A 105,813-nucleotide genomic window follows, 5' to 3' on the forward strand; every position below is an offset into this window, starting at 1 on the left:
CCAGACTGGAATGGGTCCAGATAGACAGTTTCATCCAGGTACTGGGGTAACTGACGTGCCACCACACTCTCTACAACCTTCGCCACAAAGTGAAGGTTGGACGGGACGGTAATTTCCCAACACAACTGGGTCCAGGGAAGGCTTCTTGAGGAGGGGTCTCACCACCGCCTCTTTCAAGGCAGTAGGAACAACACCCTCCAACAAGAAAGCATTAATCCTCTGGAGCCAGCCTCGTGTAACCTCCTGTGTGGCCAGCACCAATCAGGAGGGACACTGGTCCAATAAACATGTGGTGGCATTCAGCCTTCCCAGCAACCTGTCCATGTCCTCAGGAGCCACAGTATCAAACTTGTCCCAAATGGTCTCAACAAGACATGTCTCCAACGTCTCACCTGAATCTACCCAATTTTGGTCCAAACCGTCCCGAAGCTGAGCAATTTTATCGTGCAGATACACACTAAAATCCTCGGCACGCCCTTGCAGGGGGTCATCCCGCACCTCCTGGTGCAGGAGAGTGCGGGTCATCCGAAACAGGGCGGCCAGGCGGTTATCGGCCGATGCAATAAGGGAGGAAACGTAAGTATGCTTAGCCTCCCTCAATGCCACTAGGTAGGTCTGAATATATGACCTAACTAGTGTTCGGTCAGCTTCCGAACGGCTGGATCTCCAGGCACTCTCTAGGCGTCTTTTCCAGCGCTTCATCTCTCTCAGCTCCTCGGAAAACCAAGGAGCCGGTTGAGCTCTACGCCGGGTCAGAGGCCGTAAAGGTACGACACGGTCCAAAGCCCCGGCCGCGGCCCGTTCCCAGGCCGTGACTAGCTCTTCGGCCGAGCCGTGGGCTAGATCCTCAGGGAACGGCCCAAGCTCCGTCAGGAACCTCTCCGGGTCCATCAGGCGCCTGGGACAGAACCAACGCATTGGCCCCGTCTCCCTGCGGTGTTGAGTGGCAGTCCGAAAGTCTAGACAAAGAAGGGAATGATCTGACCATGACAAGGGTTTGATAACTAAGTCTCCTAGTTCCAGATCATTCAACCACTGTCCAGAGACAAAAATCAGATCCAGTGTGCCTCCCCCGGTGTGTGTAGGGCCGTTAACTAATTGGGTCAGGTCCATGGCCGTCATGGAGGCCATGAACTCACGAGCTGTCGTCGATGCCACACCGGTCGATGGCAAGTTGAAATCCTCCATGACCATAAGTCTAGGGGTATCAACCACCATCCCGGTTAACAGCTCGGGCAGGGCTGTTGTCACGCAGCAAGGAGCCAGGTATGTGATCAACAAGCCCACCTGCATCCTACAACCCCACTTCACACAGAGGGATTCACAACCGGCTATCTGAGGTACAGTGGTCTCCCTTGGTTCTAGGCTCTCCTTAATAACGACCGCCACCCCCCCCACCTTGGGCCGTCGGCTGATGGAATGCTCGGAAGCCCGGTGGGCACATTTCAACAAGGGGAACCCCCCCTTCCGTGCCCAACCAGGTCTCCGTAATGCCCATAAGGTCCGCGCGCCCCCCATATAATATCACAAATCAGGGGGGCTTTGTTCACCACGGACCTTGCATTGCACAACATCAGCTGAAGGTCCAAGCTCTGAGGATTCCAGCCATTCGGGGAACAGGAAAAGTCTGAGGGGCCAGAGCACGCGATCGCTCTTAAACAGCGAGTGCGCACCCCCCGAACAAGATACGGCCCCCAGCTTCCGCCATATCTGCCCCTCCCACTTACCGTGCTAATTGAACAACCCTCATAGACCGGAACATGATCCTCCCCCGTTACCTTCGAACCTGCTTGAAAAATGCTGCGAGCATCCGCAGGAACTGGCCTCCTCCCCAACGGGTTTCCCCCAACGCCCGTCCTTACCCTCCCCCCACTTAAAAACCCCTTATTTAAAAAAACCCAGAGGTTCTTAGACGCATGCCTACTCTCTGGGTCCCCAAGACCCATCATTGAGGCAGGCCCTCGATAGTGTGGAGGGCCATTTCTGCGAGGTGGGGGAACCCCACAGGCGAAGGAGTTCAATCGGAGTGTATCTCATCGAATAACTCGGCAAATAAGTGAGTCCGTCCCAAACCGGCATAGGTAGATGTTATCACAGTCTAGTTATCTAGTTAGGACCCGTCGTAAGTTGGAATTTGGACAGTCACTCTTCCATGGTAAGTTGTAAGTAAGTTCCATGGTAAAATCCCTGGTAAATAGGTTGTTGCCACCGCCAGTATTCTCACCCCCACATCATACTCCACTCCAAGCAACACGTGGGGGGGGGGAGACAAGATCAATCAGGCCCCGGGGAGTAATCAAACCCCACTCAAGGCCCCTCCAGTTCTTAATTATGATCTTGAGCTGACCAGGCGACAAAACTGGTGATCTTAAAACAGTTCAGGCAACAGACACTAATGATCTTGAGCTGTCCAGGTAGCTGTCCAGGTAGCAAAACAAGTCCAAAGGTCCAAAAAAAGTCCTGGGAGAAGGGAAAAGGAAGGAGCAACCACCGCCGTCGACGCAGTTCCACCGCCACCATCACCATCGGCCGGAAGATACTGCCAATGCCGCCGCGGCTATCTTTCTCGCCGCCGTGGCCATGGTCCCCCCCCCAAACACCAAAGCTCCACAGGGGGACCTTACTAGGGGCTGGCGCCTCCGTCGCCGTCGCTGTCCCTCCAAGCAAGTCCCAAGGGACCAAGAAACGCCGCTGCTGGCATTGTGGCAAAGGGAACCGGCCAGAACGCCTCCGTCGCCGCCCCTCCATGAAAGTCCAAGGAAGTCCCAAAGGGACCAAGAAACGCCGCTGCTGACATTGCGGCAAAGGGAACAGGCCGGAACGCCTCCCCGCCCCACGCCTTAAAATGGCCACCGCCATCTGCCGCTCACTCCCCGGCTCCATTCTTGGCAACCACAGGTCTAAAGAGGTCCAAAAATCTCTCCCGCGGTTGTCCAGAAGGTCTACCAGGCCGTGGGGCACAGTCGACTAGGCAGGCAGCCAAGGCGCTGCATCGGCTGGGAGCCTCAGCCTTGCCGCTCGGTGAACTCAGTGAGCCACCATCTTGCGCATGCGCAGAACCTCCATGGTTGTCCCATAGGTGTTTTTTTCAAAGAAAACTGGACCTGAAGCCAATTGTATATACCAGTAAATTCTTGATTCAAATGATGCTTCCTCTTTAAAATCTTTGCAGAGTACACAGTCATGAAAAATCGAGTGAGGTCTTATTAATTTAATTTGAAAGAATCTTGGCAAAGGTATTATGGATAATTTATGAGAACAATTTTATTCTCACCCGAAATACTTAAGCCTCTTAAAATGCACATGTAGCATTTATTGACCTGCAAAAGCAGTGGTATCAAACTCATGGCCCGTGGGCCAGATGTGTCACACACTTGCCACGCCCACTCCCACTTTAGCAAAGGGGGAAAGGTGTGATGATGTGTCACGAGTTTGATAACCTTGTGCTAAAGCAAAGGAATACCAAGCGGTCTCAACGGATTGAACACTTCTGATTCTTGATTACCGAATTTCTACCAGCCACCCTTCCAAGCTCAGCAAAACACAGTTGGCAGGGTTGTAATGAAATAGGCAGGGATTTCTGAGATTTGAATTATAGTAGCTTCTATTCCAACTATGGTAATGTCCAAAGGGAAATAGAGGGGTGTGCTATTGCTCTTGACATAAAGCATACCTTTGTGATCCAGTGAGATGCTCTAGATTTGAAATTTGGTGCCTGTGTGACATGAGTCTGTAGCCGTCAATTTGGTACTGGACTTGTCCCAGCCATTGTTTTCCATCTGGTCATCAGTTTCTTTAAAGTGGTATTTTCCAACCAAGTTGTCTTCATTTCTTTCCACCAATGCAAGTCCATTCAAAGGATGTTCATCCAAAATTGTATAGTTAAAAGTCTGCATAGAGATTCTCAATCATAGTTTTCCCAAAGGTGCTTTTTCAGGAAGCAACTGGACTTTTTTGTTTTTTTCTTTGAAGATATTGAATGGTATGGGAGTAGGAATGGATTTGCGGGGGTGGGGGTGGGGGTGGGGAATTGCAGACTATAGGAACCAGGAGCACCACTCAGGTGACCCTGAGGACACAGATAAACCTCCAAGTGCTTCAATGGCTCTCTAAAAGGATGCAAAAGACCAGCTGTCTGCAAGGAATACAAATCCTTCCATTCCCCACTATCCTCTCGGAGCTTAAGAAGCTTCTTAGATGAGAAGCGAAACGTTTTCAAAGAAAAAACAAAGTCCAGTTGCCTCCTGAAAAAGAACCATTGGGATTACCAATGGAAACTTCTCAATTGTCATATGTCAAGGGCTACCTATGCCATGTTTTACAATCATGAGCCTTGTGACATCTTAAAAAGAACACAAATATCATAATAGTTTACACATGTAGTGGGCAGTTAATCAGAAGTAACATCTTTAAGATGCCACAATATTTTTTTTTATAGAGCACAAAATAATAAAGAAGATCTGGGAACGGCTTCCAAGAATATTCTTGAGCTCAGGTTTTACAGCAATCTCTTGCCCTCAGCCCAGTGGTGGGATTCAAATAAATTAACAACTGGTTCTCTGCCCTAATGATTTCCTCCAACAACCAGCTCACCAAACTGCTCAGAAAGTTAACAACCGGTTCTCCAGAAGGTGGTGCGAACTGGCTGAATCCCACCACTGCCTCAGCCTAAATAAGTGGCTTCACATAACATGTTAAATTTTTATTAACTTTAATTCATGCAACATACTGTACTTCCAAAGCTTCTATGATCTGGATCACACACAAGCTATAGTATAGATCGTGGATAGGCATTCCAAAATGCAATGACCTCCACAGATTAAATCTGTTGGGGGGGGGGCTCATTGAATTAAATCCGTTCTGCGTGACCGCAGCCATAATTTACCAGTAGGAGAAATCAAAAATTATGTGCGCAAGTACAATTACTCAAATGTTGACTTAGTTTCACACAACCTATAAAAATCAGTGCACGGTCAGAGTTAGAAACCCCCCCTCCCCTCATGAAAGACAGGAGCGGCACCGCCCAGATGCGCAGAGGAGGGGCCCGGAGGTTCCCCCCCACCACCACCGACTATCACGCTACTACCACGTGCGGCTCAGCTATACCGCCTGCGCATGCGCTCCCCAGCAACCTCGATTGACTTAGTCTTCCATCACTCCCTTTCTTTGACCCTTCACTGCGGACGCGATTTCACTTTCTGCGCAGGCGCAGTTTTACTGCCACCCGCGGGAGGGTAAGGTAAAGAAAGTCAACCCGCCTCTCTCTCGTTTTAAACAAGCGAGTACCCGGATGTACAGAGTAACTGTTCCATGGGGAGGGGGGGCGACGGGGCGTTTGAGAGCATGCGCAGTTGCCCCCTGTTCATCTTTCTCTAGGGTCGAGGGATCCTGCGGAGCTGTTGCCCCAGAGTCCAGGCGGGGCTGAAAGGGAGGGGCCTGGCTTGACCCCACCCTGCTCCCGTGGGGGAGGTGAGTGGATGGGGTGGTGGGGTGGGCGAGGTTGGAATGCGGCAGGAACAGGATGCCCAGTCTGGGCTGCAGAAACCAGAACTACCACAAGATGGCAGCAAAGCAGCATTTTAAAAAAACCTCAATTGTTTGCTGCCATCTAGGGATGGCCCGGGAATTGCACCCAAGATTTCTCTCCCTGAGTGGAAAGGATAGGAGAGGCAATTGGCCCCATTGTCGTGGAGCCAATGCAAGGAAAAAGGTTGGCGAAAGGAAAATCCTGGCATTCGGAGAATTTAAATATGAGTTAGACTTGGAAAATGGACTTGTCCATAGCCAAAGCTGCCACTGCCAATATGTATTAATATTCTGCTTTTCTCACATACAGGAACATCCCAAGATCCCAGTCAAGAAAATCAATAGTAGTAATAGTAAATAATGCAAGAGTGAATAAAGACAGCCTGGTGGTGGGCAGGCAGGAAAATGAATACAATAAAACCTGGGCATCACAAGGGCTAGGCACAAGGGTGGAGCCAGGCAGTACAAGGAAATGATCCCGCTGGGCAGGGATGTTTGTTGGGGCAAAGACCAGTTAGCACAAAGTTGAAGACAAACCCATTGTTTCCTATTAGCAGTGCCAGGTGTGTGGAGTGTCACACAGAAGCAGAAGGTAGGTTGGGATGTGCTAGTAGATCTCTGGGTGGACCCCATCTTCTAATATCTTTTCCCCCCCTCTCCCCAATTGGTGTTCTGTGAACATGCTGGACCAACTCCTGTAATGTCTGACAATCAGTATAGCTGAGTAGATTGCGGCCATTCAGTGCTAGCTTCTCTTGGAGGCAACCGCTTGGGTGGGAAGGTGGCTCAATCACTCTTGAAACCTAAAGGCAGTTCCTTTCAGTTAAATTCTGGGTGGGGGGGAGGCTGGTGGGGGGGGCAAGAAGGGGAATTGTGTGTGAAAAGATTGATTGGGTGGATTCTGATACTGATCACTAGTTCCTGGTTTGAGCGTATGTCTACTTAGTGCATTTATGCTTTGCCTTGAGTTGTTTAGATAAGGTGACTAAACATCACTTGGTTGGTTTTACCCAACATCAAACAAGCAACTTACTATGTGGCTTAGTAGTGTGATGTGTCACCGCAATCATTCTGTTTGTGAACTCTTAGCGAACGGGATTTTTTCCTATTTGGCTCCAGTTAGTAACCTATAAAACAGATCCCATATGCTTGAATGGTATCCATTACTGCTATCTGCGTTATGGACTGAATCCAGTTTTTCTTGCAGAGGATACATAGAAAGTGGGGAGTGATAATGAATGGCAGAGCTGCAAGGAGACATTTAGCCAAATAATATTGGAAATAAATTTGCTGGGAGAATTTCAAAGCCTACATCTTGTTTTTTCTTTAAAAACAAACAAAAATGGACTGCCTTTTAGAAAAAGTCAAATAAGGATTCCAAAATGCTTCAGCTAATGCTCCGTGTAGGAAATCTGCTGTTGAAAGGCCTTCTCGCTCAGTTTCTCTTTTCTGTAGGTGGCTATGTCAGCTGAGGCCACAGCAGATTCATCCCCATCCCTGGAGAATTGTGCTCCGCTGGTCCCAACCCAACACCGACGGGATGGCAGGGGTGGGGTAACTGAAGTGACTTTGGATCTCAAGCCACTGAACCCCAGCAGCAAGTACGTCAAGCTGAATGTGGGAGGATCTCTGCATTACACCACCGTGCAGACCCTGACCAAGCAAGATACCATGCTCAAGGCCATGTTCAGTGGCCGAATGGAAGTCCTCACAGATAGTGAAGGTATGAGTCTCAGCTTGCCCCATCTCTCCCACAGCTTGAAATGGGATTTTCTGCACAATGGGAGATTGTGTTGGGGTTCATCCAAGGTGGTTCCCAGGGGAACCTTGGAAAGTTTCAGGGTGACTTATTTCAGAACAGGCTTTTTTAACTTCAGCAACTTTTAAGAGGTGTAGACTTTGACTCTCAGAATTCCCCAGCCAGCCACGCTTGATACTTCCTGGACATGTCCCTTCCATTCAAGTATTAACCAAGCCAGACACGGTCAACCAAATGCTGCCACTTGCCAAGACATAATATCCAAAGCAGATTCATAAAAAAGATTCCATTAGGTCTAGGGTTGTTACATTTTCCTTTTTTGAGATATGAAGTACATTGTAAGCCCAGAATTAATTAAAAGAAGAACTTGTTCTTCTAACATCAACACAATTTTGTATCAGTGCAAATAATAATAATTATAATGTATCTTCCCCTCTAAGCCATTTAGAATGGGGAGCTCGCCTAAGTAGATTCTTCACTCTACAGCAGGGTTTTTCGGCCTTGACAACTTTGAAGACCTGTAAACTTCAATTCCTAGAATTCTCCGGCCGGCATGGTTGCCTTTTGAATTCTGGGAGTTGAAGTCCATATATCTTAAAGTTGCCAAGATTGGGAAATCTTACAGTCTACAGCATTTTTAACCTGTTAATGTTAGGGACTAAAATTAACTGCTTTTCCAGGTTGGATTTTGATTGACCGAAGCGGCCGCCATTTTGGAACTATTTTGAATTATTTGCGAGATGGTTCAGTATCTCTTCCAGAGTCACAGCGGGAGCTGGAGGAAGTGTTGTGTGAAGCCCGGTACTATCTGATCCAAGGTTTGGTTGAGGACTGCCAGCTTGCGCTACAGGTGAGGGTAGCTGGGCTGAGAAATTAGAAGGTCCAATAACTTCCTTGAGACTCACAGTCCTTAGAAGAGATGACAATAGAGGAAAGCAGGATCTGTCCTGTCTGCCTAGAAGGGACCAATGGCTGAGGGCTCATCTGTTTTACCAGAATGTGCTCTCTGAGTGATTATTTCACTTATCCCCAGTAGCAGGGGTAAAATGTAAAATTTGTTACTACCAGTTCTGTGGGTATGGCTTTGGGGGGGTAATGTGACTGGGTGGGGGTTGGCCAACTTTTTTTTTTTTAACTTTTAAAAACATTTTTTCTACCACCTCTTTGGCTGAAGAAGTTGTAAAAAAATGCTTTTAAAAGATTCTGGCAATCAGGCAATTCATCAGGGATCACCAGAGGAGCCTTTTAAAAGCTTTTTTTTTTAACAACATCTTCAATCAAAGAGATTATAGAAAAAATGCTTTTAAAGGGTTCTGACGATCCCAGCTGAGCTGCAGAATCATCCGAGGCTTTTTTTTTTTTTTACTTTTAAAAGCATTTTTTCGGCCGAAGTAAAAATACTTTTAAAAGTAAAAAAAAAAAAAAACAACCTGATGATTGCGCGGCTCAGCTGGGGCGGGGGGGGGCAGGGTTCTCCAAACCACCCGCCGCCATCGCTACCAGATTGGGTGATCCGGTCCGAACCAGGAGCATTTCACCCTTGCCCAGTAGTGTCTCACAGTGTCTTCTAGCACCATCCAGACATTATCTCACTTGCAGCAATACAAAGGTGATGTAATAGTTCCACTATTGGAGTTGGAGACCCAACTTTTAGTCCATCCTCAGTCCTAGAAGCTCACTAGGTGACTTTGAGCCAGTCTTCTCTCAGGCCAAAAGCTGGGCTGCTATGGTGAGGAAGGTGCTAGCTGAGAGGTTCCCACTTTAATCATGGAAGCACCCTGGTTGACTTCAAGCTAATACTATTGTCTCAGCCTTACCTACTTCATAGAATTGTAGTTAAAATGAAAAAAGGGTAAAGGGAGACATTTTAAGAGTTAAAGGTATAAAATTGATTCTTTAATCATCTTTTTCTTCCCATATTCTTTTCCATTCTGTTTTAATGGAATTCTGGGTCATTTAAATTGCATCACCCAAAAGAAGAGAACTCACTAGATATTACATGAAAAGAATGGATACTTTTAACACATTCATATTACATATATTCTCCCATTTTTGTATATGTTTATATTGAGTATCTATGAAGGAAAACTTATTTCATATTAGAAAAGCATATAATTTTCAAGTGTTTCCTTTTTACATTTCTGTTAAATTCTATGCTAGGTGTGCCCAGCCCATAAGCCATATGCAGCTCTGGATAGCTAGTAATGCAGCCCAAGAAGACCATAAACTTTTAAAATTATGTCCATTCACACATATTAACCATGTTATATATATTTTATATGTGACCTAAGATAATTCCTCTTAATGCAGCTTGGGCAAGCCAAAAGGTTGGACATATCTCTTCTATGCCTTTAATTTTAGTTCTAACTCTTCCTTGAGCATACAGTGACTTGGTTTACATCAGGTGTTTTTTTTTTCAAACAAAATTGTATGATATGTGGATCTCAACTCCCAGAAATTTTGGGAGTTGAAGCCCACTCATCTTAAATTTGCCAGGTTTGAAAAATACTGATTTACACATTACTCTGCACTGTGGTACAATTTCTTTCATTGAGTCCACTTGTGCAAACACAGTGATTATGTTTTCTAAGCCATTGTTTATGGCTTAACGGCTTTTGTGGATATGGTCAATTAAGGCTTATTCACAAATCGTGTTTTAGCATGATGTACAAATCTGTTTAGTATATCTGTAAATAATGAATAGAAAGTCTAGGAAAATATTTTTCTCTCCTTCCTAGCAAAAAAGTGAAGCCTATGATCCTCTCTGCCATATCCCCATGGTGACATCTCCCAAGGAAGAGCAACAGATCATCTCAAGATGTTCCAAGGTAAGGAGGCTGAGAAGTCACACAAGTTTTACCTCAGGAAATCATAGAGATCAGGCAAACTTGAGTGCTATTGCTAACATGGTGTAAGCCGCCCTGAGTCTTCAGTGAAGGGCGGGATATAAATGTGAATTAAAAAAAAAAGTGTCTTAGATGTATGTCCTCATATATCTAGGTATCAAGGCAAGTGAGAGTTCTTGTAAATACAGTCTTCTCCATCCCCCATTATGAAGGAAGATCTAGTTTGCTTTGCTATACCTTTTAGCAAGAGGGGTGGTGATCTTCAACTCATTCATATCTCTCGCCTTCCTTTTAGCCTGTGGTGAAGTTACTGCATAACAGAAGTAATAACAAGTATTCCTATACCAGGTAAGATATGGTCCTCTTGTCAGAATAGGATGACCTCGGGATCGTTGCTATCTCCCAGGTCATCCATTGGTCCCATTTCTTTAGTAGTATCTACACCACTGTTTTCTTCTTTCCCCCACCCACCGTACCCCCAAAGTAACTCTGATGACAACTTACTGAAGAATATCGAACTCTTTGACAAACTAGCTCTGAGGTTCAATGGACGAGTGCTTTTCATCAAAGACGTTCTTGGGGATGAGATCTGCTGCTGGTCATTCTATGGGCAGGGCCGCAAGATTGCGGAGGTTTGCTGTACTTCCATAGTGTATGCCACTGAAAAAAAGCAGACCAAGGTAAGGGGAGGCCAGTCCTCAGGCCTCCAAATATGAAGCTTTGATCTTCTAATACAGGTAGTCCTTAATGTATGACCACAGTTGAGCCCATCATTTCTGTTGCTAATTGAGACATTTGTTAAGTGAGTTTTGCCCCATTTTGCCATGTTAAGTGAATCACTGCAGTTGTCGAATTAGTAGCATGGCTATTAAGCTAATCTGGTTTCTCCATTGACTTTGCTTGTCAGAAGGTTGCAAAAGGCATCAAGACGTCAGGACATTGCAACCGTCATTACCAAGAATCAATTACCAAGTGTCTGAATTTTGATCATGTGACCATGGGGATGCTGCAAGGGTCATAAGTGTGAAAAATGGTCGTAGGTCACTTTTTTCAGTGCCATTTTAACTCTGAACAGTCACTAAGTGAACAGTTGTTAAGTCAAGGACTACCTGTATGGGTGGTCTTTGACTTGCGGTCATTTGGTAACCATTCAGTTATGACAACCCCCCAAAAGGTACTTATGACCCAGATTCTAAGTTTTGATAGCTACTCCCCCCCACTGTCATGATTTCATTTTGGGCACTCAGCAGCAGGTCCCCATTTATGGCCATTTGCAGTATTCTGCAGTCACATGACCACAATTTAAAGCTTCTTTTGCCAAAAACTAGTGTTTGCTTCCATTGCCCACTGCGGATAATGGGTTTGCTTAACAACTGTGATGATTCATTGAACAATCACTATAGGGGGGAAAAACCCCTCATAAAACTGAGTCAGTCACAGGACCCGCCTAATCAGCATGACTTATAACTGTAATTCCAGGCTCAATTATAGTTGTAAGTTGAGGACTACCTGTATATTTTGGTGTCTTCATATGGGAATGTAAACTCTTAAAGAAAATAGCCTTTCCTAAATCCAATTAAACATTCATAAGTTTCATCTTTGTAAAAAGACGAAACTAGAGGTCTGTCTAGTCCAGAATTCTGTCCTTGAGATAGCTAACGAGATGCTTAAACTCACAGGAAGGACAAGAGGAAGTAGTTACCTCTAGATTGTGTTCTTCAGCAAGTGGCATTGAGCATATTGTTAGAGGTTAATTACATTGCTTCCAGTTTGAACAGTGGATCCCATAGTGAGGCTTAAGACTTGCTTCATCCTGCTTTCCCTTGGGTGTGCAGGTCGAGTTTCCCGAAGCCCGGATCTTTGAAGAAACGCTGAACATCCTGATTTATGAGACACCACGGGTGCCAGACAAGGCCCTCCTGGAGGCCACCGGGGGAGTTGCGGGTGGAGGCGGAGGCCCCCTCCGTGCTGGTGACGACGAAGATGGGCGGGAGCACCGCGTCCGGCGCATTCACGTCCGCAGGCACATTATGCATGACGAACGCCCTCATGGCCACCAGGCTGTTTTCAAAGACTGATCCAGCCTTGTTCCAAGGTCCTCATCACTCCAATTCTTCCGTGCCAAAAGAGGGCCATTTTTCTTTTGATATTTCACCCAAGAGAGTCCTCTTTGGTGTTTGTATATATATATATATATATATATATATATATATATATATATATATATATATATATATATATATATATATATATATATTCTTATTTCTTTTTTTAACTAATTTGAGCACATCTTCCCCTTCTCAGCTACTTTTGTTGTGACAATAAAAGGCCTTGGTCGTTGTATAATTTATTGGAATGTTCTAATTATTGATTTGAGTCTTAATATCTGGCCTTTTCTCCCCAATTAGCCCAATCGGTCTGCTTTGTAATCCTTACTGTACACACAGGTTAAGATTGTGGTCCTCTTTTCACAACTTCTTTAATCTGATTGCTTTCCTTCCAGAAAGGAGACTCCCATTTAGCTCTATTCTAACCAACCCTAGTCAAATGGCCTTATGGTTCCCTAAAGGCTGCTATAAACTTTATATCCTAGAACATTTGTAATACCAAAGTAGATACAAGGTCAAATATATATGTATAAGTTAAAATACCTACTTCAATTTAACTTTGGACTTAATAATGACTGCCATTTTGGTACCCAGTCAATCTATTTTTCCATTTCTTTCTGAGCTGTTCTGACAAGGTGCTGTCTAGACAAATTAATGTTGTTTATCTAGATGACACCCCCCCAGCTCCACAAAGGGGAAAAATGTCATGAAACGTCACGTGATGGCAACGTGACACCATGAGTTTGACATTTGTGATCTAGATCAGGGGTCTCCAACCGTGGCAACTTTAAGACCTATGGACTTCAACTCTCAGAATTCCTCAGCCAGCAAAGCTGGCTGAGGAATTCTGTAAGTTGAAGTCCACAGGTCTTAAAGCTGCCAAGGTTGGAGACCCCTGATCTAGATGATAATAACTCTAATTCTCCAGACTAGATTTTAGTGGGCTCTTTCCCTGCTGTCTTTGCCTTCTAATGTAATCTGAATTTCATCTGAAGTCTCTCCACCCACTCACAATATATCTTTTAAAATGCCTTCCATCTTTAGTTTAGTAAGCATATACTGTATATATAATTTCCCCACACTTCTGGCCACAATCAAATGTAAGGTTTGTTAGAGAATTCTCCATTTATTTGGAGCACCGCAATCCTTTATCCTGTATCACCCCAGTCCAACCTACCACAATATTTGAACTCCCCTTCTGTTTTCTTTTGGAATGGTACGCTGTTTCACATTAGATGTAGCAAATTGCTATAGGGCATTTCAGCAGCCCTTTAATCCAGTAATTTGATGGACTCTATTTGGGTATGCCTAATAATGGCAGTAGGGGGAGTGTTGAGATTGTAATGAACTAATGTGTTATCTCAAGTTTTGCTGCCCCTCCCCAAATTCTTTCAGTATATCCTCTCCTCCCTGGAGGAGGTTATCTTGAATTAATTATTGTTAATTTTGTATTTGTATAATTTATTTAAATTGGGGTGTTTTTTTCTATTAAATTATTGTAATAAAAGTTTCCTGCTTTAAAAAATAAATCTGTTGTCTATTTTAATTTCTCTCTTTTCCAGGGGATGGGGAGATTCCTCAAGCAGCTATTCTATCCTAGAATATTTAGCACAGCTTTCATAGCATCTGTCTAAGCCAGCGGGTTTGTCCTTTTCTTAGTTTCAGATGCTACAATGGAGGTTTCTGGGTATAGTTAGCAAGGCATAAATCTAAACCCACATTTACCTGTTCTCTGTGTAGCCTTCCATGGAGAAGGCAAAACCTGAGCATAGGGATATGTTTCTCATCCAGTTCTGGATCTTTCAGAATCTACATTTGAAAAGGTGATTGGCTATTAATATGTCTTCTACATGATTTTTTTTTTTAATTTGATTTCTATACCGCCGTTCTCCCGAAGGACTCAGGGCGGTTTACAGCCAGAATAAAACAACAAAGACATAAACAAAAATTAAAACATTTTAAAAACTGATTCTAAAATTGGCCATAATAAGTTAAAACTATCATAAAAACCCTCATAAAAACCCTCAATTAAAAATTTCATTAGGCAAGCCCCGCACGGTGGAACAAAAAGGTCTTAAGCTCACGTTTGAAGGTCCGGAGGTCAGGGAATTAACGTAACCCCGTAGGCAGCTCATTCCAAAGGGCAGAAGCCCCCACAGAGAAGGCCCTCCCCCTGGGGGTCACCAGTCGGCATTGCTTGACTGACAGCACCCTGAGGAGGCCCTCCCTATGGGAGCGCACAGGTTGATGGGAGGCTATTGGTGGCAGTAGGCAGTCCCATAAGTAACCCGGTCCTAAGCCATGGAGCGCTTTAAAGATGATAACCTTGAATTGCACCCGGAAGACCACAGGCAGCCAGTGCAGCTTGCGCAGGAGAGGTGTTACATGGGAGCATTGTGGTGCTCCCTCTATCACCCGCGCAGCCGCATTCTGGACCAGCTAAAGCCTCCTGGTGCTCTTCAAGGGGAGCCCCATGTAGAGAGCATTGCAGTAGTCCAGGCGGGAAGTGACAAGAGCATGAGTGACCGTGCATAGGGAATCCTGGTCAAGGAAGGGACGCAACTGGCGTATCAGGCGCACCTGATAAAATGCTCCCCTGGCGACGGCCGTCATATGTTCTTCTAAAGACAGCCGATCATCCAGGAGAACGCCTAAGTTGCGAACCCTCTCCCTGGGGGCCAATGATTCACCCCCAACAGTCAGCGATGGAATCAGCTGGCTGTACCGGGATGCCAGCATCCACAGCCACTCAGTCTTGGAAGGGTTGAGTTGAAGCCTGTTCTTCCCCATCCAGACCCGCACGGCCTCCAGACACTGGGACATCACTTTGACGGCTTCTTTGGGGTGGTTAGGGGTGGAAATGTACAGCTGAGTGTCATCAGCGTACAGATGACACTGCACCCCAAAACCATGGATGATCTCACCCAGCAGCTTCATATAGATGTTGAACAGGAGAGGCGAGAGAACTGACCCCTGTGGCACCCCACACGAGGTGCCTTGAGGTCGATCTCTGCCCCCCTGCCAACACCGTCTGTGATCGGTCAGAGAGATAGGAGGAGAACCACCGAAAAACGGTGCCCCCCACTCCTAAACCCCCCAGCCGTCGCATCAGGATACCATGGTCGATAGTATCAAAAGCCGCTGAGAGATCTAATAGGACCAGGACAGAGGAACAACCTCTGTCCCGAGACCTCCAGAGATCATCTACCAACGCAAGCAAAGTCGTCTCCGTGCTGTACCCAGGCCTGAAGCCGGACTGGAACGGGTCTAGATAGACAGTTTCATCCAGGTACTGGGGGAGCTGTCGTGCCACCACGCCACAAAACGAAGGTTGGAGACAGGACGATAGTTCGCTAGAACAGCTGAGTCCAGGGAAGGCTTCTTGAGGAGGGGCCTCACCACCACCTCTTTCAAGGCGGTAGGAAAGACACCCTTCTTCAAAGAAGCGTTGATATTCCCAGGAGCCAGCCTCGTGTAACCTCCTATGTGGCCAGTACCAACCAGGAGGGACACGGGTCCAATAAACATGTGGTCGCATTTAGCCTCCCCAGTATCCTGTCCATGTCCTCGGGAACCACAGCATCAAACTCATCCCAGGTAACATTCTCAAGAACTACCTCCGTCATCCCGCCCAAATCTACCCAATCAGCGTCCAGACCATCCCGGATCCGAGCGATTTTATCGTGCAGATATTGACCAAAGTCCTCAGCACGGACCTGCCAAATTGAGCAAATCCATCCAATACATAAGAAAGAAAGGTTACTGTAAAGGATTACTTTAGTCTTAGACTTAAGAGTACCTTGTGGGATGCGGTGGTTCAGTGGCTAGGACACTGAGCTTGTCGATCGAAAGGTCGGCAGTTCAGTGTTTCAAATCCCTAGTGCCGCGTAACGGGATGAACTCCCTTACTTGTCCCAGCTTCTACCAACCTAGCAGTTTGAAAGCATGTAAAAAATGCAAGTAGAAAAATAGGGACCACCTTTGGTGGGAAGGTAACAGTGTTCGTGTGCCTTTGGCGTTTAGTCATGCTGGGCACATGACCACGGAGATGTCTTCGGACAGCACTGGCTCTTCAGCTTTGAAATGGAGATGAGCACCGTCCCCTAGAGTTGGGAACGACTAGTGCATATGTGTAAGGGGAACCTTACCTTTACCTTTTTTTTTTTTTTTTTGCATTTATATCCCGCCCTTCTCCGAAGACTCAGGGCGGCTTACACTATGTTAGCAATAGTCTTCATTCTATCCTTTTCATTCTTTTAGAGTAACTTGGTCACGTTAAACGTACAATAATCAGCATACATTAAAATGCATGTTCGTTGCATACAGCTCTCAAAAGGTCTCCATCTCCAATACACATAAGCATGACAAATAAATAAAATGTGTGCATATACCCACATATATTATATGACACAGAGAAACAACACAGTAGTTCAGATGAGTACATGAGTAGCTTCCTTCATTTTTTTAAAACTACTCTGATGGCTTTATATCTGTAATTTGTGGGGAGTATACACAAAAAACTTGATTAAGAACACAGAAAATAACCTCAACTGAAGGAAGTTCAAAAGTTGTGTTAGAAAGTATTACTTCACAAAAATAGTAATGGAAGCTTGGAAGCAATTTCCAGCGAGGTAGTGGGTCAGTCATTAATAACTGAGTTTGAACATGCTTGAGATAATCATGTCTCATCCAATTTTTTAAAAAAATAAAAATTTAAAAAATAAAAATAAAACAAAAAATGCAAAGACAGACTCAATGGACCACTGAGTCTTTTTTTGCCATACGTTTCTTATGTTTCTGTCTGAAATATATATTTACTTCTTTTTCTTAACCTAATGTCCTCAACATGCTTTATACTTCCATTCCCACAAATCCTATTTTTCATAGTCAATTGTCATAAAGACTTCGAAACTGTAAACCAAGCTCAGATTGATAGACCCTTATATTAAGATTGGATACAGCATTCCAGACATATATTTGCAGGAACATTTATGGAAGGAATACTGTTTTAACAACAATGTATAGGCCAGGGGTAGTCAACCTTTTTATACCTACTGCCCACTTTTGTATCTGTTAGTAAAATTTTCTAATCGCCCATCGGTTCCACAGTAATGCACCATGTATCGTCTGTGCATGTCTTGCGCATTGTAGATTGGGGTTGGGGAGGGCGCCGGCTACCAGCTCTGCTTGTGTGTTACAACTGGGTGGTGTGGGGGGAGATGCACAAGCTATTCTGGGACGAGGCTCTTTTGTTTGCGGTCGCACTATAGCGCCATTTAGTTTCACTTACATAATGTGAACTAAACTTATGCACAGGCGATACAAATAGTATATTTTCAGAAATTTGTCACGGGGAATTTTATGAAAACCTAATGAAAATGTTTTTAAATAATGCTATGAAATTTTTTTTAAAAGTCAATTAAATTAAAAAAGAGGAAAGTGCTTCAGTAAAGTGCTTCAAAACCCTTACTGCCCACCATGAAAGCTGGAATGCCCACTAGTGGGCGGTAGGGACCAGGTTGACTACCACTGGTATAAGCCATAGTGATAGGCAACAGTGATAAAGATGCAGTCACCTCTAAATTTTAAGGACTTCATATACAGGTGAAACTCGAAAAATTAGAATATCGTGCAAAAGTTCATTTATTTCAGTAATGCAACTTAAAAGGTGAAACTAATATATAAGATAGACTCATTACATGCAAAGCAAGATAGTTCAAGCCTTGATTTGTCATAATTTTGATGATTATGGCTGACAGCTCATGAAAACCCCAAATTCACAATCTCAGAAAATTAGAATATTATATGAAATCAATAAAACAAGGATTGTACATAGAACAATATCGGACATCTGAAAAGTATAAGCATGCATATGTACTCAGTACTTGGTTTGGGCCCCTTTTGCATCAATTACTGCCTCAATGCGGCGTGGCATGGATGCTATCAGCCTGTGGCACTGCTGAGGGATATGGAAGACCAGGATGCTTCAATAGCGGCCTTCAGCTCTTCTGCATTGTTCGGTCTCATGTCTCTAATCTTTCTCTTGGCAATGCCCCATAGATTCTCTATGAGGCTCAGGTCAGGCGAGTTTGCTGGCCAATCAAGCACAGTAATCCCATGGGCATTGAACCAGGTTTTGGTACTTTTGGCAGTGTGGGCAGGTGCCAAGTCCTGCTGGAAAATGAAGTCAGCTTCCCCATAAAGCTCATCTGCGGAAGGAAGCGTGAAGTGCTCCAAAATCTCCTGGTAGACGGCTGCGTTGATCCTGGACTTAATGAAGCACAGTGGACCAACACCAGCAGATGACATGGCTCCCCAAATCCACACAGACTGTGGAAACTTCACACTGGACTTCAAGCATCTTGCAGCATGTGCCCCTCCATTCTTCCTCCAGACTCTGGGTCCTTGGTTTCCAAATGAGATGCAAAAGTTGCTCTCATCAGAAAAGAGGACTTTGGACCACTGAGCAACAGACCAGTTCTTTTCTTCTTTAGCCCAGGTAAGACTTCTGACATTGTTTGTTGTTCAGGAGCGGCTTGACAAGAGGAATCCGACATTCGAAGCCCATGTCCAGGATCCGTCTGTGTGTGGTGGCTCTTGATGCACTGACTCCAGCCTCAGTCCACTCCTTGTGAAAGTCCCCAACACTTTTGAATGGCTGTTTCCTGACAATCCTCTCCAGGCTGCGGTCATCCCTGCTGCTTGTGCACCTTTTTCTTCCACACTTTTCCCTTCCACATAACTTTCCATTAATGTTCTTTGATACAGCACTTTGGGAACATCCAGCTTCTTTTGCTATTACCTTTTGAGCCTTTCCCTTCTTATGGAGGGTGTCAATGATGGTTTTCTGCACAACTGTCAGGTCAGCAGTCTTTCCCATGATTGTGATTCCTACTGAACCAGACTGGGAGACCATTTAAAGGCTCAGGAACCCTTTGCGGGTGTTATAGCTTAATTAGCTGATTAGGGTGGGACACTTTGAGCCTAGAATATTGAACCTTTTCACAATATTTTAATTTTCTGAGATTGTGAATTTGGGGTTTTCATGAGCTGTAAGCCATAATCATCAAAATTATGACAAATCAAGGCTTGAACTATCTCGCTTTGCATGTAATGAGTCTATTTCATATATTAGCTTCACCTTTTAAGTTGCACTACTGAAATAAATGAACTTTTTGCATGATATTCTAATTTTTGCACCCGGAAGAGCAGCGTTCCGGCACACATGCAGAGGCCGGTTGACTTTGCACACATGCACGATGGGCAGCTGTTCGTTGGGCGTGTTTCTATGCCGGTATCCAAGTGTTTGGGTGCAGGCTCACACATGCGCGATGGACCACCGCTCTTCCAGGTATCACCGCACCTGCCCCCGCGAAGGCCAGAGGGGCCACACATGTCTTGTGGGATGTTTCACGTGCCACTTCCGGCACGCAGGATGGCACATGGGAACATCAAAGGTTTGCCACCGCGGCCCTTGAAGATAGGCTGAAGAGCCAGATGGATCTTGACACACTTGAACACTGGACCCTATCTAACAAAATGTAATTCAGTGTAGAGAAAAGTAAAGCCCTACACTTAAGTAAGAAAAAACAAAAGTACACATATAAACTGGGTGAAACCAGGCATAGCAGTGACTGTGAGAGGGATCTTGGAATCTTAGTGAACAACCAGCTAAATAAGAGCTAGCAGTGTGAAGCGGCAGCCAAAAAAGCCAATGCAATCCTAAATTGCATTAACAGAGGGATACAATTAAGATCAAGCGAGGTACTAATACCACTCTAAAAAGCCCTAGTAATACCACACCTAGAGTACTGCATCCAGTTTTGGTCACACTATAAAAGAAGATGTTGAGACTCTAGACAAAGTGCAGAGAAAAGCAACCAGGATAGTTAGGGGATTAGAGACTAAAACATATGAATAATGGTTACAGGAATTGGGCATGGCTAGTCTAGTGAAGAGAAGGACCAGGGAAGACATGATAGCAATGTTCCAATATCTGAGGGGCTGCCACAGAGAGGACGAGGTCAAATTATTTTCCAAAGCACCTGAAGGCCAGGCAAGGAATAATGGATGGAAACTGAACAAGGAGAGATTCAACCTAGAAATGAAGAGGAACTTTCTGACAGTGAAAACAATCAAGCAGTGGAACAGTTTGCCTTCAAAAGTTGTGGGAGCTTCATCACTTCAGACTTTCAAGAAAAGATAGGACTGCCATTGTTAGAAATTGTGTAGGGTCTGCTGTTGGGGGGTGGGGGGGTGTTGGACTAGATGACCTATAAGGTCCCTTCCAACTTTGTTAAATCTGTTAGGTAACATCATCAATCACCAAAGTGATGTGGGCAGCAAGGATTTCTCATTTCAACACTGATCTACAAATGTTCTCTTTTACTGGAGCTGATAATTTTATTCCATCCGATTTTGTTGTTGCACAAAGATAAAAGTTTTTCCCCCCTCTACTTATATATCTCATTTAACTGCTACTCCAAATTTAAGTAGCTGCAATTATAAGTTTTTCCTAACAAGCAGTGGTAAAAATAGACAAATATGTACTAAGGAACTAAAATGAATGAAGGAAATATCATTTCTACCCAAAGAAGTTTGGTTGGTCCTTAGTGTTGTAATTAATCTGAAGCTTTGCAGGTTGACAGCTAAGCACAGCTGCATACGATCTCTCATAAATTTATAATAATTTACAAATCCGCCAGGCTACAAAAAATATGCTTTGCAAGGATGTGAGAAAGAGAGGAAAAAACAACTGATAGAAGGGATCAAAAGGGTTAAAGTTGGTTTTTGATTTAGATAAATCAGGATGGCAAGAATCGGTCCATGGGGTCAAGAGTTGAACTTAATCAACCAAACCACCTGTTCTAATTACTCAAACGTAAATCCTCGGAATGTCTTTCCTAAATAAACACACCTGCGGGTAAGTGAAAGAGCCAACCCAATGAAATCAAGGTGTAGAGAGTCAAAGAGGTGGTTTGGAGCAAATATTCAGAAACTGTTATGTAAGCAAAAAAAGGCTAGCAGCAGTTTTAAGTTCTGAGAACAGACATCCACAGTATTAAGAACAGACCCAGGTCTGACTCTCCCTGACTCCCTGGAGGATAAGGCAGAGAGGAGAAAAGGCAGTCAGACTTGCAAGATTCCTTTATTGCAGCCTAACAATAATTATAGTTCCAGTCCTCCAGAGTTGATTGTTGGATCAGGTTCACCTGGTGCGTTTTGATTATCTACGGGCGGAAACTATCGGGAAGCAAGTGGCGTAGGAATTCAGGTGTTCGTGTTAATAGTGGGCACACCCAAGTTCTAATCCCGCCCCGGACAGACCATTCCACAGATCACAGCGCGGGGGAGGGGGAAAGCAACTATGGACAAAGTTCCTGTAGCAAAAGGCTGGGCAGGAATCTAATTATTCTAATATCGTGTGAGCGTGGTTTAAGGCGCACCACCTAAACGTACGGGAAACGTTGAGAAGTTTTGAAAGAAAGCTCACCGGCCAGAGCCACAGACAGAGCCTCCCCCTCCCGCGGCCACGTGATACCAGGATAATCACGGGGCGAGGCCGGCCCACGTGCTGGGAGAGCCCACCCCGGAAGCCGCCCTGCGCCGGAGGTCACATGATCCGAGGAGGCCAAAGGGGGAAACCGGTCACGTGGCGGGGGCTGGCTGGCTGAATGTGCCGGGCGGGCTTGGGGGGAATTGCTTGGGCCTGAGGAGAGCGACGGGCGGGAGCGGAGAGCCTAGAGCGCGGCGAGGTCCGGTTCTGAAGGTCGGGGTGGGGCAGCGGGAGCCTTGGAGCGAAGCTTCGCTGCGGGGCTTTCCTCGACGGGAGCTTTTTTCGGGTTTCGGGACGAGGTTCCCGGCAGCCTTTTTTCGAGGGAGCCGGAGGTCGGGCTCTCTCTCTTTTTTTTTTTCCTTCTTTTTTTTTTCTGGAGGGGGAGTTTAGCTGGGCCTCCCGCGGAAGAATTGGAGCGGGCGGACCGTAACGGAAATCCTCCAGCCCTCCGAAAAAGCGGGGAGGCGGCTTGGATCGGGCTTTTGGGAGCCGCTCTAGAGGGCAGCAGAGCTCCGGGCAAAGGAAGGGTGGAAGTCGCATTGGGTGTGGGGCGCGAGGAAAATCCTCGGAGAGGGAAGAGGCGTTTTTCAGGCGGGCCGCTGCTTTTGTTACGGTTGCGGAGAAGGGGATTCCGGGAGCGGGATCACGGCCTTGGTGCTGAGTAAACGCAGAAGGGGAGAATTGGGTTTTGGGGGGCCGCTGAGCTCGAGGCGAGGGAGTCCGCTCCACGTGTGTGTTTTGTAAGCTTCGTACAAGAGTTTGTATGAGGCCGTTTACTAGGGGTTGGGGAGAAAGTTTAGGGTGCTGAAGCAAAAGGCTCGGTGAAGAATAACGAGCGTGGGTGCCGATACTAAATAACCCATTTCGCTCTCTGCTTTCCGGAAGCTTCGCAAATTTGGAGGAGCAGGGCAGGAAATCTGAGGATTTCGCTGGAGAAGCTTCTACAGTTTGAGTGGCGTTTTGTGGTTCCCAACAAGTGGCATAGTTCCCGATCTTGTTAGTTTGAGAACGGTTAGTAGTGTAGAAAGAGTCATCACCAGGAAGGTTATATTTTCTTTAAAAAGCGAGGGGTTGGAGCTGGACTTCAGTCAGGTCCCTGGTGGTCATTATCTTTCGCCTCCTTGACCTACATCCAAGCCCAGATAGAGGCCATGCAGAAAGAAGAACTGGGCATGGATGAGAATCGCAACCCAGAGGAAGAATTGCGTCTCCTGGGAGGAAAGAAGGAGAAATGCCATAATCTCAACAATCGTATCCGAACAGGTAACTAAGCCACTGGCCAATATTTTATGTTCTATGCCTAGGCATGCAGGTCTTTACCATTTGGTTTGGACATTAAAACTGTTGAAAGGTTTTTCAGTTATGCTCCTGAAGGAGCTTATTTTAGCTTCACTACCCATCACCAAATTTTTGCATGAGTCTGTAAAACCAGGGAGTTACTCTGATCAGTTTTCCCCAGCCTAAGTGTACTCATATTTCAGTTGTTGTTATCTTAACAATAAACTTTCAGAGTGGAATCCAAGTCTGCTACCTTGCTTTTCTTTTCTTAATAGATTCAATCAGTATTAATCTTATCCTAAATCACCAGTTGCCCTAAATTTTCACAGAACCATCGGCTTCTCTTATTGCTGAGTAATTATAAACTTATTTTCTCCCACAATTTTTTAATAGGTTAGGTCTTCTGTTTGAATCATTGCCTTAAAACTTGACTGTAATCACACACTATTCTTTTGTAATGAACAGGGGTGCTCCTCCTTTTATTTTTTTATATCTGTATCTTTTGACTGGAGATGGCTTTACTGCAGTAGCCATGAAAATGCTTCAAAAAAATCCAGTGTGTATTAGATGTATCCTTTCTTGTCCATTGAAAAAGGTGCAGTTATCTGCTACTTTAGTTTATGTACTGATTTGGCATATAAAACATTTAAAACAACCTTCTCTTCCAACATGGGGGGGGGCAGCAGTTAGTTTAGAACAAAAAGTTTAGAATCTTTGGACACTTCATTTTATGTTCTGGTTTCTCAGTTTGCTGGAGGGGGTTTCACAATTGTGTTGTGAATATATTTTTATCTCTTGAAGGGGATTGAAAGGTTTGAATTTATGTGATGCGCTTTGACGTGAAAGTCTTGTGTTCATCAACTTGATCAGTTGCCATTACTGATTAGGAAAAGCATTAAGTGAACAAACTGATACAGGAATCACTCACATTTCTCCCATTTTTCTGTCTTGCTTCTGTGCCATGTGTGAAGGAAGAAAAAAACAGTTCCTTCCCCACCAACCTGTTTGATCCTTTTATCAAACCTCAAGAACTGTATTCTCAGTCCTTGTTTGGGCTGAGAGATATGCTTTTCTGACAAGAATGTGAAGATGGCCTATTTGCATTTGGTTAATTCAAAAAAGTTGTCTACATTAGAAGCTTCTTATCATGGAGAGCTAAACAACAAGGAAAATAAACAGGTGCTGATTAAAATCTGTTTTAGATCTAAACATTTGTTGAACCCATCATAGCACAGAAATTCTTCGATTCTCTTTGTTTTGCAATGGCAGCACCATTATTTTACTTGAAAACTGTAATATTGCTTGGGAGATTTAGCAGCTTCAGGAGCAGCTTTTTAATGAATGAGAGCTCTAGCCATTTGGCATTCTCCCACTCCACCTTGAGAAATAAATATAATATAGGAAGTTAAATTTCAGCATCTGGTTTATTCATAAAACTATTGTGGGGGGGAGTAGAAAAGTTTTTTTTTCCTCAAAAGACGTTCAGTGAAATATTTTAAAGGGGGGAAACGTATTTGTTTTCTGCAGTTAATGACAATAGATCTCAAATTTGCTTTCCTTCCTCAGGATCATGGGAGTCAAATGGATATACTGCAAGTTCTGAGATAGTTGATGAGCCCAGTGTTCCCCTGAGTCCTTCCAACAGCCTTAACATCCGCAATCTCCAGCTGTCTGAGCGAGACCCTCCCCAGCATACCCGCCGTTATCCTCCTAATTTTCATCATGGCCGGCCCTTCCGTCCTGCCTACCGCAAAACTTATCGAGGCAACCCCTCAGACCGCAAGGAATGGGGACCTAGCACTAATGGCCACCACTGCGCTCCAGAGGGTCTTTCCAATGGGAGATGGCAGCATCGACGCCGTGGCTATTCTGACTCACCCTCCCCATTGTCTTCCCCTGAATTGGAACGAGTCAGCACTATCAAAGCCAGTGAGAAGCCCGCTGTTACATTTAATGCCTCCAGTGTAATCACTGAGGAATCTGAGAAGGAAACATGGTCACTCTTTCGGCCCCTTCCTGCTTTCCCAGTTGATAGCAGCAGTGCCAGGATCATTCCCAAGATCTCTTATGCCAGCAAGCTGAAAGAGAACTTGGATCAACCAGGCAAAGCTTGCCATGTTCCAGCCTCGGCTGTCCGCACCACTAATAGCCTCCCCAACTGTGTCTTGGCGCCACCCCCCTGCAGTCCCCCACCAACCGACAGCAGTCGGCGACAGCACCTGGGAGCCATCTTCCAAAATGAGTGGGGCCTCTCCTTTATCAATGAGCCAGGAGCCGGGCATGGAGGGGGTGGTGGAACGACACCAGTCAAGGAGACAGAAAATGCAGATGCTGAAGCTTGTTGGGAAAACATGGAAGCCAATGACTGGCAGGCTGCAAGAAATTATCACTTTGAAGGTAAGATAGCCTTAAGAGGTCAATACTGCACAGGAAAGGGGATGTCTGCATGTTTTGAGGCTGTTAATCTATTGGTAGCAGAATATATTGAGCAACTTTCAATCATAAGTCACATTTTAGGTGCCTAGGTGGTTTAGAAACCAGCTATTGTAATTAACAGAAGGGAGGCATGGGTAATATTTTTGGCCCAGAAAAAAACAGAAGGGTAATAAGTAAAAATCAGCCTATAGTATTCCTAAAACTTCATCTTCCATGTTTATTTGGTAAAAATACATTGACCCTTTGAATCAGTTTTGAATTAATAGTTTCAAAAGGAATCTATCATTCTCTGTAATACTTTCTTTAAAAGGCAAAGGAAAAAAGTGTCTTCATTGAATTTCAATGGCGTCAGGGAGAAGCTTTTGTGTTTCATTAAAGAACTTTCACATTTTACTTCCAATTATTTGAGTATTACTATAAGTTCTAGCATTTAATTTTAACCGAGTCAGAGTTCTGTTTTGTTTTGTTAAATAATGAAGGGAGATGGGAATGTGGTTGCTGCACATCTGGACCAGTTTTTTTCAATTTAATTAAAATTTAGAAACTTCCTAATAAAGACAATCAGAGGGACTTATAATAGGTATTCTTTAGGAATAAAATACAGTAATGCTTGGCTTCTAATCTTTTTTCTTCTCCCCTGATACAGAGTGGAGCCATATATGGGAGCTACATAGTCAAGGTAAGCAGTGGAAGAACTTTCTTTTAGAATTCTTAGATGAATCTACATTCTGAGATGGTGGTCAGCTAAGCTAGTAATGACTACTCTTAATTGCATAGGTAGCTATTTTAAGATTGAATGGGGATTATATGGGACCTGTGCTGATTTTTCATACTCCTAAAGTTGGTTGAAATTAAGGATTGTATTTAGGGATTAGTCCCTCTAGTGGTTCGAGGTTTGCAGGAGAGTACAATTACATGAAATAAAGGTTTGCAAGTGGAAAGTAAATTGGAGAAGGGTGGAGGAATCATAGGAAAAGGATGCGCTGCTCCACGGTTTATGGGAATATTGGTTTTTATCAAAAACACCCTTTCCCTATTGAATGCCCTTTTGTATGCTGATGACCATAGCTGTGCTGGCTGGGGATCCTGGGGGTCTAAAATGTTGCTGCCCAATGGTAGAAAACATTTGTACAAGCACAAAAAGGAACAAGAACAAAACCGGATCTCACAATCGGGTGGGAACAATAGCAGAGTAATGCTATTCTGATTTTGCACCCAAGATCCTATTTTTATGGGATAATTGTATAGATTGAAGCAGATATGTAGAGGGCATCTTTTAAGCATCCGTTTATTTTGGAAGAGGAGTATATCTTGAAAAAGCATAGAACTGGAAATTTGTGTGCTACCCATGTAGCATCTCTCTTTAAAAATACATTTTTCACCATACTTTCCACTTTTTATATTTTCTTCTAGCTCCTAGCAGAGTGATGGTCTACTCGGAAACCTTGGATGGGAAGGGTTAATTCCATGAATATCCAGGGGAAGCACCGCTAAGATATGGGGGGTATATGGGGAGAGTCAAGACAACTCACCCAACCCTCTTGAAGATTGGAGAGTCCAGGCATCTTGAAAGGGGAAGCTATGCCACCTGCCTACCTCCCTTCCCTTGCTGTATTATCCTAAATTGTCCTGGGTGAGGCTCACCCATTCCCCACCATTTTTCTCTATCTCTGATTCAATGCTCTGGTTTTTAATTTCTTCACATGATCTTTAATTTCTCTGGATTCCCCTGAAAATAAAGGCAAAAAAAAAGAATTTATTTAAATTCATTTCTCTTGTCATAGCGGTGTCTTACTTCTTAACACACAACATTTGTGTCTTGCCACCAGGACAAGGAAATTGCAGTGAGAATAAGAGTGGCTGTGCTAAAAGGGAGACAAACGGGGTATTTTGAAATAGATGAAAATTTTCCATGAGTTGTAACCTCACAGAGTATCTTGGAAGTTTTATTAGATGAGATATAGTTGGCTAAGAAATAATGCAAGTGTAATTTCTTAATTTGGCTTTGCTGCCCTTCAAACTGGTACAGTACAAATACCACTTAACTGTCAAGAAATTTCCAGCCCTTTCCCCTTAGGGATTCTAACATGTTTAGCAAGCTGCAGTGCTTACTGAGCACCAAAGAATCTACGGTAGTTCTAAGAGGGGAAGATATAAAATTGCATCTCAGTGATATATGAAAGGAATCCTTCACTGCTGGCCTTCATTTATTTGAATTATCAGAATAAAATAGCCTTCTAATGCAGCAGAGCAGGTTGGCGTCTTTTTAGACTTCTCCACTGAAAGTCAACCATTTGACCCTATTAGTATGAAGTAATACAACTTAATCTAATTAGCTACGTGATCTGGAACATTTAAACGTAAACGGGAGCCTTGTTTTTTTTCTTAAGTGTTACTCTGCTTGTAAGAATTCATGCTCTTGCTCTCAGCTTAAAAATAAGAAAATCTTGACTCCCAAGTAACCAAGAGAAGTCACTGAATAAAAAGTTACTCCTTGATTTCCCAACCTAAGAGGGAAGGGCTGCTTGCTGAAGAAAAATAACTAGGATGGACAGGTAAAATTGAACGACTTCTAACGGTTACCTCGAACTATTTTTTTCCCCCATGTTCAGCCTGAACTCCCTCAAATGCGCGCGGTAACCTTCAGTCAAAATGGCTCTCGGAAGATAGTGCTCCACTGAGGGGAGGGGGAGAGGGAGGAGGAGGGGGGAACAGCTCCGCTTCTCGGAAGATACGAGCTGCCGACCTGTTCCGGAGTGGGGCGTGAGCATCCACGTATCTGGGAAAGGGGGCAGCGTTTCCAAGGAGAAAATAGTAAGCGCGGGCTGCGCGTGCGTACTACCTAAAGCGCGCAGCTGCGTCACTTCAAAGCGACCTTCACTCGGACGATTACGACAACGGCGGCGTGCGGGAAGGTGTCATCTTCGCCCATGCTCGAAAGTATCGAATAGGGTCGCCCCGCCAAAGGAAGAGGAATCGGCGGCGTTACTTCCTCTTAAAGGGACAGTACCGTCCTCCGACGCCGGCGGCCTTCGTGAAGCTGCGGCTTTGGAGAGAAGGAAAAGGGGACGGGAGGTAAGACGAGGCCGTTGCTTTGATGCCCTTTCCTCTCTTCTCCCGTTAACGTTTTTCTCCTCGAAGGCAGGACTTTCGTTCAGTTGTCGGTTGTTAAGCACTAACAACTACAAGTTCTTTAGGATTTCAGTTTAGCTGTCGCAGTCCGAGACAGCCCGTTGAGTTGAGTCAAGGGTTTGCGTGCTTTGGCCGGCAGAGGGATTGGAGCGGGGTAGTATCGGGACAGGCTTTGAGACAGAATGGGCTCCAACGGCAGGACTTCACCGCTCGTGCCTAAATCTCGCCATACGGTTAGGCGAGAGGGCTGGGAAGGCTCAGATTCCCCATGAATTTACTGGAGAGCTTTCGGTCGGGCATTTATTTCTCAGAAGGTTTTTCTCAGAGGCTTATGCGGAAAATAACAAGAGTCGCATGCCCTTCACTGGGCTCCAATGACGAAAACTTATGCATAAGAAAAAAAAAAGATCACACGTGTAGCCAGCTTTGCATATAAGAACCAAATAACTACAAACTTGTAACCTAAGCTTTTTCCGCATCCATACTATGGATGCATCCCATGTAGAGTTTCATGAGTCATGAAAAAAAACTTATTTCATTTTCCCCCAATTTTTAGACATGCTCTTTTTTGAAGGGTCCTTGGTCCTTCTCTGAGCTTGATTGTTTTCTTGAAGATGTTTCATTACCCTCACTTGGTAACATCATAAGTGCTAGCAAGAACCAAGGACCCCTCATTTGAGCTATAAATGTTATCCTTTACTGATGCTCTTTTTTGTTCCTTCCATACTGCACACCCACACATAAATAAAACAGTCTAATGGACAGAAGTCTGATATAAATAGGGTTTGGGATTCATAAACTTGCAAAAATGCAACAGGTACTGAATGTTTAAAATTATTAATCCAGTTATAATGTAATAATAAAAAATGGTTGATAAAAACAAGTATGTTGCACCAAAAATATTGTATCGCCATGACTACAATCTCCAATCTGTTTACTCTTTTACATCTCAGTGCAGTTGATTCTGTGTACCTCCCTGGTGCTAACCAGCATAGACAAACTACAGCATCATTGCAATGTTCCCTCCGTAAGCCTGTATGGTCATCACATGCCAGCACAGTGAGCCACACAAAACAAAGCAGCAGGCCAGGACAATGACAGTGAAGAACATCAGCCTGCTGTGGTAGGATTTGGGCTCTGACAGCCCATTAAATTACTGAGCTGTTATGGGTTGCACATGACGAGAGCCGGGCGGGATAGGCCCTAATAATGTCTTTTATTTTTGAGTAAGTAACAGGCTATAGGGAGAAAAACTCAGCAGGTTTCAAGCCTCTGCACCAGTTAGAGGGTAATGTTGGAAAAGCCCATGTAACCTGCAACAAAGTGGCACAATTGATACTACCCACGATGGAGGAATGGTTGGGGAAGATGATGGACTGCCTGAGATGGCTAAATTGGCTTCTTTGATGAGAAAAAAGACAATATCTGTGTTTATTGCTGACCGAAAACCCTTTTTAGGCTTTTGGTGTGAAATAGAAAAATGAACTTAAAATTTATGACCTTGGTGATTAGACAGAATAGGTTACAAAAAGAAAGTCATGTTGCAACTCTGGAATGAGCGGTAAATTTCTAATAACTTCTGTAAAGAAGATTGGAAGCTACTTGTTTCTTTTTTATCTTTTTTTTTCCCCTTGCCCTTTTAACTTTCTCCTTGATTTCCTTTCTTCTTCTTCTTTTTTAACTTTATATTAGTTTGTAGAGTGTTACTTTTCATCATAAAAAAATCTTTAATAAAAATATCCTCTAAATAAATGGTACAGTTGATAAAACCTTCAAGATGCACATTAATATTAATTTTCTCAGTTAATAGCTAATAGCCTGATTTAATAGTTTCTCTAATTATTTTTTTAACAAAGTTATATAACAAGACAATTAATGTAGGGGACTTCTTAAGAGATAAACTATAAAGCAGGTTCTTGGTTTGATTTTGCCTGCAGGTAGTCCTCAACTTACGATCACAATTGAGCCCCAAATTTCTGTTGCTAAGTGAGACATTTGTTAATTGAGTGTTGCCCCATGTTACGACCTTTCTCGCCACTGTTATTAAGAGAATCACTGCAGTTGTTAAGTGAATCTGGCTTCTCCATTGACTTTGCTTGTCAGGTCACAAAAGGTAATCATGTGACTCTGGGACACTCCAATTGCCATAAATATGAACCAGTTGCCAAGTGTCTGAATTTTGATCACATGACCATGGGGATGCTCAATGAGCGTAAGTGTTAAAAATGGTCATAAGTCACTTTTTCTGTGCCATTGTTACTTCAAACAGTTAAGCTGTTGTAAGTCAAGGACTACCTGTATGATTGATTTACTAAAAAAAAAATTGCAAGCCACTTGTTCTTGGCCTCGGTACCTTTACTATTTAGATCACAAGAATAAAGATTCCTATAATAATAAAGCTGTTTATATGCCTGAAAGGACTATACAAGAAGGTATGTGCTGTTTGGTTCATGCAACCTGGATGTTATAGCATCCATGATGTGCATTTATATGTAGCAAAGGTAGGAATGTGCTAACAAGTCACATAACTAAATTAGGCCTCAGAGGGACTCAGATTGATTAGAAAATGAGCTGTCCCAGGGAAATAAAATTAAAATAATATATTGAACAATGCCTAGTATGTCCTTAGCATTTAAATCAACACTACAACCTTTTCTGTTTTCAAAGCTGCATTTGTCCCATTTGCTGCATTTCCATAAGGGCTGTCCTATAGCCAGAGGTGGGATTCTACCAGTTCGGACCGGTTCGGGTGAACTGGTAGCTCCAACAATCAGCTGGGAGCGAACCAGTTCATCCCGATGTTCAGATGGGCCCATGCTATTTTCCGACCTTTATCTTTTCAGCTGATTTATGCAGTAGAGCAGATTGCCATGTTACTCTGCCAAAGATTTCTTGAAACTGCGCATCCACACATGGACAGTAAATTGCGCGATCACCAAACTGGTTGTTAAACTGGGAGGATCCCGCCACTCCATATAGCCGTAGTGGGGCATCCCTTTTCCATCCTGCCAGATGGGCTGAGAAGTTATGTTTTAGGAGATATTTAAAGATTATATTGCATGTAGTCTTAGAATGATAAATTCCTTACAAGTGGTCCTCAGCTTACGCAATTTGTTAGCAACAGTTCAAAATTACAAAGTTAGTGAAAAAAGTGAATTACAAGCAGTCTTTGCACTTATGACCTTTCAGCTTCTCTACAATCACATGATCAAAATTCAGGTGCTTAAGTGTCCAGCATGTGTTTATAACAGTTGTAGAGTCTGGGGGAGGTCATGTGATCACCATTTACAACTTTCCCAGCCATCTTCCAGCAAGCAAAGTCAATGTGGAAAGCCAGATTCATTTACAATCACCTCATTCATGTAACAATCAGTGATTTGCTTAACAACTTTGGCAAAATAAGGCACGACTCGCTTAGCAGGTAAAGTGTACTTAATTTGACTTACAACCACAATTCAGATTAGAATTTCCGCTGTTAAGCAAAGCACTTAATTTTGGTCCCAATTGTGGTTGTAAGTCAAGGACTAATTGTAAAGTATTCCTGATATATATAATGTCTGCACCTATGTAGAGTGTCTTCCCCTTATTGGGTTTGGCAGGCCTAGAATTTGTAGTTTGGCTGCATTATTGCAGTTGTTTGTTAGATGTCATAGAGTCAGCCATGCTAGCTCAGTCATGGCTTAGTGTGAAGAATATAGTATGTTCAACTGAAAATTAGCCAGCTGAAATGATATTTGTAAAAAAAAGAGAAATATTTATGGAAAAGCCATATGTGATTCTCTGAAAGTTTAAAATATTTTTAAATGGAAAATGTGTAATGGCTGAACTTGGTGAAACTTGGTGAATGGTTGAACTTTTCTACTTTATATTTTTTAAAGAGACCTTCAAAGTTGGATTATAAATATGACTCTTAGTGAACTAGAGCCAAATTAGTTACAATGTGTTACCCTTAAATTCAACAGTGCCTATCCAAATGAAGTGCATTGGACTGATCCCTGCTTGATGATGTCATCTCTGCCTTGACCAGGGGGGAAAGGTTTTCTGTCACAGCATCATCTCCTCCTGGACCTGCTGTTACTGTTAAAACCGGCTGGATAAATGGAGCAAGAGTGCTTGGCTCTTCTTGCTACTTGTATTCAAACTTCTCAATTGCTAGTGCAACAATGGATGCTGAACAGGCGTACTGTGATATTCGCCATAGCAAGGATTCTTCAGCGGAGGCGATTTCGACGGTCAGCTACAGTGCTGAGACGCATTCTCTCAGCTAGCGTCCGTCGTAAGAGAGCCTTGCTACGGCTTCATCGCAATGCTATAGTCTCTGTGGTCACTATGGTGTACTCATCTTCACCTGCACTGCATTATGAGCATGAGCTGATGGCCCTGTCTGAGCGATCACACTGGATGCTCCCCAGATGTAGTGAATGGTGGGAGCGAATGATTTCTTCGGAACAGGATGACAAGTGTTGGATTTCTTTATTCAGAATGTCACGTTCCACTCTGATGTATATTGCTGAGGAATTGCGTCCTGCCTTACAGCGTCGAGACACTGGCATGAGGTCACACATTCCTGTGGAGAAAAGGGTGGCCATGACCATTTGGAAACTTGCGCATCACGACAGTTACAAGACTGTCTCAGAGCTGTTTGGAGTGGGAATTTCATCAGCCTGTTCAATCTTTGAAGAAGTCTGTGAGGAAATAAATAGTAGGCTCCTGGCCCAAACAATTTTCTTGGGCAATCCACAAGGTATTATGGAAGGCTTCAAGGATATGGGCTTTCCAAACTGCCTTGGTGCAATTGATGCAATTCATATCTCCATCCTCTGCCCCCCCTTCTCTGCTGACTCCTACATTAATTGCAAAGGCTTCTATTCAATGGTGTTGCAGGCTCTAGTAGATAGTAAATCTCGTTTCACTGATATTTATGTTGGGTTTCCAGAGAGATCCCATGATTCCCGCATCTTGCATAACTCTCCTTTTTTCAACAGCATGGATGAAAGCACATTTGGCCCACAAACTCCAACAGTACTAGAAGGGGTTTCAATGACCCCTGTTGTCATTGGAGATCATGCCTACCCACTTCGCCCCTGGCTAATGAAACCATATCCAGCACCAAAAACTGAGGCCCAAGAAAAGTTCAACGATAGGCTTGCCAAATGCCGAATGTGTGTGGAGAGAGCTTTTGGGGTCTTGAGAGCTCGCTGGAGATGTTTGCAAATGAGACTGGATGTGAGAGAGAAGCTAATTCCTGTGGTCATATCTACATGCTGCATCTTACACAATATTTGTGAGATCAAAGGAGATGAGCTGCTAGAACCATTAGAAAGTCCTACAGCTGCCGATACCCAAAATGCTTCAGCCAGGCCAAGGGTGCCACTGTCAGAAGCTGGACTTACTAAGAGAGCTTGCCAGATCAGGGCTGCATATTGTTCCTATTTTGAAAAGAACCCTCTCTAGAGCACACAATTTTGTCCAAGTGATTTCAGTGTGTGAGTGGCCTGATTATATAATAATAATATTGCTACACCGATGTATACTACTAACTGAATTTTTGCATCAAAATAAAAAAAATGAGTTTGAATAATCTATTGCACTATTATATAAGATATCTGCTCCACTGTCACTCATTCCTTTGTCAGTTCTCAGTTGAATGTTTTAAAGCATTCTCTGCAAGAATTGTCCTTGAACAATGAACTATACCTTCAACTGGTATAGATTGTAGCATCACAAACAATTTGGTGCTCTAAAATTTCCTTGTGTAATACCACTTCTAATATATTTCTAGAAGCAATTCAAAGTGCTGGTTATCCCCTTTAAAGTTCTGCATGGCAGAAGGCCAGATTATTTGTGATAGCATGATTTTGTGCTTGGTAGAATTTGGTGTGATCCTGGGCATAAAGCAGAGTATGGTTATTTCATCATTATTTCATAATGAAATATACAGAAGTTTAAAATCAAAAAGACCTTTCATTCATGACCCTTCTAGCCAAGCTAGTCCTATCGAAGAGACACAATATGTTAATAAGGAATTTCGTATTGTAAAGATTTGCGGCCCAAAGTTGCAGTCCGCAGAACCAGAAAGGCTAGGGACCGCTGGCCTAATGGGATTCAAATTGATCAGGCATTAGAGCTTAAAGATTCAGTGCCAAGTCACATGGATTGGAGTAAGATAAGCCTGTGACTATGAGGAAGAACAACACCTGAGAATGGTCAGATAAAGATGTCCCTCATCTACCTAGAAGGACTGAGTCCCAAAATGTTATCTATGTAATTTGCTAGAATTCTATTCAGGCCCACCAAAAAGAATCCCAATAGTTATAGATCCCTTGATGTTGGTGCCACAATTATCTTTTTTTCACATATTCAAAAGCACACCAAATCATGATAAAAATCAGTGATATTTGGTCTGCAAAAGGCCAAAGTTTTCACTGCTAGGCACAAATATTCCCATTTAGTTTCAAAGTTGTATCTTAGAGTTAGAACTCAAAAAATTCTTGTTCAAATTCCAGGCCAGAACTTGTAAACTTGCAACCTTATCTGACTCCAGTGAAGAATTGGACTTTAGAATAGAATAGAATAGAATAGAATTTTTATTGGCCAAGTGTGATTGGACACACAAGGAATTTGTCTTGATGCATATGCTCTCAGTGTACGTAAAAGAAAAGATACGTTCATCAAGGTACAACATTTACAACACAATTGATGGTCAATATATCAATATAAATCATAAGGATTTATAATAAAAATTATTGATTTAAGAGATGATATTGGCTATTTCAATGCATACTACAGGAGGTCCTCACCATGTTTATCAGGGTGAAGAGCAATGTGCTACGGCAGAATGGAGTGATTAAAATCACCATAGCTGTTTGGATAGCACTGGCATCAAAGGGAATATATAGAGCCAGCTATGGTGCCACCAGGGCCTCATTTGCCTTTGTTCTGTGGTCTTGAAAAGAAACACCTGAGTTGGTGGCTACCAGCTCTTGCAGATAGGTTGATCAAAGGGAAATCCCCACCTTTTCGCAGTCTATAACGGGATCCATTTGTCTGAAATATTTTACTATTAACTGGTATTCAGTGATCCCTTTATGTATCCTGTTGATACGAATGAGCATACATACACTTTTCATCGATTCTTTGGCTTTTTGTAAAGATTTCTTGATCAGGTTCCACCCAGATTGTTTAGACAGACACTGTTAATTATATTATGTATTTGCACCAATATTTGCTACAACTAACTTGACATAAAAGGACTTTCACATCCTATATTATCCTCAACTTTGGCTGTTCATAAACAGTGACAGTTTGATGGAATTATAATTCCTGCATCATGTTTGACTGGCTCTTTGGCTAGATTGGCTGGTATTAGCCATTAATGCAACAACTGATCTCCTTTACTTGACATCTTGTGAAGTAGGCTCCTCTGTGGAATGGTCTGAGATAGAACCAAGTTAATGGCATTGAATCCAGAGCTGCAACTCTTATCTTGCCAATGTCATGAGGATTGGCCTCCTGATAATTAAGGTGTTCATCATCTTAAGAGGTGATTAAGAGAGAAGGAATAGCTTCTCTCATGTTGACAATAATTTGCTGTAGCAAATTTCAAGGGTATGAGTGTGGTCTTGGTGAAATTAATTATGAAACTCCTGTAGGCATCTAAGTGATGGTATTTGCTGTTTTTTCCATATAAGATCATCTAATGAGATCACCCAGATGAAATCATGTAAAAATATGAATTCTGGTGTCTTGCACAGAGTTTTCATAAATACAGAACTCTGGGACTGAAAAGTCCAATGGGAACATTTTAAACCAATAACCTTCAATAGGAAGAATTATTTAAGATGTTTAACTATTTAAAGGTGACAGATCAATGGCTGAAAAAGTCATCTTATGTTGATTTCAACCAATGCCTCAATTCCAAAACATTGGGGCATGTTCAGATTCCAAGATTCCAGCCTTTCTCAGTTTTTCTCATTGTAAATGAGACATGCTGGAAAAACACTCATGTGCAGGGACATGCTGTATGAAGCGAATGTCCAGTAAAGTGAGTTTTCTTCATTCTGACCTGCTTCTCTTTCTTACTGGAGATGAAGGATGAGAGGAATCTTTCTTTTCTTTTTCTAGCACATAGTCCAACTGAATACAGTAGTTTAAAAAACCCATCTGTTCTTGCATGTGGTTTCCAGATTTACAACATTTTTGCAGTCACCCTCCCTCCCTACCGAACCATCATCTGAATGTTCACCTGACTGAAATCAATGAAGAACAGACCTCAGACATCTCACATACTTCCTTGTGGGAGATAATGATTGCTAATAGCATTTTCTTTTCTCTATTTTAACTGCAATATACATAGTAAAAAAAAAAAACCAAAACCCTAATATTGCTGAACACTGAAAAGCCCAAAGGTAAAGCACTCTTACATTTCCGTTTGTCTTTTTGTCTCTGACATATACCCTGTGTTCATTTTTTTCTGCATCTCTTTTGTCCATGGCTATTAAGGTATTTCTTTCTTCATTTTTTACATAGGCACAAAAACAATTCTGAGTAAGCAAAAGTTACAGAAGAATAGGATTTCCTAGATTAGTTTTTTCTTCTGGAATAGTCTCTTTTCCCCTGAGCTGATCCAGTATTTCCTATGTTTCAGCTCTGGGGACTTCCAATTAAGGTTCAGCAGGGCTTGAGCTTCCATGTTCTATATGGGTGGATTAGAGCCAGCAGGAGCCTATTTTTTCTCAGGATCCTATTGTTAGGCCTGCCTAGGCTAGCTCATAGCTCCATCCCTCAATATATATAAGTTAAGTCTCTTAGAGCAGTACATAACAAAAAAAAAAAAGAGAGATTCTCACAAAAGTAAAAGTATGCGGCTTTATTAGAAAGAAAAGAAAATTAAGGTACAGCATCTAAGAAAATAGGCATTTATAACTTGATCCTTACTATGTTATAGTGGAGCTTTCCTATTGCCATCATTTTTTCCCCTGACACTTAGTTTAATGAAGAGGATGCTAATTGCATATTTCATACTATAAAATGTTCATTTGTTTTTGTTCTGCAATATTTTGAAATTATCCATGTTGATTTCCATGCTCAAACAATTTCACCATAGTTTAAAGTAGTGCTCCCAGTTCCATTAACATTCTAACAATAGAGAGAAGGGGGATCTCCAAGATTTTTTAAGCTTCTGTAATTGGAAAATTGCCATTGTTGCTACTGTCTAGTCCTGGGCTGGCTTCTGGAGTAGCATTGCTATTGGTGTCACCTGGTGTTTGTTCAGGCCCCTGGAAGGTAACTGCAGCTGACATCACTTGGAGATTAGTCCATCAGGACAGAAAGGCTGCCAGAGGGGCACAAAAAAAAATACTGGCTGCATTATAGAAGGCTCAGAGCCAGCCCTGCCACTTGCCTCCTTTTTTCTGATCGAATCTTCTATTATCCCCCATTTCTACTTGAAGAGGCTGATGATCTCCAATTCTGAGCTATCAAGTAGTCTCTTCATTATAGCCTGTTTTCTATGCATTGATCATTTTACTTGCTTGTTGGCAGCCCATAAGATGGAACCAAGAGAAATAACCCTCCTTCTTCTATCGGTAAGAGGCAGAGCTCAAGACTGAAAGGAGGAGTTTAATCCTTGGGACAAGAAGTCAGTCTCTCTCTCTCTCATATACATACACACACACACACACACACACACACACATATAAAGAAATAGCTTTTAATATTTGTCACCTATATAAAAAAGTATAAAGTATAAAGAAGTAGCTTTTAATATTCTTCACCTTGTCTCTTTCTCTTTTATATATATATATATATATATATATATATATATATATATATATATATATGTTTTCAGAGGTTTTCGCGGGTGTTTGTATGTAGGTCTTTGGTTATTCGGGTTTTCTCCCGCGTAAAATTGTGCCAAGACACTTCCAATTTTACGCGGGAGAAAACCCGAATAACCAAAGATGATAGATAGATAGATAGATAGATAGATAGATAGATAGATAGATAGATAGATAGATAAATATAAATATAAATATAAATATAAATATAAATATAAATATAAATATAAATATAAATATATATAATGTTTTCGTAGGTTTTCACGGGTATAGGTATGTAGGTCTTGGCATTTTTGGGTCTTTTCCCATGTAAGGTTGAGAGTATCTTGGCGACGTTTCGACGAGGTCTCACTCATCATCTTCAGGCTGGTGTCTTCGGCTTCGTGCTTCTTGAGCAAAGAGTGGTCGGAGCTGCCGTCTCTCTATAAATACTGGTGGGGAGATGGGGAGTGTTGCTGTGAGCGGGTTGGTTGGCTGTGTGGTTGCATCATCACTGATAGATGGAGTGGGTGTTTGCAGATTGGTCGAGGTGGGAGTGTTGCTATGAGCGGGTTGGTTGGCTCTGGTTGCATCCTGACTGATAGATGGAGTGGGTTTTTGCAGATTGGTCAGCTGTTTCATATCATCCTGTGTGGGTGTGGTCCTGGTCTTTTGTTCCTGAGCTTTGGTGTTGTGGTCTCTGAAGTTCTGTGATGTGATGTCTTGAGCAGATGGCTGTGATGTAGCATCCCAGGCCCTGGTTTGGCTCCAAGTCCGAGGTCCTGTCATGTGTTCCTGGTGTGTGTCAGCCTGCTTTGTGTGGGGATCGGAGGGGGGCGCAGCAGCCAGTGGTGTCAGCATGGTCTGGCTTCTGGATGGTGGTTGTGTTTCGTCTGTGGAATGGGTTTGGGTTTGAATCTGGTGAGGATGATTGCAACCACACAGCCAACCAACCTGCTCACAGTAACACTCCCCACCAGTATTTATAGAGAGACAGCAGCTCCGACCACTCTTTGCTCAAGAAGCATGAAGCCAAAGACACCAGCCTGAAGATGAGTGAGACCTTGTCGAAATGTCGCCAAGATACTCTCAACCTTACTTGGGAAAAGACCCGAAAACGCCAAGACCTACATACATACATACATACATACATACAAACATACATACATACACACACATATTAAAGAAGTTGCTTTTAATATTCTTTACCTTCTCCTGAAATTACATATTACTCTTCTTTCTATAATCTATCCTATCTAATTATCAAAACTATAAGTCGCAAGTTCATTTTTGTGCAAAACGTCCATAAAAGCTTCTAGTCAGCAATCAATGTAAATGTCTTTTCTCTAATAGTTAACTTATCCATTTCAGCAAAATGTGTTGATCTCACCAACCATTCCTCCAAACTGGGACAAAAAAATCTTAAGTATTCTGTTTTCCTATTTGTTTACTGTTAACCATATGATAGATGGCTGAGAAGATTGTTTAATTTCCTATACTTGTGCTACTTGTGCTACTACCAGTTTGATAGAATATCTTTTGTAGTGAATTTTCAAATAGGAAATCTAAGACAGAACATGATTTTGATGAAATTTTAGTATCAACTAGAATATCCAGTTCTCTACCTCCATAATTCCAGCTGTTTTTCCCCCCAATTTCATATTGTAATCTGCTAACTTCAAATACAATGTAAAATAATCAGATGCTGTCTTGAATATGAAAGTATCACAAAATTATGTCAGGTTAAATTACAAATTTTCTTACAAGCAGATTCATCCAGTTGGCATGGTGAAGAAACTAGCTATTTTTAACTTCAGTAGACATGTTTTCAAATACAGAGAATTAGACATTTTGAAAATCAGTGGGCAGAAATATGCAACCTCTTTCTTTGATTATGTAACTGCAGAATGCAGATTGGGAATCTTTCTTTAAATATTCCCCTATCTGAATGCACAGATAAAAAAATCAGCTCCCCATTTCATACAATCACAATGGAAGTGTAATCTTAAACAAGCAGCCTTCCTTTGTACTTTTTGAGTGTATAGTCCCATGAAAGATTTTCACCAGTTTAAATTATCTAAGCAATAATGAAATTAAATTAATATATTTATTTACATTCATATTTTGACTTTTGAAATTAGAAAAGCTGAAAAACAGTACCATACAAAATGAAAGATTCATGTTATCAGTCCCTTTTCCATATTTCTGGCTATTCTAGTAGTCTCTCCCGGAAATGTTTTAGTTTCTTCTAGAGCTAGGATGATACTACATCCTTCTTACCCTCACCTTTAGGGCTTACCATGGTCCTCTGCTCCCTACTGGCCTCCCTGCGTATCTGCCTGGAGCGACATCCACCTCTGGTCTCCTTCTTCTTCTGCCTCCTTTCATTGGCTGTTGCCTTTGTTGGTTTTGCTGTCTACATCCAGTCACACGATATTCATAATCCCGATGTCAAAGAGGTGAGCTAGAGATAAGAAATTTAAATAAAAACTTAGACCAGAACATGGCATGAAATTGGATTTCAATTGTTAAGAGAAGACAACAGAAAAAAACTTAGGAAGGATAAAGGAAAAATAGTAATGGAGACACTATTTTTCCCTTGCTGTTTTCCAGGTACAGGTTGATTCTCTCTAATAAAGGTATAGTTGAAAGTTGTACTTTCAGACTGATTGATTACAGTTCTATTTCTCTATTATTGTCTTTTAGTTTATAGATAAATAACAATTTAAAAAATTAAAATTGATTTTTTTTCTCCAAAAAGTAAGGGACCTTTAAAATTCAGATATTTTGTTGTACCACTTGAGGCAAAGAAAATTTTTAAAAAATTCAAAAATGCAAAATTTTAAATTCAAGTTTTAGCTATTGCTATCTACAATTCAGAAATTCAGAAACTCCCTCATTGTATTATGTACCTCTATTCTGAATAACAATTAACAACAGATTTTAAAGGCGAGGTCATATGGAGTTGGATAGATATTTTAAGGGAAAAAGCAAAAAAATGAAAATAGAAGCAACACTCATTCCATTTTCCCTTATATCTAAGGATTGGGACTCTCTGCTGAAATCTCTTGCACATTTAATGTTCTGTATCACAAATAAAACTCAGGGAAATGTCATATCACTTCCTTCAACTGCTGAACCTCCTACAACTGTATCTATCATGGTTGGCTTGACCTTTGATGTTCACAATGGCACAGATCTTCCCAATGATACACATTTAGGTCTGACCATCAGTGGAACAAAATTGGGTTTCAGAGGTGAGTGACCACGAAATCTATTTCAGTATTTTCTCAAGAATTCTGACTCCTTGCTCACCTTCTCTTGACATTTCCTTCCATTAACTCCATCCACAGGTCCAGATGCCCAGAAATCAATTCATCTCTTAGCTGTTATCACAAATTCATTATCCCGTGAGAATTGCCTTAGGATCACTGCACCTTCATCCCTTCTCCCCAAGACCAGGTGAGCTAACAAGAAGGGGCATTGTTACAAATGTTTCTTTACCCATTAATGTAATATTCCATTTTGTTCCTAGAAAGCCACCAAAATGCGTAATAGGAAAACAAAGCATGACTTTGGAAATGCCAGGAATTTGCTATCAATCACGTTATCAAACTAACCCTGCCCTATCCAGCATGCTAGATCAGGTAGGTAGGTAGATATGGGCAGTGGTATTGCGGGCAGTATCTGAACACTAAAACTGGTTTGGTCCACAATATATGGATGGAAGATGATTCACTATCATTTCTTCTACTCTCAGGCGGATCGTACCCTTTGCAGCCAGCGCCTCCTCATGACCAGTGCTTTTCTTCTCTGCCTCTGTGCCATGCTGTGTTGTGCAGCTGGCCTATATTATCGTCTCCCCAAAAACAAATGGGGCCAAATCTAAATGGATCAAGCCAGTGCTATTCATTCTACATTCCAGAATACTCAGGTGTCCTTTCTCTAAACTATGTAAAATTCATCATTTTTGGTGGGTGTGCTGCTGTTTTGGTTCACAAAAGATATGATAAACAACTTAATACAATTTTTTTTAATTTCTTTGTATTTTAAGTGGCTATTCAACCAATGCAAATTGCCTAATATATTTATTATATATTATAGGACTTGAGCTATATATCATTGAATAGTATAATTAACCTAAATTAATGATCATTGTCACTAAAACTTCCACTATTAGGAATAATTATCTACATAATACTGGATTTTATGATTAAATATAAATAGCATCAAACAATGTGCAAACAAGAAATCTTCATACTCCTTCAAGGTTTGCTTGTTTTCAGTAACTATATGGCAGTTTAACATCTAGAAGAAAGCCTCAATTAAAATGGAGAAAAGATAGGACTGCAAACCTGTACTTTCATTTATTTAAATTGTATTCATATTGCTTATTTCCAGTTTTAGCATAAAACATAGCATCTGGTACCAATATTAATATGTGTAATAAATATATAAGTAGGCAATGAGTATAAAAATGAAAATCAGAGAATAATTGGAAACTTTAAACTTTTTCGGCATCTTTTTTGGAGTGGAAATTAGTGTGGTAGATTTTCCACAAGGAGTAAACACCTGCTATGATACTACACCAAGAAAGATCTATAGGCAGTCCTTGGATTAACTTACAAACAGTCATTCAGCAACTGTTCAGAATTATGGCACACCTGAACAAATGACACACCTGATCTCCAAAGATACAGCCGTTGCAGTTCCTGTGCGATGATCAAAATTTGGGAGCTTGGTAGCTGATTCACACAACAGGGGCACTTCAATTCCTCCCACCATCTCTGTATTTTTGGCTGCCCTGCATAGCAGCACTCCTTAGCAGCATAACTGAACTGGAGCAGTAGCTGGGGCCTTCAGCAGAGTGCCATTGTCCTCGAGCCTCTACTTCAGCTCCAGTGCTGTTGAGAGGGGCAGCTCAAGCCGTGTGCTGCACTCAGCCACCACAGCACAAAGCCTTCACCATCCTATGCTCCACAGGCCTTACCACACCTACCTGATCTTAGCCGTCTTCCTCCAGCTACTAACAAGACACGCCTGGTCTTATACAAAACAACTACTAGTCACACCAAGGCTCTCCTGGCATTCAAATAGTATGTTCTGTTCCTATGATGCTTCAGAAGGCTTCAGTTTTCCAAAAGTTTTCCAAAGCACTAGAGAATAAGGTGCACTATTTGAAAAATGGTGGGCACACAGTTCTTACAAGGCCTCAGCTTTTCTTGGGAAGATGGCCTGCACAGCCAACAGCTGCCTCACATGCTTGGGGCCCAGGTGTGGTGACAGCCAGCTCTGCTTAAGACTCCAGATATCTACTTCAGCCCCAGTTGCAACTAGCACAGCCACTGAGGAATGCTGCTGTGCAGGTCAGTCAAAAGGGCAAAAGAGGGTGAGTGGCTAGAATTTAAGAAGAGGCAGTCCCTTACTTTACCAAGGTTCAGGGTCAGGAGAGACAAAGCCAGAAATTACTTAGATTGGGGAGTCTTCACCTAATGACAGGTGAAATTTGATTAATGATGGCAACAGAGTGCTAGATTTGCCATCACTAAGAGATGCAGTCTCATGATGTTTTATCTAACAACTGCACTGCTTAGCAATGGAAATTCCTGTCCAATTTCCTGTCCTATCTGTATCTCAACTACTGCCAACTTACCTTATCCAAGAACAGTACCTAAAGCAGACTTTAACATACAAATAAAATATAAATATTTATATGCTACCCTTTCTATCAATTTTCCAACAAGCATATAAATTTCCAGTTTTAGTGCATCTTCAAAGGATAGGTAAAATCACCCAGTGTAAATATTTGATATACCTGAGTAACTTCTTGCTTTTAATGAGATCAACAGGTAAAATACTTGTATACTAATTTATTACAGGTAGTCCTCAATTTATGACCATTCATTTAACAACCAAAGTTATGAGATCCCAATTTGGGTCATTAAGTCAAGGGCCACCTGTACATGGATCATCCTTTATGTCTGAGTAGCTGCTTATGATGTGTTTGGCAGTATTAAAACTTGCAGCAAAAAAAACGTGACTACAGGTAGTTCTTCAGTGATAACAGTTCATTTAGTGACCATTTGAAGTTATAACTGCTCTGAAAAAAGTGACATGACAATTTCACCCTTACGATTATTGCAGCATCTCCAGGGTCGTATGATTTATATTTGGATGCTTGGCAAATGGTTCATATTTATGACAGTTGCAGTGTCTCGGGGTCATGTGATCCCCTTTTACAATCTTCTGACAAGCAAAGTCAATGGGGAAGCCAGATTCATTTAATAACCATGTTACTAACTTAACAACTGGAGTAATTCATTAACAAATGTGGCAAAAAAAATGGAGCAAAAATCTCACTTAAATTTCTCAGCAACATAAAGCTCAATTGTGGTTGTAGGTTGAGGACTACCTGTACTCATTTTTAATTAATATGCTAAATCGAGCTACAACTGTACATACTTACTGCTACCCCATGAGCATTGCTGGAGTAATAGCAAAAATTCCAAAGGGTAAAAAAATGCACCTATCTAACCTACAGTATTAATGTTGTACCTTAATTTTTCATGGTGCTGCAGTTTGTTTCCCCATCTATGGTACCCACCCGTGCATTCCGCAGCTGTGTTTCCCAGGCCCCAATTTTAACCGATTAACAGAGTTGGAAGGGACCTTGTAGGTTATCTAATCCAACTCCCAGCCCAAGCAGGAGACCCTGCCTACACCATTTCTGGCCGATGGTAGTCCAGACTCTTCTTGAAAGCTCATTTGTCCCTTGTTGCCTTTCTCAGTTATTCTACCTAGTACTTCCTTAATCGTTTTACGTAATCTGCTGTAATTATTCTAACTAAAACACTATAATTCTTCCCCCACCCCCCCCAGTTTCGTGTCAGAACTTGCAGCCACTTTTGACCCAGTCTGGAATCTCTTGTTCCTTCTCCTCTTTCCCTCCAAAGGCCACGTGTAAGATCTCGGACACTCCCTCGACATGCCCCAAGTGCAACCTCACCAAAGAACTCCTTTTCCTCACGGAAGGCGGGCTGGACGCGAAACCCTCGCAATAGCCCAGCCAATCCGGGTCAACGACGTCATCGGGATAAACAATCCCAGGTCGGCCGTTGCAGGCCGGCCTCGGCGGTGTTAGCTAGGCCAATTCATGTGATTCGGGGGGCGGGAGGGGGGGAAGGGTGACGCGCTTCTTTCAAAACTGGTGGCTTTCCGTCATCTAACCCAATGTACGGTTGTTAGCGTGCTCTACCGCCTTTTCGTCAGCTGCTTGGAATTTGATATTTACAACTCAAGAAGAGCGAGTGGCCTAACTTCACCTCCCTCGTGTTGACAAGAAAGGAAGAGGCCCGTCCGGCACGGGCCTGAATCACGCCGGCATCAAAGGCATTAAAACTGCACATGAGGTGAGGGGAATAAGGGCGCTAAGAAGCCTAGAAGAGATTGTGATTCCCGTGAGGGGGAGGCTTGAGCTCCTCCCTCTGCCCTCGAGCTCCAGGGCGCGCATGCACCCAAGCCCCCTGCAGTGACGGTTTAACTGTCGCCCAGCGCGCCCTTTATTTCCCCTCTTGGAACAGCTGTCATTGCTTGACCCCCGCCCGGCGTCCCCGCTAATTCTCTGCGCGCGCGCGCGCCAGCCAACATCTTTCTAAATCTTGCCCCAGTAACTGCTGAGCGATGGAGGCTCCGCCCCTAACTACCTCGGCCTACCAATTAAATCCAACATCCTCCCATAGTGCCCCAATCAAAATACACCTGAGGGCACGCGGGCGTCCCAATCTGACTTCTTTCATTGAAAGGCCGTTATTTCACACACACCCCACAGCCAACCAAGATGTCGATCTTATATGCACTTGCCCTTCCTGATGTTTCTCGTCCAATCCCATTCTTAGGGCAAATATCAAGATCCCACCCCTCGCTTTACATATTGTCAGTGTAAACGTGTCCCCGCCCATTAACGCTAAGACAATCCAATGAAGCCGGGCCTTAGTTTCTTCCCTCTTTTACTGCGCGTGCGTTGCGTTCCATTCAGTAATGCCGTCCTACAATTGCTCAAAGCACGCTCCTCGCCCCTTAGTTCGCACTACTCACCTTTTTCTCAAGAATGACCCGAGCGGGACGCATGCGCACCAAAACGTTTTACGCACCCGGCTGGTTTAGGTTCGGCACGATGTTCTTCGTATTCCCGACTTTGGCGCATGCGAGTTTTCACGGACAACCGCCCCTGACGCATCGCGCCTGTGCGCTCTTCTTCGGTGCCCCCTTCTCTGTACGCATGCGCCTGACGTTTTCTCTGCCTTGGTTCCGGTCTTGCTCCTGCCTTGGGCGCCATCTTGGATTTGGGGACAACTGGAGTGAGTGAGAGGGAGGGAGCAGACGGAGGAATCCGAAGAGGCAAGAGAGAGGGGAGGGGGGGCCGGATAGAGTCAGGCCCCCCACCCCCACAGCACCCTCCCCTGTAGAGACTCCCTCCCTTTTCCCATTCTGCCATCCCCACCCCCCCCAATTCCCTGGATCTGAAAGGATCTCTCTGCCTTTTACAGGGACCACTCCACCCCCGCCCACCTGACCTCTCATTCCTTTTTGTTCCCCCTCCCTCGCCCCGCCGGTTTCCCTTCGAGACCTCTGTCAGTCTCCTTTTGCAGGGTCTTGCAGTTCTCCTCCTCGCCCGCTATCTGTAGGTCCCTCATCTGTAAACATCTGTAGGCAGCCGCCAACAGCTGGAAGGGACTGCCGCATCCTATGAAGCCCATGCCGCCTTTCCCTCGCAGCCCATCCCTTGGTCTCTTGCACAGCGAGCTACTGGGCTGATAGCGATTGTCTTCCTTCCCCACCCTGACCCCCCCACCCCTTCCTTCTAATTTGGGATTTTTCTCTCCCCCTGAATTACAGCCGTTGCAGAAGGGCCCCAGACTCTTGTTGCATCCTTTTACAGGGCTACCTCCATCGCCTTCCCGGTTACCCAGCCACTTGCATGTCTTCACTTCTGCAGGACAATTTTTCCTTACCCAAACAAGAGGGAGGGAAGGAGAGGCTCGGAGGGGGGCTGTTGTAGATACCCTATGCTTCCCACCTAGAGGCCTTCCTTTTCTAGGGGAACCACTGACAGTTCCCTCTAAACCCTCTTCCTTGATTGGAGGAAGTAGGGAAAGAGGGAGGTAGTTGGGGGTACTCTCCCCACCCCCATTATCTTGGAGCTGGAGCCGCAAGGGGAAGAATATCTAGGCAGCTGCGGAGACTTACAGGTGAGACCCAAGCACGCAGATAAGGGGAGAGTGGGGGAGGAGGGGGAGAAGGGTATTTTTGTGGGATGGGAAGGCCGGGCAATGGGGAGAGAAGGAAATGTTTAGAGAACAAAAGAGATTGTATTGCACCAGTTAAGGAAAACAATCTGATTTTCTTTCTGTCTGCTCTTATATTCTTTCTCCTATAATTGTCCTTTCAAATAAGTCAGAAATCGTATTGTCTCGGTTGGGAAACGTTCCGTTTCCTCTTCGTGTTTTTTTCTCCTCTTTGAAAGCTTTGCCTAGGCAAGAGACGAAGAGTTCTGTTTTCCAGTGCTTGAGGTCTGGGCCTAACATCTTCCTGCTGGGGGGGGAAAGGATCCAGTTTTTCATCCCAGATCCTCCATGTATAGTCAGCACTCCCTTAAAATTCCACTACAGTTCCTCACCCTCTCAGATTTTCTTTCCTTTGGAACCTCAGGATCAGGGAACCTAGGAAATCATCTGTGTAGTCTCTTAGACTTTTTCTTCCTTGGACTACTCAGAGGCCTTAACTCCTGTACTGGTTTTAATGTATCAGAGGTATTATATGCCCTTAGATATTCGTATAATGACAGAATTTGGGAAGTTAGCATCAGTGAGGGTATGTAAGAATGGGGTTCCTTAAACCATTAAATTTTGTTCTTTCTGAGTGATGATGGTCATATTCATACTGCTATTTAAAGAAGTTAGCTTAATTATGAAGAGAAATTGGTCTTAATTAATGTATAAATTTACCATTCCCAGTCCCAAATTATTTAGCAGATAGAAGTGTATTAATAATAGTATAATATTTATAAAAGAAAACCAGGTCCATGGCCACAGAAATCCAACTTCACATTCATTCATATACTCATTATTTAGATACTTTGCTTTCGTTGGTTTCCATTTTAATGTTTAAAAATTGTTCAACGTTTAATTCTGGCTTCCATATATGAAGCATTAGAGCAATAAAATGCTGTTTAGAGATAGTATTTGTGTGTAACAAGATATGAAAAAGCAGTTACTTTTTCCAAAATGGAAATGGATGGTCTCTTCTCCACTGTCCTAGTAAGATGAGTGCTGGTATCTTATACTAACTGAAATGGGACTTGTTCAGTTATCTAGGCTTTGTGTATATTTGTGCACATATTCTAAGATGACTAGCCACTGTTTTATCAAGAACCTTTGGTGAAAAGCATTAGGTTTTAGCATTAGAGATCTAGAGTTTTTTGCTCAAGAGAGTTGCATGGTGTTGGGACATGGTGCTCACATTAAAGATTGGAAAGAAAGCCAGTTTTGTCTCCTGAGATACACCCAGTAAAAATTCATTTTAAATGTCTTATTTTAGGGATGATTTTGTGTACCATGTTCTTGTCAAAATGAGTAACTTTTTGCAAGCTATGTAAGGCTTACATAGTGTTGCTTACATCTGTTTTAATGACAGCATTGTTTTATTGTCTAGAAACATACAAGTCTGCTGGCTGCTGGAGTCTGTTCAGGTTTCTTGTCCATTAGCCTCTACTTATGGTTAGCTATTTTGTTGTTGTTGTGAGTTTGGTTCACCTTTGAAAATAAATTCCTCAAAGTTACTGACTTACCTTTGTTTTTTAATGTAGTATTTTTTGTTTTATCAGCAGCCCACAACCCTTGTTTCCCTGGAGATATTTTTTTATTTCATATTCCCTTAGACAGAATTTTGGCATATTGGGTTCAAGTAAGCATGTTGGTACATTTATGCCCAACTGTGAATGATTAGTTCACCATGCTAATAGGAATTGCTAAATAACAGGAAATAGCCATGTTTTAATTAGTTTTTTGTTCCAATTAGAATTTCTAGATTATTAATCTCTTGACAAGCTAAAATTTTAAGTGAAGATTTATTGTTGTTTTAAGATTCTTGCTTGTTGAAAGAATTTCAAACAAGGGATTTTGGATCCAAGGAAAGAGTAGACTAAGTACTAATATGGTTTCCTGGTTTGTTTATCTCCACCTGGGTAGGTGGATCCAAACAAAGAGTTGGATCAGAATTCTAATTTATTTATTTATTTATTATTTATTAATAATTTATTAATTAACTAGCTTGTAATTCTAATTAGGGATGTGGTGGCTCAGTGGCTAAGACACTGAGCTTATCGATCGAATCCCTAGTGCTGAGTAATGGGGTGAGCTCCCGTTACCTAGCAGTTCGAAAGCAGACAAAAAATGCAAGTAGAAAAATAGGGACCACCTTTGGTGGGAAGGGAGCAGCATTTTGTGCATCTTTGGCTTTGAATCATGCCGGCCACATGACTATGGAGACGTCTTTAGACAGCACTGGTTCTTCGGCTTTGAGACAGAGATAAGCACCGCCCCTAGAGTCGGGAACGACTAGCACATATGTGCGGAGGAACCTTTATCTTTAATTCTAATTTCTCTATGAATGGCAGTGATGGGTTGCTCCCGGTTCGGTTCGGTTCTATGGCACTGGTAGTAAAACAGCGAGCGCATGAGAATAGAATAGAATAGTCGGGAACGACTAGCACATATGTGCGGAGGAACCTTTATCTTTAATTCTAATTTCTCTATGAATGGCAGTGATGGGTTGCTCCCAGTTCGGTCCGGTTCTATGGCACTGGTAGTAAAACAGCGAGCGCATGAGAATAGAATAGAATAGAATAGAATTTTATTGGCCAAGTGTGATGGGACACACAAGGAATTTGTCTTGGTGCATATGCTCTCAGTGTACATAAAAGAGAAGATGCCTTCATCAAGGTACAACACTTTCAATACTTAATGATAGTCATAGGGTACAAATTTAACACTTAATGATACAACACTTAATGAGATTCATAGGCTACAAATAAGCAATCAGGAAACAATATCAGTATAAATCGTAAGGATACGAGCAACAAAGTTACAGTCATGTGGAAGGAGATGGGGGATGGGAATGATGAGAAGATTAATGAGCATGTTCCTGCTGTGAACTGGTAGTAATGGTAAGTGGAACCCACCCCTGATGAATGGGATACTATTTCATAAAAAAATAATTTGTAAAGTCTTAATTTTTTTTTAAAGATGATATCTTGTGGCAGAGAATTTCCTCTGGATTTTCACATTATGAAAAACAAATGTAGACAGTTCTTATTTTTGAGCCAAATGATAGTCTTGTACCTGAGAAGAAAGCTTGTCTACCCTTCTGGGTAGCAGAAGTTGAAATTTCAAAGAGAAGAATTGCTTGGTGTGTTGTGATTGGGTTCACCTTAGTTTTGCACAGCTTCCATGGTGTGCTGTAAGCTGACAAATACGAAACATTTTTAAAAAGCTGGATTTGTTTATTTAGATATTGCAAATTTTAGAATCATATTTAACACCAGGATAAATAAATTACCTGCTTTGTAATGTCTGAAAAAATAGCTATGGAAACTTCACCCATTGACAGAACTTTTAGATCTTTCCTCCTTTATTATAAGTTCCTTTTCAGATGTAAGTGAAAAGTGGAAGTGCTTTCCAGAATATCCAACGCTTCTCTTTATTTTTTACACTTTAATTCCTGTTTTGGTGAGGTTCTATATTTTATCCGTCTCATGACTGCAGCGCATTTTCCCTTTCCAGTTTCTCACAGTGCTACATTTAAGTAATGGAGCAGTTTATGCAAAAAGCTAGTTTCCTTGCTAATGAAATAAAACAGTAGTTTGGGCATTTATTAGAATTGGAAGGATCTCACCTATCCTTTCTTAATATAGTTTTCTTATGGCTGCAGCAAAATCTCTGAAAATGACTGCAGTGTGTTCCCAAAGCATTATTTTTATCACATGCTGTTGTAGTAGAATACAACCCCTAGGGGTTGCTCCTGAGTTACCCACAGGTGCCTCAGTAAGCACTTTCTTCTTCCAATTCAGAAAGTCTTAATAATATACTGTAAGTGAAAGTGGGGGGGGAGACATCTTTGGCATAAAAGTTCTTTGAAACCCAGTGCAGGGTAATTGGGAAGGGGACATCTAGGGTACAATCTTGTGTCTGCTATTGAACCTCTTGGGAATCACATTTGAATAATTATGTAGAGAATAATGTTGTAGGGGGAACAGAAGACAGAAACAGTAGTGACCTCTAACACATGCCTCATTGGATTTTCCTGTCCCAAGGCACAATCTCAAGCAGCCCCTGGTAGCCCATTGCCTAAGAATGCTAGATCTACTATCTTTAGTTCCCTGATAGCAGAAAGATAGAGTTTTTATATCTGAAAGCTATAAATAAAAGCGCTTTTTTAAAAATGAGTTTGAAAGCAAGATCTTTTTAACTTTTGTAGTTCCAGTGGCAAGCTTGCAAGAAAGCACCAAAATAGGCAGGGTACCAAAACATGAAAGCAATGAATGGGCAGCCCTATTGAAGTTCAACTGCTATTCTGCATTATCAAGAGTGTTTAGAAATCACACACAATGAATATTTAAATATTTAAATTTTATTTAAATTTGAAAGGGTATTAATGGGTCTGTGTAAATTGGCCAGCATTTCTCTTAATTGATTCAACGGCTTAAGCCAGGGTGTCACATTATAATCTAAGGATAGGTGACATCTATTATAAGAAAGATCTGTAAAGTACCATTACATTGGATCAGTCTAAGATCATTACAACCCAGTTTTTTAATTGGCTTTTTAAAACAATCATCATATTAGTGGCCAATATACAAAGAACAATATAGGTGGTCCTCGACTTGTGACCATTTGCTTAGCAGCTATTTGAAGTTTCTGCTGGCACTGAAAAAAAGTGTCCTCACACTTACGACCATTGCAATGTCCTTGCAGTCATGTAACTGCAATCTGGGCACCTGGCAGCCAGCTCACATTTACATCCATTGCAGCGTCCTGCAGTCACTGGATCACCATTTGCCACCTTACCAGCTGGTTTCTGACAAAGTCAATGGGAGAAGGCAGATTTGCAGCAAAAAATATCATAAAATCAGGTGTGATAGCACACTGCTTAGCGGCAGAAGTTCCAGTCCCAATTGTCATTAATTGAGGACTGCTTGTAGATAATTTTTGAAGACAGCAAGCAAAAATAACTGTTGATGTTTTTAGAACTCTTATTAGTTTTCTTGATTTTGTCTTTAAAGAATACAAATGTACTGCTGCTATAGTGTAGTTCTGTTTCAGAAACCAGCGTCAAGCAATAGATGTTTGTGAGTCTGCTTCCTTCTTTGTTTCAGGTGGTTCTTCTTTCATTTCTCCATCTCTTACATGGTCAGCTCTAGCTTTTGCACAACAGAACATTGTTGCTTATTTTCCCCTCAATTTCTCCTAGGATTTCCATCAATTCTTCCATTTTATCCTGCTTTAGTGGCCAAAGATTAACATTTTCAAAGGGAGCAGAATAAACCTAGAAAAATTAAGAGGTCTTTATGCATATTATAGATCAATGATAGATGACGGGTATTTCCCATCTTTCACAAATTATATTACCTAGAAACAAAGAAACTCTTCTTGTGGAGTGGGGAAAGATATGGAGCCATTACAAATCTAGATTTGTGAACAGTACACTTTTGTTTCTTTGTCTTGCACAAATGGATTTCTTTTACTCATCATGTATGACACAATTTCCAGCCACAAATGTTGAGATCCTCTTTACCAGTGTGTCTCAACCTTACAATATATGTCTATGGAGATTCTCAATCATCCAGGTCATGATTGTCTCAAAAGTGCTTTTTCAAGAAAAAGCTTCTTGGATGAGAAGTAAAACATCTTCAAAGAAAAACCAGAAAGTCCAGTTGCCTCTTGAAAAAGCACTTTGGGGATGACTTACAATATGTGGACTTCAGATCCCAGAATTCTCTAGGCAGATTGAGAAACACTGCTCTTTATTACCCAGATACTTAAAAGAGTTTCAGTTCCTACAGTCTGCCATTCTTTAAATTTCTGATGTTGGAAAGTTTGAGGGTCCATTTCCTTGCCTAAAAACTAATTCCTTATAGTCCATCTACTCTGTGAGAATCTTACCCAACCATTTATTTATTCATCAGATTTCTATTGTGCTGCAATCCTAAAAAGACTTTATCAGTGACTTACAATAACAAACACGATAATCTAAATAAAACTCTGTAAATCTTCAAACAATACAATATCGGGCCTCAAAAGCCCTCCAGAAAAGCTCTGTTTTCAACTTTTTCCTCCAAATAATGTTGGAGATAAATACATCTTCAACCAAATGCTATTCCAGAAGACCAGCCTTTTCATAGAAAAATTGTGTTTGGGGATTTTTTTCTTTAAAAGGGAGGGGACAACCAAATGCATCTGGCACAACGTGACCTGGTGGGGAGAGGTGGTCCTGTAGGTAACCTGGCAGAAAGCCATGGAGGGATTTATAGATTAGAACAAACACTTTAAATTGTACCTGGAATGTGGCCATATCTTGCAGTAATCTAACCAGAAGATGATTAGTATGACAGTATGAGACACCCTAGTCAGGTCCTCTTGTCCAGGAGCAGGTTTCAAAATCCGTCGCTACCGGTTCGCTTGTGGGCGTGTGCACATGTGCAACGCTTCTGTGCATGCACAGAAGCTTCTGTGCGGGTGGGTGGAGCCTGCCGCCACTATCAGTTCGCCCGATCCGGGGCAAACCGCGGTAGCAACCCACCACTGCTCCCGTCCCAAGTAAGGTTGCAATTGGCATGAAAGCCAAAGCTGGGAAAAGGACACCCTCAGCACAACGTCTGATTGCTGATCCAGCAGGAGTCACAAGTCCAGGAGGGCCTCCAAGTCACAGACCCATCCAGAGACAAAACAAGGGGCATAGAGGGATGCGGATAGTGAGGTGGGCAGCATATAAATTTAATAAATAAAAATAAATTAATCCCAATGTACAAACAGTAGCTCTGTATTGCTAGAGTTCAATTTAAGCCTATTCTATCCCATCTTGAAGGGACACGGTGGCTCAGTGGCTAAGACACTGAGCTTGTCGATTGAAAGGTTGGCAGTTCAGTGGTTCTAATCCCTAGTAATGCATAACAGGGTGAGCTCCCATTATTTGTCCCAGCTTCTGCCAACCAAGCAGTTAAAATGCAAGTAGAAAAATAGGGACCACCTTTTGTGGGAAGGTAAGAGCATTCCATACATCTTTGATGTTTAGTCATGCCAGCCACATGACCAAGGAGACGTCTTCGGACAGCGCTGGCTCTTCAGCTTTGAAACGGAGATGAGCACTGCCCCCTAGAGTTGGGACTACTAGCATATATGTGCAAGGGGAACCTTTATCTTTACCTTATCCCATATAGAGCATCAAAACCTCCCAAGACATTGGGACAAGACTGCCCGGGGTCACAATGTATAGTTGGGTATCATCAAAATATTGTTGATATCAGATCCTGAATCATCAGATGAGTTCTTGTAGCAGCTTCATGCAGATGTGGAAGAACCCATATCTTTCTGATTATGGGTGCCTAGTTCACCGAAAGCTTTGCTTTTACTGCTACACTATATAAATAGATGAGCCAAAATAATATGCTTTAAAAACAGCGTGTGTGGCTTTGTCAATAATTTTGTCTAAAGAAGGTTCTTCCTCTTGTCCATGTGGCTTTTAGTTCCACTCTGCAGTATATGTGAAATAAAAATAAATTAGATTCTCCTGAGGGAGGAGGAGTTTTTTCCATTCAGAAGTTTTTTTTTTAGTTTAGTTCCAGTGTGTATTATGCTTTTAAATGTTGTAAATTGTTTTCAAGTTAAGTATACTCAATTGTTCTGTCATTGTGAATTCTTGGAAATGTAGTATTTCAATACAGCTGATAAAATCATTCAATTCAGTTCAAAGTGGTCTGTGTTTTTTTATAAGAAACAACAATAATTTTTTAGGATTCATGGCTTACTTACAAACTATCTTATGAGTCTCCATTTAAATGAATGGGTGAAATGTTCTCTGCTTTTGATGCCTGCCAAAATGCAGTTCATGTTTAAGAGATTAATCACTTCATGAGCTCCTTTGGTTAGGACACGTACTGCTTGTGAAATTGCTGTTCTAAAGGTGAATTCCGGATGATTCCCTTTTACAGGCCTCCCTACCCTTGTATCCTTAATTTGAAACTTAAACCCCAGGGCCTGCCTTAAATTTCGGTCACTTTGGTGCAGCCAGGCAGCAAACCACCACAACAGGAATCCTTCCAGATGCTTTCTTGCCGGTAGTATCACTGCTAAGGCAAGCCTTACGCTTTGCCTTTTTTTCTTTAGATTGTTCCCAGGAAAGCAACTGAACAATGCAAGGATTTCCTCTAACAGGCATAACCCGCCTGCAAACTGTTGATTTCCTTATTTTTCATTTCAGCCCTCTGGAGTCAGTCCAGCAACCACTGCCCATCCCAGAGAGTGAACCGGAGGGATCCTGTGTAATTGTTTCAAAATTTAAAGTTGCATCAAGGCTGTGGGTCTTATTTTTCAGCTCACCTCAGTTGCAACTCAGTCAAGGGGAAGGCTTGGTGTGAGAAACCTCCTATCTAAGCAGCTGTGCTTTCCAGCACAGTAAATCTATTTCCACAGGCCAGAACTGTCGAGCATTTTATCTGTCTTGAAACCCTGGTGCTTCATGCATTTGACAGTTATAGCAGCAGTGTGGGGACAGGCAGCCTGTAGACAGTTTATTCTGGTAATGAAAAGAGACCTTTTGTTACCTGTAAAGTCTATTGGGTATTCCTGTTCTGATGCTGCACTGTAGGGTGAAGGGTGCAACAAGCTGGTTTCTGGGAAACTTTGGATCTTGATAATTTGTGCTGCAGATTAACTTCTATGGATTCTTCTGAGGAGCAAATAAGGAACATGCTGGATTTCTGAAGTGTAATTAACTAGAGAGGAGCTGATATTTTCCAGAATTTATTTGTGGGTTAAGATTAATATATTGGATTCTGAGTTGTGATTGGGCCGTCCTTATTGGAAGGGGAAATGCAGTCAAAGATACTCATGAAGATATTTTGAATGAACCAGACATGAGAGATACCGATTCTGTGACATTAAAAGGCTGCAACTGCAATCCTTGTTATTAATGTCAGCTGCTGGCAAGCAAGTTTCCTTGCTCATGAATCTCTGCCAGGCTTCTTCTGTTGGACATTTTGGGAATCTTAAGTTCTTCACCATTGGACTGAGAACAAAGGAATAGTCTGCTTGGTAGGACACACATTTTCCTCTCGATTTTTGAAGTGAGGCTCATTTTCTTCCCACATGGTTACTTTGTGATTAGACTAAATATTCTTGTATACTTAACATTTATTCCATCTTGTTTCTGAGGCTCAAAGTATCAGTTCTTAAATGTGTATCTTTAATATTTAAAGGGCTCTCTTTAGAAATGTTGTGTAAATAGCTTTTAGTCAGAATGTGCCTACCAAAGGGATTAATCTATAAATTTCTAGATTTCCCAACAAGTTATTGGCAATGTTGGATGGAAATTGTAGTGCAGTATACCTGGAGGGAACCAGGTTGGAGAAATTTGTTATAGACTGGAAGATGGGGAAAGAGTACAGAAAAATTGCCCTTTTCAAACGAATGTTTACAGACAATGAGCAAATTTTTCATATGGGGGATGTCATCTCTGTTCCCACATGTTCCAGAACATTACACACTTGCAGGATCCAATCTGGGTCAGTCACTGGGACCAGAGGTTTGGTCTTCTGAGGTTTCGGACTCGTGCTGGAGTCCATCCTCAGGGAACTTCTAATGGAATGTTAGAATGTTAGACATTCCATTAGAGAGAAGTTCCCTGTGGATTGTCTCCAACACGAGTCCGAAAGCTCAGAAGACTAAACCTCTGGTCCCAGTAACCGACCCAGATTGGATCCTGGGACATGTATATTTGCCTTCATTCGTGAGTTACACATTTTTTTCTCTGACTCATTACATTCTTGGATCTGCTTAATAGTATGTAATATTTCATGTACATGCATGTGATGTTCATAAAAGTTAAGACCTGGGTAACATTGTGCAATAATGAAGAGATTGATGTACCTGTATGAGGGTTATACATAAATAACCAATTTCCATACTCACTGCATTCTCTGTAAAGGATTAAATTGTCTGCTTCCCAGCTAACAAATACCAAAACCCAGTAAAATTTTATTCAGGGATCTAGAAATCCCTTGATCTATGTTCCTCTAATTCCTTTTAATCCCTTATAGCCAGCTTCTTCATTTTACACAAGGAGGAGTTGCTTAAGAGCAGCAGAGTAGTTATAGTGGACAAAAAGACATGGTAATATTGAACTGGACTCAGTTAACTAACATAACATTCAGTTAAAAATAAAATTGAAAATATTTAGCAAGCCCTCCAAAGGCTTGTACATTTTTAAAAATAGAGAACCATATCATTTTCTTCATCTCTCCTTTCAATAAAGATAGCACATACATTAATGCAAATAACAAATCTGGTAAACTGAGTAGGTGAGAATATTGTTACTTAAATGGAAATCTGTGCCCATTGCAATATGAAGTCGGGACATACAAGACTGAAACATGAGAAGCTTTATGAGAGAGAGAAAATGTACTCCTGTGATTAAAGTAACAATGGAGATTATTTTAGTGGCCAAAAATTAGGGGCAAATCTGATTTTTGCGTCTATGGAAAGTAGATACAGCTTTACCAAAAAAATCCTGGATTTTCATAGAAAGAATAAAGCATAAACATTTTGAGCTAGAGCTAGATAAGTAAAGGTGATATTGGTACTTCAGTATCTTAACAATTACTGGTTGAATGCTGTCACATAAATAGCAGAAGCCCAATTTGAACGGGTGAAGTCTATTCTACCTCCTGTATCATGGCAAGATCTGTCTCCATTTGGTATTGATGGGCTTCCCGCTATAAACATCTCTTATTGATTATCTTGTTTCTGTGAATAGGAATAGGTGCTTAGAGATTCCTTTTGAAAAGGCTTTCTGAGCTTTTGTCAGGATTGCATGCGGCCTTGAAACCACTTCAAATGGGAGTATAATTTTTGTATATTTATACCCTCTCTTCTAGCAAGGATCTCAGGATTTGCTTTGCTTCAACAAGATAGCAGCATCAGATATCATTGAATTACATTCTTATAAATAAGAATACATTACCTTATTGATACCCAGGTGGTCCAATTTGCTAATATTTGTTTCCCACTTTAGGAGAACAGCAACAGTGAAGCCCAGCCTCATCCACGGCCGCCATGCCGTCTAATGCCCGGGCTGGCAGTTTGAAGGACCCTGAAGTGGCTGAGCTGTTCTTCAAGGATGACCCTGAGAAGCTCTTTGTTGACCTGCGGGAGATTGGTCATGGCAGTTTTGGAGCTGTCTATTTTGTGAGTGCCAAAGGAGTGTTAATGCTCATGCTCAAGCCTTGTCAAGATCATTTAACACAACTCTTTCCCATCGGCCTTGCTTGTAGTAGAACCAGTTTTGCTTCTAGGTCCCATCCCATCAGGAGTCCCCCGCCGCTGAATAGTAGATGTTGAAGAGCAATAGTAGGAGAGATTTTCTCCACATCTTGCTGATAACTTTTTCAGGTTGAATCTGATTGGCCATGATGTGAAATTTACTCCTTTTGAACAGTATTTTTTCCAGGCATAGGAGCTAAGTTCTTCTCTGAAGTTGACTATTTGTGGATGCTGATAGTTATTTTCATCATCCTTCTTTGGTTTACTCTTGTTATCTTCCCCAGGCTCGAGACATACGCAACAATGAAGTGGTGGCTATTAAGAAGATGTCCTACAGTGGGAAGCAGTCTAATGAGGTTGGTCCTCTTTAAATTATTAACACAGTTGTGTTAACCATTAACTTCTGGCCACTCCCTGGCCTAGGTAATCCAGTTCTCCTGCTTTTCAAGTTTTCTAGGCTTCTTGTAATATTCTCTCCTTTGCTCGAAATGTAGAAGTATATTGGAGCTCAGGCTCTCCTTTGTATTTTCCAGAAATGGCAGGACATTATCAAGGAGGTGAAATTTTTGCAAAAGCTACGACACCCAAACACAATTGAATACAAGGGCTGCTACTTACGGGAACATACAGCATGGGTAAGATGAGAGTGAAACAAATCATTCTTAAGCCATTGGGGTGATATATTACAGAAAGCCTTTTAAAGAATTTAAGATATGCAGTGAAAATACAGATGAGCTGGGCTTTGGATGGGGGAAAGCCTTGAAAAGGGCCTGAATGATGACTGGGTTTCTTGCTTCTCTGCCTGAAACTTTAGTGCAATTTAAGGGATGGAATTACAATGCAATAAAGTGGTGGCTCCTTTCTTGAAAATCTGGAGAAAATTGTTTTTAGTGGTATCCTATTTATATTCATGGAGTTTCTGGAGGTGTTCTGGATGGCATTGCTGCAAGAATGGTGGGCTTTTGGTCTGATTTAGTGAGGGTTGTTCTTATATTCTTAAGTGAATTGGAAATGCCAGGTACAAAATGGAATTGGCATATTGGGCTCCCAGAGCCCTGATTGGGACAAGATGTTTGAGATTGAAAGGATTTATTTGCCCTACACTAACATTTTCTCTTAATTCACTAGCTGGTGATGGAATACTGCCTAGGCTCAGCATCAGATTTGCTGGAAGGTGAGTCCAAGACCAATCGAAGAGGCCAGTCTTCCCACAGACCTTTTCTGAGACCTTTAAATAATGTTCTTTCCTCCATCCCTTCTTTCCTAGTGCACAAGAAACCACTGCAGGAAGTAGAGATTGCAGCCATAACGCATGGTGCTCTGCAGGGACTTGCCTACCTGCATTCACACAATATGATCCACAGGTGAGCTCGATATTGTGTTACTGCACTCTCTTAGAGATGTTTCTGCTTATAACACCCATTTAGTGTAGGACAGTATGATCTAGTTGTTGCTGCATTGTGAAATCTGTACCAGGATCTGTTTTTCAATCAGCTTCATGCATCTCTGACACAACCCTGTTTCTTGCTACATTTTACTGTTTATTCTCTTTGTATAATTTGCAGGTAGAATGGCAAAATTACTTCTTAAATTTGTGCTTCAGTCAAATGTTGCACTTTATGCAGTCTAGCTCAATTATCAGAACTGGACAGTCTTCAATTTTTTTAAATCTGCTTTGTATATAATAAACCCTTGATATTCCAAACAATTTAAGGAAAAGACATATAGTTAAAAGCATGTTCCTTTTTTCAGATTTTGCTGTTAATACAGGTAGTCCATGTTTAGTGACTGCCTGTTTTAGCAACTATTTGAAGTTACCACATTGATGAAAAAAGAATTTTACTACCAATCCTCACATTTACAATTTTCATAAGTCGGTAAAACGAACAAAAGCTGAAGTCTGATATTAAATGCAGTCACAGTTTCACTTAGTAGCCACTTTGCTTAATAACTGCTAAAAAAGGACTAGCTATACATTTTCAACTAAAGAACTATGCTAGACACACTTTTCTTCTTCTAAAAAAAAATCCTCATTTCAGCAGCCTATTTGAAGTAGAGTAGAAATCTTTCACTTGTTGCTATCGAAGTATTGAGAGTCAGAGGCCATTACCAATATAGAAGTTTGTTAATGCAGCTCTCTCTCTCCTGGTCATCCTGGTCCATATAAATGTTGTTCTAATCTTTGTCCTCCTGTTTTCTTCTGCCACTCATACTCCTTTTCATCTTGGCTGCCCTTATTCGTCCACCGTGTTCTCCGTTTCTCTGTTCAGTTTTTAATTATTGTGCCTGTCCTTTCAGGGATGTGAAAGCTGGGAATATCCTGCTGACTGAACCAGGACAAGTGAAGCTGGGGGACTTTGGCTCAGCTTCTATCATTGCTCCTGCTAACTCCTTTGTTGGCACCCCATACTGGTAAGCTGGCAGAATGAGATTTTATGTAATTAGGAGGAGTGAAGGTGTGACTGGAGAGATGGTAAGGGAGTAAGTATGCATTTGAGAAACCCTGGTTCTTTGAACAAGAAGAAATTTGATAATTAGAAATGTGGGTTCCCTGGGTTTTGCAAAGAGTCCCTGTGTAGTTTGAACAGTTGATTCTAAAAAAAATTACAAAGTCTTCTCCTTTTATAGGTCAAAGACTGGAGGGTGTAATTCAGGAGTGTTCCAGTTTGGGGGGGCACGAGATGTGAACTTTAAGGGCATGCTTTGAAGCCTCATTTCAAGAAGTAATAGGTCTAAGAAAATGAAATACCGTATTTTTCGGACTATAAGACTCTCCAGACTATAAGACACACCTAGCTTTTGGGGAGGAAAACAAGAAAAAAAAATCTGCCTCTGCCTCCTTGCAGCAAACAGCCAACAGCCTGGTCAGCTTCAGCACAGCCTGATTTAGCCCAAGCAGCTGATTGGCAGTTTGATCTGCCTCCCGGAATACCACCTATCAGCTGTTCCAGACTGGGGATCGCCTTCCATCACCACTGCCACTTATTACCACCTCCGCGCATCCCATTTTTGGCCTGTTCCAGGCGGCAGAGATAGGCAGCATATTTAATATATGTATATTAAATACATAAATAATACATATTCGTGTGTTTAATAATTTCCCCCTTTGATTAATAGCAACATTGACAGTTTGGCAGTGTTTTGTAGTCTATGTCCAGGGTCAGGCATCTTCGATGCAACAATCTTCCAGTCTCTATGTAACAATGTGAGCTATTGCTAAATTACAATGTATAATTGCTTTATTTTTCGCTCTCTTTCTAGGATGGCTCCCGAGGTGATTCTAGCCATGGATGAGGGGCAGTATGATGGCAAGGTGGATGTCTGGTCACTTGGCATCACTTGCATTGAACTTGGTATGGAATGAGCAACTTGCCTTATAAGGTTGAAGTTAATTGGGGGAATGATGTGGAAGAGGGCTTTCTGCAAAACCACAAATACCACTGCTAACATTACTGTCCTTGTATCTTTAGCGGAGCGCAAACCACCCCTCTTTAACATGAATGCTATGAGTGCCTTATACCACATCGCCCAGAATGATTCACCACTGTTGCAATCTAGTCACTGGTAAGGAAAACTCCAGAAACAGCTTTAAGCTTGCAAAAAAGAGAGTTTTATAGATTCAGATGAATCCCTGACTTTCTTCCCTGTTTTCTTCAGGTCTGAATATTTCCGAAATTTTGTGGATTCATGCTTGCAGAAGATCCCCCAGGACCGTCCAACATCTGATGTGCTGCTTAAGGTATCACCCACCCATTGTCATTCCTGAAAGATTCCTTCCCCCTCCTCTCCCCCACGCACTATGCCTGTAGCTGTGGAAGTTGTATTCATTTTATCCCATCTGGGACAAAAAGAAGAAGTTAAAGTAAAGATAAGAACAGTAGATATTTAAATTAGAAGAATGTGTTAAGGAAATAGCTAGCATCAGGAACTGGTAAATACATGAAAAATGTTGGTACAGATGTTTCTAGTGAAACACCCTAATAAATAACTCTCCATCATTTATTCCCCACAGACCCATGATAAATACTGAATCTTCACACTGGATTCATAGAATTGTAGAATTCTGTGTTGAAAGTGTACACCTAGCATTGATTGTGGTTGGTTTTTTTTCCTTATTAAGTTGTTGATAAGGATAATGAGTTATTCTGTCTTCCAAAGTATTTGAGCTTCTCTCACTTTAAGTGGACTTGAGTAACCATTACATGTTAAATCTAGGTTTACTCAAGTTAAGTTGAGAATGATTATGCATCGTTGTTAAAAGAATATAGTTATTAGGTCCTAAGAAATCCCAGTGGTTGTTATCCAACTCTGTGAGTGTACTTGATGGTGGGAAAGGATTGCTCAGATCACAGATCCTAAGAGACAGGAGATAACTTTGGAGACCTTTTGCAGACCTACTTCCTTGGTTTCATGCTAGCTCTTCCTCTGGCTCCACAGCATCGCTTTCTCTTGAGGGAGCGGCCCCAGACGGTTATCATGGACCTGATTCAGAGGACCAAGGATGCGGTGAGGGAGCTTGACAATCTGCAGTACCGGAAGATGAAGAAAATCCTCTTCCAGGAGGCTCAGAATGGTCCAAATGCAGAGGCACCCGAAGAGGAAGAGGTTTGTTGCTGTTTTCCCACTTTCTCTGATGCAGTTCTCCCTGGCTTTCTTGGACTTCAGCTCACATAATTCTCTCACCATCATGAGAGTAACAGTGCCAGGAAGCTTCCTTAGTCCAAGATCATTTTCTACACACACACACACACACACACACACACACACACACAAACAAACAAACACACACACACTTTGTCTCTCCCACCCTCTCTTTCCCACCCTCCCCCTCCCCTCCTTTCTGGCAGTTGTTTGCAGTATCACTTTTCTCATTTAATCCTTCTTTGCTGTTTCAGGAAGTAGAGCAGTTTCTTCACCGGACAGGAACTATCAATAGCATGGAGAGCAGCCACTCAGTACCCAGTATGTCTATTAGTGCCAGCAGTCAGAGCAGCAGCGTGAATAGCCTGGCCGATGCCTCAGATGATGATGACGGGGCTGAGATTGCCATGATGCAGGAAGGCGAGCACACCGTCACCTCCAATAGCTCCGTCATCCACCGTCTGCCGGTATAGAACTCAGTGTGCTTCTGCAAGAGCAGTCATATGTCAATTTCAGAATAAAGCAAAGGTTGGGAAACATTGTGGAATATTTTCTAGCGTGTGATAGAAAATGTAAGTGGTAGAAAATGTAAGCCTTCCTGCAAATCGGCCATAAGGATATGGGAATCCTGAGAAAATAAAGGGAGAAGCTCAGTTTTGAATCAGGAGTATCCTTTACCTCTTTATAATGAAACAAAAAACAACAATAACAGAGTTGATAGAGAAGTCCGGGGGGCGGGGGGGGGGAGGGATGAGAGAGAGAAGCATGTTAATGACCATGGAATTGGATTCTAGTGGATCATTACATCCTACTTGCTTCTTTATGTTGAGTAACTTAGACATACGTGGGTGGGTACACTTTCCCATCCCCCCTTGCTTTTGTGGAAAAAAATCAGTTCTTTTCTAGACTGGTCTTCTCTAGCTTTCTACATTTCTTGGGATTGCAGCTAAGTTCCTACATACTTTGGAAACAGCAGTTGAAGGAAAACTCAGCTAGATTACAAATGCCTAGTCTGTTCATGTTTAATCTGGTCTATCCATGTGATCTTGCTTTGTGCTAAAGACTGGAAACATGACTGAAGTTGAAGCCTCAACCCAGGTTTCCTCAACATGCCACAGATGTTCATCTGATACACCTCCAGTTGCTTAGAATTCTAGGAACTACTGCCATAACACATCTGGATGGTGTCAAGCTTGGAAGATTGCCTTAGGGACTATTTTACTATAAGCTTCCAAAATCTTGGAATTCCTTCTATAGTACTTTCTACAACAGCTTACTCCACTATATCTTCACACTTTCACTTCCTAAAACTGGCTAATCCTAAATTACTCATAGAAGTGCTGTTTGATCTGCCGACTCTACGTCCTGTTTGTGCCTTTTAAAGGAAAACTTGCAAAGGCAATGTTAGAAGCTAAGGCATAGCTTCTTATGTGCATTTTAATGCTTTTCAGGGCCATGACAATCTGTATGATGATCCCTACCAGCCAGAAATGGAGCCCCAGAGCTCATCGTCAGCCGCCCGACGTCGTGCCTACTGCCGTAACCGAGATCACTTTGCCACCATTCGTACGGCTTCCCTGGTGAGAGGAGAAACTTGCTTATATTTTATTGCATTATTAGATTGATAATCCTGCCTTCATATTTTGTACAACTCAAAGCAGTGTGTAGAAAGGTCTCGCCTTCTGTTTTTCCCTCAACAACCACCCTGTGAGATGGATTGACTGATTAAGAACACGGCCAATGTCGCTAGCTGCTTTTCTTGCCTAAAGGAGGACTAGAACTCACAGTTTCCTGATTTCTGGTCCAGCACCTTCATTACTACGCCAAACTTGATCTCAGTTGGATGCAGTCCTTTCATTTTTGTTTTGCCAGCTTCCTTCCTTTGCTGGTGGCTTCATAAGTTGCTGGTGGTGCTGCCTACTAAAGCTGCTTCTTACTTTCTCTTAATGTATCAGCCAGTGAAGTTTCAATATTTGTAGCATCTGGAGCCCTCTGTAGGAATTTGCTGCAGTGCAGTTGTTGAGCAAGAAGCAGAGAAAATTAGGACAGAAAGAAATCTGAACTACCTGAAAAGCAGTTGGTTCTGCCTGTTTAAAAAAAGAAGTATATTCATGGTGAACAAGATGGCTTTGGAAAGTGTTATTATTTTTAACATTATTTAGGAGCTGATCAAGCAAAATAGTTTAAAGTTTCTTTTGGTAAGTCCAGAACTGTGGATAAGTGCCAGAAATCTGCACCTTTTGTATTGCGAACATTTTTTTCAACTGTTTTCTAAGAGATGAGCAATATTTATTTAAAATGTGAATGCTTCTGTTTCTTAAAGACAGCTGCTTCATTAAATCCCATGCAATTAAAGAAATTCTGAATCATTACTAATTTGATTATTTCAGTTAATTTAATTTAGAACAACTTGTGCGGGGGTGGCAAACTTTCAGAAGTTAGAGATGATATTTAATATTTGGATGATGATAGCGGTAAAGATTGCAGAAGGAAGGCAAGGATGTAAAATGAGTAAATCATATCAGGTGGATAAAGATGGGACTTAACAAAGGCACTTTTGGGAGAGTCATTGTTTTTCTTGGTTTTTATCTATGTTGAATCCTTTCAGAGCTGAATTCAGTTTTCACATGGTTTCTATGTCAAAAGTGCAGAACCAGCATTCCCAATTTCCATAATCACTATGCCAAAATAAGAATCAGGTTGTGCATGTTAGAAGAGTGTTCTTCTTCTGAATATGTCATATTTTGCTCCTTCATTTGTTGATCTAAGCTCAGTTATCTTAAATGAAAATCTGTTAAGTTTCTTTACCATCAAGGGAAGTTCTGTGCACCAGAGGCGTGCTGTAGTTGGATCCAAAATGCACAAGGGTACATAGATAGGATCCACCAGGACTGCTCTTTTTTTCTACTTTTGGAGGCTCCTTCAACAAGCTGTGCCTTTGCATTGGGCTGGCACAGTGCAAATGTTAGTGGGAAACTGCCCACTCTGTCTCCCATCACCCAACCTTCCTGAGTTTTTCCTGAGCACCTTTAGGCACCATGCAAATCCAAGAAAAAGTAAGATTCTTAAAGGTTCAGCCAAGAGGCAGTGAGAAGATGCTCATAGCGGATCAGAAGATCCTTGCCTGCTTCTGATCTGAATGTGCACAACACTTCAGTGTATTGTTCCTCTTATCCCACAGCAGGATTAGTTCCGTAATAAACCCATGAATGGTGATGTCTATATATCACAACTTTGGATTAAGTTAGATTTTCCTGTTTCTCTCTTCCTCCACTTTTCCGTTCCTTCTTTTCAGGTGACTCGCCAAATCCAGGAGCATGAGCAAGACTCAGCACTGCGGGATCAGATGAGTGGCTACAAACGGATGCGGCGTCAACATCAGAAACAGTTGCTGGCTTTGGAGAACAAACTGCGGGCTGAGCTGGATGAGCACCAGCTGCGCCTCGACAAAGAGCTTGAGGCCCACCGCAACAACTTCTCGGCTGAGGCTGAAAAACTGGCCAAGAAGCATCAGGCTATTTTTGAGAAAGAGGTGAGGACGGGAGACTTAGATAGGGAGATAGAAGATCACTTGGATAGAAACTATAAATGAATTTTTATGAGAGCGGGAAGGTGGAAAACTTCAGCCTCCAGCACGTTGCAGTGGGAAACTAATGTTCGGTAATGCAAAAATTAAGCCCCTTTTAATATAGCAGGCACTAAAACAGCTTATTTCAAAAGGAGGGAGGAAGGAAAAATTGTCAAAATTGTTAATACTAATCCCAAAAATTTGAGACATTTCAGCATTCTTGCTGAAACTATATAAAGAAGTGACTTCTGCTTCATCACAAGTAACTTACTACCTTCTCTTAAAATACAGCACATGATCTCTTCTTCTTGCTTCCATCTCTTGTCATCTCAATCCTGGTCAGCAAAAGTTCACTGTGAGGTTTCTAGACATAAACACCGTATTTATTTTAACCTTGAACAAATAAATCAACTTGAAATTCCTTCCCTTTGCTTTTAACAATCTTGATCCATTTAAATAATGTCCTAGAACTTTACTTCTTTTCATATTTTCTTTATCTCCCCTACAAAATTCTTCAAAGCTTTCTTCTGTAAATTGAGTATAAGAAAATTACTCTTTAAATATAATATCCTTTTTAATTATTAAGATGTCAGTCAGTTTATCCAGAATATCTTTTTCCATATCATTCTTGTACCTGTCATTTTTAAATCCACTTTCAGCTCAGTCTCAATCTTGTCAAGTAAAACCTGTTCCTCTTTCCTAACATCCTTGAAACAGTCTTATTAGAGGCAGACACTTGTAAAATTGACAAAGTTCAAGGCAGTTCTTTCAATATATCCCATGTTGAAATATTTTGCTTCATCCTATATTTGTAACTCAGATTTAAGTGTTCCTCTTTAATTGTAATCTTTAGTTCCTTTTGGTTCCCTCTAATGTTGAATCTTTAAAGTACTTAAACTTGTATTTTAAAAAATTTTCATTAAGGATTGAAGGAAACTCATACAGTGTTGTAAAACTTGTCAATCTGAAGGTTCCTGATAGCTGAATAGCAGTCAAAAGTAATTAGAAAAAGAAATAAGCAAACCTACTGTCCTTAAAAGCCCCACTGGTTGTGCAAGATAACTCATCTCACAGAGCTCTAAATCTACCAGAGATTGCAGTGTTGCAGTCTCCTTCTAAGGAGCAAACTATCTGGTGTACTTGTGGGCAGTCTCAAGTCCTCTCCTTGTCCAGAGAGGAATTACAAAGCGACAATCTATTCACCGGCTCTTCATTCCACTGCGGTTTGCCATTCCTTCCCAGAGGTCAAATTGTACACTTTCCCATACTAGGAATCCTATTTCTCTATAAAGCAGGGGTCCCCAACCTTTTTGGTTCCACAAACTGGTGGCAGGGGCTTTGGCGGTTTTGGGAGAGGATGGTTTCACATGTGCAACGTAAATCCTGCATGAGCACAAATGAAGCTTTGCGCACTCGGCCCCCCCCCTTCCAGTGGCCTGCTTTCCACTGGGCCGGGGTTTGAGGACCTCTGCTCTAAAGGATGGTTTAAACTTATTAGTTACATGTGCAGTAATGTCTAGTTTCCCCCGTCCCCTTGGATGATGTTCTGACTATATACAAAATTGCCAGCATGGCTAAGCTATCTTTCTGTTCCACTTCCATCATTGGTGACCCTGACCGCTCCTCCCACTTCTGCAGGCAAAAGCTGCCCTGGCCGAAGAGAAAAAATTTCAGCAACATATCTTGGGTCAACAGAAGAAGGAGTTGGGCAACTTACTTGAATCACAGAAGCGCCAATATAAATTACGGAAGGAGCAGCTGAAAGAGGTATTCTGATTTGAAAGGTGGAGAAATGTAGCAGCAGGAAGCCGAAAGTTAATTATCCCACGTTAGTTTGGCAGCTGACTTTCCAAAGTTCCTTTTGCCACCCTACCTCTGCCTGTGACTATGAAGCCTTTCAGAGATGATGGCAGTGGTGATGATGACGATGAAGATGATGAGTTAAATTTACATGTCTAGAAATTCTTGCCACCATTTGTTCTCTTATTTTGATTTTTTTTAGTTCATGTATAATGATGCAAATTCCTTCTTTATGGGAAGATAAAATACAGTATTTAATTGGTTTTTTTGAATATGTGGAAAATAACATGCCCTAAAAGGCTAGAAATAACCAACTGAGATTTATGCTGCCATGCTGACAGTTCCTATAATGATATGCAGCCTGTATCTTTGAAGAGAAAGTTAGAAATATTGTAAGAGTGACACGATAAGGATATTTATTCAGTGATTTTTATTCACTGAGCAAACATAACTCTGACGTTCAACAGAGACGTTGTTGAAAATCAGGGTTTTGTGTTGTCATCGTCCGTCCCCCCCCCCGTGTTTGTTGTTGCTCCAGGATAAAAACAAAAATGTCTATATTAAAATGGAAATGAAAATTTGCCCAGAGGTATAACTAATACACATTCTTTTGGAATTCTGCACCTGTTAATCTCCAGCCATGAACCATTTTCAAAGATAGCTTTCCTCAATATATGTCTTGATATGTGAGCTAGCAATAATAGACCTGTATTCCAAAACCCCTGGGTGATCCCGTTTGGAGGAATCTACCCACTGTCTTTTCCAGTCTGTACTACCCCACATCTAAATTTGCACTACCCCACATCCCAACTGTACTACCCCACATCTAAATTTGCACGTCATGTTAACCCATAATTCAACCGTATACTGATTTGCATGTTAGTGTCAGATGAACTCGGTCATTGCAGTTTATGAACATGCTGCCCTTCAACAGCCAAAGCTTAGCCCTACGTGTTGACAAAGGAGTGTTCACTTTTTCATGTTATTCCTTTTACAGGAGCTGCAGGAGAATCAGAGCACACCCAAGCGGGAAAAGCAGGAATGGTTGCTGAGACAAAAAGAGAACATGCAACATTATCAGGCCGAGGAAGAGGCCAACCTTTTGCGGCGCCAGCGTCAGTACTTTGAGCTGCAGTGCCGCCAGTATAAACGCAAGATGTTGCTGGCACGCCATAACTTGGACCAAGACTTACTGCGGGAGGTGGGGACCAGTCATGGGTGCCTGATGGGAGCAGGAAGGGGGTGTCTGTCTGTGCTTGAAAAGCAAAACTGCAGGAGATGTACTCTGAGGGGTGGGGGTGTGGGGCAGGCTAAATTGCGTGCCCCTTTTTCCACTCTCTTTCCTTTGGAAAGAGTTGGCATAATGAACAGTTACTTGAATGCCTGCCTTTGCAAGCTCTTTGTGACTTATTTATTAATTAAATGTCCACTAATTAAATGATGTTAGGCCACCCAATTCCATAGCAACTCTCCACAGGGTGTAATACTAAACCGTTTAAAATATTACAATACAAAAACATATATAAACCATTCAGAGGAAAAATAGCACAGCCTCTAGCAAAGAGGCATTGACTTTAGTCCAAGGCCTGGAGAACAGTCAGGTTTTAAGAAGTTGTTTAAATTATGCCAGGATGCAGGCTGTATGTATGGTGGGGGAATGATTTTAGAAGACGAGGGCTCCACGGCAGAAAAAGCCCAGACACTTTGGTCCTATCGGATAACATTGTCTAAATAAATGGAAACCAGACCATCTGACAGTCCCAGTCATGGGATGAGCAGACAATTCACCGTGCCATGGAGGCCATTATAGGTCACTGGGCAACCAGTGACCCATCGGGCCATCCTTTCAGAGATGTTTCCTTACCAGATTTCTACCAGAATGATAGAAGGTCTCATGTAGCATCTTCACTGGAAAAACTGCCTATGTTGAACTATATAGCACAATCAGATATCAGCACAGGAAATATTTTATGACATGTGTTATGTCATAAACTGTTTTATGATCATTTTGATGTCATAAAATGTTTTATAAAATTTTGCCAAATTTCACTTCCATGGGGGTTATGGGTCCCAGATTTTGGACACATTAGGTAAATTAATCCATTTGAGGGACCCTCGGTTCAGAAATCGTTGCCTAAAGCACCATTTCACCCAGTTAAAGGTTATGGAAAGGAGAGTTTTAAAAAGAGAGAGAAAGAGAGAAAAGCAGCACCTTGAATTGCACCTTGAAGTCTATTGGTAAGTGCAGCTTCCTAAGCAAGAGCATTCCTGGCCACAACGGCCACCAGCAGTTTGAGCAGGAGCTGTGAGTCCATGCAGATCCTCAAATTGGGCAGCAGTCCTGAAGGGGGAAGTATCAGCCCTTTCAAGACTAAAGATAGAACCTCTGCAGATCTGGGTAGTCCACATACTCAAAGCTAAACCACTCAGTCTCCTCAAGGTTTCTACCCATCCAGATCCACGTAGCTTCAAGGACTACAACAAGACCTTGTGACAATCACCTGATCAGCCCAGAGTCAAGACATACAATTGGAGATTATAATCATGATATCTGATGCAGTCTCGTTTAGATGCTTCGTAGTACATGTGAGGCGTGTGGCATGAGGCGCATGGAGATCTAATCCACCCTGTGTGTCAAAAGTCTCAGACTTGATCTCCCTGCCAACAGCAACTAAACCCAACTACAGAGAAAGGAGGACCACTCCTGATTCCTAGATGGGCCAGAAGGATGTCATGGTTGATAGTATCAACTCTCATATTCTTCACTTACACAGATAGGATACTAAGTCAAAGGGCAATAAAAAAGAGTTGCTGTTGTCGGGCCATCAGAGAAGAGGGTACTCTTGACAAAAGAAAGAAAAGTGCTGAGTATTTCATATATATTGGCACCATAGATAACTCTTTATGCAACATGATATTCTGACTCTGCTCTCTTCCCCACCCCTGACCTCTAGGAACTGAACAAGAAACAAACACAGAAGGACCTAGAGTGCGCCATGTTGCTGCGCCAGCATGAGTCCACCCAGGAGTTAGAATTTCGTCACCTTCACACTGTCCAGCGTACCCGCACGGAGCTTACCCGTCTGCAACACCAAACTGAGCTGTCAAACCAGCTGGAATACAATAAACGCCGTGAACAGGAACTGCGCCAGAAGCATGCCATGGAGGTCCGGCAGCAGCCTAAAAGCCTCAAAGTAGGTGCTACCTACACGTCACCTTGCTGCCAGTTGTGCCAAGAAGGGCAGGTTTTGGGAATTCTGGAGTCAGGGCAGGGGCACCCAGGGGTGACAGAAATGGACGGATATGAGGCTGGAAGTCTAGACTCCGGAGAGGACCTTTTGGGTGGGCATGGTCCTTGTGACAGTATGGCGGGGGATCAGGAGCATCTGGCAGATTTGGAATACGTGCACACTGAGAATCTAGATCCAAAAGGGTGTCAGTTGGATGACCTCGAGTCAGATTGTGTTTGTAATGATCCAGATGATGTTACACATGTTGGAGAGGTTTTGGAGTCAACTCAGGTTGAAGCTGAGGTAGTAAATTTGGGAATAAAATACCCAGACCTTTTAGAGATGTATACACATACAATGGACATTTTAAAGTCTGGGCTAGACAGTCATGAACAGATGGTCCAGGAATTCAGCCAAAAGGAGGAAACTCCTAAGCTGGACCCAGTGCATATTGAGTCTCATGTCCAAGAGTGGTCACAAAAGGGCGTTCTAGGCTTGAGGAATCAGGGCGTAGAGTCTTTGATGTCAAAAGTGAGAGATTGTGGAGAGGTGAAGCCAGATTGGTCCTGCATGATAGATATAATTCCAGATGGGCAGGAAGGAGCAAATTTGGAGGAAAGGCAGGAGTGTCTGGGGCTTGATGGGGAGGACCACGATATCTTAGGTTCAAGCAGCAAAGGCTGGGTTTTAGACTATTCTGTGGCAAGCCTAAAACAGCAAGAACTGTATGGCAAGGGAGTTATCGATGTAGGTCTAAGCCAGGAGTTTTTTGGAGAGCTGGATCGCTGCAGAGATGCTTCTGAGGCTCTGCTGCCAATCGGCGGGCGACCAGGTGTTCTGGAGCCTGATGGCCAAGAAGCCGATGATGAGCTAGAACCATTTCTATGCAAAGAGGATTTGTACACTCAGTCTCTCCCCACTATCCTAGAGGAGGGGTCCTTGAGAGGTTCAGGTGATGGCTGCCCAGCCAGCGACGATCCCTACAGTCAAGAGGGGGCTGGCAAATCCCATCTGGGGGGCCCTCCAGTGGCAGCCATTTTGTCTCATGTTCTCTGTGTGGCTTTGGCCTTGTTGGTCTCTGCATATCCTTGTGCCCCCACTCTCCTGCTTTTGCTTGCTGCTCTCTGGGCCCAGGGGGGGAGTTTTCAAGATATCCTCCTGGCCCTTGAAGGATTCCTGGTGGGCCTGGCGGTTACATACACCTTGTTGCACTCTGTTTTTCTTCTCTCCGGGTCCTCCTTTCTTCTTCTTATCAAATTGGGGGGGACAGTAGGGGTGGTGGGGTTGAGTGCCAACAGGGGTCGCCTGTATGTTCCGGTCATTCTTTTGGCCTCCTACCTCTTAGCTTCTCCCTGGGTTTTCCTGCCCCTTTATATCCTGGGGGCCCTGGCAAGGCACACCCTAAAGGGATTTCCCCGCCATGCCCGTCGGTTTTTGCTCTTGGCTCTCCTGCATCTCCCACACCCGGTTTTCCGCATCTTGCAGCGCCTAGGGCTGGTTAGCGAACAGGGGCTCTTCCGCCTCTTTCCCAAAACAAACAAAGGCAGCTTCCGGAGTCGTATCCCAGTGTTATCCCGCCAGCGGCAGCCACCCCTCCCCTGGCACCACCGAATCCTCGCTCTCCTTGCCAAACCGATCCGTACCCTCAACAGGATCCTCACCAAGGTGATCTGCGCTCAGCTGCCCCCTTCTGTGCTCCACTGTCTCAAGGGATTGTATGTTCTGAGGGAGGAAAGGCCCAGCCGTATCCCCTGCTTGGTGGCACGTGCGGCAAGGTGCAGAGGCCATTCCAGAGGACCAGTGAGACGGTTGAATAGGAAGAGTGGTCATGTACGTGTGTCTCCACCTGTCAGGAAGCCCTGGAGATAACAGCCCCTCAGTATCTTGGGTTTCTACACCTTGCCTAACATTGCGAAGCCAGCCATTCCAGTTGAACTGCCTGTCTCTTACATGGCAATGTTCCGTGCAGTGGGCCAGCTTCTGGAATTCTGGGGAATCAGACAGAAGCACTTTTTCAGTATTTACTCTCAAAGCCATTTTTGTCTCCCTCCAAGGTTTGTTGATGTTTTGCTGTCTTCTTACCAGGAGGCTCTGGGCAGGATGTGTTTGGTAAAAGAAGCTTTAATATGGGCAGAGCGGAGAACCAAATGTTTGTGCAAGCTCTGATTGTTTATATATTGGGTGCGGACAGGAGGTTTTATCTTGTGTTCATTGTGTCAACGAGGAAAGAATCACCTGAGACCCTTTTGTGTCAGCTATTTGGGAGGACCAAATATTTCCTATTTCTATCATCTGGGATAAGGCGTTGAGCTCCAGGTTTGCCAAAAAAATAAGTAAATGATGTTCCATTCTTAAAATTCTTTCCAGTAACCCCTATTTAAAAGATCCAGTAATGGCTGCTTTTTCCACCTTCAGCATCTCTTGCGCAGTGAGGAGATACATACGTGTCTTCATTTCAAGCCATTTTTACCTTCTGAAAAGCATTGCGTTCCAATTCCTGCTAAAATACACTAGTTCTTCATCTGCCACAGAGAAAGAAGCCCCTTATGAAAACTTGAGAAATTAAACATGTTTTTAAAAACCAAGTCCTTCAGCTCCTGAGTGTTTGCCTAATTTAAGTGATTCTTTCGCCGTTCATATATACTTCCACCATTGGTATGTGTGTGTGTGCATGTTTACACACACATACATATATTTATCATTTTTCACTATATTTGTAACAATCCCCCTTTTTAAAAGTTTGAACTTGAATGTACATATTTGTATTTGTTTGTGGGTAGGCTGGTAAGTTTTATATAATTTTTTATGGAGGGAGGAAAGGGGCGCTAATAGAATTTTTAAACAATATAATTCGACTGAAAATGGGAGAAATTCATAAAACAACAGCTTATTGCTGTAGATTTGTTTCCACTTAAAACAATAATGGGCCATCCAGTAGCTTTTTTTCCCTTTCTTTCTTTTTTAAATGAAAAACCACACGCTGCATTTGAAATGAATGGCTTGGCATTGCGGTGGTTTGCTTTAGTGTAGGCAGTTGCATTTTGGTCAAAGAGAAGAAAAATCACCAAATATGAAAATTTTATGTTTCTGTATGAATGGGTCCTGCTGCCAGGGCATAGGCAACCTCTTTAAGCTAAATAAAAACCAAAGTTGTTTTGCCTTTTAATGCTTCCCCTGGTGTGGTTTGAGGCCTTATAGGCAGGAGAGCAGCCTTTTCTTCTTTTTTTTTTACAAAACTGGAAACACCTAAACCATCTAAAGTGCAAGGATGGATCTCAGAACGGTGATGCTCCATTTTTCTTATCTTTCCCAGGGACCAGCTATGCCTTATCCACCAAGGAATGGGGTGCCCCATTTGGGGTAAACACCTCATAACATCACATTCCTTCCCTTTTTATACTTTTAAACTCTGCTACCCTTTCATTTCCAGGAACCATTTCCTTAAGCTTTTAGGGTGAAGGTTTTAACACACGTCTCACTGGCTAGTATGGCATGCTTGTCCCCAGTCACCTGTAGCTTTCTCCTCAAGTGACCCTCTCACACTGGGAGGAGAGGCCTAATTGTTTTCATCCAATTAATAGCCAGGTTAGAGAGTTCTGGAAAACCCAAGTGCTTGTGCTGCTTCCCTATATGGCTCCAACGGTTTTTCCTTTTTTAACTGAGTAGGTAAGCATCAAACTCTTACCACAGCCTGCCCCACTTTTTAAAACTCTTACCACAGCCTATCCCACTTTTTAACTCCAGTATCTTGATCCATTTTAATCGTGACCTACTGAAATCCTCTGCATTGGGATGAGTTTGTCAAAGAATAAGGGGAAGCTGCTATATAAAATCCCAGTTCAGTTTGCATTAATTATTTTGTTGGTTAACTAGCTTTCAGAGGTTTTATTTATTTGGTGGGGAACAAAACAAAAGTCAGTGAATTCTATATAAACATACATCATCACAGATTCCATATTTTTTAATCCACTCAGGATGTTTATGTGACTGACAACAAACAGAGTGAACCTGAATTCTCCAACTTTGGGAATAAATCCTGTTTGTTTCAGTAGCAGTTAATTTAAAAAATCAGCTTTGCAGTGGCTAAGATTTTTGTCTTTCTGAGTTCTTCATCAACTGCAGGCAGTACCATATTTTATAGAGTTAAATCCGTTTGAAACAGTCTTCATTTTTATTTATTTTGGTAGCATATTTTTAAAACACAATTCTGTGCATTTCTATGTATTTTTTCAGTTTCTTATATCCATTTATGTTGTAGTTAGTCCAGTTCCCTCCTCCCAATTTGCAACCCCACCCATCAATACATTTCAGATTATCCTAAATTAGATACAATTCCATGTTCATTGATTCTGGCTTTTGGTCCCATGTTTGCATAAAGCACATACCTTATATTTCTCCCTTTTTTGGTTCATCTGTGATTTTTTAATTTATTTCTGTTTTGCAACATCCACGGATTTGTGTATTTTTTAGCATTCTTCTTAACCTTTTTTTTTTTTGGCCATGCTTGTTTTCATTAATCTAGATTCTATTTTGTCCATTTTAATAATGTATTTTGTATTCCCATTTTTTGTGTGTTTGAACTGTTTTTTTCCTTTATCTTCACATTTTAAAAATATGTTAAATAATTTTTAATTTATTTCTCCCATTTCATGTGAGGGGACATTCTTCTGTGGTTTATTTATTTCTCCCTTCCCTTGTGGATGCATGTGAAATTTTGAAGGAAAAAGAAATAAAAATTCTGCACCACAATTTACCACCTCTGTATTGTGAGTTTTGAGTTTCATGTGATTTGATTTTTAAGAAAATAAGGCACTTAAGTTTAATACGGGGCTATATGTCTTTTTCCATGCACTCTGTGCCAAAAACACCCTCAAGTAATGTACCTTTAGATTTCCAAAAGTAAAATTATTTTGAGGGTGTAAGTGGATGTTTGTTCTTCCACATTCCACTGTTACCTTAATTCCTAGTACCTCTTTCTCTCTCTATGACCTCTCAAGTGTATGAAGTGTTCATGAAATGAATTAAAATAACAAACACAAGTGAAAAATGTATAATCTAGACAGGTTTTTTCCCCCACACCATTTGTGGTTTGGGGTCATTTTAAATGTTGTTCAAAGAGTGATGAAAGATTGTAGCTGTGAAAAGATTATTCTTAAAGTATAACATAAATTACAGATAATCGAGTAGATTTTGATATAAGGGATGTCATCAGAAATGCAAGGAAATAAACATTTTACTCATCAGTATGAGCTTTGGGGTGAATTAGACTCAGTTTAAATAAAAAGAGAACAGCATTTCCTTGGCAGCTCAAAAGTTCACTTCTACATATCCAAAACTCAAACCATAATTGGAAAAATAGTTTGTAAAGGGAAAAAACGTAATTTGGACTAACCCTACTCCTTGCATCACGTTTTGTGATGGTCAGGTGGATTCCTGCCTGATGCATCAATTTTTGCTCAAAATGCCTTCCCTCCCTTTTTGTTTTCCATGTGGCCAATTTAGCATCAATCATGGGGACTGTAGTGCATGTAACTAGAGTGCACCAAATTGGGAAAATTGGTATTAGCATTCTTCACAAATTATTTTAAACTAGTAGGTTGTTCTGATTCTGTACTGAATTGTTTGGTGTGACTTTTAGCCTGGCTGACAGAACAATAAATTGCTAAAAGGCCTAGCCAAAGAACTGAACTTTTCCAAGATTTAAAAATCATTTATGATGTTAATCCTTGGCAACTTGCAGGTCCAATTCTGTCGAATGTATGAAGTTTGTGTCCATCATAACATTTTGTGAATGAGAGACAACAGATAATTTGACACTATTGCAGACTCTTGTCTCTCAAAATCGACTGAGTTTATTCTGTCGATGACTGAAAAATAATCTTTTGGGTTTTGCTAGGCAAAATGGGATGTCCATTTGACATCTTAATTTCCATTCGACATCTTAATACTGAAACCTGCTCTCCCATCCTTCCTTCCACTTCTCCAACATGTATTTTGAAAGGAACCTAAATAGTGTTTAGATTAGAAGAGAAGTCCTAAAAGGACATTTTTAAAGTGATTGCTTAATTGGGATTGGGAGTTACACCCAACAGAGCTAAGTCTTCAAAAGGAATCCTTGGAAACTTCCCAAACCTGAACATGGGTCTGAGAACGAAGAATATTTTCTGTTGCAGAGCAGGATAGAGGATGAAGAGCCATCATCAGCTCATTGGGGAATGGGTGTTGAGAATATCACCTACAATCTATATTTAGGCCATGATGTGGAGCTGCGGTGATGTCATTTTTTTTATTCAGATTATGGAAATTTGCACTGAATTTTTTTTTCCATTTTAGCATTTTTAGAAAAACCAACGTAGTTGTCTCAAAGATGCGTTTTTTCCTTGAGGAAGAAAAACAAAATGTTTGATTCTTATCCAAGAAACTTCATCTGTTGTGATGGCGATGGTGTGTGTTTGTGTCTGTGGACAGGTACTGACAGTTGAGACTGAATGTTGAACGTGGGGGATGGAAGAATAGGTTCTGATTGGGGGTGGGGAATGGAAGGATTGTATTTCTTTGCAATCATATGGTCGTTAGTGCTGTCTCTGAGAGCTGTTGAGGCCACTTGGGGGTTTATTTCTGCCCTCAGGGTCACCTGAATCAGGGTGCAGTTGTAGAATCTTCTTGGAACTGCTGCAAGAGGTGTGTTGTAGGCTGGAGGAGGTGATGCACAACCAATGGCACTTTGATTCAGGTGACCCTGAGGGCAGAAATAAACCCCCAAATGGCCTCAAGAGCTCTCAGGGAGAGTATTAACAACCAGAGGACTTCAAAGAAACCAGATGACTTCCAGCCCTGCCATCTGCTCAGAACCTTTCCTTCCATACCCCACTGTCCAGTCTCAACTGTCAGTACCTCTCCTTCCATATCACCACCATCATCCCTGCCATCGGAATTGATGACGTTTCTTGGATGAGAAACAAAATATTCTGTACTTCCCCTTCAAGGGGGAAAAAACAGTCCAGTCGCCTTTTTGAAACAGCACCTTCGAGACAGCTGTGATCCGGGTGACTGAGAATCTCCACAGACATCCAACATGCAGTTTTTTAGCACACTCCAAAGTGTGTTTGTGTAAAGTTTCTGATATAGTTCAGAATCTGTCATATCATTCATTTGTGCCTTTTATATTCAGGAATGATCACTGATAACTCAGGAAGAAACAAACAAGGAAATATTTACTGAATGTTTGTCCAAGATTTAAGACTCTTGAGCAAGCAAATGCCTCGTAAATTTCTCTCCTGAAGCAACTTCGGCTGTCGCCTTGTCACCAGCCAAACACAGATAACTAAGAAACAGAATCAATGGGGAGAACTAGCTAGAACCCTTCAGCTGCTTCTCAGTTCATAATACAGGTAGTCCTTGACTTACGACCACAATTGGGGTCAGAATTTTCATTACTAAGCAAGGCAGTTGTTAAGTAAGCCATATCCGATTTTACAACCTTTTTTTGCCACGGTTGTAAAGCAAATCGCTGCCATTGTTAAGTGGATCGGCTGATCATTAAGTGAATCCAGCTTCCCCATGGACTTTGCTTGTCAGAAGGTCACAAATGGCAATCACATTCTCCCTCCCCCTCCCGGATGTTGCCATCATTGTAAATAAATGCTGGCTTGACAAGTGCTTGAATTTTGATCGTGAGAATGCTGTGACGATTGTAAATATGAGTGTTGATTGCAAGTCACTTTGTTCAGAGCCGTTGTAACTTCAAATGGTTGTTAAACGAATGGTTGTAAGTCGAGGACTACCTGTAGGCCTGTAGAAAATTTCTAGTGCGTCTCCCTTCCTGTTCCCATTGTCCTAGTTATTCCACAGCCAGCCATCCTCCCATAATGGAATATATGAAGCTTCTTCATTGACTCATTCCATTCGTTGTTGTTTTTTCATGCAGCCTTGTGCCATGTTTCCTTCATGAGGTCTTCTTAGCTGAAAGAAGACCCTCCTAGTCCTATTACTTGAAGCTACCTCACGGGCAATGACAGCAAATGCATACTGCACTGTTCTTTCAGAGGCAAATCCCATTTTGGGGTATTTCTAATTTAATTGGGTATGTCTACTCTAGTGAAAAGAAGGACTAGGGATGACATGATAGCAGTATTCCAGTATTTATGGGGCTGCCCCAGAAAAGAGGGGATCAACCTATTCTCCAAAGCACTCAGAAGGCAGGACAAGAAACTCAGCAAGGAGAGAAGCAACCTAGAACTAAGGAGAAATTTCCTAACAGTTAGAACAATTAATCAGTGGAACGACTTGCCTACAGAAGTTGTGAATGCTCCAACACTGGAGATTTTTAAGAAGAGATTGGACAACCATCTGCCTGAAATAGTATAGGGTTTCCTGCCTGAACAAGGGGGGTTGGACTAGAAGACCTCCAAAGTCCCTACCTATTTTATTATGTTGTTATTTTTCATCAAGCATTAAAGCTATTTGGTTGCGCTGAAGCTGAAGCTATTTCATACTGGTGTTACTTTGATTTAAGTGGGAACATTAGAATGGTAAAATTATCAAGTAAAACTACATTTAGCTTCTTCCCACCAAAACCCCCACTGGTGGGAATTGTTTGTCTAATACATGCTCCTGTCTCTCTCTCTTTCTCTTTCTCTTTCTCTTTCTCTCTCTCTCTCTCTCTCTCTCTCTCCTTCTCTTCCTTTTGCATTTGTTCTTTATTTGCCATTCTCCTTCTCCCTCCTCTGGTCACTGGCATTGTTCTGTTTTTCTCCCCTTGTTTCCCCCCTTTTTCTCCTCTTCCTCCTCTTCCTCCCCTAGTCCAAAGAACTGCAAATTAAAAAGCAGTTTCAGGACACCTGTAAGATCCAGACACGGCAATACAAGGCCCTGCGCAACCATCTCTTGGAGACCACCCCAAAGAGCGAGCACAAGGGGATTCTCAAGCGTCTGAAGGATGAACAGACCCGCAAGCTGGCCATCTTAGCCGAGCAGTATGACCACAGCATCAATGAAATGCTCTCCACCCAGGCCGTAGGTACCCTGCGCTGCCCTGCCCTTGGATGGGAAAGAGGGAGGAGTCGGAGAAGAGTGTTTTCCAACTATGCTTTGAATTCCAGGCCCCAACTGATTCTTTTTTCTTTTTTCTTATAGTTTTTCTTTCCTCATCCCTCTTCCCCCAGCTTTGGCCAACAGAAGTTTGACATAAAATGACCAATCCCATTGGATATGGGCTGACTACTTGACTTAGAATTTATCTACCTTGAATAAAGCCCAAGAGATTGATTTAATCCTTGAAACATGGCTTTGATTTTATACCAGTTTAATTGTCCTGCTTTTTCCCAAAAGAACAATGGAAGAGAAGATGCTGAGAGTAACACATTTTAGAGAACCGTAATTGCTTACCCTCAAAACTGAAATCCCCAAGGCTTCCTTGGAAAGAGGCTGGCTGCCAAGCCACAATGTCCATTGTGCAATTGTGCAACCCTTGTTCACAGGGCTCCGAAACATGCTTTTCTCTGTAGCATCTTCTTCACTCCCAAAGAAACCCCTTCTGAGATAGGTTTTAAAGTTCTAGGGCTGATAGAGTTCCCTTTGCCATAACTGCATAAGGAATATCAGCTCTGAACTCCAGACTCCATAAGCAACGTGAACATGACCAGCAGTTATTTGGTCTTAAAATGGACTCTTCCACCTGCCCCTCCCCTTTATTGGGGCAAATATGAGGTGCTTTCTAAACAGAATAGACAGAAATCCAAGAGATACCCGTTGTCCTTCGTTGAGATGGGAGATGCTCAACTAAGTTGAATTTCTAGCATTGTCAACTAGGGAGCCCTACCACAAACAGGAATTTTTGCTATATAACCCTCCTGAGGTAGTGAGCCCTCCAGCAACAGCTTTGCAAAGCAGACAGCCTAAATGGAGCCATCTTACAGATTGCTGCTTTTAGTTTGAGGCCAATGCCCATTCCAGAAGCATAGGGTAATGTGGATTATGAAGACAAAGCTCATCTGTCGCTTTAAGAGCCATGCTATCCTAAAGAGTGGGGTTTGTGATGTACGACTTAAGTCTTCTTCCTTCTCCTCCTCCTCCTCTCTTCCTAGCTGCGTTTGGATGAAACTCAAGAGGCAGAATACCAAGTCCTAAGGATGCAGCTGCAGCAGGAGCTCGAGCTGCTGAACGCTTATCAGAGCAAAATCAAGATCCACACCGAGGCCCAGCATGAACGTGAGATCAAGGAGCTGGAGCAGCGGGTGTCTATCCGCAGGGCCCTCCTAGAGCAAAGAGTAAGTATTTCCCGCTTTCCCTGCCTCTCCAGGACAATCTGTGGAGCCTGGGGTCCAAAGATATTGCAGCACCTACCCAGATTTGTGCGCCCATCATCAATCCCACTCAGGGCCCCCCCAAATGTGAATTGTTCTCCTCCATGCAAATCTGAGCTATTTATTCTCAGTACTGAACTAAAAATGAACAAACTTCTTCTGTTGAGTGCTGCAGTCCCTAGAACAGGGGTGTCCAAACTTGGTCCCTTTAAGACTTTTGGACTTCAACTCCCAGAGTCCCTCAGCCAGCTTTGCTGGCTGAGGAACTCTGGGAGTTGAAGTCCAAAAGTCTTAAAGGGACCAAGTTTGGACACCCCTGCCCTAGAAGAATCTATTGGAGACGATATATCAAAAATGGGTGAGCCTTCAGGGGATTTTGGGCAAATCCTGAACCACAAAGGATTTTCTGATACCCCCTTTTGACCTCCCACACTGACATTCCTGGTTTCTTTTTCCGGCCTTTTAACATAGCTGTCCCCACCTGGCAGCCGAAAAGAGTTCTGACATCAGACTGTGCCTCCGGCAAGAAGTTATCCATTGCTAATCCATAATCGCTTGAGAAGCCCTGTCTGAATCAGCAACTCTTAATTTCTATAGCGTAAATAATTTCACTTTCCAGGCTATAGTTTGGGGTGAGCTGTTCTTGGCTTTGTGGATGGTGACCCCCTTGAACTACATTCTGGAACAGAAAAATCACAGTGGTTGAATGGTGTTCATATTGATTGTGTCCATAGCTCTGGACAGAGAATGCAGGAGGGGGTTTTCTGGAACGCTGACAGATCGTAGTGTACAGATAATTCCTTTTGAAAAGTTGGGAAGTGTGGGCTCGATCAGTTTTCTCTCAAGTATGTTGAAAAATCAATCAAGAACGAGAACCACTTTTTTTTTCTGGAAGTCCACAATCTCTCTTTATTGTTCTTCGCTTTTTAAGGTGTCATCTATTCATGGTCATTTGGAGTTGAGCAGCTTCTAAATTTAATAAAAGAAATAGAAAACATTCTGTTTATTCAGGAGAAAGACAACATCCTATGCCCTTCTGCATAGGATGGTAGCTCCAGGTTTCTAGCAGTGGCCAACTATCAGGGAGTTGAAGACTAATATGGGGGAAAAGGTGTTTTATGAAGTTTGCTCCTGTTGGCTGTGACGATGGTTTCTTCAGTGGGAATTCACGAAGAAGGTTTAACAAAGTTCTGATGGCATCATATCAGTATTTATTTATTTATTTATTTATTTATTTATTTATTTATTTATTTATTTATTTATTTATTTATTTTATTAGATTTTTATACCGCCCTTCTCCCGAAGGACTCAGGGCGGTGTACAGCCGGAATAAAATACAGAATATATACAATTAAAAGAAATTAAAAGAAACTATTAATAAACGGCCGATAATTTAAAAATTTAAAATCACTAAAACCCCAATTTAAAATCAACTATTTACGCCAGTCCTGCTTGAGTGAATAAATATGTTTTTAGCTCACGACGAAAGGTCCGAAGATCAGGCACTTGACGTAAGCCAGGGGGGAGTAACGTTTTGTTAATTGGCTTCCTGGAAGGATCTCTTTGGTCACTTGAGAAAGGCTACTGGATTCTCCTGAACTTTTAATCTGACTCAGTCACTCAGTAATATTAATCCTTCCTCCTGTTTGTTTTCCATGGAAAGTAGAGAGGGAATAACAATAGTATACAGGTAAGCCCTCAACTAAGGGGCTAGGGTGGCTCAGGGGCTAGGATGTTGAGCTTGTCGATCGAAAGGTCGGCAGCTCGGTGGTTCGAATCCCCAGTGCTGCCATGTAACGGGGTGAGCTCCTGTTATTTGTCCCAGCTTCTGCCAACCTAGCAGTTTCGAAAGCACATAAAAATGCAAGTAGAAAAATAGGGACCACTTTTGGTGGGAAGGTAACAGCGTTCTGTGCGCCTTTGGCGTTGAGTCATGCTGGCCACATGACCACGGAGACGTCTTCGGACAGCACTGGCTCTTTGGCTTTGAAACGGAGATGAGCACTGCCCCCTAGAGTCGGCAACGACTAGCACGTATGTGCGAGGGAAACCTTTACCTTTACCTTTAAGCCCTCAACTTACGGCCACACTTGAGCCCAATCGGAATTTCCACTACTAAGCAAGGCAATTATTAAGCCTGTCACATGTGATTTTTATAACCTTTTTTTGCCAGGGTCATGAAATAAATCATCACAGTTAAGAGAATCCGGCGCCCGCCCTCTCACGCCCCCCCCACCCCATTGACTTTGCTTGTTGGAAGCCAGCTGGGAAGGTTGCAAATGGTGATCATGTGACTTTGGGATGCTGCAACCATCGTAAATACATGCTGGTTGTTAAGCACCCAAATTCTGATCATGTGACCATGGAGATGCTGCAGTACAGGTAGTCCTCAACTTATGACCACAATTGAGTCCCACGTTTATGTGGCTAAGTGAGAAATTTGTTAATTGAGTTTTGCCCCATTTTATGACTTTTCTTGCCACATTTGTTAAGTGAATCACTAAAGTTGTTAAATGAGTAACACGGTTGTTCAATGAATCTGGTTTCCCCATGGACTTTGCTTGTCACGTGGTGACAAAAAGGGGATCCCATGAACCCGGGACACTACAGCAGTCATAAATGTGAGTCAGTTGTCAAGTATCCAAATGTAGATCACATGTCGCTGGAGATGCTGCAATAATCATATGTGAAATATAGTCATAAGTCACTTTTTTTAGTGCCGTTGTAACTTCAAAAGGTCACTAAATGAACAGTTGTAAGTCAAGGAATACCTGTAGTCGTGTGCAAGGACGGGTCAGAAGTTCCTTTTTTCAAGACCATGTAACTTCCAGATAATCTCCAAACACATGGTTGCAAGTCGAGCACTACCTGTGTCACTGCTTTGAATAAGAAAAACTCTTGTGGAATTTTAGGGTTTTCTTCTTTTATTTTCTGTTCTTCGGTTCAGTTTTAGCTTTGTACTTCTACAGCTATTTAGATGAAGTTACTACTCTCCTTCTACTCCCAATCATTTTCAATTTTTCTATTCTGGATTTAGAACTTCTCTTCCTCCTAAATGAATCAGAGGCATTCATGGTTCAATTTTTGTGTGGTGTCCACAATTCTGAATAACAGGAGACATACACCTCCTGTTCCCTACTAGGCAAGTTGATTTCAGCTGTGGCAGCAAAACGTTACTGAACTGTGCTTTCGTAAAGCACTGAATTCCTTTTTTTAATATAGAAAAATGGCTGGGAATAAGCATTATTCAGGGCGTTCCAATTACATGCTGTCCCTGTCTTTGTAAAGTACCCCCATGGGATTAGATTGTGATGCACCTGAGACTCTAGCATGACAGAAGCAATTATTTCACTTTTAATTCCTCAATTCCTGCGGAATTTGCATTCCTAAGAAATTTGCAAAATCTATTACAAATGGAGTTTTTTTGTTCTAAAGTGGGTTTTTTATATTAAGAGGTTTTTTTAAATTAATCTGAGCTAAAAGTCTATCCTATTTCCTTTATCTTTCGTGGTTCTTTAGGTTCAGCTATGAAGTTGCAGGCATCTGATTGAAACAATGAGGCTCTGAGTACAGATGATGAAATATGCCCTATCCCATGTACCTCTTTTGGGGACAAAGAATCTCCGTTATCTCTAATTTAGGGCAAATGTGTTGAGTGCTAGGTCTCAAGTGCTAGGTGTCTCATTTAAGCAATTCACCCAACTTCATGTATATCTTAAAGAGGGTTGTTACTGAATCCAATTCTTAATAATCTTGGCACAGGTAGTTTTCAACTTATAACAACCAAGCCCAAAATTTTTGTTGCTAAGCAAAGCAGGTTTAAGTGAGTTTTGCCCATTTTACAACCTTTTTTCCCACAGTTGTTAAGTGAATCGTTGCAGTTGTTAAGGGAATCATGCAGTCATATGAGCCACATTGGCGCAGTGGTTAGAGTGCAGTATTGCAGGCTACTTCTGCTGCCTGCCGGCTGCCTGCAATTTGGTAGTTCAGATTCACGAGGCTCAAGGTTGACTCGGCCTTTCATCCTTCCGAGGTGGGTAAAATGAGGATCCAGATTGTTGGGGACAATATGCTGACTCTGTTAACCACTTAGAGGGGGCTTTAAAACACTATGACACAGTATATGAGTCTTAAGTGCTACTGCTATTGCTATTAAGCGAACCCAGCTTCTCCCAATAGCTTTGTCGGAAGCCGGCTGGGAAGGTTACAAATGGTGATTATATGACCCCAGGAGAGTGCAACTGCCATAAATACAAGTCAGTTACCAAGTACTCAAATTTTGATCACATGACCATGGGGATTCTGCTACATCATTATGTGTGAAAACCAGTCATTGGTCACTTTTTTCAGATCTGCTGTAATGGTCATTAAACGAATACTTGTAAATTGAAGGCTATTTGAAGCGTATCTTTGTTGGCTACCAAGTGAGACAAAAGGGCTGCTTCTCACTGCTACTCTGGTATCCGAGCCAAGTGTGTTTGTGGATTCTTGCACTTGAAGTCATTATGCTTTTTTTTTTTTTCCTTTCCTTGTCCAGATCGAAGAGGAGATGTTGGCCTTGCAGAATGAACGCTCCGATCGCATCCGCAGCCTCTTGGAGCGCCAGGCCCGGGAGATCGAAGCCTTCGACTCTGAAAGTATGCGTCTGGGATTCAGCAATATGGCGCTCACAGGCATTCCAGCTGAAGCCTTCAACCAAGGCTACACGGCCCCTCCTCAGCCCTGGCCCTCCCGCCCGGTTCCCCGCAGCGGCTCCCATTGGAGCCACGGGGTTCAGAATACAGCTGGTGCTCCTCACGCATGGAGGCAGCCTCCCATGCTTGCCCCGCCCCCTTCAGCCTGGCTTCATCCCCCTTCCTCATCTCCCTCCTCCTCTTCCTCCTCCTCCTCGGCTCCTGGTGGCCGCTCCAATGTGGTCATGCTGAGAAACAGCCCCCAACCACTCCGGCGCACAGCTTCTGGCGGCCAGTCGGACCAGGGCATCAGCCGTTCAGCCAGCGTCACTTCTCACATCCTCAACGGGTCACATTTTTCCTACTCGTGAAGCGATTGGTAGAGAACAGGGAGACTTGGCTGGAGGCAAATGGGGGATTGGCTGGTGAAAAGGGAGGGAGGCGGGGCATGTTATCCGGGGGTCGATAAGTTAAAAAAACAAAAATGGGAGAAGCTGTGAAACTGGACCACAGTGGAAGGCTCTCGGTCATCATCAGTAGCCTTTGAGTTGTCAATCACCAGGAGAAGGTTGGACTGTGAGATGGAAGGTTGAATTCTCGTCCTCTGGAGCATAGCTGGTGCCTCCTCAGATCGTGGTTTCCTATCCCCCACCAAATGGATAGAGACATCGAAGCTGCGAACATGATGTTGGCAGTCTATTCTTGTGTCCCTGATGGCTGCCGGTTGCTCCCCCAGCGTTGCCACAATCTGTAGATGAAGACAGACCAAGAATAGTGTTCCAGCAATGGAGATAAAGTTATCTCTTCAGGATGTGGCTGAATAATCTCTTCTCTTGAGAAGAGAGGGGGGTAAAGAAAAGAAAAAAACACTCCCACAATACAACAAATCCAGAATTTTTTAATTGTGCACTGTGGCTTGTTTGTGGGTGTAATTGGAGCTGCTGCAGCCAGAAACCCTGCTTCTTCCTCTCCAGGGCCAGGGGTTCCTTGAAGTCAGCTTGGCTAGTGAGAGGAACGGACAGGCCTTTGAACTGGAGAGAATCCTGGATTTGCATTGATGGTGGGGCTAATCTGCATGCTTAGAAATTTTCAGAGTGACAGTGAAGAACTTTGCATCCTGGGCGTAGACACTGGCTTTTGTTCCTGCCCAAATTCACAGACAGGAGGAGATGACAGAATTTAATCTGCTTTCTGTGTACCTTCCTTAACTTACTCTAGCCCAAGGACGGGAGAGGGAAATGTATAGGACAGGCTACTCTGGGCTCTAAAATCTGCATTGCCTTCTCTTTCTCAATCAGGGGCCTACTCTAGCTGTAGAGACTGTCTTGGTATCATGCTGGTCCCACGTGATGGGAAGAATAAATGGGTTTTCAACTCTTTATCCCCATCATGATCCGAATGTAGATATTAATCAGTGCCCTCCATCTACAACCCCAATGTCTGTTTTGAGATGTGGCCCTAAGCCCACCCTAGTCCGGGGATCATCTGTTAACAGCCAACCTTAAGCTTATAAACATTGTCTTTCTTCCCTTGCTCTCTTCTTTCTTATGGAAGAAGCATCCAACAATTCTTGTAACAAGGGGCTTCGAACTGGAGCTCTCCCCAAACATGCACATATAGCACATTTAGTTTCCTGATCACAATCTAGATCTCTGGAAGAGATTTAGCTTAGTGCTTATGCAACTAACCTTTATATGAAATTACCTCCTCTGAATTGCTTTAGATGTAGTTTGCCCACCTTATAATTTTCAAGCCTTTTTGTCTTTTCCATTTGTCACAGCCTCAGCATCTTCCATTGCTCACGTTAGCCTCTTCCAATCTGCAGCTCTGCAGACCTGGGTTCATATTTGCACGTAAGAGATTTGGTTGCAGAGTTCAGGGAGCCAGCTGAGTCGAGTACTTTACTTGGTTGGCTCAGATTGTACACAGTGCCATTGTCATCTCATTTCTTCCTGTGTTCCTACATATTCTCCTCAAGCCATACATCCATTCTGTAAATTACAGAATAACCCAGTATGATCAAACCTCAAAGCTGTCTATCCAGGGTTTGAGATCAGGGACCACTTGACCTTAATAAATGATATAGAATGCTAGCTATCTCTACTTTGGGCTTAAAAAAACAGGGCCTCCATTTCCGCTGAGAGGCAGGCAGATTAATTAACCTGAGAACAATCAGGATGAGACTGAAGTGGTCCCATCAGCCGATCGAAAGGCTTTGAAAATCGTGTATCTTTCTTATTTTGCGGATTTGCTTGAAGTTCCTTGGTGCTCCATCCAAAAGAAAGTCTGAAATTAATATAGTGAAAGGGTGTGCATTTGACAGGAATTAGAGATCTAAAACCCAGTTTCTTTCATGAAAGCAAATTAATCTGGCAGTGAGGATCACTTGGGATTCATTCTCTGTTCCTGTCTCCTTCCCCACTAAAATCTAAAAACCGTAACAGTCTTCACCAACCTGATGCTCCCCAGATAAGTTGGACTGCAACTTCCATCACCCCCAGCCAGGACGGCTAAAGGGAATTCTAGCTCAACCTCTCTAAAGGGCATCAAGATTGGCAAGACTGTTGTAGGAAGATTTTTGCAGTTCTTACAAAATGAAGCGTGGGGGTCATTTTTCATTCACAACATTGAAGTGTTCGAATTTTTAACAATAGTTGTACTGTGGGTGATACTGGTGTCTGCCCCAGGAGAAAGTCCTTTTCTTCAAGCAGTTAATCCATGGGAGAAGAATGCCAGGGTCCTATGCGGTGACAGCAGATGGGATGGTGAACTCTCCTCGTTTAAATTGCAAGTGGGAGAATTCTGAGGAAATTAAAATGCCCATTGGAAAACTAGATGTCAGATGGCCTCTGAGGTAGAATTTCTGAGATGCTAGTTTTGTATGCTTTACAATTATTTTCCCTGTTGGGTGGGTGGGGGGCATCTAAACTAGGTTGACTCTGACCAGTTATTAAAGTGAGCAGAAGTGAGGATTTCACCAGCTCCCAGTCTGCTGTTTATGTAAATAAGGCTCAGATTAGCTAGGTGTAGGAGGAGAAAAAAAACTGCCAGCTTCCCAGAAAACCACTTTTTCAAGTTCCTCAACCTTATGAAATGGGAGTGGAAGAGAAATAACCCTGGCACCCTAGAAACAGACCCTTGTCCTAATAAACAGGGAGGATGTTTGTCTCATTCAAACGTGGGCTTCTAAAAACCATTCAGAGCAGTTGGAGGGTATTGCAAGGGTATCCCATGTCCAAAACGAGAAGAAGAGCCCAAATCTATGATGGCAGAATAGAAGATTCTTCGAAGGGCCAAACAGTCCGTCTCTTCCTCCTCTTAAAAAGAGTCACACTCGTGAGGTTTTGCTGTTCTTGCACAAGAACCTGAAATTTTGCCCTCCCTACACACACACACACACACACACACACACACACACACACACACACACACACCAGTGCAAGACAGCCAAAGCACATCTCCCCTCTCTCCCTCTAACCAAATGTAACAATTCTCAAATCCCCCACCCTCTCTTTTTTTCCCCTCCAAATCTCCACAGTGCTCCTTCCCCCAACACAATCCTTGGGCCCAAAATTTGCCTCCACTGCCAACTTGTCTGGTGGATTTTTCCCAGAACCCTCTCCCAGATTTGGCAAGTCCATTTTCTACTTGAATCAGGCCCCCTTTGTTTAAGAGGGGAGGGTGGGAGGGAAGAGGAGGAGGAGAAGGAGGGGATCTTTGATGACTTCAAGATGTTCATTTAGTGATTTTTTTCTCCTGCCTGCCTGGGACTGAGAAATGGGGTTACAGGGAGGGATACGGCTGGAGGGGCTTGATGTATTATAATAATCCTTATGTTTCTAAAAAACAAAATAATAATAATCTTTTTTTCTGTTTTTGGTGCCATAACTTTCCCCATGTACAGTTTTCCTCTTCCTGTTTTTGTTTTGTTTTTTTGTTTTGTTTTGTTTGTTTGTTTGTGCTGCCCCGCCCACCCCCTTTTCTTTTCCTGTCTCCCTCTGTGTGGGTGATTAAAAACTAATGTGAGTGTGTGTATGTATGTCTTTTTTTATATATGAAGAAAAATGTTGCGGGGAAACTTAGACATATGTGTCCTATGGAATGTATTAGAAAATAAAACACTTTTTAAAAAAAAAGAATGGGGAGGGGTGGGGAAGTTGAATCTTAACACAGGAGAGCAAACGTGGAAGGAGAACACAAAGGTGGATTGGTTGCTCTCTAGAAGGCTACCAATGGGAGAGCTTTGGGCAGGGTGAGAAATCTTTTAATAAAAATGTTGAATATTTAAAAAAAAAAAGAAGAGTGTCTTGTCTTTTTTTCTTGGGGAGGGGTGAAGAACTCCAGGGTTAAAGCAAGTTTCTCCATCACAAGATGCTAAAACTGGGCTTGGCTGTCTTCTTGCAGACCTTTTACCACCCGACTAGATAACATTGTGAATGTTAGAAGGGAGTGGAGTTTGCTCTCAAACCTTTCTAGCACTGATGATGTTACCTAGCTGGGTGATGAAACATTTGCAAGAAAAGACCTGAACTCAGAGAGCTCCAAGGGACCCACAGTTCATCCCTGAATTATGAATATTCTCTACTATTGGTATTCAGAAATCTAATGGCAGCACATGTCAACTGCCCTTCCTTGTACAGCTCTTAGCCCTAGAAGATTTCTGTCCTACCTTGAAAGCATGAGCTTGTTCCTTTCCTTTCTAAAGTACGTTTTCTGACTCACAGCCAGCATTGTGGAACTGCTGTGTCTCTGCAGATCTGTCCTGTGTGGCAGTTTGCAAAAGTTCAGTCCTCTTGCTTTATAAGGAATTCTGTCACCTAGCAACTGGATTCTGGAAGCATTCCCATGGTAACAGCATCCCGGCAGTTTGGCAAGCAACAGGAGACACAGCTTGGTTTCATTCCACCTCCCACTCTGGGGCACCTGAGGAGGAAAAAGGTGATGGTTTGTGTTTGAGTGGGAAAGAGGGCTTGTGTCTACATCCAAGATAGGTGACTTCACACGTTTCCCAAATGCAGATTCTTCCCCATCCCTTTGTAGCCAAGCATCTGGGCATGGCTAAAGTCCTGACTTTCTGTTCCGTTGAGTCTGAGAAAAATACCAGATGTTTGAAACTGCTGTATCTTGCGTCATAATATTGTCGAGCAACAGGTTCCGTTGGTGCCTGTAATCAGATTTGGGAATCTGAATTTCAGGCACGGCGTGCTGACCTGATGTGTGCATGGTGGTGGTGTGCTTGTCACTCCAGGATAAAGGAGGATTTAGCAGCTACCTTCCCCTCCTGGACAGCAGAAAATCACAGCTCTCCAATTAATCCTTAGATCGGAATCCAAGCTGTAAGATTTCCAAAAGGTAAACAAAGCAATGGGGTAAAGCCAGCTTTTTCTCTTCTCTGGCAGTGGTTCAAATATCTTTGGGTAGTAGCCAGACATGTCTATGGGGTGTGGTCAAAGTGTGCAAGGCACATTTAAAAAATAGATGGGAGTCGGCCATACCACCATGCTGCCATGTTAACTTTTGGGGGGGGGCTATATTTTACAGAAGCCCCTAGGAAGCCCTTTCACCCTCACCAGTTACCCTCATTTGCCCATTTTCCTTTTATCTATAAAAGCATCACAGAAGTAAGCAGCCAATTTACAGTGCAGTGTTACTTTTACAATCTGCAAATAATTATTTTCTTCCATGGAACAAATAGTCCAAAAGTGATCGATTTTTTTATTACCGGTAATTTTTAGTAAACGTATCTTGAGCTTTCTGATGCCAATTTCTAAGTTTACTATAGGATTGCTTTTTCATTTGTTTCAAGAATTTGTAGGGCCATTTCAACAAAATTACTCTGGGTGGCTAGCGATACAGAAATCATAAAATGAAACAAAATAGATTGAAAGCAGTAGAATAGAATACAGTGTGATCAAGAGTCTCAAGATAAAATTCTCATAGTAATAACAGCATGTCTGTATATCAGGTTCTGCTAATTTCCTGGCTCCATTGTTTGGGCATCTCAAAGTTCTTTGGTGCCATGAGGACTAGGAACTTGTTTTAGAAGTAGACCCAGAAGATTCAACAAAATACTTTACAGTACTTCATTTCTTTCTGGGTAAGGACAGTGCCGAGGACAATCGATTTTTCTTCTCGCTTTGAAAAATGGCAATATTTTAAAATATTGGGGATAGGGCAGAGGAACAAAAAGCAAACAAATAAAATTTCAGTCAGCAAGAAATGGAAACATTTGCAAAGATTAGATGGCTACATTTTAAAAGCCATGAAATACCTAGTTTAAAAAAAAATAAAAATCAAAAATCATTTTTTAAGTTGATAAAAAACAGAATTAGATTTAACACCTGTACTACAGCTCTTAGCAAAATTCAACCTCATTCCTTCCATAGAATGGCCAGGATCTCCTCAATCCCTTCACTATTAAAGATGAGGGAGAAACCTACTTTTGGAGGCCCTCGGCTTATGCTCAGAGGCCCTATCACCTCCATTCAGTTCCAAGGAGCAAAGTCAAATGATTCCTACTGATGTTTTGTTGCATGATTCAATTTCTATGGCCAAACAACTGCTCCTTAATTTTTTATTTTTTTATTTTTATTTATTTTGTCACAACAATATATGTAAGTATCATACAGAAAGGTTATATAGTATATAAACATATATATGAGTAAATATTAGGAGGTATAAGCATGCATATATATATATATGAAGAAGAAGAAAAGAAAAACAATAGGACAGGAACGGTAGGCACGTTTGTGCGCTTATGCACGCCCCTTATGGTCCTCTTAGGAATGGGGTGAGGTCAATAGTAGAAAGTTTTAGGATAAAGCTTTTAGGATTATGGGAAGAGACCACAGAGTCAGGTAAAGTATTCCAAACACTGATGATTCTGTTGCAGAAGTCATATTTTCTGCAATCTAGATTAAAGCGGTTTACATTAAGTTTAAATCTATTGGTTGCTCTTGTATTATTGCAATTAAAGCTGAAGTAGTCTTTAACAGGAAGGACATTACAATAGATGATTCTATGAGTTAAACTTAGGTCTTGTCGAAGGCGACGGAGTTCCAAATTTTCTAAGCCTAGGATTTCAAGTCTAGTGGGATAAGATATTTTGTTGTTTACAGAGGAATGGAGAACTCTTCTTGTAAAATGTTTCTGGACACGTTCAATTGTATTGATGTCAGAGATATGGTGAGGGTTTCAAACAGGTGAGCTGTTTGCTAGAATTGGTCTAGCAAATGTTTTATATGCTCTGGTTAGTAGTGTAGTGTTTTTGGAAAAGATGCTACGCAAGATTAGATTTACAACTCTTAGAGCCTTTTTTGCTATGTATTTGCAGTATTTGGCACTTAGATCATTTGACATAAAAACTCCAAGGTCTTTAATGGGATGGGGATCATCTGTAAGGTAATGTCCATCAAGTATGTACTTAGTTTTTGGGTTCTTTTTTCCTATATGTAAGACTGAGCATTTGCTGGTTGAGATTTGGAGTTGCCAAGTTTTAGACCAAGCGGTTAGATGATCAAGGTCTTTTTGAATGGTAGATGTATTGTCGGTGGTGTTAAATAGTTTGACATCGTCAGCAAAGAGAACACAATTACTTGAGATATGGTCACAAAGATCATTAATGTATAGTATGAAGAGTGTTGGTCCAAGAACGCTACCTTGAGGAACGCCACTCTTGACAGGAACAGGATTTGATAGAGCATTGCCAATTTTGACCACTTGTTGTCTGTTAGGCAGAAAAGCAGATATCCATTTGTGAAGGGGTCCTGAAATGCCATAGGATTTTAGTTTTAGGAGAAGTTAATGCAGGATATAAGCTTGACGCAGGAGAGCACAGGAATCCCGATGCTGGTTCTTTGCAGCAGTGCTATTGGGGAGAACTGTAACAATAGTTAAACCCAGTTTCAGTCCTTTTAGATTCCAGACTAAATGGTGTTGGGGAGGAACAGAGGCTTTTTCAAAGAGAATGCCTCAACACTAGAACATTATAAGAGCCATGGCAGCGCAGAGGTTAGACTGTAGTATTGCAGTCTAATTCTGCCAACTGGCAGTACTTCAATCCTCACCGGCTCCATATTGAGCCTTCCATCCTTCTGAGGTCGGTAAAATGAGGAGCCGGATTGTTGGGGGCAAGAGGCTGACTCTGTAAATGGCTTAGAGAGGGCGGTGAAGCAGCACATAAGTCTAAGTGCTATTGCTATAATGGGTATGGCTGGTTCATTCATTCTGCTGAGAGGCCTTGTTTTTGTCTCAAAAGTTCTCCTTTGACAGCCCTGGAGAAGAAAAGTTCTCTCTTTCAGCCCTGGAGAAGAAAAGTTCTCTCTTTCAGCCTCCATTAAGCTTTCATCTAGCCTTCAAGAGCCATCTCTCTATTTCTCTTCCCCCCCCCCCCATCCACATCCCACCCCAATCCTTTTTTTAAAGATCCAAGATGGAAAAGAGCTCCGATTTGGAGATGAACAGTTCTCCTCAGTCTGATAAAAGTATTCCAGGAGGTTTTGCCCCCAGAATCTCTGAAACCATGGCTGAGCTGCTCGTCAACACCGTGGCTGGCACTGCCCAAATGGTCCAGGTCTCTGTGGAAGCCCAGAAATCTGCCCAGGTACTTCCGGTTGACTTTTCAGCCCAGCCCTAAAGAGGGAGAAATTCTCTCTCTTGTACAGATAGTCCCTGACTTACGACCACAACTGAGCCCAAAATTTATGTGGCTAAGTGAGAAATTTGTTCAGTGGGTTTTGCCCCATTTTATGACTTTTCTCCTCACATTTGTTAAGTGGATCACTGCAGTTGTTAAATTAGTAATACGGTTGTTAAGTGAATCTGGCTTCCCCATTGACTTTGCTTGTCAGAAAGCTTCAAAAACATGATCACGTGACCCCAAGACACTGCAATCGTCATAAATGTGAGTCAGTTGTCAAGCATCCAAATGTAAATCACACGACCATGGGAATGCTGCAATGGTCATAAGTGTGAAAAATGGTCATGTCACTTTTTCAGTGATGTAACTTTGAATGGTCACTAAGCAAACTCATCAAGGACTACCTTTAATGAGAAACTATTCAAAGGATTTTTTTAGTCATGGCCCATCATAAATAATGTTTAAAACCATAACGGTTTAGGGATAGTATTCAGACCGCAACCGAGTCCAAAATTTCTGTTGTTGAGACATTGGTTAAGTGGGTTTTGCCCCAACTTGTAACCTTTCTCATCACATTTGTTAAGTGAATCACTGCAGCTGATAAGTGAGTAACCCGGTTGTTAAGGAAATCCGGCTTCCCCATTGACTCTGCTTGTCAGAAGGTCTCAGAAGGTGATCACATGACCTTGGGACACAGCAATGGTCATAAATATCAACCAGTTGCCAAGCATCTGAATGTTGATGACATGATCATGGGGATGCTTCAAAGGTTGTAACTGTGAAAAACGGTCATAAGTCACATTTTTCAATGCCACAAACTGTTGTAAGTCGAAAACTACTTGTACTACCCTTCCAATAGTAGCAGTCTAGCCTAGGAGCTGTGCAAAAGGAATAAAAGTCATTTACTCATAAGCCAAAGCTGTGCAATCCTTCTATCCCTGAAACCTATTCATAAAAATAGTAATACTGAAATGAGAAAATAATTCTGTGCAGCGTAAGACTAGAGTGCAGGAAAGTCCTCGACTTACGACCAGTTGCTTAGCAACCATTCAAAGTCACTATGAACCTCCCTTGGGGCTATTTGCAACATGGAACTGAAGTTCCCAACAGTCACCCCACCCCTTCAGTCACATGACCAAACTTTGGTTGCTTGGCAACGCAGACACATTTAAAGGGGCCGGAATAGCTCAGGCTGTTACGAAGCCTGTTATTAGAACACAAAGCCTGCAATTACTGCAGGTTCAAGCCCGGCCCAAGGTTGACTCAGCCTTCCATCCTTTATAAGGTAGGTAAAATGAGGACCCAGATTGTTGGGGGGGCAATAAGTTGACTTTGTAAAAAATATACAAATAGAATGAGACTATTGCCTTATACACTGTAAGCCGCCCTGAGTCTTCGGAGAAGGGCGGGATATAAATGTAAACAAAATAAAAATAAAAATAAAGTTCTTTGCAGAGGCCCAGGGTCACGTGACTGGTTTTACAATGGTCATAGCAAATTACTGGTTCGCTTAACAATCCTAGTGTTTTGTTTAAAAACTGCTGCAGAAAAGGTTATTTAACTGGGTAAGTCACGTGACTGACCTGTTTTATGACCATCGTGATTTACGACCTTGATGGGCAGGCTCCATTACAATCATAAGTCAAGGACTACCTGTATAAATGTCCATAAGTGAAAATCAGTATAAGTGAAAGTGCAAAGGTGAAAGGATTAACATTAATCCAATTTTAGGGAGTCCTCGATTTACGACCACAATTGATCCTAAATTTCTGTTTCGTAAGCGAGATGGTTGTTAAGTGAGTTTCATCCCATTTTATGACCTTTCTTGCCACAGTGGTTAAGTGAATCTCTGCATTTAAGTTAATAACATGGTTGTTAAGTGAATCTGGCTCCCCCATTGACTTGGCTTGACAGAAAGTGACCACATGGCCCTAAGACTCTGCAACTGTCACAAACATGAACTAGTTGCCAAGCATCCAAATTATGATTATGTGACCATGGAACTGCTACAATGGTCATGTGAAAAATAAGTCACTTTTTTTGTGCTTCAGTTACAAAACGGACATTGTAAGTCGAGAACTACCTGTAGTCCTCGACTTACGACCACAACTGGATCCAAAATTTATGCTGTTAAGTGAGAAATTTGCTAAAGTGAGTTTTGTCCCACTTTACGACTTTGCTTGCCATGTTTGTTAAGTGAATCACTGCAGCTGTTAAACTAGTAACACGGTTGTTAAGTGAATCTGGTTTCCCTTTTGACTTTGCTTATCAGAAGGTTGCAGAAGGAGATCACGTGTCCCCCAGGACACTGCAACCGTCATAAATGTGAGTCTGTTGTCAAGCATCCGAATATAAATCACGAAACCATGGAGATGCTACAATGGTCATAAGTGTGAAAAATAGTCATAAGTGCCATTTTAACATTAAACGGCCACTAAATGAATTATTGTGAGTCGAGGACTGCCTGTATATAGGAATAGTCTTCCATAGGAAATCATAGGGCTCCAAGTTGATCTATCTCCCCACTTTTTTTCAGCTAGCTTGTTTCCATGCAGAGCACGCACTGACCCAAGCCCGTCTGAGCTACATGGCAGCGAGGGGGCTGGCTGAGCGACTTTTGGGATTCTTGAGCCCACCAGACTTTCAAGGACTCTTCCAGATACTCTCACAGCCCCCCATGCCATACTCTGAATTTTGCACTATCATCCGACGGACAGAAAATGGTAAGCAATTGCCCACCATTGCTACTTCCTCTTACTCTGGAGTACACTCCACTCTCTACCTACTACTTAATAGCTCCCACTCATTGTCAAGAAATTCAAGTCCTTCTAAACCAAGGTTTTTCAACTTTGGCAACTTTAAGGTGAACAGAATCTAACTCTCAGAATTCCCCAGGCAGCCTTAGTGACTGGGGAATTCTGGGACTTGAGCAACACTGTTCTAAATGCATCTCTCTTCTTGCCACGCAGCCCTCCTACACCCGGTTCTCAAATGCAAGCCGGGATTCCACGTGGGACAGGAACCTAGACCAGCTTCTGAATGCAGATGCCCGTAAGTGACTTTGTGGAAGGAGCTGGGGATCAGGGTTGCTTATGGAGACAAATCTCTGGCCCATCATTTCCAGCCTGGTTCAATCTTCTTTTCCCAGACCAGATATTGCAGAGGATGGTCTTCAGATACGGTTTCCTGACCTCCAATTCTTTAGACCCTGTTGTGTCAGCAAAGCAGTAAGTAAAACACATCCATGCAGACTTGAAAACTTCTGCGGTCCATGTTTCATTTTGTAGTATCTGAAGAGTAGGGTTGGGTTGCAAGCAGAGCCAATAGGATTGCTGTGGGAAGAACCAAACAGATCACCAGTGTCCAACCTTGGCAACTTTAAGACCTGTGGACTTCAACTCCCAGAATTTTCAAGCCAGCATGGTGGCTTGGGGAATTCTGGAAGTTGAAGCCCACAAAGTTGCCAAGGTTGGATACCGCTGAATTAACTCTAAAATGGAGAGCAAAGTTCCATCTCCTTTGTAAACCATCAACATCTGACAGTATTTACTGTATTTACAGTATTTACTATTTACTGAATCTGCACTACTATTAATCGTTTCATAGTTCCCATCACCAATCTCTTTCCACTTATGACTGTATGACTATAACTTGTTGCTGGCAATCCTTATGATTTATATTGATATATTGACCATCAATTGTGTTGTAAATGTTGTACCTTGATGAACGTATCTTTTCTTTTATGTACACTGAGAGCATATGCACCAAGACAAATTCCTTGTGTGTCCAATCACACTTGGCCAATAAAATTCTATTCTATTCTATTCTATTCTATTCTATTCTATTCTATTCTATTAATTACATGTGCAAGAAAAACGTCAGGCATGCTATAACACAAGCAGTTCAAAACAACTGGAGAGGTAGTCAAAACTTGATTGTACTTGAAGTGGACATCAAATTTGTGGAGGAAATTAGACAGTCCTTGATTTACGACCATAATTGGGACCAGAATTTCCATTGCTAAGCAAGGCAGCTATTAAGTGAATCACACCTGATTTTGCCACCTCTTTTGCCATGGTTATTAAGCAAATCATTGTGCTTATTAAATAAATCATGTGGTTATTAAGCAAATCTAGCTACCCCGTTGACTCTGCTTGTTGGAAGCTGGGTGGGAAGGTCACAAATGATGATCACATAACCCCTAGATGCAGCATCCATGAGAAATATACCTTATACCAGATGCCAAGCATCCAAATTTTGATTACATGATCATATGGATGCTGCAATGCCTGGTCATAAATGCAAGAAGGTCATTTTTTTCATTGCTATTGTAACTTTATGGCCATTTATTTAAACTGTTAAAATAAGCAAAACACTTTATTGGAAATATATAGTGGCAATCAGATTTTTAAAAAATGGTTGTAAGTCTAAGATTATCTGTACTATGGCTTTCTCATCAACGGAGGTTAGTAGAAAGGAGAGGAACACCCTACCAAGTGTTCTCCAGGGTGAGTTTTGCACGTTCCCATTTGGAATATGAGATCAAAGGCCAACAGGTTTGGGAAGGCTATACACAAACTGGAAGAATGCTTGATAGATGTGAATCACCTTTTAAATACACATTGTGCCTTGTTAACATAAATAATGGGAAATTTTAAAAAGGATTTCTCTAACCAATGGGGAAAATATGAAGTACTGTAAGACATGAACAACACTGACGTTCTTAGCCCAGTGTGCCCTTTGCCCTTTGCGGATCCAAGATGGAAAGTAAATTAATATCTATTTATGCATAAGTAAAAGCGAGATCTCCCATGAATACAAGGTGAGAGACCCCTTAAAGGGGAAAAAATCACTTTAGATACCCAAACATATTGGATTTGGAATGTGTTCTTCAATTGGCTAGCATCATTTGAGTCATCAAGCATTTGAAGAGCAGCCTCAGTAACTTTATATGTACCATGTAACAATTCATATCATCCCATAATATTCTTAGCATGACCTTATTACAGGAAATGTGTTTACCATAGTAATAACGAGTTTTCAGGTTATTAAATTCAGCTTTCTGGGCAATTTCTAACTCTGGCCAATCTAATTCACATTCTTACTTCCTTACTTCAAAAGAACTTCTTCTTCTTCTTGTGCCATATCCATCATCGGATGTTGGTGATCATGTTGGCAATCCTGTTTTTACCAACAGCCACACAAAAAAGTGCTGTTGAGTTTTGTTCAAACCAATCCCTTAGATTTTGAAGCCATGATGTTCTTCTTCTGCCTGGACCTTGTTTGCCTTCAACTTTTCCCTGGAGAATTAGTGAAATATCCTGTATTTTTCCCGATGTTGCATCACGTCCAAAATATTCTTTTATTTTTTCAAAAGAACTAGAAACATTAATCAAAGGCACTCCTTGTTACTCAAAGAAGCTTCCTGTTTCCATCAGCAAGGATCCATGATGACAACTTACATAGTTTTATCATAAGAAAGGACTGTGGACAGAGGCAAAAACTAGAAATAGGAACTAAATGGAAACACAGTTTAACTATGATTCCTTTAATAAGTCATGGTTAACTGAGTTCATACAACAAGCCATAAATCAAGAGCAGACTGGGATCTGCTTTTTGTTTTACATCACATATAAAGAATATTTACTGTATTTGGGGGGATAAAATGCGATTACATGAGAACAGATTTGGTGGTGTTCAGCATTTATTCTGTAGTAAGATCAATGAAAAAAATAATTGTGTAAATAAATTGTCTTGAATGGAATTTTAGGAAGCTGTTACTCTGAATAAAGTGAGGCTTCTATGGTTGGGATATTTTCAGAAATTGATCAGCCGAATCCTAATAAAAGTTGATTCAGGAGCGGCTCAGATCCAAGGACCAAGAGAGATTATAATCTGTAGGCGATCCTCATCCCAATATTTCCTTTTTTTTCTCTTATCACAGAATGACTATGGGACAGATGAAGAGGAGAATCAGCCAGTGGAGATTCGAGACCAAAATCCCTCACACCACAAAAAAGTAGGGCTCCATTTTCCTCTAATTTCCTAAATTACGAAATGCAAAAACATTATCTTGAAAGTTTCTTTTCCTAACCTCTGACTAAATGACATTTGGGAGGCTGCCTGTGGAATAAAGATAACATGCTAAAGCCTAAAGATTTCTTACAATGCAAACTTGAGAAAACTAGAATGTTCTTTCCCAAATATATTAAATGTATCTCTAGTAGCAGGATTATACTTCTTGTATTTGATCCGTTTCTGATCCCGTTATCTACAGGAGCCTCTGTTTACCATTTCTGTATAACCTGAGTATATCCGCCAATCTCCTTTGTAATTAATTTTTGTATAAATGAATTAATTAAAAAGCAAAACAAAACAATAAATAAAAAACTCAGACCGGATCACTGGTTTTCTATGTTGCTACGTCCCAGTGCCTCTTGGAAATGTGGCAACTCTATTTCTACTCAATCTAATGTAAAGGTAAAGATTCCCCTCGCACATATGTGCTAGTTGTTCCCGACTCTAGGGGGCGGTGCTCATCTCCATTTCAAAGCCGAAGAGCCAGCACTGTCCGAAGACGTCTCTGTGGTCATGTGGCGGGCATGACTAAACGCCAAAGGCGCACGGAACACTCTTACCTTCCCACCAAAGGTGGTCCCTATTTTTCTACTTGCATTTTTTATGTGCTTTCGAACTGCTAGGTTGCAGAAGGTGGAACAAGTAACGGGAGCTCACCCCGTTACGCAGCACTAAGGATTCGAACTGCTGAACTGCCAACCTTTCGATTGACAAGTTCAGCTTCTTAGCCACTGAGCCACACTAAATCTCTGGTTTTCCCCACTGCTCATGATCAGGGTATTTGCCAAGAAGGAAATAAAACCAGGGGGGAGATGGCACTTAGGACTCTATATTGCTCTTCACTTCCTCCCCTTCCTTCACTGCAGCTCTCAATCTGTTGTCTCTCACCAGGTTGAGTGCAGCAAATGTCTGAGCAAACAGACTCTTTGCAACGCTGCCCCCCAGCAGCAGAATTTGGACAGCGACACCAACAACCAACAACCAGAGACCACAGCTAAGGATACTGGATAAGCTGCCCAGCTGGAGGTGCTGTATGTTCTAGTTACAATCTGAAACAATCAGCTTCCGTTCCTCCCTACAAGACATGAAAGCAAACAAAGGGATGCCACGTTTAATTATTAGTGATCCAGAATTATTGCAACAAAAGTTGAGCTGGACAGAATTGCTATAAATCGTTTGCATTTCCTTCCCAAGAGCCATTCTAGGTCAATTATGACTCAATCTAAGAAGAGATACGAAGAACCTCTCAGGATTGTCACCTCTTCCCCTGTCAAATAAATATAAATAAAATATAAATGAGACAAACCAAATTCTAGCCGTTGCTCTTTTTTATATAGCCAGAATATTTATTTTTAACTATTTTGGTGATCAAGATGCTTATTTTAGTATAAAAGCAATGAAAATAAAGATTAGGAAAGGGTAAAAATGGGATGCAGGATAAAAAGAAGAAAATAAAAAAGCATTGACTTTGACTCTTTCCTGTATAAGTAATCCTTAATTTACAAAACACAACTGAGCCCAAAATTTCTGTTGCTAAGTGAGAGATTTTCCTCATTTTGCAACTACAAGTGAATTACTGCAGCTGCTAAGTTAGTAATACAATTGTTAAATGAATCTGCTTTTCCCATTGACTTAGCTTGTCAGAAAGTTGCAAAAGGTGATCATGTGACCCTGGGATATGGCAACCGTCATATATATGAGTCAGTTGCCAAGCGTCATAAATATGAAAAACAGTCACTAAGCAAACTGTTGTAAGTGGAGGATTATCTGTAAAATAAAATATTAATTACAATTACAGCCTCAACTTTTTGCATTGTATTTAGTTACAACCAGCCATTTCTATACACAATTATTCAATGTTCACACTAAGGTCTGTGATTCATTTTTCCCCTTCTATTTGAAGCATAAAGTTTGGAAATGATTAATCTTTATTTCCATTTTATTTTATACTGTAATAAACTTTAATAAAAAATAAGTCTGGGAGCATGAAGGCATACTGGGGGAGGCTGAATGCAACCACATGTTTATTGGACCCGTGTCCCTCCTGGTTGAGTACTGGCCACTCAGGAGGTTACACAAGGCTGGCTTCTGGGAATTATTAATGCTTCTTTGGCGGAGGGTGTCTTCCCAACCGCCTTGAAAGAGGCGGTAGCGAGGTCTCTCCTCAAGAAGCCTTCCCTGGACCCAGCTGTGTTAGCTAATTATCGTCCTGTCTCCAACCTTCGTTTTGTGGCAAAGGTTGTTGAGAGTGTGGTGGCATGGCAGCTTCCCTGGTACCTGGAGGAAACTATCTATCTGGACCCGTTCCAGTCCAGCTTCAGACCTGGGTACAGCACGGACATGACTTTGGTCGCATTGGTAGATGATCTCTGGAGAGCTCGGGACAGGAGTTGCTCCTCTGTCCTGGTCCTATTAGATCTATCAGCGGCTTTTGATACCATTGACCATGGCATCTTGCTGCGGCGGTTGGGGGGTTTGGGAGTGGGGGGCACCATTTTTCAGTGGTTCTCCTCCTATCTCTCCAACCGTTTGCAGACGGTGTTGGCAGGAGGGCAGAGATCGGACGCAAGGCACCTCACATGTGGGGTGCCACAAGGGTCAGTTCTCTCGCCTCTTCTGTTCAACATCTATATGAAGCTGCTGGGGGAGATCATCTGTGGTTTTGGGGTGAGTTGTCATCTTTATGCTGATGACACTCAGCTATATATTTCCACCCCGAACCACCCCAATGAAGCCGTCAAAGTGATGTCCCGGTGCCTTGAGGCCGTACGGGTCTGGATGGGGAGGAACAGACTCCAACTCAACCCATCCAAGACTGAGTGGCTTTGGATACCAGTGTCCTGGTACAGTCAGCTAGTTCCATCGCTGACTGTGGGTGGCGAGTCGTTGGCCCCCAGGGAGATGGTGCGCAACCTGGGCGTTCTCCTGGACGTACGGCTGTCGTTAGAAGAGCATTTGACAGCCGTCGCCAGGGGAGCTTTTTATCAGATTCGCCTGATTCGCCAGTTGCGTCCCTTCCTGGACCAGGACTCTTTATGCACGGTCACTCCCACCTGGACTACCTCCCACCTGGACTACTGCAATGCTCTCTACATGGGGCTCCCCTTGAAGAGCACCAGGAGGCTTCAACTGGTCCAGAATGCGGCTGCACGGGGGATAGAGGGAGCGTCCCGTAGCTCCCATATAACACCTCTCCTGCGCAAGCTGCACTGGTTACCGGTGGTCTTCCGGGTGCAATTCAAGGTGTTGGTTATCACCTTTAAAGCACTCCATGGCTTGCGACCGGGATATTTACCGGACCGCCTACTGCCACAAACAGCCTCCCATCGACCTGTGCGCTCTCACAGGGAGGGCCTCCTCACGGTGCCGTCAGCCAAACAATGTTGGCTGGCGGCCCCCAGGGGGAAGGCCTTCTTGGTGGGGGTTCCTACTCTGTGGAATGAGCTACCTTTGGGGCTACGCCAACTCCCTGACCTCCGGACCTTTAAGCGCGAGCTCAAGACTTTCTTATTTCATCGGGCAGGGTTGGCCTAATTGCAATTTTAACATGGGTGGTTTTTATAAGGGTTTTTAACAATCTCATTTTGGAGTTTTAAAATTTATTGGCCTATTTGAATTAGATTTTTAAAATTGCTTTTAATGTATGTGATGTGTTTATTTTACCTTGACTGTAAACTGCCCTGAGTCTTCGGAGAAGGGCGGTATAGAAATATGAAAAATAAATAAATAAATAAATAAATAAATAAATAAATAAATAAATAAATAAATAAATAAATAAATAAATAATATTTGTTAGTTTGAAAAGTGCTCTCAAACTCTGTGTGGGTTTTG

General features: G+C 42.1%; 4 protein-coding genes and 1 long non-coding RNA gene across 15 annotated transcripts; 4 read left to right on the top strand and 1 right to left on the bottom strand.

The window, feature by feature from the left end:
* Nucleotides 1–5,275: 5,275 nt before the first annotated feature.
* KCTD13 (potassium channel tetramerization domain containing 13) lies at nucleotides 5,276–12,314 on the top strand. 3 transcript variants are annotated; one of them, XM_058183167.1, is made up of 8 exons: nucleotides 5,276–5,469; nucleotides 6,081–6,118; nucleotides 6,982–7,249; nucleotides 7,966–8,135; nucleotides 10,024–10,113; nucleotides 10,427–10,479; nucleotides 10,616–10,811; nucleotides 11,967–12,314. In XM_058183167.1, exons 3-8 carry the CDS (start codon nucleotides 6,988–6,990, stop codon nucleotides 12,207–12,209), a joined length of 1,014 nt encoding a protein of 337 aa, XP_058039150.1. In that variant the 5' UTR covers nucleotides 5,276–5,469; nucleotides 6,081–6,118; nucleotides 6,982–6,987; the 3' UTR covers nucleotides 12,210–12,314. The 3 variants fall into 3 exon arrangements, with proteins under 3 accessions (XP_058039150.1, XP_058039149.1, XP_058039152.1); XM_058183166.1 differs by lacking the exon at nucleotides 6,081–6,118 and having other exon boundaries at nucleotides 5,277–5,469; XM_058183169.1 differs by lacking the exon at nucleotides 5,276–5,469 and having other exon boundaries at nucleotides 5,502–6,118.
* Nucleotides 12,315–21,935: 9,621 nt separating this feature from the next.
* Nucleotides 21,936–27,261, top strand: LOC131196617 (uncharacterized). The gene is made up of 4 exons (XM_058179622.1): nucleotides 21,936–23,058; nucleotides 24,640–25,470; nucleotides 26,156–26,188; nucleotides 26,923–27,261. Exons 1-4 carry the CDS (start codon nucleotides 22,947–22,949, stop codon nucleotides 26,970–26,972), a joined length of 1,026 nt encoding a protein of 341 aa, XP_058035605.1. The 5' UTR covers nucleotides 21,936–22,946; the 3' UTR covers nucleotides 26,973–27,261.
* On the bottom strand, nucleotides 27,098–46,705 carry LOC131196618 (uncharacterized). Of its 2 annotated transcripts, none has more exons than XR_009154786.1 (4): nucleotides 46,554–46,705; nucleotides 40,746–40,923; nucleotides 28,352–28,555; nucleotides 27,098–27,238 (listed from the first exon to the last, which is right to left on the bottom strand). It is a non-coding gene; the product is annotated as an uncharacterized LOC131196618 (long non-coding RNA). The 2 variants fall into 2 exon arrangements; XR_009154785.1 differs by having other exon boundaries at nucleotides 40,759–40,923; nucleotides 46,554–46,704.
* Nucleotides 28,408–42,562, top strand: TMEM219 (transmembrane protein 219). 4 transcript variants are annotated; one of them, XM_058179619.1, is made up of 7 exons: nucleotides 28,408–28,584; nucleotides 29,595–29,764; nucleotides 40,752–40,918; nucleotides 41,503–41,716; nucleotides 41,813–41,921; nucleotides 41,995–42,106; nucleotides 42,220–42,562. In XM_058179619.1, the coding sequence occupies exons 3-7, from the start codon at nucleotides 40,760–40,762 to the stop codon at nucleotides 42,346–42,348; spliced, it is 723 nt and encodes a 240-aa protein (XP_058035602.1). In that variant the 5' UTR covers nucleotides 28,408–28,584; nucleotides 29,595–29,764; nucleotides 40,752–40,759; the 3' UTR covers nucleotides 42,349–42,562. The 4 variants fall into 4 exon arrangements, with proteins under 4 accessions (XP_058035602.1, XP_058035603.1, XP_058035600.1 ...); XM_058179620.1 differs by lacking the exon at nucleotides 29,595–29,764; XM_058179617.1 differs by lacking the exons at nucleotides 40,752–40,918; nucleotides 41,503–41,716; nucleotides 41,813–41,921; nucleotides 41,995–42,106; nucleotides 42,220–42,562 and adding an exon at nucleotides 32,604–34,222 and having other exon boundaries at nucleotides 28,445–28,584.
* On the top strand, nucleotides 45,676–89,337 carry TAOK2 (TAO kinase 2). Of its 5 annotated transcripts, XM_058179615.1 has the most exons (20): nucleotides 46,944–47,707; nucleotides 58,803–58,975; nucleotides 59,335–59,406; nucleotides 59,584–59,685; nucleotides 60,179–60,224; nucleotides 60,318–60,414; nucleotides 61,349–61,462; nucleotides 62,312–62,403; nucleotides 62,521–62,614; nucleotides 62,708–62,789; nucleotides 63,488–63,655; nucleotides 63,946–64,158; nucleotides 65,143–65,271; nucleotides 66,987–67,223; nucleotides 68,898–69,026; nucleotides 70,057–70,260; nucleotides 72,014–72,253; nucleotides 81,092–81,304; nucleotides 82,375–82,557; nucleotides 87,131–89,337. In XM_058179615.1, the coding sequence occupies exons 2-20, from the start codon at nucleotides 58,844–58,846 to the stop codon at nucleotides 87,635–87,637; spliced, it is 3,054 nt and encodes a 1,017-aa protein (XP_058035598.1). In that variant the 5' UTR covers nucleotides 46,944–47,707; nucleotides 58,803–58,843; the 3' UTR covers nucleotides 87,638–89,337. The 5 variants fall into 5 exon arrangements, with proteins under 5 accessions (XP_058035596.1, XP_058035595.1, XP_058035597.1 ...); XM_058179616.1 differs by lacking the exon at nucleotides 63,946–64,158; XM_058179613.1 differs by lacking the exons at nucleotides 46,944–47,707; nucleotides 81,092–81,304; nucleotides 82,375–82,557; nucleotides 87,131–89,337 and adding an exon at nucleotides 45,676–45,868 and having other exon boundaries at nucleotides 72,014–78,969.
* The last annotated feature ends 16,476 nt before the right edge of the window (nucleotides 89,338–105,813 follow it).

Source organism: Ahaetulla prasina, chromosome 4, assembly GCF_028640845.1.
Source record: "Ahaetulla prasina isolate Xishuangbanna chromosome 4, ASM2864084v1, whole genome shotgun sequence".
Taxonomy (NCBI): domain Eukaryota; kingdom Metazoa; phylum Chordata; class Lepidosauria; order Squamata; family Colubridae; genus Ahaetulla; species Ahaetulla prasina.

What these genes read in the sequence shown, in the direction of transcription:
- KCTD13 (XM_058183167.1), top strand. Translation starts at nt 6,988, where the DNA reads ATGTCAGCTGAGGCCACAGCAGATTCATCCCCATCCCTGGAGAATTGT. An exon ending in ACTGCCAGCTTGCGCTACAG is followed by an intron (nt 8,136 to 10,023) that starts GTGAGGGTAGCT and finishes TCTCCTTCCTAG; the next exon opens with CAAAAAAGTGAAGCCTATGA. An exon ending in TCATCTCAAGATGTTCCAAG is followed by an intron (nt 10,114 to 10,426) that starts GTAAGGAGGCTG and finishes CCTTCCTTTTAG; the next exon opens with CCTGTGGTGAAGTTACTGCA.
- LOC131196617 (XM_058179622.1), top strand. Translation starts at nt 22,947, where the DNA reads ATGCAGAAAGAAGAACTGGGCATGGATGAGAATCGCAACCCAGAGGAA. An exon ending in CAACAATCGTATCCGAACAG is followed by an intron (nt 23,059 to 24,639) that starts GTAACTAAGCCA and finishes TTCCTTCCTCAG; the next exon opens with GATCATGGGAGTCAAATGGA. An exon ending in ATGGGAGCTACATAGTCAAG is followed by an intron (nt 26,189 to 26,922) that starts GTAAGCAGTGGA and finishes ATTTTCTTCTAG; the next exon opens with CTCCTAGCAGAGTGATGGTC.
- TMEM219 (XM_058179617.1), top strand. Translation starts at nt 32,740, where the DNA reads ATGGAGCAAGAGTGCTTGGCTCTTCTTGCTACTTGTATTCAAACTTCT.
- TAOK2 (XM_058179613.1), top strand. Translation starts at nt 58,844, where the DNA reads ATGCCGTCTAATGCCCGGGCTGGCAGTTTGAAGGACCCTGAAGTGGCT. An exon ending in GTGGGAAGCAGTCTAATGAG is followed by an intron (nt 59,407 to 59,583) that starts GTTGGTCCTCTT and finishes TGTATTTTCCAG; the next exon opens with AAATGGCAGGACATTATCAA. An exon ending in GGAAGGAGCAGCTGAAAGAG is followed by an intron (nt 69,027 to 70,056) that starts GTATTCTGATTT and finishes TTCCTTTTACAG; the next exon opens with GAGCTGCAGGAGAATCAGAG.